Here is a 142,044-nt window from a genome sequence, read left to right as displayed (position 1 = left end):
GTCAGACACAACTTAGCGACTAAATAACAACAAATAATTATTAGAATGTTAGAGAAACCCAACCTTTTAAAGTGTGTGACAGAGAGATAGTGTTAAGAAAAGGGAAACAGAAAGCGTGTGTCAGCCCAGGGCCTCTAGGGAACCAATGTTCTGGCTTAGATCTCATTTTTCAGCTCTTGTAAAGTATCTCCACATGGCCTAGGAATTTTCCACTGTACTCTGCTACTCCAATAGTACACCCATTTAGATTTTGCTCTCCCACCCATGAAATTAACTGTAATACAGACAAAATTATCCTACAAAACAGCACTGAAAATAATTCTGCACCTATCCATCTAGTCATAGAATAGAACACATAAGCCATCTCACCAGTGGGGAAAAAGTCATTTCTCAAAAACAAAGAATAGTATCAGTACTAGAAATGGAATTCACCATTATTAAAAGTCTTACCTATTAATTCATTTTAGGCCTGCAATAATTTTCTTTAAAATCTGATCTAGTGTTAACCTTTATAGCATCATAACTTAACTCTCAAAAATTAAAATAGAGCACTTCACTAATGGAAATGAAGCATTTCATTAAATGTGTATACAAATGAAGATGAAGTGCTATACATGGGGAAATACTTTTACATCTGTACCAAGATTGTATTGTGTTTAATTGTATTTTCAAAATTATTCTTGGACAAGGGTATGTGCCCTAACTGAAGATGACAATGTCACTTAAAAGAGGGTCAGGCTGATTCTAGGAAGCAGCAGTAACCTTAGTATCAAATACAAATTTCAACTCAGTGCTCCGTGACTACAGGGAGGCCCTTTACTGTGGACACTTCAAATGTGACCACATCTCTGCATGAACTCATGCTCTTTCTTCTGAATGCCCTCCCAACCTTGTTTACCAGGAAAACAACACCTTTTCTTTTAAGGCCTAGCACAAATATTTCTCCCATTTGCACTCCCATGGCAAACCGTCCCACATTCTATTTTCATGTTCATCCTTCCGCTGCTACTCCAGCTGCAGGGAAGTGTTGAAGAGGACAAGCTCTGAGACAGACCACCCAGGCTCCAAGGTCCAGCACTGACTAGTGGTGAGACTTAAACAGTTCCAGTGTCTCTATCTCCCTTATCCTTTTTTTGTATATCGTATGCATTCAATAAATGCTAGCTATTATTGTCTACTTCGCACTGTGAAAAAAGAAAATTATTTTCCTCGCATGGGGAAGTGTTCCCCCAAAGCTGTATTCTTTTAGCTTGGATACAGAGCAAGAACTGAAAAGGCATGTGGGAAGAAAGTGTAATCAGATGCAACACAGGGGCCTGTGATTTGACAAGAGGGAGGCAGGCAGTTGGCACTCTCTGCTAGAAGAGTTACCATCCCTAAGAGAAGGACACTTTGAGAAATACCCCAGGGGCGGAAGGACACAACAGGGGTTTCAACCTTTCCGGAAGGAGGAGCCACTTTCATTTCCTGCTGTCAGTAAGTTTACCAGGCGTGGCATGGAAATGGCAGAAACAGAGAGCCTGTGAGGCAGGAGGGGGTTCATCACACTCATAGACCCTCACGTGAGGATGACCTGGGGAGGACGACCAGCTCTGCTGCCCCTGCAGCCTCTCCTACCAGATTCTAGGCAAACTCGAGGTGGTGGGAGAGGATCCTCACCTAAAGCTGTGACACAACAACTTTGACTGCACTGAAAGATGAAAACAAAAACCAGATTTTTAGCCAAAGGAATAGTTATGAATTAATGAGAAAAGTAACTGCCAACAGTTACAGGAAGGAGTCTGGCAGGTGGAAGCTTCAATTCTGATCCCACTCTGACCAGCAACATCATCATCTCAGGCAAGCACCCTGGCCCATGGCACTCCACGTGAGTGGAGTGAGCAATGGGACCAGTAACCTCACCAAGCACAGCAGCAGGTTCTGAAGACTAGAAATACTGTATTAAAAACACCTCACCGAGCACTTGACGCCCAATGAACACCTGTTACATTAATAATTATTATTCCTGATTTGACTTCTAAATGTATCTTTTTCAACAGCTACTTTCTACCAAGCCTAAGATTTCATTAAAAATTATCTTTTTGTTGATCCAAAAAACCTCAAGGGGGAAAGTGCCGTTTTCTTTCTTGCAGTCAAGAAGGTATATATGAAGTGGGTTAGCACTCAGAGGAAATGAACAACTTTGTCCAGGGAGTTGTGCAAACCCGGACCTTCCAGAGGAGTGTGCCCGTCTAGGTGTCTGTTTTCGGCAGCTGTGGTGAGGTTCTCCTACCTGGAGTTGAGCTTCACTCCTGGGGTCCAGCGGCCTCTTGTAGAGCAAGTGCAGATACGCGGAGTCACGGTTCCTCTCATTCTGTTCTCTGGCTTCTTCGACACCAGCAAAGCCCTCCAGTAAAGTTGTCTTCAGAGTACTTATATCTCCATGAAGAGACTAGAAAAGTACAAGGATGGGCTGATACAAAAGTGGTATTTCTGAGAAATAAACCTTTCTTGCTAGATCAAGGTGTTGCTTCTCAGATATTAACAAGATGAACATCTGAACAGAGCCAAAAGTGAATTTCACTGCTTGGGAAGAAAGATACTAACATTCATTTTTTTTTTTTTCTTTCTCATTAAAAAAATACAACTTTAATGATCAGAAACTCAGGAAATAAAAATAAAAATACTGGTAATCCTTCCGTCTAAAGATGATCACTGGGATTTCTCTGGCAGTTCAGTGGTAAGGAAGGGCTTGGTGTTTTCACTGCCAAGGGTGTGGGTTCAATCCCTGGTCAGGGAACTAAGATCCTGCATGCTGCAGGGTGCAGTCGAAAAATAAAGAATAAAAAAATAAGTAAAGATGATCACTGCTAAAACCTTGGAGAATTCTTTTTTAAGTTTTAAAATTTTTATTAAAGTATAGTTGACTTAAAATGTTTCAAATGTACAGCAAAGTGATTCAGTTTTACATACATACACACATACACATATAATTCTTTTTCAGATTCTTTTCCATTATGGGTTATTATTAATACAAGATATTGAATACAGGTCCCTGTGCTATATGGTAGGTCCTTGTGGTCTATCTATGATATAGAGAGTGTGTATCTCTTAATCCCAAATTCCCAATTTATCCCTCCCCCACCCTTGAGAACTTTCCTATTTCCAAGTGCAATATTTAAGACCATAGCTCTGGAGTCAGGCAATCTGAATTGGGATCCTGGCACTATCACTCAGTAACTGGGTGACTCTGGGAAAACACTTCATCTCTCTAAGCCTAGGTTTCCTGCTCTTGCAAAACAGAAAGAATAATAGTGCCTACCACATAGAAAAGTTGTGAAGATTCATTGAGATAATATTGAGACGCCTGGCACATAGTAAGGAGTAATAATAGAAACACAGGGGTCTCCCCTGGTGGTCTAGTGGCTAAGAGCTCTTAATGCTGGGCCCTGGATTTGATCCCTGGTTGGGGAACTAGATCCCACATGCCATAACTAAGACCCTGCGCAGCCGGAAAAAAAGTAACACAGTAAATAATACAGTGAACAGCCAACATTTGTTACTTTTATATTGCGTATGCTCTTGAGTATCCTGCTTTTTTCTTAAACTTAACACTTTATAACCTAACAATTGACTATAAAAGACAGTAAGTTTTCTCCTGTAAATGACCCACAATATCATCATTAAAGTTTGCTTTTATACCAAGAAAAAAAGCTAGTAAATTTTCAAATATACCTAAACTAAACTAACAACTAGAATAAACTTTAATGGAATGCCTTGTGTCAATGGGATACAAAGCACTTACTATTCCATTTTCCACATGAAAAAACTAAAACATAGAGCTGTTAGAATAACTTGCGCAATGTCACATAGTTTATTGCCCAGTATCCATGGGAAACTGCATGGACCAAAGAGCCTGGCGGGCTATGGTCCATAGGGTCACAAAGAGTCGGACATGACTTAATGACTAAAACAAAAGGTAGGGTTTGAAGTCAGGTATTCCTGGGTAAACCACTCATTCACATAAAAAACACTACTAGTGGTCCTTTAAGAGAAAAAATATATACACCCACGGAGTATCAGGATGACAATGTTTAACTTAGGAAGAGTATCAAAAACACAAACCTCTGTGGTCTCTTTAATCTCCAAGAGAAAGGCGTGTAGGTCATCTGATTCTGTTCGCAGCATCTTCATTTCCTCAGATGTGCCCACCTGGAAACAGGCTTTGGACTTTCGGGCTTTCAACTCTTCCAGCTCCTTCTGAAAGTGAGCAATCTGTCGAGGCCACAAATGAGGAGACGACTCAGTCTGAATGGTGTGGCAGTCCTGTCACAGCTCCTGGGCCCACTAATAGCACGGACTCCCAGGACACACCAAGGCTCAATGCCAGAATAAAATAGTCACATAGGAGTCAACACCCAGAGCCATTCAAGTCTCACCATCAGAGCTATTTCTGGAAAAAATCTGCAGGAACAAATTTACCTCCTCCCCAATTCCGGCCATCACAGGATCTGACTCTTTCCACTGATGTCCCTGCTTTTCTGTAACAGGAGCCTGAAGTGATTTTGGCTGAAATGAAAGGCAAAGGTTTAAAAGCGCATCCCATACCCCAAGCAAGATGCTACAAGCAACGGCTTCCTAGAGTAGGTGGCTCAGTGTCTGTTATAGGTGTAGCACTCTCACAATACTGTTACCGTTCCACCATTCAGTCTTTTGAACCCGTATTTGCTGAGTGCCTTCTTGGTATAAGGCATTTCTAGACAGTGGAGATGGAGGTAAACAAGGCAGATAGGGTCCCTACTCTCATGGAACTCACCTTCCACTGGGACAAGACATAAGAAGAAGTAAGCCAGTTTTAAGCAACTGCAGCAAGTGATAAGCGATGTGAAAAAAAAAAGAACAGGAACATATAGAGAGAATGAAAGTGAAAACACTGCTTCAGATGAGATGGCCCAAAAGCCTTCACTGAGCACTGTCTCTGCACTGAGATATGAAGTAAGGGAGAAAGCTACGGCAAGTTTAGGTAAGCACCTCCAGGCAGCGAGAAAAGCAAGTGCAGAAAAGACTTTGGCAAGTTAGGGGCAAAAGTGAATATGGGCACATGAAGTCAGGGAGGGAGTTGGGGGCAGGCAGAGGGAGGTCATGTAAGACTATACCAAGGAGTCTGGATTTTATTGTGATGGAAAACCACTAGTGGAGTTTTAGGAGAGTTGAAACTATTCTTTGATTTATGATATTAGAAGATTCCTCCTGCTATTCAATAGAACATGGAAGACAGTGACAAGTAGGAGAAGAAACAGTGGTCAGGAGGCTACTGGGGGTACAGATGGTAATGGCCTGAAATTCGATATCAGCAGGGACAGAGATATGGATTTATGACAAATAACACATCACAGAGCAAAGCTGGCAAGACCTCTGCTAGTATGGACCAGGACAGGAGCTATTACAGAGAGGAATCCAAATGACTTCCAGATTGGGGGCTGGAGCAAACTGCCAGGTTAGTGCTGCTTTTTGAGATGGGGCTACCAGAACAGGGACAGGTTCCTGGAAGACAGAGATCAAGAATTCTGCTTTGGGACTTCCTTGGTGGTCCAGTGGTTAAGACTCTGTGCCCCCAATGCAGGGGGCCTGGGTTTGATCCCTGGTCAGAGAGTTAGATCCCATAAGACCCAACTTAAGAGTTCATATGCTACAACTAAGACCCAGCACAACCAAATAAATAAATAATGGAAAAAAGAAAAAAAGAATTCTGCTTGAGAGGACCTTCAGGTGATTTGTTACCTACACCAGTGAACATATAGAAGAGTTTTTAGACTGCATAAGCATTCAGCAGAACAGTGGCATTAATAAAGGCCACGTGTCACGTATTATGCCAAAAGCTACGGCTGTAAGCTGGGCATTTACTGTGGAGCCTGTACAGGTATGTGCTGGGGCGGGGAGGGAAGCAGACTGGGAGAGACAGAAGAAAAAGACACGACTCCTGCTCTGAGGGCACTCAAGTAATCAAGCAGGAAATGGAGAAGAATTTTTCTTTTCTTTTTTTTTTTTTTAGTTCTACCACTGTATTGCTACCAACCCATCTCCCTCCACCCTTGTGCACACATGCTCAGTCATGTAATCCCATGGACTTCAGCCCACAAGGCTCCTCTGTCCATGGACTTTTCCAGGCAAGAATACTGGAGTGGGTTGCCATTTCCTTCTTCAAAAAAATTTTCTTTAAACTATAAAAATAGACTCAGATGATAGACTATAGATCTAATATTATAAGCAAAATAACAATACTTTTAGGAAAATATCTTTTTGACCCTGGAACAGGAACTTATTTTCAAAACAACACAGAAAGTTCTCATCTTAAAAAAATAATTAAATTACATTAAAATTAAGAACTTGTCATCAAAAGACACCTCAAGGGAAGGTAAAGGCAAGTCAGAGAGTGAGGAAGTATTTGCATTACATACATGTGTTTACACATGTATATGCATATCCAATAAGGAATGAACTCTTACAAGTCAATAAGAAAAAAAACAACCCAATGGAAAAATAGGTAAAAGACTTGTATAGACACCATAGAAAAGAAGATAGTCAGATGAAAAAAAGCTCAATTTTACTAGTCATCAGGGAAATACTAATTAAAACCATAAAATACAACAATAATAAAAATGTAAACTACCAAGACTAGTGAGGATGTGCAGCTGAACTCAAATACGCTTGGTGGGAATGTACTAAGAAGGAACATATGCATATTCTATGACCTAACAATTCCACTCCTAGAAATGCATACACATATTCACCCAAAGATGTCAACTGCAGTGGTCATAACAACACGATTCACAATGACTTCAACCTGGAAACTACTCAAATGTCCGTCAAGGGTGGGATGAAACTTGTGGTGATAGTCGCCAGTGAATTCCAGACAGCAATGATGATACGGAAAAATCTCACAGACATAACACTAAGCAAAACAGCCAGATACAAGAATGTACACTGTGTCATTCCATTTTACAGAAGGTACTCACAGGCTAAACTAAGCTATGCTATTAGAAATCATGACAGTGAGACCCCTTTGGCAGGGGTAGTATCTAGAAGGGCTCACAGGAGGGGCACTCTGGGACCCCAGTATGATCTGTTTCTTGTTCTGGGTGTTGGTTACCTAGGTGTACTCAGCTGGTGACAATTCACCCAGGTGGATATGTGTCCTCCTTCCCTCTATGTGTACTCTATGTTAGTAAAAAATTAAATAAAATAAATCAAGTCATAATGGAAAGGCAGAAAAAAAGAGGGCAGTGGGAGATTTCTTGATTACTTTGAGAATGACAAAAAAAAAATCAGGTGCTATACTACAGTCTTCAGACATGAATAGGATTCCTCAAATGGAACATAGCATGGATAAGCTCAGGAATCAGCAGAGAAAACAACCCTAGGATTCTAGGGTTGCATTAAATGGTTTTTATGAGCAAACATTACAAACATTCATAGCTCCCACTTCAGTACTTCCTATCACATAGTTCGAAATACTTTTTCAAAGGTGTGAATTCTAAAACCTCCCAAAAAACCCCCTTTATAAACATGTATGTTTGGGGCAGTAAATTAATAAACACAGTATTGCAGGCTGAGTTTTAACATACCTGAGGAGAGCCTGACTTAGTCACTGGAGGGGTTATCCGAGGTGATTTCTGGACCATTGAGGGCACCGGACTTGGACTGCCCTGAGCAGCTCGCCCTGTAAGAACAAGAAGTCAGTCAAAATAAACAGTGTTCATTCTCATTATTTTTCCACCATGAATATCCTTTCCTTAAATCTAATAAAAGAAGTTTTTCACTGTCCCTGGCCCCCATTTATGATCTTGGTTATCAAAAGAGATATTCACAGTTTCCAAATACCTAAAAAACACATATAACATTGTAAAACAGGAAGCTCCCTTGTAAAGCAGGTAAAACTGGAATGTTTCTGATAATAGGTATGTGCACTGGTGTGCAGGCCCAGGAGGCTGTCCACTCAGCCCATCCCTAATCCTCAAGAGGCGCCTGATGACCTCTGCGAACTGGGGACAAAGTTTAAAGACCATGAGAACAACAATTCCCATCACCTAGGAAGAACTTACAGGGCCTTCAGGACCCTCCTAGAATCCTCTAGGACAAGTCTGTTGCACATGAGAATCACCTAGGAACTTTTAAAAAACAAATACACCAAAAACTTGTACCCAAGCCTCATCTCCAGAGAACCTGATTAAACAGTGAGGGAGGGGACTCCCCCAGTGGGTCTAGAGTACAACCCAACGATCCAGAAGCCATCAAACTGTTAAGAATTAAATAACGGCAATGGCGGTAGGGAGATGTGGGTGGTGAGCAGCAGACAGGGAGAAAGTGTACGTGCGGTGTGGTACATTTCTTCTGCCCTAAACTGTACAGAGATGTGAAAAGACGAAAGGCTTGTTAATTCTTTAGGTCAGGTTAATTCTTTAAAAAAAAAGAAAGAGAAATCCAAGATCACCAAACTATAAATTCATATTTAAAAAAGAAAGAAAGACATAAAGGAAGTAGATTATGATGTTGACTTTCAGGGAAAGGAGTGGTATTCAGATTAAAATATGCAGCCTTTCCGAGGTTTGAAAGAAGAAAAACACAGGCTGGGTACAATTGCTCATGGAGCTGTACAATGCGCTTCAACTTGGATATAACCATTATCACCACCTTTATTTTAAAACTCTGCTTATGGCAGGGCTGAGTGTGAAAATCCAGGACAGTCACCAGAGGAAATAAGCAGAAAGCCACTGCAGGTTCCTTATCATCTATGTGTCTTCAAGACTTGCTTAGTGACTGACCTCCACGGAGGGCAAGCTCTGCGTGAAGATAAATGCCCCACAAAACAGAGACAAGCACTGAAGCCATTATGAATCTTTCCAAACCGGAGTACAAAAGCCATTGGACTTCAGTGTGAGTTACAGGAAGCAAGAAAAAGGAATCCAGTCCAGCTATGTTGGCTAGGATTTTTAAATAACTTAGAGAAATGCTAATCTGGGAATTTGAGACTGAGCTTTGAAGCTGTTTGCTTAAAATCATACCTGATGCCGATGGAGTGACTGAGGATTTGGATGACGAGGAACTGGATGATGCTGAGAGGGGCGCGGGGTGGCTGAGAGGTCCAGAGGAAGCTGGTTTGGAGGCCGAGGAGAAGGGCAGCATCGAGGAGGGTGTGCTCTGTGAGTTGTGAACAGGAGCAGAGGTGGCTGCAGCAGTGAACCTGAAAATGGCAGCCCGAGTGGATCAGAATAGCCTGCTGCTGTGGGACTGTTCTCAACAGTCATGAGTGATCATCAAAAGGTAACTTCCTAGACTCTTCTGCCTTAAGGAAGTGCAAATGTTTAGCTACTTCTTACAAAAGGTGAAGGCTGCATGGAAACATTAATCATCTGCTTATTTGAAATGAAAATATCAAATACATATTTAACATGATGACAAAACTAAGTTTATCATGATATAAAACATTTACTATCTATCCTATCAGGCTGAGTGAAAAAAGAAGGTGGGACTCAATTGGACTGCGGAGAATTTAGTACCCTCCCTTTGTCAAGGAAATTTCTGAGGACTCGTGGGATAATCATCTCTGGGGAAGGAGAATGGAAGAGGAGAGCAGGTCACCATCTCTGGGATGCTGATGGTCTACTAGGAAGGGGAAGTAAGTTTCACCTAAAAGATCAAATGTCTGTAAACAATATAACTATACAGCATTAGATGACTAGTGAAGTAAATCATGGTGTTACACAATGGAATACTAGGCAACCTTCAGAATGAAGCAGCTGCATGACAACTTAATATCAACAATGACAGCAGCTGGCATCCCCTCCACAGTAACAAGGGAAAATACAGAAGAGTGGAGGGGGAAGCTGGTAGTACTTACATTCAATGGCAATTATGCAAAAGGTTACAAAGTATAAGGGATACTTCTCTCAAGAGGCTTATATTCTGGTGGTGAGAACAAAACAAGCAGGTACAGAAGTGAAAAAATAAGATACACGTAGGACTTCCCTGGTGGTCCAGTGGTTAAGAATCTGCCTTCCAATGCGGGGAACTTAGATCCCTGGTCAGGGAACTACGGTCCCACGTGTAAGTGAAAAACAAGCGATATTTCTATCTGTCAAACTTGAAGTGTTACTTACTTTTCGCTAAGGTTGACCTTGACTGCGGGAGCTGACGGTGGGAAGGTGGGCTTCATCCCCACATTTGGAGCTGACACACTTGGCATTGGTGTGCTTTCCAGGGTAGGCTTAAAACCCGATGATCCAAAGGAGAACGAAGCAGCTGAGGGAGTCATGGGAGAGGCCACAGGCGTGGGCGCCAGGGAGGCTTGAGAAGGAGGAGCAAAAGAGAAGGGCGATGCACCAGAGGCCAGGGCTGCTTTGGCACCGTCAGAGCCACTGGAACTCGGAGGAGCCTCCCCAGGGACAGAACCAGAGGACTTCAAGGATGAAGAACCAAAGGAGAACACAGCAGAAGGCAAAGAGAAGGTGGAGGTGGGGGCGGCCTGTGATGCAGGCAGAACAGAGGCAGGAGCTGCAGCGGCTGGCACGTCAAGCTTCTGCGGGGCCTGAGGGGAGGTGGGGGTAGTAGGAATACTTCCTGCAATGAAACACAGGGAGGAAAAAGGAAGAGACAAGTTAACGCCATGACAGTGGAGGTCCACATCACAGAAAGCAAGTGGAAAAGGGCTGGTGGAAGAATGAAGCCAGAAATAATTGATCCTCATTCCAAAAGGAGTGGGGAGAAGAAATGAGAGCTGATGTTGAACTTTCCATAGCAAACATTCCATATGGCAAGATATCTAAAACTTTGAAGGAAAAAGAAAATACAGAAAGACATTAGACTAACAGGACTTCATAAACACCAACTTGAGTAATAAAGAAAAAATACACTTCTCGATGTCACCGTGAAAAGTAAGTCACTCTGCAATATTTTATTATCAGGAAAAAACTTTAACTCAGACCTACGCCTCTTAATAGTCACTAAAACAACTCCAGTTTAATCAAAGATATATCTCCTTTGTTTTGAGATATACAAAAGGATATATATAACTATATCTCAAAACAAAGGCAGCAAAAAGTGAATTAAGTCCAAGTGCCTAACAACCTGATAAACCCAAAAGTGACCCCTCAAATCACAAAAGGTAAAGATTTGACTAAGTACAAAAACAGGCATACAACCAAAAGGTATACTGAAAAAAAATCTGCAGATGACAAGTAATATGTTTTATTTTTTAAATAAAAATTGAGATTTTAAAAAACTTTTTGAGGAGTTCTCTGATGGTCCAGTGGTTAAGTCTGCCTGCCAGTGCTGGGCAAACGGGTTCGATCTCTAGTCTGGGAGGATTCCACACTCCTTGGGGCAACTAACCCCATGCGCCACAACTACTGAAGCCCTGGTGCCCTACAGTCTGGGCTCCACAACAAAAGAAGTCACCACAATGAGAAGCCTGTGCACCGTGTAACTAAAGAGCAGCCCCTGTTCACCACAACCGGAAAAAACCCCACGCAGCAATGCAGACCTGGTGCAGGCAAAAATTAATCAACATGAAAAGACAAAAATAGAAAAAACAACAACAAAAATCTTGGGGACTTTAAATTTTTCATTTATTTATTTCTTAAACTTTTTGGCCACGCCTTGAAGCATGTGAGATCTTAGTTCCCTCACCAGGGATTGAACCCACACCTCCTGTATTGGAAGCAAAGAGTCCCAACCACTGGAATACCAGGGAAGTCCTGAGACTTTAACAGATAAATTCTGGGAATCTAATTCACAGGAAGAAAATATATACATTCTCTCTAGTCAAAGAAACAAAAACGAGGCATACTTTGGTTCTCTAAATTATCAAAATATAAATACATATAACCCTCTGGGTGTGAAAGGGTAAAACAAATCTGAAACTTTTTATTACCAGGTACCTAATTTAGCAATCTTTCAAGAAAACATTTTAGTATTAAGTCTCAAAAAAATCAGAAAAAATGGACCTTGTAATCCAAATTCTTAAGAATAATGCCTATGAAATAACTTAAAAAATGAAAAAGATATTTAATACAACCCAATGGTAAAATATATTCAACAGAATATTAAACATCCTTAAATAAATCATAAGAATTGCATAAGAATCTGGAAAACACTTAAAATTTAAATAAAAGAACTGCATATCAACTATGTATATAATATGATCACAACTATGAAGAAAGATGTTTATGAAAAAACACTGGAAGAGAATACCATAAAAGGGCAAGTTTAAAATTTTTTCTATTTTCCAAACTTTCTATAAACAAGCTAATTCTCTAAATTCTCCAAAATTATTTTCCAAATAACTAAGAAAGCAGTATTTTTCAATCAAAACACTTATAGATCTTCATTCTTTCAAACTGTCAGAGATGATAGTTAATCCTCACTGTATCTAAAAGAATGAAATACTTAGGATACAACCATGAAAATGCTGAGCTTCCCAGGTGGCGCTAGTGGTAAGGAACCCACTGCCAATGCAGGAGACAAAAGAGATGCGGGTTTGATTGCTGGGTTGGGAAAGACCCCCTGCAGGAGGGCAGAGCAACCCACTCCAGTATTCTTGCTTGGAGCATCCCCAAGGACAGAGAAGCCTGGTGGGCTACAGTCTATAGAGTCTCAGAGTCGGACGTGACTGAAGTGATTTAGCACATAAAAATTCCACTTTCTGAAAATAGAGAACCCCAAGTAAATGTTCACTTCTTTGAAAGTATAAAATACAAGTACATCTATTCCTGGGGCTTTCCTGGTGGTTCAGTGGTAAAGAACCCGCCTTGCAATGCAGGGGTGCAGGTTCAATCCCTGATTGGGGAACTAAGATCTCATATACTACAGAGTAACTAAGCCTGTGTGTCTCAACTGGAGAGACCGTGGGCTGCAACGGAAGATTTCACATGCCACAATAAAGAGCTGATGCAGTCAAATAAGCAAGGAAAAAAAAAAAAAAGGAAAGAAAAAGAAACAAACATCATTCCCCAGGCTCCAGACTTCACCAGGCATACTGCTTATTACACATGGACCCAGAAACTGGGTGTAGGGAGTTCAGGGGACTCAGGACCACTTAAATGGAAGGAGCACTCACCAGCACACACTGTGGTGAGGAGGTTTCCCACAGAACAGCGCTGACAGTCCATGCGAGGCACCTAGTGTATCACCTGGGGTCACACTGACAGCTGGCAGGAGCCCAAGTAGCCAAGCAGCTCTATTTACGATGCACAATTCACTCTGCACTGGGAGGCAGTGTGCTAAGACACCCTTAAGTGTTCTCAACCATACCCAAACCCACTGGTCCACATGCTTCTTACCAGATAGAGAACTGGTTACACTATGAGCTTCAAAAACTGTATTAGAAGAGAAAAAGCTTACTAGTTATATACTCACAGAATTCAAAAAGAGAAATACTAGTGAAATTCCAAAATATGAAACAATGCCCTTCTAAAAAGTTTGTTTTGTTCTCACAAGTCACTGTCATTGAGAAAATGCTGAAAATGCAGACTGGCATTTATATGTATGCATTTACGGACATAAAGAATATGGACCAAAATGTTGACTGGCTATTGCTTGATGACTACTGGGCTCTAAAGTGCTTTTGTATTTTTCAATTTTCCTCCAATAAGCATGTATTACTTAAGCGATACCTTCAGGGGGTGGGGGGTGGCGTGTGCGGGGGGAGGAACTGAAGAAAATTAAATAAAAAGATAAAAGAAAATTCCATGTTCTCACCACCCAGCAGTGGCCACTATCTACATTTTAGTATCTTACAAGTCGTTTTTTAATGTATATATTTTTCTCATAAAAAAAGGAATTGTAGTACTCTTTCATGGCACGTTCTGCCCTTTCCCTGTTAATAAATATAACATTCTTAACTGTTACATGGCATTTCATTGTATGGATGTACAGTCTCTTAACCAATTTCTCACATTAAACATGTTGGGTTTCAAATCATATAACATGGGGTCTTACAACAGGGTATTGTCAGTAAATTACCTAACAGGATCCATCGGGTTGAGCTTCCTTTTTCTCTAAAGTAAAGGTTGGCGAATAAAACTTGGGGGTGAGACAGCAAGTACGTGCATGTGTTCAAGGGGAAGACTGGTCCTGCCTTGAAGAGACAGACAGGCTGACAACAATGACACTTTGCGACCTCACAGCGTTCATCCCAGCAGACACTCCTGTTCGAGCCTGCAGGACCCCCTCTCAGCCACAACCGGGGTGGGGGCGGCAGTGGAGGCACGCACCTGATGACTTGGGTTGCCGCTCTCCTTCCAGTGAGAGCCGCTCTGGTGTCCTGAGGAGGGACCTTACGCCAGGATTCTGATTGATCATGTAAAAAGGACAAAGCACACCATCTGTTGAAAGTAACATAAGCACTGGAGCAGGTGGAAGAGTCTTCTCCTCATCTGTTAAAAAAGAAAACCAAACTAACAGAAGAGCCAAGACAATGGAAGGGCCCAGGCGCGGGAGGTGAAGACAGCCTGAAGTGCAAGGGGTTTCACTGGACTCATCTGTATACAAGCTGCAGTTGGTTCGCTCTGATTTGGATCTAAACGGCGTTTATGAACCGGCTCTTTAAAGCAGAGCCGTGATCAGACGGCCAGTGTCCTGCCAGCTGCACACAGAAATGCCAGCAGTTGCGTAATGGCTCTGACTCTCCCAAAGCTCTGATTTTTACGTGTGTCCCAGTGTCAGGGAGACAGGTTCAGCATTCCCCCAACCGATACAGGAGTCTCCAGGAAAAATGACAGAGACTCTTGGGGAAACCACACTGAAGGACACAGAAAAGTGAGTCCCATTACTTTATAGTCCTTCACAGTTGAATGATAAGCAGGTATTTTGTCAATTAAGTCTTCGTGAGAATCAAAAGTAACTGAGCGAATCAGACCAAACAGCCTGGTCAGGGAAAGGACAAGGAACCCAGTGGTGCCTGACGCGGATACCTCTCTAAAATGAGGCACATAGTATATGCCTTTTAAAAAATATATATATATACAGTCCCAGTTTTATTCATATAAAACTGACAAATAAAAACTGCTATGTACTTAAGATGTATATAACATGATTTGAAGGACACACATACTGTGAAATGGCTACCACAGTCAAGCTAATAAACACATTGATCAGCTCATGTAGTTACCATTTTGAGTGTGTGGGGAAAACTTTTAAAAAAGTTTTTATTGGAGCATAGTTGATTTACAACGTTGCATTAGTTTCTGCTGTATGGCAAAGTGAATCAGTCACACAGACACCCACACACCGACACACCCACGTATACACACACGTATATACACACATCCACTTTTTTAGATTGTTTTCCCATTTCGTCATTATAGAGTATTGAGCAGAGTTCCCTATGCTGGTAATTAGTAATGTCGAGCACCTTTTCATATACGTTGGCCATCTGTATGCTTTCTTTGGAAAAATGTCTATTCAGGTCCTCTGCCCATTTCCTAATCAGGTTATTTATTTTGTTTTGCTACTGAGTTGCATGGGTTCCTTATATATTTTGGGTATTAACCCCTTATCAGATATGTGCTTTGTAAATTTTTTTTCCATTCCATCCCACTGCCTTTTCACTATATTGTCTCCTTGGCTCTTTTTTTTGTTTAATTCTTTTAATTTTTAATACAATTTTTAAAGGTTACACTCCATTTACAGTTTTTACCAGACACTGGCTACGTACACTAGCTCCCTGTAGTCTACCTCACACACAACAGTTGGTCCTGCCTACTCCTCCACTCCTGTAGTACACCTCCCTACGTCCCTCTCCCCACTCGTAACCACTAGCTTGTTCTCTAGATCTGTCAGAAAGAATATGTCTTTTCTCACTTTCACATTTCACGGGACTGCAGCCCCGCCAAGATGCAGCAGGGGAAAAGACAGACTCAGAGCACATGCTCAGGCCCCATTTGGAAGTCTGTGCTTGAGGCCTCCATTTTCTTATCCAAGCCATCGAACCAAGTATTGGGATACACCACCTGCCAGGGAGGCCCTGGGAAACCAGAAGGGGCAAAGAAACAAGGCTATGAAGTCGGTGTTCTGTATTTTATCCATATTCTTATATACACAGACACCTGATACACAGACACACAGAGTATGTGACCTTGGTCAATGAATATCCACTCAAATCAGATGAGTGTGGTACAGTGCACTCTGTCTCACTCTTCACACAGAGACATGCTACGATAAGCGAAAAGCGCATGGCGGAGCAAGTTCTATCGTGAAAATGTAGAGCTGGATTTGAATACTAACCATGATGGGAAGAAGACTATTTCTGCCTGCAGCTTAGCTATGTCAGACTATACTTACTGATGGTGATTTCCACTTGGTTAGTGTAATCTATGGCAACTCCCATGGGCAAGGAATCATCACTCTTGTCTGTCACAGGCAGTTCAGCTCGACTAGAATCTTCCAACAGCCAAGATTCCCAACTATTCTGGAAAAAAGAACAAGTAGAAGAGGATACCATGTTGGTTAGAGCTTTCTCCAGCACTGTTCAAATAGAAGAGGAGAAAAAGGGAACTCACTTGGTTTAGTATTGCATTCTCTGGGACTCTAAAATCTGGAAACATAGTCTAAAAGCTATGAACGCCCCAGGAAGCAAGGGGTTCCTTTTCCAAGTCTTTCTATCTGTTCCTGGTGTACAAAGCTCCTGTCTGGTGAACAAATATCACTATCACGTACGTTCTCTGACGTGTCTTCCACCACATCCAAGCGGACTCCTAACACAGTGGGACCATCTAACGGCTGCATGGAGCCAGTCAGCAGCTGCCCTGAGGAACCTGGATGGGGACCAGGAGCGCCAGGGGACAATGACTGCGGTGGTGAGCACACAGTCTAGAATGCTGCCAGGTGCCCTGTGCTCACTTGACCACAGAGACAGAAGGTGACCTCAGTTCTTGTCTTCCTAGTTATCAGTGTACTTCCTCACACTCGTCAATTTTCCTGCCACTGGATTCCTTGAGAAACCACCATATCTTTCCAACAAACTCCCCTTTGGCTCATGTTTGCTTGAGTGGGATCCGTGCCCTACAACAAATGACTCCTGGTTTTTAAAAATCATGGACATTTTGTCTAACTTTCAATGCTGACCAAAATTGGGCAGCATGAATCAAAGGAGGAATAATGACCAACGAGAAACAGAAAAACAAAAAAACTGTTCAGGAAAGAAAACATAATCGTGGTCCAAGCCTTAGGCATGAAGTGAACAGTCACATTCATAATAACGTTAGTAAACGAAACGGGTTTCCAACTTTGAAAAACAATCAGCAATATAACAACAATACACAAAACAAAGAAGGCTTGCTAATCACTACAGGACAAAATACAACCAATATCAGCTTTGATTTTGTGGAATATGAGATGCAGGTCACAACAGCTTAAAGGTGGGAGTCTCAAGGCAAGGGTGGGTACTGAGATGGTACATCATAAGAGATGGTACATGGTAAAAGCCTAAGAATTGAAAGGAAAAATATCACTTAAAGTTCAAAGATAACAAGTAGAAGAGACTAAAACAGTGCTTTAATCCTATTGAAAGGAAGGACGGGGGAGTCTGAAGGCCACATGTGAGCTAAATCCTCATTTGCCATAATGGCCAATAATTTAAAGTTAACAATCAATAACCAGTGATGCAATAAGAGTATTATTTTGGGATAAGGAGGTAACCATTGAGAGAGAGTGACCACAAGTTAAAAATGGTCTCTTTTAGAGAACAGGACAGACCAGGACAGAACAGGAAGGGCTGCTTTTTCACGTATAAGCCCTTTTCCACTACTTGACTTTTCAACCATGAACATAAATTACTTTGATAAAAAGCAAAAATCAAAGTGTTTTTTAATGTGTGAATAGATAAAATACTTGTGCTATCAGGAGATTGTTACTGAAGTTAATCCAAGAGCAGCAACTCAAGAGTGCTGGACTCTGAGAGCTGCACTTGTGGTGGGCCACCTTGCCACTCTGAGAAGGATGGGTAAATGTGGACTGGTTGAAGAGGCACCTGGTACCTGTGCACTGGATGCACAGAACATTTTCAAACTCCAGGCAGACTTTTAAAAAAGAAAGTTTCCGGCTGAGGAGCTGTGTCTCCTGTGCAGTCACTCTGCACAATAAGGGTGGTGCAGCATGACGACCACAGCCCGCTTCAGCCTGCGAGGAGCACAGAGCAGGAGGAGGGAGATGGGGGCTTGTCTACACAGATGCTTTCGGTTTTCTGGTGGTTTTCCAAACAGAAAGTATTTCTGAAGAGTCACAGTTTGGTTTGACTTGCATGCCTCTCTTCCATAGTCAAGGATGGGTTATAGTTAACTGAATAGAAGAGGCAGATTCAAGTAATAAGGGGAAAATAAAGACAGTTAAACAGAACAAAGCAGAAAAAGCCTCCTACACACCCAGGTACACTCCTATTGGAATACATTTGATTACGACTATGGTTATGATGTATTCATGGAGGGTGGAAACAAACAGAGGGCTTCAGATAACACTGAAGGAACTGCTAAATTCAACACCTAAGTTTGTCCAACACAATATCCAAGCCATTTGGTCCACAGCTTTTTTAAGCTGTGCTCTCATCCAGAAACTCAATAAAAGGAATGTGACATCATCTAAATCTTAACCTCACGGTTAAACCCCTCCAAAATCTCTCTCAGAACATCATCACATAAAAGTGACAAAAGAGAAACGTTTACCTGGCTGCTTTGTCTTGCGAGGATGCTAACTTCTGTGGAAGCTGCGGATGCTGCCAGCACTAAATCCCTTCAAAGAATAAAACCGGAAGACCATTAAATTCAAACGGCAACAGCTGTAGCTTGACTTGAGTCAGTGGTGACACCTACAAAGCTTTCCTCTAGATGTCAAGGAGAAAGGCAAGCTTTTCTACCTCATTGAAGGTAAGAAGATTTTGGATGTAAAGCTTTACTTTTTATTTAGTCCATAGGTCAGAGGCCTGGAGACTCAGCCAACTGTCTCCTAACTTAAGACAAAGGAGAGACACTACAGAATCAATTCAGATCCCAATAAATATACCACCCTGTGGAGAGAACAACCTAACTGAAGGAAGAGAAGGTTTGTTTCAAGTAATCCATCTTTCAACGGGACACTTCAGCTCAGAGGGAAACTTCTAATATGTTCCTTAAATATCCATATTTTCTTAAGTCATCAGTGGAGTTATTGAGAAAATGGGATTTTTAAATTTAGCGTGTATTTGAGCTATATAATTCAAGACTGGGGAAACAGATGTAGTAGTCAGAAAGGCATTATCCAACATGAGCTGAGCATATGTTTAGGGCACCTCCAACCTCTATTCCCCTCTCTGACAGAGAGGAGACAAAACAGAACAAGCAGGACAAAGTGACTCAGGTGTGCCCTCCCTGGTCCACAGCTCACCACTCTTCAATGTAGCTGAGATAGTAATGATGCTGCCTCTCGGTACAGCTGCCGTAACAGGGCTCCATGAAGTTCACAAACACCTCAGGGTGCTTTTCCTCTTTTTTCTACATTGAAGAGAATGAGGAAAAAAAAAATCTCATGGGTGATTTTTCCTTAATTCTACAAAGTTACGAATCTCAAAAGATAAAATCCTTTAAGTTTTATGAGAAAATATACTAAAAAAAAAAAAAAAAAGAAAATACAGAGAGACACCATAAAGACAACACTGAGCAATATGAAGAACGGAAACACTGGCCATGGACTAAACTGAATTCAAACTTGTCTGTCACTTCAGCATGGATAGATTACTCAACTTCTCTGATAATGTTTTCTCCTATGTATGATGGACCTACACCTAAAGGAAATCAATCCTGAATATTCATTGGAGGGACTGATGCTGAAGCTGAAGCTCCAATACTCTGGCCAACTGATGCCAAGAGCCAACTCACTAGAAAAGACCCTCATGCTGGGAAAGATCGAAGGCAGGAGAAGGGGACATCAGAGGGTTAGATGGTTGGATGGCATCACCGACTCAACGGACGTGAGTTTGAGCAAGCTCCAGGAGATGGTGAAGGACAGGGAAGCAATCCAAGCAGTCGCAGAGTCAGACACAACTCAGAGACTGAACAGCAGCAATAGATGATGGACCTAAAAAATCTACATCAAAGGCTGTTTTAAGTGAGATATGAAAGGATATGTAGAATGTTTCTAATCTAGTACATGGAACATAAATGGTACTCAGCAAAGCTAGTGTTAATATTATCCCTGGGAATAGAAAATCTTAATCTTGAAATAAGGCACCTTAACAAACTTATTTTTAAAATTTGATATTGTCAGGAACCCAAATGAGTTAATAAAAACGAAGCACTTTTTTTTCATATCAGATTGGCAAAGATTAAAAATGGTACCACTGCATATTGACACACTTTGTTGTTCAGTTGCTGAGTAAGTGAATGAATTTTGAAAATCAAGGTATTTTCTTGCTTTTCTAAAATGTCTTCATCAGATTAACACCTATCACAACTCACAGTTTGCAACATAAAGTTTTAGGATTTTTTCACCATGTGACTCAACAATAGAATGTGTTCTAAGTGGACACCACCATGCTGGTCCTCAGGCCCCTAGTGCAGCATTAAAATCTCACACCTCAAGTGGTATTATGGCGAGTAAGGAAAGGAGGGTGAAGCCTAGAGCCTCTAACTTTATTAGAAGACTTCTATAATTCTCAAATAATCAAGACACCCCTTTCACACACGTACCGGGAGCAGAGCCATCACCACATCTGGAGCCGTTTCCAAGGTCCCATCCGCCGCGGCATACACTATCGTGAATTCGTATGTACCAATCCACAGAACATCCAGAACTGAAAAACACACATCCTAATAAACCACCTTTGTGCTTGGAATAACCCCTGTACATTATAAAATTATCAGCTCATAGATAAACAAATATCCAACTACTACAGCTTTTAAAAAGGTCCAGACTTCACTAAATATAATTCACAAAGACTCAAAAAGCCCAAATTCATTCCAGAGTGGTATTTTCCCCCCAGGAGATGATAATCAAGGCAAATAATCAAGAATTCTAATTAAAAAAAATATATATCAGGACCCATTTAATGTCATTAACCAAGTGACACAGGCATCTACCAGAGAATTACTGCTCTAGCGACATTAACTGTGTGTGTATGCTGTGCTTGGTCATGTAGTCGTGTTCACCTCTGCCACCCACGGACTGTAGCCCACCAGGCTCCTCTGTCCATGGGATTTCCCAGGCAAGGAGACTGGAGTGGGTTGCCACTTCCTTCTCCAGGAGATCTTCCCATCCCAGGGATTGAGACCTAATTAGCTAACTGAAATAACGACAGTTTTCACACAGGAGGCACCACCACTTTCCTGAGCCGGTATGCAGGCACCTCACATGGTCTAACATTTCTGCACGACAGACAATGCCTCATTAGACGTTAGCCCAGTAAGAAAAGCAGATGTGTTACCTCTGACGGGATGGTCTGCCTCATAAAATGGAGGACAAGGAATGACTTTTTTTTCCTGCAAAGTCTGAAAGAGATTTGAAAAAAACAGTGTCAAACAAACAATCCCCAGACCACAAATCCAACAACTGTATTATCATTTTACAGGCTAATACCCTAAAAGAACATGTACCAAATTTCATGTAAGGACTTTTGGTGATGATAAAGAAGAAACAGAACCTGAACCTCAAACCTATTCCACCACATTCACCACTCTGTACCCTGAAGAGAACAGGGGGAATACACATCATCACAGGCCTCAGTACTGCCCACGAGCCTCTCCTTCTCTCCAGGTCTGATCAGACATACACAGATTCTCTGCCAATTTATACTCAAGAGTATTCATGAATGTTATCTCTGGAAGACCACAGGGAAAGGATGACAGAGTGGACACGCGACAACTCCTTCCTGCATTCTCTTGTGTACAGACAGATTTGTTGCAATTAACATAAATTACATTTTAATAGAAAAAAACAGCAAAGATACTCCCAAACCAAGCCCAGAACAGTTACTTGATAAAAATGCTCTGAAGCCCAAGGCAAGACTTACAGGAAGATACTGGACAACAGTTCCATTCTGCTTCCCCACAGCCAGCTGCTTTCCTTTGGGGCTCCAGCACACTGGGTAAAGAAAAGAATGCTACCAATTAAAAATGGAAGAAAATGGAGCAAACCAGGAGATATGTACCAAAACAGCCATGTAATCACCACTTCAGGCTTCACTGGTGGCTTAGCACTCAAAGATCCACCTGCCAATACAGGAGATGCAGGTTTGATCCCTGGGTCAGGAAGATCTCTTGGAGAAGGAAATGGCAACCCACTCTAGTATTCTTGCCTGGGAAATCCCATGGACAGAGGAGCCTGGCATGCTGCAATCCATGGGGTCACAAGAGTCCAACATGACTTAGTGACTAAATGACAACAATTACCACTTTGTGTTCCTCTTTCTGTCAGTCCATGGAAGACTGTGGGATCATCCTTACTTGGTAAAGTGAAAAAAGAAACATCATGTCGATGACACAATCAAACTGTGATTTATTACTGGGCCACTGAATCAGTTGCTAAAAATGCTTTTTCAATGGAGTATTGCCCAGAAAGCTGTAAAGTGCAGAAAACTTCAGTCTTTAGATAAATCAAGGAGTATAGAAAAGGTTTTCAAATATCAAGAAATCTTTCTCTTGCTTCTATTGGATACTTTCTAATATTTTCCCCTAAGGTACAAATGACTGTTTCAGAGTCTGACTTTTTAGGTCAAAATAATTATTTAAACAACACAGTTCTAAACCAAACATTTCTATACCCAAACATTTCTCCAGAAAACCCAAGCATACTGAAGGTAAATCATGTGTGCTATTTGGCTTCAAGGACAGTAACTAAGGAAATAAAATACACACTCTCCACTTCTACCAAAAAACAAGGATGACAAAGAGCCCCATTTGCTTTTTCCCTCAGAGATTAATTTTTAAATAGATGACCATTACCATATGTTACAGGATAATAGACTTTAGTACTCACCAGATGTTACTCCTACTGTGGAAGGAAGGGTCGCACACACTTTCACTGTCTCTGTGACTTGTAGGACTGCAATGCTGCCATCGGCCAGACAAACTGCCACCATGGAGGAAACTGCAGGGTTCCACTTCATATCAATCACCAAGCCTCCCGCATCTTTCAAGAGCTTATGATATGCAAACGGGCGTTTCTGCTGTTTAGCCTTTTAAAACAAATGCCCAGAGGCAAAAATAGATAAATACAGAGACATTCAATGGTCCAAGAAAATTACTGAATATGCAAGTTTTCTTAAATTACAGTTCGCTTTTCCCCATGACCATAAAAAAAACCTGTAGCTCGATACAACAGTCTATTTGTTACAGACAATTTTAACATAATTTTGAAAATGGCCATCAATTATTGTAGCATACTAAGAGGGACTCTCAACAGGGAATACACAAATGCAAAACAATGGATAAAGAGCAGATACAAAATAAAAACTGAGACTCTGCTTCTTAACAGTGTTGGGCCCTTGAATTTTAGAGAGTGCTCATCTTAAAATACTGCGCTTATTTTAATTGGTATGCAGAAGCCCCAGCAGGCTTCAAAATTCCAAAATAGCCTCAGTGAAAGATTTGTTGTAGACGGCTAACGAAAGATTAATGATACAAAAGGTGCTTCACAACCTGGAAGCCCATCAGCAGATGAATGGATAAGGAAGCTGTGGTACATATACACCATGGAATATTACTCAGCCATTAAAAAGAATTCATTTGAATCAGTTCTAATGAGATGGATGAAACTGGAGCCCATTATACAGAGTGAAGTAAGCCAGAAAGATAAAGAACATTACAGCATACTAACACATATATATGGAATTTAGAAAGATTGTAATGATAACCCTATATGCAAAACAGAAAAAGAGACACAGAAGTACAGAACAGACTTTTGAACTCTGTGGGAGAAGGTGAGGGTGGGATGTTTCGAAAGAACAGCATGTATATTATCTATGGTGAAACAGATCACCAGCCCAGGTGGGATGCATGAGACAAGTGCTCGGGCCTCGTGCACTGGGAAGATCCAGAGGAATTGGGTGGAGAGGGAGGTGGGGGGGGGCGGGATCGGGATGGGGAATACGTGTAACTCCATGGCTGATTCATATCAATGTATGACAAAACCCACTGAAATGTTGTGAAGTAATTAGCCTCCAACTAATAAAAAAAATAAAAAAATAAATAAATAAAATAAATAAATAAAAGGTGCTTCAATATGTATGGTTGAGTCCCTTCACTGTTCACCTGAAACTATCACAACATTGCTAATCAGCTATATCCCAAAACAAAATTAAATGTTTAATTAAAAAATAAAAAAAAAAAGAAAGAGAGATCACCTGAGACCAGATTAAAGGTGTGCAGGCCCTTTAACACTATAATCTTCTATCAGCAACCCCACCGTTGAACCATTGCTACAAAACTCCTCACCAAAGCCTCAGGTTGAGACACAGTTATCAGAGGCATGAGCCTGCTGCATCCCCCTTTCCCCAGGAAAGGAATAAAGCTATTCCTTTCTACTTCAAAAAAAAAAAAAAAGTGCCTCAAACAAATAAAATCCCCCAAGTACTGTTGGACACTTGGATGGTTACTTAAACTCTTTGGGCCTGTTTCTCCATCTCTGAGATGAAGACCATAATACCAAGTGTATAAGGCTAGTATAAAGCCAAGAGGGGCAGGCATGAATGAAAACAAGGCATGCAAAGCACTAGCACAGGGCCTGGCATGCAGTCAATATAAACACTTGATCTTATTGACTATTACCATTACTAAGCAGCCTGGAATGGAAGAACGCTGCAGTAGGAGGCCAGAAATCTAGTATGCAGGAACTTCTGACATTGTCTACTAACTCTGTGGCCTCAGGCAAGTCACTTAGGGGCCTCTGGGCCCTGGCTGTCTCAAGTGTAAATGAGAAATGACAACACCCTGGGGCAGATAGTGTTACAAAATAATTTCTTGAAGTCCCTATTATCTCAAAGATCTTGATTTATGATTCTATAATTAAGGACCTCTTAAAAACCCCGAATTCAAATCTAGAAGAAGAATTCAAAGGTCAACCAGGAACTTCTGGGTTATGATTCAATACCAGGCACTCTTCTTAGGTCCCCAGAGTTTGCCAGCAGCTTACCTCATTCGACAATGTGCGAACATCAAAAAAAGCAATAATGGAACCATATTCACTGGACATCATGCACACGGACAGTGTGAGATTATCGCAGCTCAGGGCCAGGTGATGTATTGGGAATTTCATAGGAACCATCAAGCTCTGAACTTTATCGACTGAAAACAAAAAACACAGAGCAGAAGATGGAATGTTCGAAGCAAAAGCCACAAACTCTCTATTCAGGTCTATGTGAAAGCATTTTTGCATCTACATAAACATACACACACATACCCTGACACCAAGTTGTGCAGAAGAACTGCAGCTTTCTTATAGATGGCTAATGCTGCACTGAGTATTGTAGGGACTCTCCCTCATACGGCCTGGGGAAACCAACAGTCGCCAGAGCCCTGGCTGAAAATAGTACTGTACCATATTTTTGCAACAATGCTCCAAACATTCCCATTTGTTTGGATGATGCTGTTGTGACAACTAAAAGGCCATGTAGCAAAATTCTTCTCCTAGAGAGCCAGAATCCAAGTTGAACTGAACAAAAATAAAATGTGTGGAACAATGGTAAGCCGTTCTTCCCTCTGAGTTCAGAGGAACAAGTCACCAGAAGGGAAATACAAAGGACCAGAGAGAACACCCAGGAAGGCTTGCCCATCTAGCACTTCCTCTTCTTGGGGATCAATCTCAGGACTAACAGTAGTTTTATGTAAAACTTGGGAAGCAAATGACATTAGCACTTCACTATGCTCCTCTCTCTATCATGCAACATAAACCAAGTAACTTACCTATCTTATTAGGATCATCTCCCGGTTTATTCTGAATAAGAAGATTTTTAGTAGAAAAAACGTGCAACCCACTGGCTCCACCAGCGAAGACCAGGCCGTATTTGTTGGACACAGAAAGCAGACTTGAGCGTTCCTTGGGCAACTCCTCAGGAGAATCAAAGATTCTCACTTTCTTCAGTGCTCTAAACTGAAAATCCTATGGTGCAGGGTCAAAACAAGATCAATTCAGGGAAAACAGGACATTAGATTACCCGTCATATTCTGGTACAGAAAAATATATATTACCCTGAGAGTAAGGACTGTGTGGCGGGTTTGATCCCTGGGTGGGGCAGATCCCCTGGAGGAGGCAATGCCAACTCACTCCAATATTCTGGCAAGGAAGATTCTATGGAGAGGAGCCTGGTGGGCTATAGTCCATGGACTTGCAAAAGTTGGATGCAACTGAGCATGCACACGTTAAGTTGTACTATACTTCTTTTTTCCCCTTCAATTCTAAACCTATCTTTAAATCAAGGTTTTAGTGAAAAGAATGTAAATCTCCTTTCGCTTACACTCTAAAAGACATAAAAACCAAAGACAGCCTTTCTCAGCCTTCATTTGTGTACCTTTATGTTGTTTCCTATGGCTTCCCTTGTGGCTTAGGTGATAAAGAATCCGCCTGCAATGTGGGAGACCTGGGTTCAATCACCGGGTTGGGAAGATCCCCTGGAGAAGGGACAGGCTACCCACTCCAGTATTCTGGCCTGGAGAATTCCATGGACTATATAGTCCATAGGGTCACAAAGAGTTGGACATGACTGAGCGACTTTCACTATACTACACTACATGGTGTTTTCTACAGGATCCCCACATACTAATTTACTTGGATGTGATGTTTAAACATATTTGGTAAAAGACTAATTGAAATAATCTTCTTAATTCCAACTGCATATGGTGATCAGAAATTCACACAGCTTTCCAGGTGAGACCATAGTTCAGTTCAGTTCAGTCGCTCAGTCGTGTCTGACCTGTTTGTGATCCCATGGACTACATAGTGCCAGGCTTCCCTGTCCATCACCAACTCCCGGAGCTTGCTCAAACTAATGTCCATTGAATCAGTGATGCCATCCAACCATCTCATCCTCTGTCGCCCCCTTTTCCTCCCGCCCTCAGTCTTTCCCAGCATCAGGGTCTTTTCCAGTGAGTCAGTCGCATCAAGTGGCCAAAGTATAGGAGCTTCAGCTTCAACATCAGTTCTTCCAATAAATGTTCAGGACTGATTTCCTTTAGGATTGACTGGTTTGATCTCCTTCCTGTCCGAGGGACTCTCAAGAGTCTTCTCCAGCACCATAAAGTTTTCAGTTTTTTGTTAATTCTCATCCTGATAACTTCTGGGTGTTGGTAATCAGAAACTCAATGGGAGACCACCATTTTCTGAGTCTGTGGTTCTAAAACCTTTTTATCCTTCTGCCCCCAACCTACATGAAGAACAGGGCACACTCTTATTGGGTTGGTCACCCTTGGCAGAGATTCTCAAGAAGAGACTTCTACTCTTAACATGGTATGGATTACTATACTACTTCCTAATGCATTTCGGTGAGTTGTTGTCCAAATGCTTAAAATCTTCCCATAACTTATTGATATTTCCTGTCTATGGACATGAGTGTGAGCAAGCTCTGGGAGCTGGTGATGGACAGGGAAGCCTGGCAGTGCTGCAGTCCATGGGGTCGAAGAGTTGCACATGCCTGAGCGACTGAACTGAGCTGAGATTTGGATCATCTCGTCCTCTCGTTTCCTGACTTCAAGAGGATTTCCAGCACCAAGAACGGTCTCCAGTTCTAGTTAATTAAAGGACTTGTGGGCTCCCCTGGTGGCTCAGACAGTAAAGAATCCGCCTTCAAGGCGGCAGACATGGGTTCAATTCCTGAGTCAGGAAGATCCCCTGGAGGAGGGCTTGGCAACCCACTCCAGTATTCTTGGCTGAGAAATCCCATGGACAGGGGAATCCCGGGGGCTACAGTCCATGGGGTCCCAAGGAGTCGGAAACGACTAAACAACAAAAACACAACAAAAACTCCTGTAGGATAAGGGATGATCCCTGCTCTGCGCTAGGCAAGCCTGGGTTACAGGCTTGAACTAGTTCAGCGACAGAGGAGAGAGAATCTTTAAAACTGCTCACAACAACCTAGATTTCAGTCCGCCTGTCAAAGGCGGCTTTGAGTAAGTTACTTTCCGAGCCTCTATTTGCTCCTTTACATTAACAAGTACTTCCTAGGGTCGCTGTGATAGTTACCAGTGCCTGGCATGCAAGTAAACGCTCAATAAACAACAGTTATTCCCATACTCCGACGACCACATTAAAGTAACTACGATAACTCAGGAGGCTCGCACAAGACCAACAGAGGACGCGGAAAGTACATTCCATGGGGCTTTCACGCCGGCTGCATGGCAGAGCGCTCCAGGACGCGGTAACAAGAATTTGGATCTCCTCACACCGTTCACTCAGGAGACGGGGTAGCGGACACCCGCGCTTCCCGGGTCAGGGAGGCGCCAAGGAAATACCAGGATTAAGAAAGGGTGGGAGGCCCTGGCCAACGCCTGACCTTCATCTCCCGCTCAGGGATCACGGCATCCATTTCGTCTCCCATCGCGCGGCCCTCAGTTGGTGAAAGGAGCCACCACCGCCGCCGCCCGCGGCCTGGCCCACACAGCCCAGGTCTTTCCGAGGCCAACTTCCTCCCATGAGAGCTTGCGACGAGCTGCACAACTCGCACTTCCGGCGCGCTTTTGGTGACGGCACGCCTTTCGGCCCGCGGCGTGGCTGAGGAAGGCTGAGAGGACCCTCTGAAGTCGCGCGGCCGCCTCCTGACCACCGCCTCCCATTGGCCGGCTCGGAAGAGTAGGGGGCGTGGCCTGGCAGTCACTGCGCCTGCGCCCGGCTGCTCCCAGGTGCCGCCGCTGTAGTCTGCAGGTGGCGTGGACTCGCCTCGTGTGGGTTTCCTTTAGTCGGTAGTGCAAGCGCGAGATATCCACGCTCGTTTCGTTGAGGCTTCACAGTAATCTTTGGATGTAGGTGGTTGTTAATAGTTCCGATTTCAAAGATGTTAGGAACCTGACAAATATTTCCAAGGGGCCGCTCCTGAGAAAGACTTTGGATGGGGTGTGGAAGGAAAAGATGTTCAGAAAGTTGATGGGACGGGGCCTCACCCCTAGTGTTTCTGAAGGCTGAAAGGGGAGATTAAAGGGCCCCAGCGATCAGCTTTGTTTACTCCTTTCAAGGTAGTCATTTCTGGAGCAAGAGCCAGTGAAAGTGAAAGTCTCTCCAGTCGTGTCCGACTCTTTGCGACCCCATGGACTGTACGGTCCATGGAATTCTCCAGGCCAGAATACTGCAGTGGGTGGCTTTTCCAGGGGATCTTCCCAACCCAGGGATTGAACCCAGGTCTTCTGCATTGCAGGCGGTCTCTTTACCAGCTGAGCCATGTGTAATTGAATCTTCAAGACGTCCTAGTCACCTAGGGATTATCATTGCCATTTAATTGATGAGGCAACTAGAAGCACAGAGAAGTCAAGAAGATTCCCCGGTTCCCCTCAGTCAACAAGTGGTGAAAGCCTGATTAGAATTCAGCATGTCTGGATGTGCTGATTGCCAACTATTACAGTCCAACAGAGAGATTTTTGTAGTGGAATATTACGGATGCTCTAGGACACAGATTCTTAATTTGGATCACATGGGTCAGCTCCAGGGGGGCATATTCTGCCATTTACTATTTGGTTTTCAGCAAACTGCTTATCTCCTCCAAGCCTGCTTCTCGTTTTTCAAGCAAGGCTGATACTGTAGAACCTTACTCGTGGGGTTGCTGTGTGCAGTAAAGGAAGTTCAATGTCTAACAGCCTGGTACACAGATACATTCATTCACTCTGTCACTATATGAGCTAGCTCTTCTGAATTTCCTGAGTGTCAAAACCATCCCCAGAATACACCAGTCAAGACATTGATAAGTTTGTCTGTTTTATTTCCAGTCTGTAGAGATGATATCCAGCACCACACACACTCACATGCACACACACACATACTGCATCCACCTGAACTTGCCCGACACACTCCTTCCTTTTGAATGGCAGGGACAAAGCCATACTTGGCAGTCCCCAAGTTGCTGGTTACATTAGTTAGATTTGGTCTTTCAGAAAGAAGGCAGCTGAACATCTAAGAAGCTGAGCCCTTAGCCAAAGAAGTAAGAGTCCCATAGCTAATAACCACAGCCTGAAATACATGCAGACTTCCCTTTCCAGGAACCACTCTTGAGACCCTCTCCCTTCAGGAGCTGAATTCCAAGAAATGATTAAGGAGCTGGTGGGGTTTCCCAGCACACTCCCCATCCAATGAGAGAACACTTTCCTGCCCTTTCAAAAAGCTGAGGACACGCCCACTTGCTCTCCTCCTTCAAAGAGGCTTCCTGAAATCTTGTCAAGTGTGTAACCACTGCAATAAGCCTAGATGCTTCTGCCCTTCTGTCTGAGTGAGGTACAGATACACTGTGACGAATGGTCAAGGAAGGCATTTCCTTGCTGAAACATCTCAGCCTGTCCCAGAAAAGACAGAGGCAGTAGGAAGGGGTGGAGACAGACAATTGCTCAGCTAAGGATCTCAGGGGTGGCGGGGAGCAGGGGAGGAGATGTGGGGATGAGATTTTACATTTACAGGGAGGAATGTTTTGCTGGGGTTTAAACTTCAACTAGGCGTATGCATTTGAAGTACCTCCTTAGACTGAAGATCAGCCAGTCATGGCCGAATAATCTTGTTCCTGAACTGGTCGAGGCCAGTGGATTAATCCAACCTGGCCATTTCCCCACCCTCTACCCATTCCACTTCCTCAAAAACTGCCTCAAGTCAGCCCCTTGGGTCCTTGGTTATGGGTCAAAGGAGACACGGGGAGCTCACATTGGCTCCAGCCTCCAACAGCCCCCAGACCTTCCCACTTAAGGTTTTTCAAAGGCTTCTGCAGGACTCTTGCCCAGTCTTGGGCCCAGTTAGGCGTCTAGGATTGCAATGTAGTCACCTCATAGCTTCCTTTTCCCCAACATTCATCACGGGGGTCTGAATTCCCCACTAGACTCTAAATTCCACGAGTCTGTCCTTTTCAGTAATGGCCCATAACAGGTGCTTATAAACATGTGCAATGGATGAGTGCATCTAAGTCCTGAGTGGGCAGGGGAAGGGACTACAGAATCCAGGTGGGGTCAAGGCTGGGGGTCCTGCTGATCCTGCCTCAGAGGCACTAGGAAGGGTGAATCCTGGCCCAGGGCCCTCCCCGAGGGTTGACTTAGGAGACTGTCCCTCCCTGTCCCTTCCTTTGTCTTCATCACTGACTGAGGCCAGCCCAGAGCAGAGATGAGGCAGGGGCAGGGGGTATCTGAACGCCCAGGCCCCAGTCCAGATCCCCCATCTCCAGATAAACCCCTGACCTTGGACAAGGCACTTAATCCTGTGGGTCACCACAGTTTTGTCACCCGTGAACTGAGAGGCCTGCCCCAGCCAACCCACAGGGTGGCTCAGGGCTCTAAAACTCTAGTCCATAATAAAAACCACAGGTGACCCTGATCCAGTTCCCAGGCTCAAGGTTTTGAGTGGTGTGGAAACAGCGCGATGAATCAGGGAGACAGTGGGCACAGCACATGTCAGGAGAAAGTGGGGTGGGGGTGGGGGCTTAAAGCTTGTAACAGGTTGTCAATAAATATCTGTTGAGTGGCTGAGTGAATGAATGAAGAAGGGATGAATGGTGTAAGGAAGGTGTGAAGGCAAATGGGGAAGCAGAGTCATGTTTCAAGCAGACTAGGCAAACTATTTCTCAGTTCCTGGCTTAACAGTCGTGTGCTGCCTCTCTTTGCCATGAGCGTTGAAGTCCTCACCCTCCTACCCTATTGCCCTCAGCATCCTCCCTGAAAGGTGGGACTAGACTGAGCTGAAGCCCTCCCCAAGGCCCCAGGATCCCCTCTACCTCTGAAGCCTCAGCAAGGGTCAGGGGGGTGCTGCAGCCTCCTTCTGAGCTGCCTGTAAAGGTGTGGCCAGGGGGCAAGATTAGAGGATTCCTCTGGATCCTTCTGGAAGGGCTCACATTGCCAAGCCCCTCTCCTCGTCTCCTTCTGTCACCTCACTGAGAATAAGACAAGGCGTGGACTGAGGGAGATCAGCCGAGGAGGTGGGACACTGTGTGGCCACATCCTAGCACACCCAAGAGCCCTGGAATCACAGAGCTGTCTGAGGAAACCCTAACGAGGCCTTGCAGCCTTATCCCAACTCCAGGGTCTTCTGCAAGTGGACTGAGGTCTTCACCAGGGCCAGGCCAGGATGTCAGGACTTAGCTCAGAGACCTGGAAGGACGAAGAGTGCCAGTTTCAAGTGTGGGAATCACAGGCTCTGGTCTGCCTGGCCTGGCCCTGTCCCGTCTGGTTTTTGGTTTAATGTCAGCCCTTCTGTACAGGGAGGGGAGATGCAGGGAAAAAGAGAGGGAGGCGATTTGGACTCCCCAAACCAGGGCCCCTTTAAGGCAGATCATTTGTGCTATACAAAGAGATCACTGATTCTGCTGATGAAAAAACAAACGCACAACGACCAAACAAAACGAATAAGAGGTCACAATGAGTCACGAAGGGCGCGATCAGGAGGGAGGAAGAGAGTGGGGAGGGCGGGGCAGGTCCAGGCAGGGATCCTCAGGGCAGGCTGGCGATGTCTCTCTCTGGAGGGGGCCCGACTGGCTTGGGGCTGCCCTCGTTGGCTTTTCCTTCAAACATCATGACTCTGGTTTGGAAGTAGTGAGGGAAAAAAAAAAGAAAAACAACACAAAACAGGATTAGGACTCTTTTCCTCGTCCAGGGAAAGATCATCCCGGCCCTCACATCTGCAGGGTCCACCACAGAATGCCTTTGCATCCTCTCTCCAGGGGGATTTTCCCAGAAGCCTCTGCGGGCAGATGGTCCCATTTTACAGAGGAGAATACTGAGGTGCCAAGGGGCAATGTGACTCAGAGCCACACAGGCAGGATGAGATTCCAGATCTCAGACTTCTGGGTCATGTACCTCCCCCGACCACGCTGCCTGGAGGAGGCAGGGCTAGTCTGTGCTGTGGTTCTGCTCAAAACCCCTCCAGATCTTCAAAAACCTCCCACTGCTCTGACAGTGAAGTCTGGGGAGCAGAGGGTGGGGGTTCAAGGTATAGCCTCAGGAGGGAATCCCAGGCCTACTCCTTCCCAACTGGTGCCACCAGCAAGACACTCAACCCACAGATGCTCAGTGTTTCCAACTAAATGTGATGATGCCAAATGCACTTACATCCTGGAGCTGTTCCAGCTGACAGTGCCCTCCTCCCTCTGGACTCCCTCCCTGGGTAGGTTGCTTCAGCCCCGTGGCTTTGAATCCCATCCAAAGATCGATCATCCACAAAGGGCCTCTGGCTGAGCACCAGACCTGCAGTCAGCTTCCTCCTCACCCTCTCCCCTTGTGTGTCTAGGGGTGCTTCCAATGCAATACGTCAAAACTGAGCTCAATTCTCTCCTGCCCCCTGCTCTTCTCTCAAAGCAAACTGCACTATCACTCATCACTGAGTCAACTCAGAACCCAGACCTTACAACCACCAGACTTCTTGTTTTCCTTTAAACTTGGAAGCAGCCCTGCCAGCTCTACCTCCAAGATCACTCCCGACTCCAACAGCCCCTGCCCTCCTCCACTTCAGCGCCTCCAGGCTGAGCACCTCATTTCTTACTTGCACAAGCTCGTGAGCCTCCTACTGCTGCCACTCTTCCTCCACTGCAGTCGGGGCAGGCCTTTTAAAAGTCAGCTCCTTGGGACTTCCCTAGTGCTGCAGTGGATGAGAATCTGCCTGCCAATGCAGGGGACACGAGTTCATTCCCTGGTCTGGGAAGATTCCACGTGCCGCAGGACTACTAAGCCTGGGCTCCACGACGACTGAGCCCATGCTCTAGAGCCCAGGAGCTGCAACTACTGAGCCTGCATGCTGAAACTACTGAAGCCTGTGTGCTCTAGAGCCCAAGAGCTGCAACTCCTGAAGCCCATGCACCTAGAGCCCGTGCTCTGCAACAAGGGAAGCCACTGCAATGAGAAGCCCACACACTACAACGAAGAGTAGCCCCCGCTCACTGCAGCTAGAGAAAGCCCACGTGCAGCAGTGAAGACCCAGCACCGCCAAAAATAAACAAATAATGCTAAATCAACCATGGACCACAAGGGCCCACATCACCTGGCCCCTGCCCGTCTCTGCAGACTCATCGCTCACTCAGTGTCCTCCAGGCACACGGGCCTCTGTGCTATTCCTTGAGCATAAAAGCAGGTTCTGCCACAGGGCCTTTGCATGTGCAGCTTCCCCCACCTGGAATGCTTTCCTCTAGATTTTTACGTGTCTCATCTCTTCACATCTCCCTCACTCAGGGCTCTGGTCAGACGCCACCTTCTCAATGAGATGCTCCCTGCCCCACCTCTTTCTATTCCTCTTGCCCACTTTATTTTTCTGTGTGCTGCACTATTGCAGCCTGGTGTTTGGGGTTTTTGTTTTGTTTTTTGTCTGTTTCCTGTCATTAGAATGTAAGCAATTCATGGCTCCCCAGCACAAAGCATAATTCCTGGCACAGAGGTGGTGCTCAATATTTGTTGAATTCATAAATGACAAATCTAAGGAGTCAACATGCAGACTGGGGCATGTTTGCCCAATACAGAGTAAATATCCACTGAATCTTAGGTGTCATTTTAATAGCATCATCACTCCTATTGCTACCACCTAGCCTTTCAGGTGCAGTGTGATCTCACCTGTATGGTCTTCCTACCACACCTCCTGATCATCCTGCCCCACACTAAATGCTCTGACCAGCCCCATTAGTTAGTTAGTTCAGTCGCTCAGTCATGTCCAACTCTTCGCAATCCCATGAATCGCAGCACTCCAGGCCTCCCTGTCCATCACCAACTGCCGGAGTCTACCCAAACCCATCGAGTACATCGAGTCGGTAATGCCATCCAGCCATCTCATCCTCTGTCATCCCCTTCTCCTCCTGCCCCCAATCTTTCCCAGCATCAGGGTCTTTTCAAATGAGTCAACTCTTCACATGAGGTGGCCAAAGTATTGGAGTTTCAGCTTCAACATCAGCCCTTCCAATGAACACCCAGGACTGATCTCCTTTAGGATGGACTGGTTGGATCTTCTTGCAGTCCAAGGGACTCTCAAGAGTCTTCAACACCACAGTTCAAAAGCATCAATTCTTCGGCGCTCAGCTTTCTTCATCATCCAACTCTCACATCCATACATGACTACTGGAAAAACCATAGCCTTGACTAGACAGACCTTTGTTGACAAAGTAATGTCTCTGCTTTTTAATATGCTGTCTAGGTTGGTCATAACTTTCTTTCCAAGGAGGAAGCATCTTTTAATATCTCATAATAACCCCTAATGGAAAAGAATCTGAAAAAAAATATACATATGTATAACTGGGCTTCCAAGATGGCATTAGTGGTAAAGAACCTGCCTGCCAATGCAGGAGACCCAAGAGATGTGGGTTCAATCCTTGGGTCGGGAATATCCCCTGGAGGAGGGCACAGAAACCCACTCCATTGTTCTTGCCTGGAGAATCCCATGGACAGAGGAGCCTGGTGGGCTACAGTCCATGGGGTTGCAAAGCGACATGACTGAAGCGACTTAGCACGCATGCATGCACATGTATAACTGAATCACTTTGCTATAAACCTGAAACTTACACAATATCATAAATCAACTATGTTTCAATTTAAAAAAAAAAAATTAATCTTATAAAATCCAGGCGAGTGTCCTTTACAGTCCGAACAAATATTCTGGGACTCTCCAACGAATTTCTCTGCTGCTCTCTGGTGGGGAAATACGTTCAAACTGGGATTTTGGTTACCACACTGTAGGCGCTTGTCATCAGCCAGGTGTTGCACTTGACTCCTCATATGTATTATGTCATTAACCCTCAGGACAACACTTCATGCAAGATACATATGATCATCTCTGTCTTATAGGTGAAGGAACCAAGGCTCAGGGACCAAAAGTAATATTCCCAGTCATTTCAGTAGCAAGAAGTAGCATCAAGAGGAACTTCCCTGGTGGTCTATTGGTTAAGAATCTATCTTGCAGCATAGGGGATGTAGGTTCAACCCCTGGTTGGGGAACTAAAAGCCCACATGCCGTGGGGTGATGAAGCCTGCATGCCACAACTAGAGAAGCAACAAAGGACTCTTGTGCTGCAACAAAGACCCACTGTAGCAAAAAAAAAAATTTTTTTTAAAAAGCAGAATTGAAAAAAAAGAAATAGCATCAAGATTGACCACTACCTCCCTTTTGAGCTGGTTTTTGGCTCTAGATTATGCTCACAACAATCTGTGGGGTAGTAGAGTCATTTTACAAATGAGGAAGCTGAGGGTCAGAAGGTCTCAGCTGTGCATTTATCATCATCGTCATCATCATCCCCGTTGCCACTTACTGAGCACTGATTTCACTAGGTTCTGCTATGGGCTCATTTTGCCGTCCAGGTACTTATTAACTGGACCCTTTGATAGATGAGAGACATCAGGTTCAGCGAATTTAAGAACCTTGCCCAGTAGGTCAGAGAAGTGAATTACTTCCTGGCCGGGGACTGGCTGAGGTGCCTGAGCCAGGAACCTCTCCACACACAGTGACTCTGCCTCCAGAGACCCCAGGAGAGGCAGGAGGTACTCACAGCTTAAGGACTGCTGACCGTTTCCCCAGCATCATGTTCACGAAGTCTCGGTAGGAGATGGTGTCGCTGACCCCGCCCGTCACCTCCGAGATCATCTTCTTCATCTCCAGGTGGGTCTTGGGGACCCCAAGCTTCTCCATCATCCTCTTCAAAGACATCAGATCTGCCGGAGGAGAAGCAGAACTGTTAAGTGGGGACAGGCTGCCGGGCCGAGTGGGGAAGCTCCCGTGCGGCACCCCGTGCCCAGAAGAAGCCCGGCAGGATGGCCCCTCCCTGGAGACTACAGGCAATGACTTTTCTCCCCTCGGGAGAATAAGCCCATCACACCCTCCCTGCCCTCTTCAAAGGCAGTGTGAACTAGGGGTTAGGGACGTGGGCATCTAAAGTCAGACCGACTTGGGTTGGAATCCAGCTCTGCTATTCTTGGCTGTGGGACGTGGGGCAAACTCCTTAACCTTTCTGAACCTCCTGCCATCAGTGATAAAATAGTCAATGGGATCATGTGGAGTGAGGATGCACTGGACGCCCCTGGCACACAGCTTCTCTTCATCCTAGTTTTTCTCTGCTGCTGCCCGAGGTTCAGGTGACCATGAGCCCACTGCTCCAGCCACCCGGGAAATCACAGTCCAGCAAAGTGGGATCAGGGAGTTGGCCTGACCCACGCATCAGAAATTGCTTTCCCGGGTGCTGGCTGCCAGCTTCTCCCCAACCTGCCTCTCCCATCCCACAGTCCCAGGCTCCACCTTGCTGGAAGGGAGATGGGGCCCAGAACAGCCAGCAGAGCAAGAAAGCCAACAAATGAACCAAATTCAAGAAAAACAAGGGAGGCACCCCGAGGAGCTGCTGCCTCTGACCTCCTGGCTCCCAAGATCTGAGGCAATTTCCTTCAGATTGTTCCATGAACAATGGGTCAGCAACCGGTGGAGTAGGGGTAGGGCGGGGGCCAATTTTAGGGCCGGGGGAGTGGTGGACCAGCTCCCCGGAGAGGCGGGGTGGTCAGCTCTGGTGTCAGACCCTGAGGTGCCAGGATGTCCAGGACATTTCAATGAAAGCTGGGCAATGCTTTACAGGAAGGAGTGAACCGCTCCCCACATGCTGCGGGCCAAACTCTAAACTGGCAAGACGTTTCCGGATGGCGATTTGGCAAGATGCTTCAAAAGCCTTTAACCCAGAATGCCTAATTCCTGAGATTTACTCTACAGAAGTAAATCAGCTGTGTGGACAGAGATTCACGTACAAAGACATCCTTCATGGGATTATCAGTAAGACTTAAAACCGGACATCATCTGAACGGGCGATGCTAAGGCCTTGGCCGAATAAATTATAGTCCCTTCCCATAATGGAATATTATGCAGCCATTAATTATATTTCAAAAAAATGAATCATATGTCAAAATACAAACAATATATTATTTTTTTAAAAAGGTTCTAAAGCTGTATAAAACTGCTTGTTATTAGAACAAAGAATGGAAGGAAGCTATTTCTGGGAGGTGGGGTTGTGGTGATGTATTTTGTCCCTGTGCTTTGTGGTGATTTCCGAACCATTTTATGGTGATGATGTATTAATTTAATAACCCCTATTTTTAAAGAGGCTTCCCGGGTGGCTCAGATGGTAAAGAGTCTGCCTGCAATGCAGGAGACCCAGGTTCAATCCCTGGGTAGGGAAGCTCCCTTGGAGAAGGGAATGGCAACCCACTCCAGTATTCTTGCCTGGAAAATTCCATGGACAGAGGAGCCTGGCGGGCTACAGTCCATGGGGTCGCAAAGAGTTGTACATGACTGAATGATGAACACTTTCACATTTCATTTTTAAAGAAAAAAGGATAAAAATATTCAAAAAGGAAAAAACGAGAGAAGACAGAGGAGGGGGAGAAATGCTGGAAGGAGGGCCCATTGAGAAACCACAGGCCGTGAGGCAGGGGGACCCTCAACCTGCCACCCCTGCCCCATCAAACAGCCTCCCCTCCCCCTGGCCCAGCACCCCCGGGGTCTCACTCACCAATCTCGCCCTCATTGTTCAGGTCAAACTCCATGTACTTCTCTGGAAATCACAGAGGAAAAACTGGCATTAGCAGGGCCCCAGTGACTCCCCTGGGGGGTAACTGGCTGGGTCTTCAGGGGGCCAACACCAGCCTCCTCACCCCACGTGGGGGGTTCGATGCAAGTCCTGTCATTTCAGCTGTTGTCTCTGGAGAAAGGGCTCACCCCCGCTGCACCTTTTGACAGCAGGCGAGGTGGAGCAAGGTGCCAGGGGCCCACTCTGACCCTCTGCCAGGATGGGCAGCTACTTTCCCCCAGGCCCCCAGCAGTGCGGGCTGGCCGCATCCCAACCATCTGTGAACACACTGAAATAAATACCCGGCCCCGGGGAGGTGGATCTGCAGAATTTGGGAAGCAGATCTTGGGGGTAGGAAATGGTGGGTTTTCAGAGCATCTCAGGTGATTCAGATGGGCAGCTGGGTGCGAGAACCTCCAGGCTAAGAAGTCCCCACAGTTCTGACCTTTTGTGGGGGGCTCATGGGTACCACTGAGAACCTGATGCTCTTTTGGGACAAATGCCCATGGACCTGCCCTTGACCACAAGGTGGCACGTACAGTGCCCAGGGGTACCCGGACACTCCCCGCAAACCTCACTACAGACTTGGAGTTCGACCTCCCGGATCAAGGGGTCGGAGGAGTGAGCCTGGTATCTCCTGACAAGGCAGTGTGCGCAGGGAAGTCCCGTGGCCTTGGGCAGGTCGCCCCTGCCACAGGGGGCGGAAACTTCGGGGTCTCTTCTGCACTGAGCAGCTAGCATGAGAAAGCCAGGGTCCTCCCAGGGACCTGCAAGGCCCCGTGGCCTTCACAAGTGTCTGCCCTCCAGACTCCAGGCCTGCCTCTCCCCCGCGACGTCCCCCATCCCCCCTGCTCCCCCCAGCAGCATGTTGCGGCGCCTGGCCCATCTCCCACCTGCTCCTGCTCTAGCCTTGCCACCCCTCTGCCTGGAATGTCCCTCCAGGGATTCTCAGGGCCTTTCCTCTTGCTTTCAGGGGCCCCCAGCCTTTCTAACTGGGCCCCATCACCCCCACAAAGCACCTACTATCATCTGACACACTTTCTACTCCCTTGCTCTCTCTTCACCACCCCTCCCCCAGAGGACACGGGCTCTTTTGGCCAGAGGCCATCCTGTGAGTTCCTTGTGCCCCCACCTCCCAAATGGCCTGGTGCCTAGTAGGGCTCATAAAATGAGCGAGTGACTTAAAACTTCCACATTCCCTTCACTTCCGAGGTACCTTCCTGTGGTCCCAGGATGCACCCCATCCTACATTCCAATGAGGACCAGGAGCGTGGACCTTAGCCCCCTGGGACTCTATCCCTCCTCGCAGAGCCACCTCTGAAGAGTGACCCTGTTGGTATTCAGGGAGAAGGAAAGAGACCAGCCGCTCTGCGTTGGCACTGGGAGAGGAGGGGCAGAAGGCCCGGCCAGGGCGGGAGTGTCCGTGTTCTAGTTCTTTTCCTTCTTCCTTCCTTCCTTTCTTCTTTCTTTATGATGTAAAAAGCACCAGTTGTGTAATGGTTAAGAGCAGAGGCTTTGGAGTAAGACCAACATGGCTTCAAGCCCCAACTCTGCCAGAAGTAAGCTGTGTGACCCCAGACAAATGATGCCACCTCTCTGAGCCTGAGTTTCTTCATCTGCACCATCTCCTCGTGGCTTGGACTGGGCTGAGGCAGGGAGATCTGCAACCCTGAGCACAAGGTCAGCGCTCAACACATGCTCAGCCATTGGTGTCCCGCCTCAAGGACGGCTGAGCTGTAAGCGGTCCGAGGAGCACTGGCCGGCTGTCTGCCCTGGAGCAGCGAGGATGCCCACAATGCCAAGTTCGAGTGATCCCCCAGCGCGCCCAGGGCTCCCACACCCGGAGTGCATCTCCCGGGCACCGAGGGTGGGTCTGTGCGGCTCCTTCTGTGCACGGCTCCTCTCCTTTCGAGCCGCTGGCTGGGAATCAAGCCCCGGGGCCCAGAACAGAGGGACCTTTCTGCCGCCCCCGCCCTGCGCGGGCTCCTGGGCCCTGTTTTCTTTTCATCCCGTGCTGCTGGGGATTCAATGGGCAGAAACTCTGGCCCCTGCCCCACTGTGGCGACACAAACGTCCATTCTCCGCAGGGGCTCCCGAGACGCTCCACCGCGGAGGAGGGGAGGCAAGCGCGGTGACAAAGAGCCGATTGTGTCCTGGGGCCCCGGGAGCAAGCAGGGAGGGCCTGGGCAGAGGCAGGCAGGAGCCAAACTGAGCCACGCTGGGCAGCAGCGGGGGGAGAGGGCCAGGGTGGGCCCGGGGCCTGTGGGCGAGGGGTGTCCCCGGGGCTGGGCACCCCGTCTCACAGTCTGCCTGGAAGAGGGGTGTTCTGGATGAAACTGGGATGCAGCCCGTCCCCGTGGATGAGGAACGCTATGCGTGAGGGCAGGGGGCCACTCAGCTCTCCTGGGGGCGGCGGGCAGCCAGCCCCAGCTCACCTTTAAAGGCTGCGAGCTTTTCCGGCAGGCTCTCTTCATCACCGTACTTCTGGTCGCAGAGGAACTCCTGCGGAGAGGACAGCACGGAGCAGGCGGTCAGCAGGCAAAGCTCACCAACACACAGGCTCCCTGCCCGGTGCCGCCTCCCCCGCCAGGTGGCCGGGCTTGGCCGGGCAGAGCGGGAGGCCTCGGGGTTTATCCTGGCCTCCTGTCAACCCTCAGGGGTAGACCTGCACCGTCCAGCCCGTGGGTAGGAAGTTTGTTTAGCAGCCGGGGGTGAGGCCCAGCGGTTCTGATCTGGAGGACACAGCACCTTCAGCCAGCCTCCGAAGTCGGGGTACAGGGACCCGGGCTTCCCCTCTGTGCACCCCGGCTTCAAGTTCCACAAAGCCGTGAGCCGCAAAGGCGAGTCACGTGGTTCCAGCGACAACTTCTCAAGTAGGTGATCCTGAGCCAATTGACCTCTCTTTGAATCTCTCTTGCTTTATCTGCCAAATGGGTATAACTATCGTTAGCTTCTTCTTGTCTGCAAATCCAAGGAGAGTATACATATATGAATCTTGGAAGCTCAATAAACAATAGCTATTATGTTATTAATATTATTACTCTCTTTCCAGAGATCATTTACCCTCTCACCTGTGTCCTCATCTGTAAAACAGGGTCTGCCTTCCCCTCAGATGCTTTGAGAAACTCAAACGAGCCCTTTCAGAACCAGATGGCATTGAGGGGAGATGGTTTGGGATTAAACAACAGTCCCAGAATGAAGCACCTACCCACACATTCACTCCGGATCTCCTGGTGGGCCCAGGAGGCAGCTATAATTACTATTCCCATTTTACAGATGTGGAAACTGAGGCTTACAGAGCCAGAGCTTCAGCTCAGTTCTGTCTGACTTAGCACATGCATCTTTAACCCCAACACTTAAAAATGGGCAGTGAGCAGGTATTCGTCCAATTTTAAAACAAAAACTAACAATTAGCACCAGCTAGGCTGGTCACAGTGGCAGGTGTCTTACTTGAAACTGAAAGTGTTAGTTGTCCGGTCATGTCCGACTCTTTACGACCCCATGGACTGTAGCCTGCCAGGCTCCTCTGTCCATGAGATTCTCCAGAGAATACTGGAGTGGGTTGCCATTGCCTTCTCCAGGGGATCTTCCTGACCCGAGGATCGAACTCAGGTCTCCTGTGTCTTACCTCCCTCGTTGCTCATCTTCAAGTGGCCCTAGAACCTGCATTCAGATGAGGAAGCAGAGTGGGCTCCCATCGCAGCACCAGAGTTTGCAGTTTCCCCTCTACTTCCCTGGACCTTGCTTTTCTCACTGAGCCACGTGGACATGGCTGTGGCTCCATCCTTTCATTATTTCAGCAGTTTTTGAGGGACCACAGTGTACACTGCTCTCTTCTAGGTATCCTGGGAGCAAGTGAGACCGAAGAGGGTAAGACAAGGTCCTTATCATAAAATTACAGGAAGTCCCTGTTTAACATGATGTTAGAGGACTTCCCTGGCAGTCTAGTGGTTAAGACTCCACACGTCCACTGCAGAGGGCTTGGATTCCATCCCTGTTTGAACACGTGCCATGCAGTGTGGCCAAAAACACCAAAATAAAGTAAAATGTTAAATATTATCTAGGTCTAACTAATACACAGTTTGAAGCTCCCCTCTGCTCTTGCCTAATCCAATTTCTCTCCCTTCCCAGAGGTAATCATGATACTGAGCTTGGGCTTCTATCATTCTCTTGAATGGTTTTCCTGTTATGACTAGGCCAACTACTATTGAAAAAGACATCTTACAAGTTAATTTGGAAGAGTTTACAAAATTCTAATTCTAAATTTTGGAACATCCCATATAAATATATACTTGTAGTGCATAAGTGATCTTTTAAATGAAAAAAAAAAAATTATCTGTGTCAATCACACCTGTTTTTTATAATTCCTGCCGTCATCTCCCACTAAATGATGACCAAGTCTATACTTACACATCTCCTAGGACAGGGAACTCACTACCTCTCCAGTCAGTCTTTGTAAATGGAATGTAGAGTGGGAGAATAACTAAGAAGCACCTTAGTTAGGATAAAGCTCTCTGGGTTTGGATCTCAGCCTCCTCCTACTAGCTGCAAAATGGGCACACAGGTACCCACCTCCTCAGGCACCTACCCCTCAGTGGAGACAACCCTCTGTGGGCAGTTAGCACCAGGCTCGAATGTCCCTGCTCGGTAAACAAGTACAACTCTGTGTGGGGCAGCCTCTGATCCCTTCGAGGGTTCAAGTTCCTCCCCACTAACTCAGAACCCTTTGACAGAGTAGGAGGCACCCCCACCCCCAGCCAATGTGGCTTCTCTCGCTGGGTCAGGGGGCCTCTGATTGCCCCTTTGCTTTTGGCAGGCGCTATGCGATCCCATTCAGTTCTCACAGCCACCATTACTTGAGTTTGCAGATCAGAATAGGACCAAGGAGGTCAGCATATATTACACGTACAAGGTCCCCAAGCACGGCAGAAGCTCAGGGTTGGTTTGGAACCCGCATCTATTGGACCCCAGGGCCCGTGGCTCCAGCAGCTGAGTAGGTGGAGGGCAGCCCCAGGGCCCATGGGGTCCAGCTGGCTCAGCCGTAGCCTCACTTGGAGCCTCATTACCATGCACCATGCAGCCTTGCCTGCATTTGGCTCCGCTGAGCTGGAACCTTCCCCTGCAGCCTGGGAGACTGCCCTCCTGTCGGCTGGCTCTGCCTGTCCATCCCTTCCTCTTGGCTTCCTCTCGTAGCTTGAGCTCTTCTCCCCTGTTGCCCCCACCCCCATTCTCTGACCAAAAGCAGGACAATGAAGTCTTGTCCGTGACCCTGTGCCAACCAGGCACCTCCCAGGGTCACAGATGCCATATCTGTCTGGCGGAGGTAGAAATCAGCCAGGGGTAGCCAGCCTCTGGGGTAAAGCAGAAACATTAAAAAAAAAATGTGGGGAAGTGCAAATATAGGGCATCCAAGATTTTGTTTTGCCAAGTCGAGTCTTTAAACAATGACCATTGACGGTTGCCATGAGTTCAGAAAAGGATATTTCGTAAAAGTAGGAAGTTCACAATCTCTGAGCTTTTAAGTGGAATCCATTTAGGCTACTCACCACATCGTGCCTGTGTTCCCTTCACCTGATCATGTTAGGAACCAGAAAGCCTTTCTGGGGAAGCACAAAAGCACAGACAAAGCCCAACATCTGAGACCCTCTGGGGAGAGAACTGGGGGCCCTCCGGACTCCCCTGTTCCTTCTGGCTGACCAGAAATCCTGCACCAACCTGGAGCCTGTCTGTAATATGTGTTGACCACCTCTGAAAAAGGAGGGAAGGGGGCCAGGGATGACTTTAAAAGAATGACACAGCCTGAGGACACAACATAACTGATTAGAACCAAACAGGTCCAAGATGGTGGCCGAGTGGACTTCCTCTAGACGTTGAGCCTCAGCTTTAAAGGTCAAAAAGGGGGCAGTGGCCCAATTCCTGGAAATCCCCACCCCTTCCCCAAAATAGCTGAAATACTCCTCCCACTCATTAGCCTATGAAATTACCCAGCTCTATAAAAACTGACAAGCCGGTACCCTGCCAGCTCTCGCCCTCTGAGACGGCCCACACTCTGTCCTTGGAGCGTGTTTCTCTCTAAGTAAATCCACTTCTTACCTATCCCTTCGTCTCTCATTGAATTTTTTCTGTGATGAGACATGGAGAACCTGAGCTTCATTAAGTTCTGAGACCAGGTGTGTGATCTTGGTTAAAAGACTGTGGGTTCAAGACCCAGTCTGAGTTTCAAGGTTTCATCTCTACAGATTCCAGACAGATGGGGCTCAAGGGGTAGGACTCCGTCCTGGGTCTTGGAGACAAATCAGACACAAATGCAAGAGCTCAGCCTGAACTGCGGGGTGCTTAAGAGCCACACGCCTCCCTGGACCTGACCCTGGGCCTGGCTCTCAGCAGGCAGCCCTAGGTGTCCAAGATTATTGTCTTTTCACTGATAAAGCCAATTTCCTCCTTAGCACTGATCACCATCTAACATGCTATTTCACTTCTGCCCTCTACTCCGCAGCCCTCATCCCCAGAATGGGTGCCTCAGCTATCCTGGCCTCCTGTCTCTGCTTCCTCCCTGCCAGCTCTGCTCCCACCGTGGGATGGCAGCTGTGTCCCCCGCCTGGAGTGCACATGTCAGCTCCTTCTGGTCTTCACTCAACTGTCACCTCTCAATGCCACCCAGCCTCCTGCAGACCCCGCCCCCACTCCAATCCACCTTAAGATAACACCTTGCATTGTGTTAAGAGTTACCTCTTAACACAATTTACAGTGTAAATACTTATTAAGGGTGTTGTCCATTATCTGTCTGCCCCTGCTGGGTTCTACTCTGTAGGTGCTCAGTCAATACTCGGTTGGCCAAAAAGTTGTTTTCCTGTAATAAAACCTAAATGAACTTTTTGGCCAATATTTGCAGGAAGGGTCAATGAACTGAGACTCAGGGAGGATAAGCAACTTGTTCATCAAGGTCACCTTTTCATACTGTTCATGAGGTTCTCAAGGCAAGAATGCTGCAGTGGTTTGCCATTCCCTTCTCCAGCTATGAGAAACCTAAACAGCGTATTAAAGAGCAGACCCATCACTTTGCCAACAAAGGTCCGTCTAGTCAAAGCTATGGTTTTTTCAGTAATCATGTATGGATGAGAGTTGGATCATAAAGAAGGCTGAGCACCAAAGAATTGATGCTTTCGAACTATGGTGCTGGAGAAGACCCTTGAGAGTCCCTTGGACTGCAAGGAGATCAAACCAGTTCATCCTGAAGGAAATCAGTCCTGAATAGTCATTGGAAGGACTGATGCTGAAGCTGAAGCTCTAATACTTTGGCTACCTGATGTGAAAAGCCAACTCATTGGAAAAGACCTTGATGCTGGGAAAGATTGAAGGCAGGAGGAGAAGGGGATGACAGAGGATGAGATGGATGTATGGCATAGACTCAATGGACATGAGTTTGAGCAAACCCTGGGAGATGGTAGAGGACAAGGGAAGCCTCGAGTGCTGCAGTCTGTGGGGTCGCAAAGAGTCAGACATGACTCTGCGACTGAACATCAAGGCAGCACAGCTAGCCAGTGGCTGAGCTGGGATTAAACTCCACAGCAGAGGCTTGGGTCCCCTCCCTGCGCAGAGGTGAGGAGTAGAAGGAAGTGGCAGTGGGTGTTGGAAGAATGCTAGAAGGCAGGTCCTTGGTAACAGGTTCTAGGAGGATGTGTTTACTATCTCTGTCCCACAGATGCCTAGCCTAGCACCTGACAATTCCCAGCATATAGTAGGTGCTCAATAAATGTGAACAGAGTGAACAGGGAGGACTGCATTCAGCCCAGGAAGACTTTCTCCACCCTCCCTCCTGAAACGGAAAAGGCATGCTTCTTGCAAAAGCATGTTTATGCATATGACAGAGGCTGGAGAGGACTGAGATTGGAATGAATTTTCCCTCAGAGGCAGCAGTGACAAATGCTTGAGCCGTAGGGCAAGTATGGGCGGGAGAAGCAGCTGACCTGTTTATGGGTGGGTGGGCAGCACATGCTGACCTCGGGCTTGGGGCAACTGTGTGGACCATGCCTTTGGCAGGGGGGCGGGGAGGCAGAAAGGCGGGAGGCAGGAACAGGAGCTCTGTTGGCTGGGCTGCCAGCTCCCACCCCACCTCGGAGCTTTGGATCCCTGGTCCCTGCTCACGCACAGCCCACAGCTTCCTCCCTCCAGGCTCCTCCCCCCAGATCCTTGCCCAGCCTCAGGGCACAGCCCCCTGGGTGGGTACCTTCTCCAGACCCCAGCAGCCCCTGCCTTAGCTCTGGGCCCCCAGGCGGAGGAGATGGAACTAGAAGGTCACCTTAGATGTTTGAAGAAAAATAAAAACAGAAACTGGAGAAGGAAATGGCAACCCACTCCAGTATTCTTGCCTGGAGAATCTCCATGGACAGAGGAGCCTGGAGGGCTATAGTCCATGGGGTGGCAACAGTCAGCCACGACTTAGCGACTAAACCACCACCACCAAAAACAGAAACAAGAGGGCAAGCTGGAGTCAGAATGCCTAGGTTTGAACGTACTGAGTGACGTGGGGAAATGACTTCACTTGTCTGGGCCTCAGTTTCCTCATCTCTGCATGCTCAGTCACTCAGTCGTGTCCAACTCTTTGCAGCCCCAAGGACTGCAGCCCACCAGGCTCCTCTGTCCTTGGGATTTTCCAGACAAGAATACTGGAGTGGAGTACCATTCTCTTCTCTGGGGGATCCTACCAACCCAGGGATCGAACCCAAGTTTCTTGCTTGGCAGGCGAATTCTTTATCACTGTGCCACCTGGGAAGGATAAAAACAGTTACCTCATAGGCTTGTCCTGAGTATTATAGTAGGTAGGTAAATATACCTAAAGGGCTTAACTCAGTGCCTGGCACTTGGTAAACGTTAAAAAAATGTTAGCAATTTATTATTATCCTGTCATGCTGCAGTTCATGGGGTTGCACGATTTAGTTACTGAACAACAATTTATTACATTATTATCATTTAACATTTCTATACATTCAATCCACTTATAACCCCCAACGCATCATCCAGACTATCATCAACTATTAAACAGATTAGGAAGGAAACCCTCTCCCCCAATTCAGGCCGGTTATGGTTGCCTTTTCCCCTCTCCGGGTGTCCTCATCACCCAGATAAGACAACGGAAGTCCAGAGAGATTGCTCAGCTTACTCAAGATCACAGTGTTTTCACAATTCAAGGTCTATCTGCCTTCACCATCCCAGCTCCCTCCCTGCCCCTAACTAGGCCTGGCCACGGTTTCCGGGTAAAGGAGGTCAATACTGGGATCTGGGCAATATTTCCTCTTGGGCAGCTACAGAAAGAGGTTACTCTAGAGGCCAGGGAACCACTCTAGCCCTCCAGGGGTGAGAAGGGGCGTGTGTGCGGACGTTTCATTCTAGTCCCATTCCCCGCTCCCACTCCAACCCACTGTCCCCACAGACCAGTTTTTCAGGTTGCAGAAACTGCTGTCAGAGCATCCAGGTATGAGGGGTTCAGGGGCCCCCTGGGCTCAGAGAGTAGCCAGTCTAGAGCCCTTGGGGGCCTGGTCAGTTCCTAACAAAGAACTAGGAAATGCAAGCTGGAAAGAGCCTGGGGTCGAAAACAGGAAGCCATGAGCCAGAAGGTCACTGCCCACGGGCTGGACCCCCAGATGTGGCAGAGCTGCTCCAACATCCACCCAGTCACAGAATCCCGAAGGGACTCCTCAGAGATCCAGCTGGTCCTCTTTGTCAACAGCTGGGGAAACTGAGGCCTCAGAGGGCAAGGTCTTGACCAAACCATCTTTCCTGCAGCAAGTGCAGGACGTGCTCGGCAGATGGACGGGGAAGGGAGCTTGACTTGGATTGCCTGGGCTCAAATCCCAGTTCCAATATTTACTAGCTCTGTGGCCCAGGGCAACTTGCTTTACAACTCTGGGCCTCAGTTTCCTCATCTGTGAAATGGAACCACAATAACAGAACCTCCTCACTGGGTTGGTATAAAGATGAAACGAGTGAACTGCATAGAAAGAGCCTCGCTTCTAGTATACTTACTGTGTGTGTGCCTAGTCACTCAGTCATGTCCAGTTCTTCGTGAACCTCATGGGCTGTGACCCCTGGCTCCTCTGTCCATGGGATTCTCCAGGTAAGAATACTGGAGTGGGTTGCCATTTCCTTCTCCAGGGGATCTTTCCGACCCAGGGATTGGACCTGGGTCTCCTGCATTGTAGGCGGATTCTTTACTGTCTGAGGCACAGGGAAGCCCAGTATACTTACTAAGGGTTTGCAGTTATCACTGTGTGTTTGGATCACCCAAACTCAAGCCACACTAAGAGACGACTGTGCACAGCAGAAGGGCAGAGAAGAGGCCCACCCATGACTCTCTCGCATTGTGCCATCAAGTCATCCTGGTAAGCCTTGACCCGCTGGTCGCTCCTCCTCCAGGGCAAACTTGGCTTCGTCCATGGATACCAGGCTGAGCTGGTACTAATAGGCCATCCACAGAGGACAGAGTGCACCCATCTCAGACCCTAGGGATGGTGCCCACAGCTGCGTGGGCTCACTGCTGCCTCTCTAGGTTATCTATAACCTCTGATGCACACCAGTCTCCCCTCACCCCCTGAGAGCTCATGCCCAGAAGGGGCTGTTTTCCGAACCAGCAGGGGTTGGCAGCCCCAGGATGCTGTGTCCTGGCCTCCCAATCCTCACCATCTGCCTGCCCCACCCCCCAACCCCACGTAACTCCCTTTCTGGGCTGGTACCTCTAGCACTTGCTCCCGGATGCTCGCTCCTGGCCCTCCAGGTGCGTCTTTATGTATTAGCTGCAGCAGAATTTTAGGGCAGGCAGATATCACCATCTTGGAGGCCATCCAAGGGGCCAGCAGCCGAAGCCCTGGGCGAAAACTCCAAGGACAGGTGGCACCATGCCTGGCACTGTGGCCTCTGACGCAGCCCACAGGCTCTTAAAGGGCCAGGGCCAGGGCCAGGTCACGGATGCCCGGCCTGGGGCCTGGCGTGTAGCAGGTGCCTGTAATGTGCACCCGCGAGGACAACAGGCTCACATTCCCCACGCGGCTCCGGGGCCTCATCCGGACACGGTGTGCTCGCCAATAGACGGGGCAGCTGGAGAAAAACACCCCACCAACTGCCCGAATGAAGCAGACCCTGCAGAAATTCCATCTCTGGCTTCCTGTGACATGGCCACTCTGAGGTCGAGAGGGGCAGGACCTGCAGGGACACTGAATCTTCAGAGGCTCACGTGGCTGCTTATCACCAGCTCCCTTATAATATATTAAGGAAGAGCAAGAGAGACGGGTGCCCAGCGATGCCAGCTGGGCATTCACCTGGGTAGGGGACAGGGTAGCACTGCCAGTCCACAGGACAAGAGACACACCTGTGCAGTGCCAGGTCAGGTCTCCTGCTGCTGGGGGAGGGACCAGGGAGAGGCACCCCCTGGGCAGAGCTAGGCGGCCTGCTGTGCCCAGTTCCTGGCGCAAGCGGCACGTGGGCTCTGACTAACCATCAGGCACCGAGATGCTAGAGGGAATGCCGAGTGCCCTTCATTCGACCCCGGAGGGCTGAGAGGGCGGGGTGGCAGCCAGAGATCCTTATCCACGTAAGCAAGAGAGGCCTGTGTCACGGTGAGGCCACAGCCACCCAGTGGACAGCGGCCAGGCCGAGCCACGGGCGCGTCTGGAGGCAGAATCCCGGCTCTGTCACTTCCTGCCTGGGTGACTTTGGGCAGGTGACTTCACCTGGCTGAGCCTCTGTTTCCTCATCTCTAAGGTGGGTGGCCGAGTAATCCTTGTCTCACGAGGATGTTTACAGGCTCTTGCTGAGCATCCACCTAATCCCGCGTTCCTCTGAGAGGAGTTGGTGAGATGAGGCACTGCCAAGCACCAGGCCTGGAGCAAAAGCACAACGCAAGCTCCTTTGTAAATGAGCCTCCCAGCCTCTGCTGGTGCAAGCCGCCGCTCTCACCACCCTCCAGGCTCCGCCGACTCTGTCCCACGGCTAAAGACACTCTGAGGGGCACCCGCCCGTCCCGCAGCTTCCTCGGCTCCTGCAAGAAGCTGGAAAGAATCTGTCCCGTTGCCATATAAGGCCGGGTCTGGCTGACCCGGGGTCACCTGCCATGCCATCAGGGCGCAGGGAATGTCAGCTATGTACGGGGGTAGGAGGTCCTGCCGGCTCCAGTGGTGCCGAGAATGCGCACGCGCAAGCACACACAGACAGACACACACAGAGAGACATACACAGACATACACACACACACAGACACACACATACATACATACATACACACATACACACACAGAGAGACATACACAGACACACACAGACACACACACACACACACACATGCAGACAGACACACACACAGAGACATACACAGACACACAGACAGACAGACACATACATACATACATACACACACAGACAGACACACACAGAGACATACACAGACATACACACACACAGACACACACACATACATACACACACAGACAGACACACACAGAGACATACACAGACATACACACACACACATACATACACATGCAGACAGACACACACAGAGAGACACTTACAGACACACACACACAGACATACACAGACATACATACACAGAGAGAGACATACACAGACATACACACACACAGACACACACACATACATACATACACACACAGACAGACACACACAGAGAGACACTCACAGACACACACACACACAGACATACACATATATACACACAGAGAGACATACATATACATATACACAGACATACACATACATACATATATACACACAGAGACATGCACACACAGACATACACACACAGAAACACACTCATAGACACACACACATACACACACAGACACACACAGACATACACATACATACACACACAGACATGCACACACATACATACATACACACACAGACAGACACACACAGAGAGACACTCACAGACATACACACACACATAGACATACACATACATACACACAGAGGGACATACACATACATACATACACAGACATACACATACATACATATATACACACAGAGACACGCACACACAGACAGACACACACAGAAACACACTCATAGACACACACACATACACACACAGACACACACAGACATACACATACATACACACACAGACATGCACACACATACATACATACACACACAGACAGACACACACAGAGAGACACTCACAGACACACACACACACATAGACATACACATACATACACACAGAGGGACATACACATACATATATACACAGACATACACATACATACATATATACACACAGAGACACGCACACACAGACAGACACACACAGAAACACACTCACAGACACACACACACACATAGACATACACATACATACACACAGAGAGACATACACATACATACATATATACACACACAGACACGCACACACAGAGACATGCACACACAGACATACACATAAATACATACACACAGACAGACACACACAGAAACACACTCACATACACACAGACATACACACGCAGACATACACATACATACACACACAGACACGCACACACACACACACAGAGAAACACACTCACAGACACACAGACATACACACACAGACATACACATATATACACACAGAGACACACACATAGACATAAACACACACATAGAAATACACACACACAAAGACACACACAGACAGACATACACACACACAGAGACATACACACACAGACACACACATAGACATACACATACACACAGACACACACACAGACACACACATAGACATAAACACACACATAGACATATACAGACATACACACAGACACACACATAGACATAAACACACACATAGACATATACAGACATACACACAGACACACACATAGACATAAACACACATAGACATATACAGACACACACATAGACATACACACACACAGACATACACACACAGACACACACATAGACACATACACAGACACACACAGACACACACACACAGACACACACATAGACATAAACACACACATAGACACACAAACAGAGACATACACAGACACACACATAGACATATACAGACAAACACACATAGACACACACACAGACATACACACAGACACACACATAGACACACACACAGACATACACACACACACAGACATACACATACATACACACACAGACACACACACACAGACACAGCATGGGGGGGGGTGGGTTTGCCCACAAGGGAGCCCCAGCCAAGCTCAGAGGTGGACAGAAAAGGCTGGGGTCAAGTGTGGCTACTCGTGTGTGTGTGCACGTTCAGTTGCTTCAGCTGTGTCCGACTCTGTGAGACCCCATGGACTGTAGCCCACCAGGCTCCTCTGTCCGTGGGATTGTCCAGGCAAGAATATTGGATTGGATTGCCATTCCCTCCTCCAGGGGATCTTGCCCATCCAGGGATTGAACCCGCGTCTCCCGCATTCCAGGTGGATCCTTTACCCTCTGAGCCCCCTGGGCAGCCTCGTGTGGCTGTTTAGACCCAGGCAGTATATCCAGCCCCGCTGAGTCTCGCCTCGTGCAATATGGGAACAGACACTGGCAGGGCTGGAGTGAGCATCCAACGAGATAATGTCCCAAGCACGCCTGGCATACTGCCCAGCACACACCCAGTGCCCAGAAAATAACAGCAAAAACTAGAGTGAAACCCCAGAAAGTGCATTTTCATACAGCTCCACCAGGACCTCTGGGTCCACCCAAGGCTCCTTCTCTTTTGACTCCTGAATCCCTTATAATAACAATAGCCAAGACTGAGCTACCCTGCTGCCCTCTGGAAACTGGCCCATCCCAGGGAGGAGAAAGGCCACAGAGAAACCATTGGCCCAGAGAAGCCCCCAGAGCTCGTCGTCAGACTGGGCTTTGCCCCAGGCAGTAGGCACAGCAATGCCCAAACACGTACAGTGAGTCATGAAGCCCCGACCTTCGTGCCTTCCAGCTTCCAAAGGACCACCGGGCAGCTGCTCAGCCCAGCCCCCGCAAAGCCCCACTTCAGTGGAGCAATGAAGCTGCACCCCAAAGGCAGGCAATCTGGGCTGCCAATATGGTTCCCTGACTCATTGGAAAAGACCTTGATGGGGGGAAAGACTGAGGGCAGGAGGTGAAGGGGGTGACAGAGGGTGAGATTGCTGGATGGCATCATAGACTCGAGGGACATGAGTTTGAGCAAAACACTGGGAGACAGTGAAGGACAGGGAAGCTTGGCGTGCTGCCGTCCATGGGGTCATAAAGAGTCAGACACAACTGAGCGACTGAACAACAATAAGAATCCATCTACCCTAGGGAACTTCCACCGTGGCCATGGCCATGTGTGAAATCGACTCAGACCTTCAAACACAGTGACTCCCCGAAAGTCTGCAAGGAGCTTCAATCTAATCCTCTCTAGTGAGGATCGTTGTAGGGACCTGGAACAGAGCAGGTATCTCTGCTCCCAGTTCACGAAGGGGAAGATAAGATTCTGCCAGACAAAGGGGTCTGGTTCAGGCTGAACAGCCAGCCTATCTCAGACCTTGCCCCTGGTTTCCACTCCTGCACCTTGAAGTCCCAAACAAACCAATGATAACAATCAGGATAGCAGGCAGCTCTCCTGTGTACTCTACATAGATTATCTCAGCTGAAAAATCACAACAAACATATTACCATTATCTCAAGAGGCTTGCCCAAGGTCACAGAGCAAGTGAACACCCGTCTCCACCCATATCTCTCAACTATGGTGGGACAACCTTGCTGCTGTGGTGGGGAACAGCTCAAGCTTCTGGTTTGATCCTGGCGCCTCCTTCCTTGGGAGCCCAGAGCCTAGATCCCAGCAGCCAGGCTGGGCTCACACAGTGGATCTCAGAATAGCATCCAGGCAGAGAAAGGACACTAGACCTGAAATTCTGCCACTGGCTTCTGTGTAGCCTTGGCTGGCTGCTTGCCCTCTCTGGGCGTTGGGGTCCCAAGGTGGTTAGACATAGCCGTCTCTTGTTCACCATCCCCAATCTCAGTGCTGTCCAGACTGGCCCCTGAGAGCCACAGTCCCTCCCCTGAGCCAAGTCAGTACACCTCCCAAAACAGCCCTGTTGCCTCACCCCCACCCCACGTAGTCGCCCCATCCCCCAAGGGCAGGGTTGGCATGGGAAGTCCCACGCACTCTCCACTGCTGTCCAACTCTAGTCACCTCTCCCCCATCTCCAGCTGTCCTGGCTCGGGGTCCTCTGGCTGTGGGTGGATTCAACTGGCTTGGAACCCGGCCGGCTGAGTGGCCCAGGGGGCTGTATGAGGTCAGGGTTCTAGGCTCCCGTCCAGAGGGCAAAAGCAGCCAACACCAAGGCTGGGCCAGCTGCGGAGGGGCCTGGGAGGGAGCCCAGTAGCCTGGACCCCTGAGAGTCCCAGCCAGACAGACGTCCAGGTCCGGACGTCCAGCTGCACTCAAAACAGCACCAAGAGGCCAGGTGCAGGATGATGATGAGGGGGCCAGAGTTTAACCTGGCGGGACCCTGGGGTCTCCAGAGCCCTCCGTGGGTTTCCTATAGCCGGGGGAATGAAACCAGGGAGGCTGCCTAGTTCCAGACAGTCCATGGAAATCAGACTGCAAGCCCCGGGTGAGAGTTAATACTACATGTGTGCCGCAGCCCTTGGACCCACCTTCACACGACCTCCCCCCAGGAGCCCACTGACCCCCACTGCTTTCCACTTGGGGACCCTGAGCCGCACTTGGATCTTGGATGCACAGCAGCCCAGGGGAACCAGCCGGGGTAATGTCCAGCCTTGTTTCAGTGGGCATGACTCTGCCACCAGTTAGAAACCTGGGACATCCTCCTGAAGAAGTCATCCGAGTACCACCCATGGACGTCTTCTCTCCTGCCCGGCCAGGTGCTGGACCAATCACAAGACATGCCTTCCCTTATTGAGCCCTTCCGGGGACCCAGGCTCTGTGAGGAAAAGTCCTTGCTAGGGACCACAGAACTGGTACCCGATGGAGACCAGATCCGAGCCCAGGGCTTGTGGTGCTGCCTTTGAGTTCTGACCAATCCAGGCAGGCCCTGACAGTTTTCCCTTTCTTCTAGAGTTTAAATGTAGTGTTTAAGCAAAGGTCTAAAACGTCCCATTGTGTGTCTGGCAAGAGCCGGAAGGATTTCTTTATAGAAATCCACCAGGATCAGGATGAAAAGCATCAAGTCTCTAAGGCAACCTTTCCTAAATGTGCTGGAGTGAGAAGGAGTTGTAGGAGTGGGGGACCAGGCAGGAGGCCAACATTTTCTTGGGGGGTGGGGGGTGAGAGCACTGGCCTGTGAGTCTGGAGCCCGGAGTTCTAAGAGCAGCCTGACCCAGACCTGCTGTGCCACCTTGGGCGGCTACCTCACCTCTCTGAGCCTCTCTTCCCTCCGTTGCTGTAAAACAGGGGACAACTCAGACATCGGGGGGCCCTTCCAGTGCCAAGTCCCTGCAGCGGATCCCAGGCCAGCTCCGGTGGAGGGGGTGCGGGTGAGCCGGGCTGGCATCAGAGCTCCAGAGAGGGCCCCACCTCCCTAGTCTGAGAGGAACAACTTGCAACCCGAGACCAGAGGGAGGTGGAGGGGCTGGAGGGGGACCTACCTGGAGGCATGGGGACAGGACTGGAGGGAGGAAATTGGGGAAAGCCCGGGAGATGGAGAGGGAGTGGGGGTTGATTTTGCAGGCAGCACAGCCTCACAGACGGAGGTGGGACCCACCCCACGGGGCGCTGGGAGATCTGGGGGCGGCAGCGTCGAGCTGGAAAAGCGATGGCAGCGGCGCGCTCTTACCCGGTTGATCTCGGCCAGCCTCCTCTCCTGCCGGGCTTTGAGCAAACCGAAGGCTTTCCCTCCTGGAGGAGACAAAGAGGCGGCCGGGGAAGCCGGGGGGGTCTCTCTCCGGGCCGCGCGCCCTCGGCCCGCGCCCACTCCCGCGCGCCGCAGACCCCACCGAGCTCCCCGCGCGCACAGGTGGCGGGCGGGGGCCACCGGGCGCGGGCCGAGGGAGTGGGAGGGGGGCGCGGGCCAGCAGGCCAGGGGGCGGGGCGGGGCAGGGGCGCGGGCCGGCGGGGGGACCGCGATGCCTACCTTGGAACCTGTTGCTGAGCGCGACCGACATGGTGAGCACCCGGCTCCCGCCGGCTCAGGGCTTCGCGGCCGCCAACGAGGGACGAGGAGGAGGGGCGGGCGCCTGGTCCGAGATCGCGCGGCGTGTGGCGGCGGGACCGAGGGGCGGAGGGATGGCGCGGGCGGCGGGACACTCCCCTCCCCCTTCCCTCCCCGCCCGGCCCGCCCCGCTTCTCTTCCCCTCCCCTCCGCTCCCCGCCGCCGGCATCAAAGCGGCTATTATGCGGGACGCTGAGCCCGCCGGCCGGCCCCTCTGCTGGAGGACGCGGAAAATGCACCGCGCGGAGGCCGCCCGGGAGCGCCTCCCTCTCGCTTCGTCCCTGGGACCTCTTCCAGTCCGTTCCCGCTCCGGCCGCGGTTTCCCGTTAAACAGACGGGGACGACCTTAGTACTCACTTCGTGGAATGGCTCTGAGGATCCATCCAACGCGGGTCCCAGTTGCCGGGAGTTGAATTCTCCTTTCGCCTTTTGCGCAGCACGTACTTTCAGAAAGGCAGGCCCACCACGTTCCCAGCCTTTCCTCTTAACTCTTGAAAGATGTACACGCTTGTAGCTTGCTGAGAAAATGCATAACGACAAAGTGTCTCTCGGGTATCACTGACACTTGAAATCAATTAGAACGAGTCGGTGTTTTGTTAATAAAACCTTTTCCTTGATCACTCACTGGGTACCAGGCACGCTTTGCCAGATCAACGCAGGATATATGTGTTACATCATTTAATCCTCAAAACTTTGTGACATAAGACTCCACGGCTCCACGTTATAGAAAAGTCAGAAAGTTGGAGCCTGGAGTACAGGTCCACCAGGATGATAAACCAAGCCTCTAATTTCTGAAGCAGCAGATCTCAAGAACTGGAAATAAGTGAAAAGTGGTTAGTCCCTCAGAGGTTGTGCAACTCTTTGCGACCCCATGGACAGTAGCCCTCCTGGCTCCTCTGTCCATGGAATTCTCCAGGCAAGAATACTGGAATGAATAGCCATTCCCATCTCCGGGGGATCTTCCTGACCCAGAGATTGAACCTGAGTCTCCTGAACTGCAGGCAGATTCTTCACCGTGGAGACACCAGGGAAGCCCCAGTGGCACTCCTAACAATTAATTATGCATGGGTCACAGGCACTGGCAGGGACTAGGATCGGCAAACAGCGTACCTGGTCACCACTTCCCACCCACACGTCCACTGAGTGAGCAGGTCCCTGGGACTGGGTTCAGAGAGTCTCCATTTTCACCCCTAGGACTGAAGTCCTGGGACCAGCTGCTTCTCTTTTTTTTTTTTCTGTCGCTGCCTCCGGGGAGGGAAGTGGCCAGGCTGTCCCAAAGGAGAGGGCTACACAGGTGGAGATCGGTGGAGATGGGACAACCCAAGGTGGAGACTGATGCCAGGGCAGCAGGCCCCACCTCCCTGGCACTGCCAGTTATTCTCCATAGGCCCATCACCCCTACTTAGGGTTTGGATATAGGCCAGCTGTGTGACCTTGGGCAAGGTACTTGACCTCTCTGAGCCTCAGTCTCCCAGTCTGCAGAATGGAGGAAACAATGCTTCTCACCCAGCTGGGGCTGTTATAAATTTTATTACCATGAGGGTGGTTTAAGCAGGTAGGAGTTATAATCCTGGGTTAAAAGGAGATGATTCGTCTGGACGCCAGAGAAGAGAGCGGACTTAGAATGTTTGCTGTTTTAGTCGCCAAGTCGTGTCCAACTCTTTTTCGATGCCATGGACTGTAGCCCACCAGGCTCCTCTTTCCATGGGATTTCCCAGGCAAGAATACTTGAGCGGGTTGCCATTTCCTTCTCCAGGGCATCTTCCCCACCCGGGGATCGAACCCGCATCTCATGCATGGCAGGCGGATTCTTTACCACTGAGGCACTAGGGAAGTCCCAAAGTATAGGCCCGTCCCTGGGTGGGCCCAGACCACCAACCTTTCGGTTAACATCCAAAACTTAGAATGGAGCCCTGATCACGCACTTCCTGATCCAGGCTCAGACAGCCGGTTGCCCTGGGGGTTGGGCTGGTTGGTTCTGCAGGGTAAAGGCCGCCCTGTCTCCCACTGCTCAGCTGCTGGGCTGCATGCCTAGCCAGATGTTCAGCAACTGCCACATTCCACCCAGCCACAGCCCCACCTCTGGGGCCAGAGGACGGCTCTCCACACCAAGCATGCCTGGACTGCATGAGTCATGAGAAGTCAGGCCCGAGGTATGTCACCACGGAACAGAGAAGCAGCCTGTTCTCCACCCGTCGGGGATGCTGGGATAGGGCTTTGCTGTGCCCTCCATGGCTTGGGCAGATAAAAGTGGAATGCCAAAAGCAGGCATCAGAGCAGCTATGTGCCTCTGTCAGCCAGGAAGAGTGGTTGGGGGGCATCAGACCCTGCTTTCTTCAAAGAACCCCCATCTCCTTGGCACCGCTTATACCAAATCAATCATCAAACTCTCGGGAGAGTAAAACCCTCCTGTTTTGGCCTCCCCACCCAGATCCCAGATCTACCTGGTCACTCCTCGGGTCACTGTTGTGCACCATGTCACCCCCACCCCCCTCCCCAGCCCTGGCCTTGGTTTTTGGTTTCTCCATGGAGGAGCACACCTCTTCTCTGAATGCTGTCCCCTAGAGGTTGGCAGAGATGGGAGAGGCACAGCCCAGTTCTCATTACAGCCTTGGACCCAGAAAGAAAGGAAGTGTGAAAGTGTTAGTCGCTCAGTTGTGTCTGACTCTTGCGACCCTGTGATACTGTAGCCCACCAGGATTCTCCCGGCAAGAATACTGGACTGGGTTGCCATTCCCTTCTCCAGGGGATCTTCCTGACCCAGGGATCGAACCTGGGTCTCCTGCACTGCAGGCAGATTCTTTACCGTCTGAGCCACCAGGGAAGCCCAGAGACCCTTGCTATTCTGATCAGGAGTAGGGGAATCTGGTTGAGCTGGGTTGGTCTCTCACGGAAAGCTGGAATCAGGACAGTTTCTAACCTGTCTCTGCCAACAAGTCAACAGAGGGGCCACAGTGGGTCTGGGTGGAGGCGGTAGGGGTAGTGAGGACATTCTCTCCCATCAAAGCACAGGAAAAGCAAAGAAAGCTGCTTTGTGGAGAGAAAAACAGTAAACGCAGAGACAGCAGAGGCAGAGAACAAGGGCAGAGACAGAAAGGAGGGGAGAGGTAAGCCTCCGGCCCCTGGCCACGAACGCCCGTATTCTGCTTAAACCAGAGCAGGAGCGGGGTGGTCCTTGTGGTCAAGAGCCCTGACTGAGCATGCGCCGGAATCCCCCCCTCAACCTGGGTTCCCAGAGTGACCGGTGCAGGCCAGGCCCCCACCCTGCAAATGCTGGGCTGCTGCCCACTCTCCTGCCTGGAATGTTCCCCGCTGTCTCCCCACCCTTTGAGGCCTGGCCCGAAGCCCTCCTCTCCTCACTGGGGTCCCTCCCTCAGCCTTCCTGCGCCGCTGGACACTGGTGTTGAGTTCCTTTCCTGCCTCAGTGTCTCCAGCCTGAGCCTGGGGTCAGCTGAGAAGCTCTCTGCACCCCACTCCTCACACTCCCCCAGCCCCTGTGAAAGTGTGAAAGTGTTAGTCACTCAGCGGTGTCTGACCCCATGGACTGTAACCCGCCAGGCTCCCCTGACTGTGGAATTCTCCAGGCAAGGATGCTGGAGCGGGTAGCCATGCCCTTTTCCAGGGGATCTTCCTGAGCCAGAGATCAAAGCTGGGTCTCGCGCATCACAAGTAGATTTTTTTTAGTCTGAGTCACCAGAGAAACCCCCCCCCAGCCCTGAGACTTTGTCTAATAAGCCCCTTGGAGCAGAGAGGAGAGGGCGGATGGCTGGGGTTGCAGGACCCCTGTGGAGTCCCCGCCGTGGGAAGACACTGGCAAAGCCGGTGGTCTCAGCTCTGCCATCGGCCTAGCCCCTCGCGTACGCCGAGAGGCGTCACCAAACGCTGCCACCCACTCACTGGGTGCTGGGAGTGGGCACCCACAGCCCAGGCCCCTGCTGGACCAGAGGCACGCCACCAGCTGGTAGAGGAGTCCTTTATTGCCACGTTAAACAGGATTGGTTAAACAGAGTCGGTCTGAGCCTGTCGCCCCTGCTGGGGGTGGGGGAGGCAGGAAGGGCATTGGGAAGGGGCTAGGCTCCTCCCCGCACCAGGCACCCACCCTCCCAGTGCCAGGGCCCTGCCATCTGCTGGAAGAGGGCCCGGGGAAGGGGAGGAGAGCCAGGAGGAGATGCCGAGACTCCTGCGCAGAGGTCAGCAGGGGGCCTCCTTCATGGGGATTCCCCAGCATGACAGGGTAGAAAGGCAGCCAGACCTCCCTGCCCAGTGCCCACCGGGGCCTGCTTTGTGGCAGGTGGGGCCGCAGGGCTGTGGGGCCAGTTTGGGAAGTATCGATCGGTCAAAGGCCAACCAGGGTTGGCAGGGTCACAAAGAGCTCCAAAACCCAGGCCCTCTCAGGCCATGAGACCCAGCTCTTTGGACGGGCCATGACCCTTTAAAAGGTCATGACCCTAAAAGGGGCCGCGGGCCCAGGGCGGGCGGCTCCTTCAGTGAGTGCGAACCAGTCCCAGGATCTTGAGAAGGAAGCATTCCTTGAAGCCAATGAGGAGGCCCCTTCCCGGGGTGAGCCACGCCCCGGCTGGCTGAGCAAGCAGGCTGCCCCGGGGCCCCAGGAGCCCTGGGCCTCAGCTTCCTCTGCCGAGAAGCCTTAGCATCTTGCGTCTCTTGACCTGCGTGGTCCCTTGGCTGGGCAGAGCTGCTGGGTGTTCATGGTGGATGACAGATAGGTTGGGGGGGGGGTGCTGCAGGACAGAGGGCAGGTCTGGAGCTGGGGGCTCTGGTTGACCCTGCCCTGGATCTCTGCAGATGGCCCCCGACTCAGCCTCCTGGGTACCAACCCTGCGCGGGATTGTCAGTGTCACAGGGTGTTCAGAGTCCAGCGGGGGGTGCAACACACATGGATGGACTAGTTCACGTGCACACTGCGCACACCCGCAGGAGCCCACATGTGCTTGTGCACGCGCATGCGTGTACGGCATGGGGGGGCCTGCTGTTGGGGGTGTGCGCACCGTCGCTGCCTGGGTGAGCTCTGAATGCACACTCACTCCTGCCGGAGGGGAGGGGGTGTGAGCACGGACTCAGGAGGGTGCGAGGCAGCAGGCTCTGGTGGGTGTCTCTGCACGGCGCACCTGCCGGGGTGTGCAGGCCCTGGGCCGGGGTGGGGGTGCACCCCGGGGTCTGGGGGCACCTCGGGGTCCGGTGGCCCTCACTGCCAGCTGGCACAGCTCCCGGGCAGGCTGTGCAGGATGGCCTCCAAATTCTGCTTGTCGGCACGGATCTCCGCGAGGTCGCTCTCGAAGCTCTGGATCTGCAGCTCCTGCAGCTTGGACTCCTGCTCCAAGAGCCTCAGTTTCCCCTGCAGGGCCCCCGGGGAACCCAGCTGCAGCCTCAGATGCTCCAGTGCCCGCTGGGTCTCGTTCAGGGCCCTGGCTGGGGCTCTATGGGTGTCTAGCGACCCTGGACAGAGGAGCACAGACAAGACTCAGGGAGGGGCTGGCTCCCCGCCCCTGGAGGGCCCTCCCCCAACCCCAAATTTCCAGGATCCCAACTGCCCACCATCTACCAGGAAAGCAAGAGATCAAGAGGGCAGCGTGGTGAGGTAGGTGAGGGCCTGGCTTGGGTTTGTACCCCACTAAGCTTATGTGCTTAGAAAGCTGAGCACAGAAGAATTGATGCTTTTGAACTGTGGTGTTGGAGAAGACTCTTGAGAGTCCCTTGGACTGCAAGGAGATCCAACCAGTCCATCCTAAAGGAGATCAGTCCTGAATATTCATTGGAAGGACTGATATTGAAGCTGAAATTCCAATACTTTGGCCACCTGATGCGAAGAGCTGACTCATTTGAAAAGACCCTGATGTTGGGAAAGGTTGAGGGCAGGAGGAAAAGGGGACGACAGAGGATAAGATGGTTGGATGGCATCACCATCTCAATGGACATGAGTTTGGGTAAACTCTGGGAATTGGTGATGGACAGGGAGGCCTGGTGTGCTGTGGTTCATGGGGTGGCAAAGAGTTGGACACAACTGAGCGACTGAATTGACTGACTGAAGCTTATGTGCCAACCTTGGAAGTTCCCTTCGGGTGGCATGGGGAAGCTGTTAAGCTTTGGTACTGGTATTACTATTACTGTTGAAGAAGAGAAGGCCTTGGGTGAGTCCTGAGGCCCGGTTTCCTCATCTACAAAGCAGCGTGTGTGAGAGAGAGGTCCCCACGTGTCTGCTGGTTCCCACATGCTGTTGATTCGCTGAGAGCACACGCTTATGGCTGGATTTCACCCAGGATGCACGGACACTGGGTGAAAAGAAAGGTCTCCGGCATGAGAATGGGGGGGCGAGGTGAAACAGGAGGGGCTGCAGGCCTGGGAAGCGGGCAGCGGGGGTCTAGTCCTGGCCCTGGGGCCTGGATTAGCTCTGCTGCTTGGGGTGAAGGACTTCCCCTGGAGCCTCTCCAAGTGTGAAACGAGGAGGGTGGGGCCGGGTGTTCACCTATGAACTTGGTGATGACGGTGGCATGGAATCCCCCAGCTGTCTCCCCTGCCTGGGCTTTGTCAGCTTGTCATTAAGGTGACACTCAACGGGCAGACAGCTGAGCCAGGCGGGAGGGTGGTGGGGACAAGGAAACAAATTCTAAACAGCATTTTAAAAATTAACTAATCAGGCTGTGCCCGGTCTTAGCTGTGGCACGTGGGATTTTCAGTCCTTGTTTCGGCATGCAGGATCTTTAGTTGAGGCCACGCAAACCCTTGGTTGCCGCCTGTGGGATCCAGTCCCCTGACCAGGGATCGAACTCGGGCCCCCTGCATTGGGAGCGCACAATCTTAAGTCACTGGACCACCAGAAGGGAAGTCCCCTAAATGGCTTTGAATCCCACAGGACCCCACAGGCTCCCATGGCCCTGAGTCTCCTGGGCCATGAAGGCTGGGTTGGAGGGCAGGCAGCTGCAGGAGCTGAGCCAGGGGCGGGAAGAGGCAGAGGGAAGATGCTCCCAGTAAAGACCGGCAGAGGCCTCACCATTCATGGGAAAGTCCAAACGGCCTCTCTCTCGGAGGAGCTTACAGCCTCCATTCTGCCTGCCCAGCTGGGTCTCCTGGGGTGGGGACAGGGCCTAGGTGTGCGTGGTCACTCCTGCCCCTCCGGGTCAATCCCAGTGCCAGCGTGAATGAGTGAATGGTAACAATGGTGAGAATGGTTTTACCCACACAGAGCGTTTGATTCAGGCTGGGCTGGATCGCGTCCAGTGTACCGAGTTCTTGTGGGTATAGACTCGTGGCTAAGAGTGGACACACTCTGAATCAAGTCAGACCTGAGCGTGACCCACAGCCTCCCCACTGACTGGCTGTGGGACCCCGGGCACATTATTTAAATTCCCTGTGCTTCGGTTTCCTCATCTGCAGAACAGCAAGAGCGTCAGGATCCATGGCTGGAGAGGTTGGAATGAGATCCGATCGTGTGTGCAAATAGCTGAGTGGGGGCCTGGAGTCCAGGCAAAATGCAGAACATGCTGATTAGCCCTTGTCTTATTGACAGTGAGAATTGAAATGTATGCTATCCCATGGACAAACCTTGAGGATATCACCCCGGTGAAATAGACCAGTCACAAGAGGACACACCCACTTAGGTGAGGTGCCTACAACACCAAATTCACAGAAACAGACGGTAGAACGGGGGTTGCCAGGGGCTGGGGGTGGGGGAGTGGGCTTTGTGTATAATGCAGACAGGCTTCATCTTGGGATGATGAAAAAGTTCTGGAGATGGGTGGTGGTGATGGGCCACATGATAAGGTGAATGTTGTACCTAACGCCATTGAAATGTATGCTGAAAAATGGTTAAAATGGCAAATTTAATGTTTTGTGTGTTTTAAAACGGCATGCTGTTCACTTCAGTAGTGAAAGTTGCTGTCGTGTCCGACTCTTTGTGACCCCATGGACTGTAGTCCATGGAATTCTCCAGGGCAGAATACTGGAGTAGATAGCCTTTCCCTTCTCCAGGGGATCTTCCTAACCCAGGGATCAAACCCAGGTCTCCTGTATTGCAGGTGGATTCTTTACCAGCTGAGTCACAAGGGAAGCCCAAGAATACTGGAATGGGTAGCTTATCCCTCCTCCAGAGGATCTTCCCAACCTAGGAGCTGAACCGGGGTCTCCTGCATTGCAGGCAGATTCTTTACCAACTGAGCTACCAGCGAAGCCACTGCTTCCCTGAAATTCACTGAAGTTTAGCACTTCAGCCTAACTGCTATTAGGCAGTTGAGCCCCTCACTCCTGCTCGAGGGCTCCACATCTTGGGGGCTGCCCCCTTCACGATTTACTGACTCATCCCACTTCCCAGGTGGCACTAGCAGTAAAGAACCCACCTGCCAATGTAGGAGATGTAAGAGATTTGGGTTCGATCCCTGGGTTGGGAAGATCCCCTGGAGGAGGACATGGCAACCCACTCCAGTATTTTTGCCTGGAGAACCCCATGGACAGAGGAGCCTGGTGGACTACAGTCCACGCGGTCACAAAGAGCTGGACACAACTGAAGCGACTGAGCACACAGGCACGCACACACCGCACAGTGTGGCGAGCACTCTGTAAAGTACCCGCTGTGACCCCATTTCACAGATTGGGTGACTGAGGCTCAGAGAGGGTGAGTGATTTTCCCAAGCTCTCACAGCCCAGGAAGGCAAAGTGCCAGACTTGAATCCTGGTCTATCTGATCCCAAGCCAGCACGGAGTCCCCAGTGCCACGCTTGCTCCTGTGACATTCTCTCTTCTTCTCTGAAATCCTCAACCACTGAGGGCGGATCCAGTCACCTGGTGCCTACAGGTGTTGTGCAGGTAGTGAATGTTTCCCCCTCCTGACTAGCAGCCCCTGGAGGCACAAAGTGAGCTTGTTTCTAGACCCCAACCCTGCCTTATGTGAGGGGGCCTGGAGCAGTTACAAGTGCTTGCAATTGATCACAAGGCTCAGGATGGGGGAAGCAATGGATAGGAGGAGACAACCTTCCCCTGGACTGGACCTCACAGAAAGATCCCAGAGGTGTGCCAGGGACCCAGGGGACCAGGGCCCGGCCTTGGGGTCTCCTTACCCAGCCTGGCGAGCAGCTCTGACAAGACTTTGATGTCCTTCTCCAGGGAGATGCGTGACTCCCGGATCTGCCGTTCCATTTGGCTCAGCCCAGCACCATCCTTTTGGGGGGTCAGAGGGAGAGGAAAAGCTTGAGCGGCTCCCAGCTGGTTCCCGGGACCAGGAGGAAAAGAGGTGGGGCCTCGTACCCGCTCAGCCGCCTCCAGCTCCTGTCTGTGCGCTTCTGAGGCCAGCAGCTGCCGGGAGGCCAGTCGGAGGGTCGCCCGCGTCTGTCTGGAGAGCTGGCTAGCCCGGCGGTGTTCCTGCTTCCCCGCCCTCAGCAAGGCCTTGGCGAGCTGTGGGTGGGCAGCAGCAGAGAGGGGAGGGTGAGTGGAAGGAGTCCTTCTTTTCCTTTTTTAAGTTATTTTTTTTAATGTGGATCATTTTTTGAAGTCATTACTAAATGTACTACAATATTGCTTCTATTTTATGGGTTTTTTTTTTTCTTTTCTATTTTGGCTGCGAGGCATGTGGGATCTTAGCCCCCCATCCAGGGACTGAACCTCCCACCCTCTGTATTGGAAAGGGAAGTCTTAACCACTGGACTGCCAGCAAAGTCCCCAAGAGAGTCCTTACAGAGGTAAAGGATATTAATGGTCATCATGCCAAGTGGTCATCACTTCACTTCATCACTTCACGATCATTTATTTGTTTGTTCATTCATTCATTTATTCATTCAACAGGTATGTACCGGATGCTGGCACAGTGCAGGTCGCTGGACCCTACCCATCTCTCCTCTGAGGAGAAACTCCAGCTATTTTACAGATGGGGTGCAGAGCTGCAGAGGAGAGGAGCTGGCCGAAATCAAAACGACAGGACCAGAAACCAAGCCTGGGGGGCTCCTGCAAATCTAGCACTTTCTCTAGGCAGCTGTAAAGGCAGTTTAGGGGACTTCCCTGGTGGTCCAGTGGTTAAGAATCTGCCTTGCAATACAGGGGACATGGGTTTGATCCTCAGTCAGGAAACAGATCCCATAGGCCTCGGAGCAAATAAGTCCAAATAAGATAAGTAGTATCACACTACTGAAGCCCAAGTGCTACAACTACAGAGTCTGTGCACTGCAACGAAAGACCCCGAGAGCTGCTGAGACCCCACTTAGTCAGGTCAATTAATCTTTTAAAAAGAATGCACTTGAAAAAATAAACGCAGTTCACTTGGGAGCCAAGCAACAAAGCCAGTGATGGTGCTGGGGAGACTCACATCGATTCAGATTTGGCCCCAATTAAACAAGAAAAGCCGAGAGGTTTAGGGAGTAGCGTCCAACAGACCGAGGTGTGAGTCCTGCTCATGTGATTGAAGCTAGTGAACCAGGCTGGGCCCCAGGGTCTCCACCTGTCCCATGGGGACTGCAGTGACACCTATGTCATGCGAAATCTACAGGGTCACCCATGTGAAGCTCCAGAGCTCAGCGCCTGTGAGCCCCTGGTGAGTGCAGAGTGCTCAGCATTGCACACAGAAGGTGGCAAATGTGTGCGGGCAGGTGCCCCACAGAAGGGCACTCTATGCCAGTCCTCCCCCGGGCCCAGAAGACAGGGAAGCCCCAGGGGTCACGTCCCTGGCCCTGACCTTGGCACTGTCCTGGGCCAGCAGCTCAGCTTCCCTGCCCTTCTTCTTGGCCCTGGAGGAGACAGAAGCCGCATCTCCCAGCACCCTCTCTGCCTGCTTGGTCTTCTTTCTTGAGTCTGCAAGGATCCTGTCCTGGACGATGGCCGCCTTCCTCCTCAGCGCGGCCTGGTCCTTGGGCCGAGGAAACCCTGGCTTCATTCCTGTAAACCCAGCCGAGGCTGTGTCAGGAGGGCTGGGCCCACGCCTGGAGAGCCCAGCAAGAGGTCACCACCAGAAGCTGACCATCCCCAGACCCTTGGACAATGCGAGCAGAGGAATGAGACACACAAGATCTGTGTGTGTTACTTCTCAGGATCACCCAGGAGAAACATAGATGAGACATATTGCTCTGTGAGTGTAAAGATTCATGTGATAGTATGATATCAGATTGGCCAAAAAGTTGGGTTGTGTGAGTGCATGCTCAGTCTTGTCTGACTCTGTGACCCCCTGGACTGTACCCCGCCAGACTCCTCTGTCCATGGAATTTCCAAGGCAAGAATACTGGAGTGGGTTGCCATTTCCTCCTCCAGGGGATCTTCCCAACCCAGGGATCAAACCCAAGTCTCTTGTGTCTCCTGCATTGGTAGGCGAATTCTGTTCCACTGAGCCAGCTGGGAAACTCTTGTTTGGGTTATGGAACATCTTATGGAAAAACTCGAATGGACTTTTGGGCCAACTCCACTTACAAGTCACAGGATTACATGGCTGTCAATGCCTGGGCCAGTGGAGATGGGAGCCACAGCCCAGTATATAGAAAGATCCATTCAGTTCTTTGTTTTTATGGACCACACATTTCTACTGGGGCTTTGAGGCAGCTTATCATGATAGAGCAACTGGACCATTAAAGTGAAAAAAACAAGGGCCGGAGGTAACTCAAAGGACGAGGAGGAGTGAGACGGGCCAGAAAATTAGGGCCGGAACAGTGCAGGGCCAGATGCTCTGTTTACCAGTTAGCCTCCTAGCAGCCAAGACAAAAGGGGAAATTCTACAGTTCACACGGATTTTATTATCTAATAAAAGGTAGTGTCTCTCCATAAAGAAAGAAAGACTTTCCCCTTTCCTTTCAGATCAAATTCTAAGGGAAATTTATCCTAAGGAGTACTGATTATAGTTGTTGTTCAGTCGCTAAGTTGTGTCCAACTCTTCGCAACCCCATGGACTATAGCAGGTTCCTCTGTCCTCCACTATCTCCTGGAGCTTGCTCACTCAAATTCATGTACATTTGTGAAGTAATTAGCCTCCAACTAATAAAAAAATAAATAAAAAAAATAAAAATTCATGTACATTGAGTGGGTGATACTATCTAACCATCTAACCATCTCATTCTGGGCTGCCCCACATGGTAGACAAAGTAAAATTTTAAAAAGAATCAAACCTTCTAATTTTCAAGGACATAGTAGTACATAATCATTCTATGAGAATAATCCAAAAGTTAGATCTATTTTGCTTCTTGTACACAAAACTGGTCTTTCTTAAAGGGCACGCTGGGGAGTCCTAATTCTAAAGGGTGTCGATAAATGCTATGGGATAATGTCAACTAAGTTTATATGAAGTGAACCGGGGGGACTTCCCTGGCGGTCTGGTGGTTAAGAATCTGCACTTCCACTGCAGGGGGCACAGTTTCAATCTCTGGTGGGGGAACTATCCCGCATGCCTTGTGGAGGCATGCCAAAAAAAAGTGAACCTGGTTTCTCTATTGCAGGATTTCTCAGCGCCTTTAGTATTCTGAGGTGTGCACTGCAAGGCCTCAGAGAGATCTATAGCATGTCCCATTTCTTAAACTTATTTGAACACAAACCCTCTCTTGGCAGAACAGTTACAGGCTAAGGGCTGTTCCACATTTCATTTAGCAGAATTTCCTTTCTTGGTCTACCCATCTATAAAATGAGGGCTCTTGGCCTCATTTTCCTAAAGTTCAAGAGAGACTTGGACTGGCATCAACCCATGTCCCCTTCTAAAGAGAAACACTGCATCCCTTCCCATAGCCCCACTGGACGTTGGACCAGGGCAGCCATTACTGTACCAGGAACAGGACCCCGAGCCAGAGTGGCCTGGATCAGGGATGGACAGCTGATGGCATCAGATTCTCTTCCCGTCTGCTCTTGAGGGGTTGTGTGTGTGGTCTGATGACGGATGGCCATGTGGGCAAGCATCGGGTGAGTGGTATGAGTGGTATGTGAGATGGGGAGGGACAGGCAACGACAGGAAAGGGAGGTCCTGAGAGGCAGAGGGAACGGTGTCTTTGGCTCATGCTCACGTGACTGGACCTCTGGCCCCTGCAGCCAGGCCTGCCCAGGGTGAGGCCCGATCCCTGGTGTCTGTCATGCGCATTTGTGCATTGATGAGCCTGGGGCTAAGCAGGGCACACATACCTTCCAGGTCAGCCAGCAGAGTCCTGGCTCCCGTGACAGTCACCGTGGCAGCCTGGACGGACGAGGAAGCTCGGGTCAGGGCAGCTCTGGCTTCCTGGTGCAGCTGGAGAGAGACGGGAGAGGTTGAACAGATGGTGCTGGAGGTGTGCTGGGCAGAGCCGGGTCAGGTGGGCACCAAACCCACATATACAAGGTCCCCAAAGGGCACCAAAACGGACACTGAATTATGCTGTTTACCAGGACCACCTGATTTGTCTTACTCTTCCAATATTAAACTTTGACTGTCTCTCCCAAGAGTTTATCTGTCCCACAATATCTTAGAGGAACACTGGAACCTAAGAACTAAAAGAAAGATGGATGACTGAAAGTTTCTTTTCAGAATGCTGCTGTATCTCAGCAAGAGGATGTGAAATGGAGAATCTGTTTCTTATACAACTTTTACTCCTAGGAAATTAGTTTCTTCCCCACTGTCACTAAATAAGGTGATGGTAGTGGTTTAGTCGCTAAGAGTCATGTCTGACTCTTTGCGACCCCATGGACTGTTGCCCGCCAGGCTCCTTTGTCCATTGGATTTCCCAGGCAAGAATATCGGAGTCGGTTGCTATTTCCTCCTCCAGGGGATGGAACCCAGGTCTCCTGCATTGCAGATGGATTCTTTACTGACTGAATCACCAAGGAAGCCCACCACTAAATAAGTAAGGCTGGATCCTCAAAAGAAAATGGATCTGATGGATGAATGGATACATAAAATGTGGTGTATCCACATGGTAGAACATTATTCAGCCATGAAAAAGAATGAAGTGCTGATATATACCATAACGTGGATGAATCTGGACAATACTATGTAAGTGAAAGCAGCCAGACACAAAGAGGCACATATCACATGATTCCACTTGTATGAAATGTCCAGATTGGGAAATCTACAGACAGAAAGCAGATTGGTGGTTGCCAGGGGCTGGGGGAGGGAAGGCTGAGGAGTGACTGCTTAATGGGTATAAGCTTTCCCTTCGGGGGTTTCCTTCTGGGGTGATGAGTGTTTCAGAACTGAGAGGTGATGGCTGCACAACTTGGTGAGTGTGCTAAATGCCACTGTGTCGTACACTTTAAAACGGGTAGTTTTAGGAAATTTCCTGGTGGTTCAGTTGTTAGGACTCCACCTTTCCATCTCAGGGGCCACAGGTTCAGTCCCTGGTAAAGGAACTAAGATCCTGCATGCTGCATGGCCTGGCCAAAAAAAAAGGAGCGGGGTAATTTTACGTTACATGAATTTCGGTCAATCAATCAATCAATCAATCATGTGGGTTTGAAGCGCTACCAGATGCTGCCCAGGGAGCCCTCATGTCTTAAGTCTTATTCCAAATGCCTGGCAGAGGTGTTCCTGGGAGAGGAAGGTGGAAGGCACTGTGCTGGGGCCAATCACTGCACAGTGGGGTCTGGTCCTGACCCTGCTGTGGTCTCATCTGCTTCCTGGACCAGGGGGATGGACTAGGTCAACGAGTACCACCCCAGGAGATCCTAACACAGCACAGCTCGCCCAGCGTGTGACAGGCACAAGGCCCAGCTCTTCCGATGTTGGCAGCAAGCTTCTCCCCCGAGCCTTGTTTTTAAAAGGACAATAAAGATGTCTGTGGGATAAGCCACTGCTGGGATAAGTGGATGATGGATTTGAATAAAGTCTGTAGATCAGGCTCATTGTGTAACTATCATGCTGCTTTCCTTACTCTGATCTTTATAAGGTGGTTAGGTAAAATGTTAACAGAAGGGGAATCTGTGTGAAGGGTATAGGGGGATTCTTTGTACTTTCTTCACAACTTTTTTCTAAGTCTAAAATTATTTTCAGATGAAAAGTTGAAAAAAAAACCACTTGAAGGGGTGCTTATACTCCAATAGGTTGGAAACCACTGGGTTGGGCTAAATTCACCCCATAATTCTTGAATTCCTTGATTACTTAGCACTGCCTCCGAGTCTGGGCTGGCAACTGTGGGGTTGAGCGCTGGAGTGATGTAGGTGTTCGCTAAAATACCTGGCAAGTGAACTAACAAATTCAAGACTGAATGAATGAGACTCCTCCCAGATGTAATTAATACCGCGTAGGGTGGGAGGTGCCGCCCTGGCTGCTGCTGGTGCTCTGTCTGTCTAGTCATCCTGCCTCCTCTCACACCTTAACTCCTTCTCATGCGGTCAGGACCCCCTGCCTTGGCAGATGCTAACTGAGGCTGTCTGGAGTTTTGCGGGGGAGGCACTGGAGGGGCAGAAAGAACTGCTCTGGTCTTTGCCCCTCCCTCCCTGCAGCCCTGGACCCCAGATCAGCCCTGGGGCAGCCCCAACTTCCTCCAGGTGCTGCCTCAAAGGATGAGAGCCCACCTGCGTGAGGGGCTCCATCTCCTGCAGCACGGCCTGGGCGGTGGCCTGCAGGGACCGGGCAGCCTCGGTCACCATGCGCTCTCTCGATGTGACCGTCTTCTCCAGCGTCTGCACCTTCAGGCCCACGGCCTCGGCCTGGGACTTCTGAGGCTGCCGGGAGACGGAGGGCTCAGTCAAGAAAGGTCCAAGGGGCAGGATGGGAGAAGCCCAGGGGCAGAGACAGGGTGGGTCAGGCTGCACATGGACCCCCAAGATGCAGAGGAGCCAGCGTGAGAGAAGCCAGGCTGGAGAACCTGTCACTTGAGGCCTGATTCCAGTCCCAGCAATTTCTAGAAGCGTGGCCTCAGGCAACTCAGCTGATCTTCCTGACCTGCATTTCCTCCCACTTGATTCTAAATTCCATCCTGAATTAAGTACACAGGTTGGTCCATTGTAGGTGGTGGTGGTGGTTTAGTCGCTAAGTCGTGTCCGACTCTTGCGACCCCGTGGACTGTAGCCCGCCAGGCTCCTCTGTCCATGGGATTTTCCAGGTAAGAATACTAGAGTGGGTTGCCATTTCCTTCTCCAGGGGATTCTTTCCAACCCAGGAATCGAGCCTGGGTCTCCTGCATTGCAGGCAGATTCTTTACTGACTGAGCTACAAGGGAAGCCGCCAATTATAGGTAGATTAGGATTACTCATAATCTTATACCTGGAAACAGCCAGTCAGATAAACATCCTCAATAGATTGTTTTCTTTTTCTCTGGCAGAAATGAATCCTAGCTGAGCACTAACTTCCTGGTTTTGTCTGTTTGAGGCAAGCAGAGTGATTCCTAGGAATGTTTGAGTATCTGAGGTGGGGCTCCTTTTAAGGATATGAGGGTTGAAAACCAGTATCTAGTGCAACCCAACTGGCCCTTTGTCTAGCTTTACTCTGGGCAGGGGAAACGTGTTAATGGAGAGGACCAATAACCTGTACTTCTGAATTCAGACTGTCGTGTGGGGACTGCTTCTTACCTAACAACTTCAGGAGTATCTGGGGCAGCGCTCAGGGCCAGACATGTCACTACTGGTGTTTTCCTTTTTATGCACAGCGGGAGAACCAAAGACCCTGAGCATTTAGCCTGGGGCCCATCAGTCCCAACCGGATGGGTCCCAGATGCACTTCTATATGTTTAGTCTTTTTTTTTTTTAAGTTCAGCTCCCCAGTTTTGGGATTTCAGGATTACTGAGAAGTCCTGATGAACTGATTTATCCAGAAGTGAGCCATGAATCCCCTCCCCGCCCCTGATGGATACAGCCCAGGAATAACCTGAAGGGTGAGCTCCATCCGACAAAGTAACTGAGGCATAGAGGGGGAAGGTCCTTGGCCAAGGTCACAGAACTTGAGTGGCAGGGCTGGGATTTAACTCCATGTCTGTCTGGTGTCATTGCCAATGCCACTGTGACGGAGAAGGGACCTCGGCCTTAATATTATTTTCGATAACTAAGATTGGCTGAGTTCTGTGCCAGGCAGGCACTCTGCCAGGCCATGGAGGTTGCCCTATCTTTTAATCAACTGCTATCGAGCTAAAAATAAGCCACGTCATCTGCCTCTGCCCGGGCCACACTGGTTTCCCAGCCGCCACGTTCTCCCCGCTTCCCGCCCCACGCGGAGCTCCAAGGACAGCCGAGCTGACCGGTGATGCTAGGGCGGCCGGTGAGGCCAGGCGCAGGGCTGCATCCGCGCTGACTTGCTGCACGGTGGTCAGCACCCTCTCAGCTTCGGGCAGCGCCTCTGCCACGGCCGTGCCCAGCGCCTTCTGGGCCGCGTGTACTTCCTGGTACCTGGGAGGAGACAGAGGCAGGGTGGCCTGTGAGTGGGTGGAGGCTGTCCCTCCAGATCGCTGGCCTGGCCGCCCCCGCCTCCCCCACTGGAGCCCCTATGGAAGAGGGCTCTGGCGACTTCCCGGGCAGAGCCGCCATCTGTGGAGTGGGCACCCAGCAGCTGGCCTCAGAAGCTGGCTGCTACTTGGCAGCTTTCTAATGAATGAAAAGGCTGCAGAAGCACTGTATTCTTGTTCCTCCATTCACTTAATTCATTCACGCTTTTCTGAAGGGGCTCCCGCTTGGTTTCCACTTGAGAGTCACACGTTCTGTGAATGTCTGGCTTCTCTGGATGAATCTCCAAGAGGAAAAGGCCTGGCACTGGCAGAGGGATAGCAGCCCAGGCCCTAACGCCCTTGGGTGACCTTGGGCACGCTGCTCTCCAGGTAAAGAGAGATCCCTGGGTCGCATGATGGCTCTGGGGGCCTTTTTCCCCAAAGTGCTATAAGCAACCAACTAAGATAGCTTTCCAGTCCAGCTGTCCACATCTTGCTCCCCACCGCCCCCACCGCCACCAGCTCCCCTAACCGTGGGTACTGCTGGAGTGGACCACTCCCTGAGAAAAAAAGTGTTAGTCACTCAGTCATGCCTGACTCTTTGCAACCCCATGGACGGCAGCCCACCAGGCAGGCTCCTCTGTCCATGAGATTTTTTTCCAGGCAAGGATACTGGAATGGGTTGCTATTTCCTTCTCCAGGGAATCTTCCTGACCCAGGGATTGAATCTGGGTCTCCCACACTGCAGGCGGATTCTTTACTGACTGAGCTATGAGGGAAGCCACCCCCTGAGGTCACTCCCATCCCTCATCCCTGTTTAGAGAACCAGCGCCCCTGCCCTCTGGGACTGAGTCACGTGATTCGCCCAGCCAAACTGATTGGTTCAGGACGGGCCACCTGACTCAAGCTGGGCCAATCAGAGTCTCTCATCTAGGAAGTCCACTTGGGCTCAGTGAGATGTTGGTGGGTCTTCGCTGGCCCTCTGAATGAGGGGGATAGGAGAGGGCCACCCCCTCCTCAGCAGAGAGTCAGGGGCCAAGAAGAAAGCTAGTGCCTGAGAGGCACTCCCCAGGGGCCTGGGGTGGGGGGAAGTTGTGGGGGTGTGGTGGGGGGAGGAGGTGCTGCCCTGGACCCTCCTTTCACATTCTCGTCCCTTCTCTCCAGAGGCTGAGTGTGTGCGCTCAGTCATGTCCGACTGTTTGCCACCCCCAGGGACTGTAGCCTGCCAGGCTCCTCTGTCCCTGGGATTCCCCAGGCAAGAATACTGGAGAGGGTTGCCATTTCCTCCTCCAGGCATGAGTGGGTTCCTATAACTCACCACCGAGCAGACCCCGGGCATCCCACCCCAACCCAAGGACCATCAGTACTCAAGGGAAGGAAGGCGTTTCTGGAACCACTGGCCTCTGGTCAGGCCCTGTGGGCCCCAGGAAGCCAACCCAGGCTCCTCCCCACACCTGGGAGGCCTCACCTGTCCTCCAGCTCCTGCTGGGCCTCCAGGGCCGCTCTGCCCTCCACCAGGCTCCAGAGAAGCGCATAGCTGGTGTTGGAGGCGAGCAGGGCCCTCCGAGCCGTGGCCTCAATCTTGGCGGCGGTGTCCCTGTGGCTGTGTGAAAATACCCACCTGACCATCACCAGGAGCTCACACGGAAGGGGGCTTGGATGCAAACCCACACCCCCTGCACGGTACTCTCACCATCCCACACAGTACAGCCATGGGGGCCAGGCTCCTTTACCCTCTGTGCCTGACAGGCAGTGAAGACTTGTTGGGAAGAGGACCCACGCCCCTCTTCCTGTTACATTGGGTTTATGCCTGCTGTCCTGGCAAAATGAATAATGGGGCCTTTCATCACACATAAGATCTCAGTTTGGACAATAGATTATATGGTCACCCTAATAAAGACAGCATAGAAAAGAATGGTCAAGACAGCGTGGGTTTGAATCTGGCTCTACCACTTATAATCAGGTGTCCTTAGGCAAGTCACTTCACTTCTCTGAGTCTCTTTGCTCATCCATAAAATGGACCTACAGTTGGCAAAGTACAGCCAAAGGGACACATTGTTTTAGGGCTTGTGTCTTTAGGATCTTAAGTTGCTCCTTAAAGGCAGAGGATGAAGCAATCCAAATATCCATCAACAGATGACCGGATAAACCAAATGTGACATATTCAAACAATGGAATAATACTATTTGGTTGTAAAAAAAAAAAAGAATGAAGTACTGACATCAGGTACAATACGATGAGCCTTGAAAATTTACACTATGTCATAGAAGCCAGATGCAAAAGACCACGTGTATGATCCCATGTATATGAAATGTCCAGGTTAGCAAATCTATAGAGACAGAAAGCAGATGAGTGGTTACTAGGGGCTGGGGAGGGTGAGGAGGAATGGAGAGTGATGTCTGATGGGTATGGGACTTGTTTCTGGGGGGGGGGGCGGTGAGGAAAGTGTTCTAAAACTGACTGTGGGGATGGTATAATAGCACGATTCTGTGAATATACTGAACACCATTGAACTGTTCAATTTAAATGGTTGACTTGCATGGCGTGAGAATTACACCTCAATAGAGCAGCTCCACCCGCCCCCCACCCCCACGTCTCTGGGCTCAGAGATGCTGTCATCTTGCACAGCTCTCCTCCACCATACAGTCCTGTACTCAATGGTTCCAGCTTCTCGGGGTGGGGACGCCTATGGGGCTGGCCCCCACCCTGGAAGCCCTCAGGGGAAGGGCTGGCCCCCCTTCATGGTTCTGTGGACAGGACCTCACCAAGCTCCCGGGGCTTGGGGGCTCACCTCCTGGCGAGGGCACGCGCCTCTGTGGCCAGCTGGCTCCAGCTGGTGGGTTGGCCGAGCCTTTCCTGAGGAATCACCTTTAGAGGAAAGAAGGAAGTCGGAGGGAGCCGACGGCCCGTCCCTGAAGGTTCAGGGCGGTATCTGGCTCAGTTATTGGGCAGAATTGGGCCATGCCACTTAATGTATAAATGCTCAGAGCCAGCTGCAGAGTCAGCATCCAGTGGGCGGAGCCCTAGAGCTTGGAAACAAGAGTAACACTGGCTGGGCATTCACTGTCTACTTGGAATATGCCTCGTGCTTTGCAAACATCATCTCACCGGATGGGCAGAGGAGCCACTGTGTGACCCGCTATTCTGTGGATGAGAAAACGGAGCCTCCCAAAGCGGGGACATGCCCCAGGCTCAGTCAAGGGGAGGGGTTGGGGACGGGGTCCCCTAGGGTACCAGAGCTGCGAGGACGGTGGCCGCATGCAGAATCTCCTCTTCCGAGGACTCCAGTGCTGCTGCTAGATCCGCCAGCTGGACGCAGGTCTTCTCTGCTCCAGCCTGGGCACAGTGGGCATTCCTGCCCAGCGCCTGCAGCTGCTCCCGGGCAGCCTTCACAGCACCCTCGAGGCCTGTCACCTGCTCCAAGAAGGCTTCCTGGGCCCCTGCAGAAAGCCCCCAGCCCGGGGGTCACAGAGCAGTCGAGATTTCAAGGTAAAGCCCACAGCCTCAAGGTGCCCCAACTGTGGCCTCCACTCCTCCTGGGCCCAGCTCGACTTCCTCACCAGGCCTGAGCAGTGGCTCCAAAGGAAGAGCCTCCCGCATTTTACAGATGCAAAGGCTGAGGCCCAGAGATGGCAGATCATGACCTAAGGTCCCCCACGCAGGAAGTGAGCCACAGACGAAGGACTGGAAGGAAGCCAGGCCTTCTAGAGCCACAGCGAGCGATTCCTGAATCGAAAGAGCAGTAAACCCTCCCCACCAAGTCAGCTCTATAATTCACAGCATGGCTCAGAGTGGACATTTAAATGCACAGCATCTGACACCTCCCTATTTCGTGAGTCTGGCAAACTGGTGCTCAGCTCACCTGTGGTGGCTGCGGGAGGACAGGTGCTTGTGAACTTAAACCTTGACAAAATAGCCAATTGGCTTCTGACGCCCCCATCGGTGTGCCAGGGCCAAATTTCACCTCGACTTAATGACAGTCTTGATTCTTATTTACCATTGACTTTCTATGCTGGTGGCTCAGACGGTAAAGCATCTGCCTACAATGCGGGAGACCCGGGTTCAATCCCTGGGTCGGGAAGATCCCCTGGAGAAGGAAATAGCAACCCACTCCAGTACTCTTGCCTGGAAAATCCCATGGACTGAGGAGCCTGGTAGACTGCAGTCCATGGGGTCACAAAGGGTTGGACGCAACTTCACTTTCACTTTTCTATGCTGGGGATACAGCAGTGAGCAAAATGGCCAACAGTTAAGACAGCAGGAACTTTACCTCTTCAGCACCTGGGACAGCGCCTCAATGTTCATTCCTTGAGTGACTGACTCAGTGAATGAACCCAACTCCTGCCCTCCCTGAGTTTACCGGCACAGTCTAGGTGGTGCAGGGGACATGGGGACTGAGGTTGTAGTCAGAGACTGATCTTAACAAAGCTACAAAATACAACAGGGCAAGGGATACTGAAAGAGAGGTCTGTGGGGCAACAGGACTGCATGGCAGGAGGGGCTCACGCAGCTGGGGAAGTCAGACAGGCTCTCCCAGCAAGTGAGTTCTCCTAGGGGTGAGCCCAGGGCCCTCGAAGCATCCTGAGGCCAGACTGAGGGGCTCTAAGGTGGGCACCTGACCAGCCAGCCCCCTCCCCTGGCCTCCCAGTCTCCCACTCTGCCCTCTCACTGTACCTTGCAGCAGGTGGGGGCCCTGGTGGACGTCCCCCCGTGGGGCCTCTCCCTGTAGAATGTCCAGCGGTCCCCAGGGCCTGCCGCAGTCAGACCCTTGCAGCCATCCCTCCATCAGGGTCAGCCTGGCCTTCAGCTTGGCAGCCTGGAGGGGTCAGGGAGGGAAGCGGGTGTGAGGCTGGTGGCCTCAAGTCCTGCTTGGACACCTCTGCTGGTTTCTGCCTGGCCTGCCGTCCCTGCAAGTGTTGCCTTCTCCAATCCGAATCTAGGCCTCAAAGCTAAGGATACACTGGACCTCTGAGAACCTACTATACCCACCCCCATCCTTGGAGCTGACCCTTCCTTTCTCACACCCATGGCACCTACTGGCATTCAGCCAATCACACCTCTGCCCTGCTGAGGGGGGATGGGAAGGGAAGCCTCAGCAGGATTTCTGTCTGTCCTGCCATGTTCCCAGGACTTGGCATGGAGCAGACATGTGATCCTTGCAGACGGAGTGACAGTGCTCTGCTCCATCTCCTAGCCCCGTTCTTTCAATCATATGAACAACAAATGCATTTATGGAGCACTCGTTAGGAGCCAGGTGCGAGTGACCATCAGCCACGCACCAGCTCACGTTCACCTTGTAACCACCCTAAGGGGTTGGGGATACAGGTCCCAAGCCCTCTCCTTGATTCTGAAGTCCAAAATGCTCTGAAAATCCTCAAAGATTTCCATTCCACATAGAATGGCAAAATCAGGTTTAAAAAAAAAAAAATCCCTGAACTCATTTAGAGCAAGGCTACCTGTGATCTTTATCTACCCTCTTGGTGTGATCTTTATCTACCCTCTTGGTGTGAATATTCTGAACAAGGCTACCTGTGATCTTTATCTACCCTCTTGGTGTGAATATTCTGAACAAGGCTACCTGTGATCTTTATCTACCCCCTTGGTGTGAATATTCTGAACAAGGCTACCTGTGATCTTTATCTACCCTCTTGGTGTGAATATTCACCTGTGTTCCTGCAGATGTATCAACGGGTTTGATTAGGGCAGCTGGCCCGGGCACTGCTGGGAGTGGTACCCAATATCCATCACACACCATCCTATCTTTCTACAGATCCATCATTCCAAAAGCTGGCCTCACTGATTTCAGGAAAGGGGTTGCAGGTCTGAACTATCTCCATTCTGGAGTCAGAGAGACCCACTGAAGCTTACCAAGGCTGTCACCTGTTTGGACACATGACAACTAACAGGGCTGGAGGTCATGCTCCTGGGGTCCAGAGGTCATGCTCCTGACACCTGCTCCACGTCACCTCCCTCCTTGAGGTTCTACTTGTGTCCCAGCAGGAGCATCGCCCTCCCTTTGACCCTCCCCACGAAGGGCCATCTGAGTTCTCATCCCCACTGAACGTGAGTAACTGTGAGACCTCGGCCTGGTAGTGGGGAAGGACACACGGTCAGGGCCTTTCTCTTGCCCACTCAGGGGCCGAGACAGGGCAGAGGGGAGAGCTGAGCCAGATGACTGGGTGGGCACAAGAAGGAGGTGGCCGGTGGTCCCAGAAAGACCAAGGGCTCAGGATAAGTGGGCCCTTCCCGGCGCCCAGCACAGAGCAGACGCTCGCTGGGGGCGTGAAATGAACAGAAGGTGCAGCCGGCCTGGGCAGGGCCCACATGGGGTGGACTCACCTCCTCCTTCACCAGGGCGTAGCAGGACGGGCACTCCTGGCACTGTGTCCCGCTGGCCGTGAGGAAGAAGTTGTCCTGGCAGCGGTCACACTTGTAGCCCACGAAGCCAGGCTTGCACACACACGTGCTGTTCTCGTGACACTGGGGTGAGGTGGCACCCAGTGGGGAGCACCTGCAGTCTGGGGGGGGTGTGCAGATGTCACTGGGCGCCCTGATGGCCACCCCACACCAGAACCCCCAGATGCCCTGCAACCCAGATGCTCCCGACCCCCGTGGGCGGCTCAAGTACATTCTTGGGTCGTTCCCAGGAGACTGATCCAGAAGGTTGGAGGTGATGACCAAGAGCCTGAGTTATTTCAGTGTCCCCGGGATCTGCGGACCAGGCAGGTTTAGGACGGCCACGCAGTCCCCGTATAAGTGAAACCCAGAGAGGTGATCTGATGGCCCCAGGCACTCAGGAGGTCAGTACTAGCATCCTCTGCTCTGCTGACTCACTTTACATTCCCACGGTTACTCCAAGAAGACCTGCCCCTTATTTGATCTGTCTCCCTCCTGCTGCTCGGCCATCTCCCCACTGATCCTCTGTCCCAGGGGCCTCCGTCTCCGGGCAGCCCGGGAAGGACCCGGCTTCCTTACCGCGGCAGCCCTTGACAGAAAAGCCGAAGAAACCCAGCTGGCATCGGTCACAGGTCTGGCCCTCGACGCCTGGACGGCAGGGGCATTGCCCAGTCTTGGGGTGGCACTGGTCCTCCCGGGAGCCCCATGGGTGGCAAGTGCAGCTACAATAAGGGAAGGGAAGGAACCCAGATCTGGGACGAGCTCTGGGCCATTCCCAGCCCCTCCTCTGCCATCTCAGGCTGGCGCGGGGCCTCGGGACCATGCCCTCTGCGGACGAGGTCCCATTTCTGTGCAGGAACGTGTCCAACTGCCTCCTCCAAGCTGTGGCCCAGGAAGTGCAATCTCACAAAATTCTGCTCCTTCACCTCCCGAAAAAGGTATGGGGACATATTCATATAAACATCTTGGACTATACCTTTCAGTTGGAAAGTCACAAGGCAATTAGCATATTGAAAGCATGAGACAGTCTGGTTGGAAAGAAGCCGATTTGCTTCATGGGGCAAGTCCCTGGAGTTCTCCGCTGCTCCCTAAAGACGCTATCTAAGCTGCTGCTGCAACCACAAAGGTCACCGAGTGACCGAGTTACCGGGGAGGGACGCAGAGACCGAACCAGCTCCCGCCCGCCTGGACATCCCTCAGGGCTGCTCTTGGCCTGCATCCTGGTTGGCAGAGCGGTGAATCTGACCCCCAGGGGACTGTCCCCTTGTGCCCCGCCAGTGCCGGGCATGGTGTACCTGGGCCTGGAGGCTCCCTGGTGACGTCTTCCGTCCTGGGAGGACACCCAGGGGAAGGGCACTCACAGCCACGCCCCACTCACCGCTGGCAGCCCCTCCCGGGCTGGAGGTCGTAGAAGCCCGGGCTGCAGTGGCCGCAGTCCCGTCCGGTCACGTGGGGCAGGCAGGAGCACTGGCCGCTCGCTGGGTCGCAGGATCTCTGCTCACTGACTGAGCCCTCCGGGCTGCAGCTGCAGGCTGGGGGGTGGGGGTAGGGGAAGGAAAGGGTGTCAGGGAACCCTGCAGATCATCTGTTACACCTCGAGGGGGTCCCGGAGAGGCAGAGAAGGTGGGGCGCCCAGGGAGATGACTCCCATTCAGCTCAGGCTCCTGAGCCATCTCTGAAAAAAGGCTCCAGGGCTGGGTGCTAGTCTCAGTCCATTTTGTGTGTCCTTGGAGAGAACTGCAGAGAATGCCAGAAACTCGGTTGGGGGGGGTCAGGGGCAGACCTGGCTCCCACTGTTTTGGGTCACTTGACTCTGCTCCTCTGGGCCCCCCTAAAAACAAAAGGCCGACAGGGGCCGCATGGAGCAGGGGGGCAAATGCTGAGCTTCTCCCTGGGGCACTCCTGGAAGCCTCCCATGAGCTGATGCACGCCTCGAGGGCCCGGAGGGATGAGCATCTGGGAAGCCCAGGGGCGGGACAAACATGACGAGGGCCACAGGCCATCTGGGACAGTCCTAAGTGCCAACGGCAGAGCATGAGATCGGTGCTAAATTAATAGGAAGAAAACAAAAAAAAATCACAGGGTCAGAGTTGATCAGATCCTGAAGCTGAAAGAACCTCAGAGAAGAAAACAAACCCTTACACTTTCTCGACAAGGCAACAGAGAAGGTGAGTAAACTGCCTAAGGCTGCACAGGAGCCCTGCCGAGCAGCCAGCTGGATCTGGTGGAGAAGGAGCCCGCCCCGCCCTGTGGGCCTGGGAGGCTGGTACTCACGCATGCATTTGTCTGCGGGCCGAGGGGCCAGGGCGCTCCCGTAGAAGCCTTCCTGACAGTGCTCGCAGCGGACACCTGTCGTGTTGTGCAGGCATCGCAGGCAGCGACCAGACAGGGGGTCACAGTTGCCCACAGCATTGGGGTCCACGTTTCCACTGCACTGACATGGCTGGCAGGGCTGGGGGGGCCCAGAGAGCCCCAGTGGGTCCCCAAAAAAGCCATCATCACAGATCTCACAGCGCCGCCCTGGGAAAGCAGAAGGCTTGTGTGGATGAGCAGGAATGAGGGGCTGGGCCTGCTGAGTCCACGAGTGGTGAGGGTGGGCGGGAACCCGAGAGAGCTCCCGTGAGGCTCCTGGGGGAGCAGAGCACGGGCTCTGGGGTCAGGCTGACCTGGCCGTGTGGTCTTACATGAGCCGCTGGGCCTTGCTGAACTTGGACTCCACATCTGCAGAGCGGGGACGATAAAGGCAGCGACCTCAAAGGACCCTTGAGAAGGTGTGGTGAGCAAAGCACTAAGCCTAGATCCTGGCACGTGGGTCCTGATCAGCAGCAGTGGCTGTTATCACCCATTCACCATCATCACCCCTGGAGCCATCATGTCCTCATTCACCATTCTCTTCATCAGCGCCTTGACCATCCTCTTCCTCATATAATCATTATCGTCATCACGACCTTTGTCTGCAGAGATGAGTGGCGGCCAGATGACGCGGGGTCTGGTTGATTTTTCATCCATGGCTGATTTAGCTTATTCATTTACCATCGTGCTGGGTCCTCGTGGCTACATGCGGGCTCTCTCTAGTTGCGGAGAGTGGGGCCTACTCTCTTATCACAGAGCGAGGGCTTCTCGTGGCTGTGGCTTCTCTGGCTGCAGAGCAGGGCTCTGAGGTGCATGGGCTTCAGTAGTTGCGGCCCTTGGGCTCTAGAACACGGGCTCAATAGTCGGGTCACCCGGGCTTAGCTGCTCCACGCCACGTGGGATCTTCTTGAACTCGCGTCTCCTGCGTCGGCAGGTGAATTCTTTACCATTGAGCCACCAAGGAAGCTCTGTGGACGTCACCTCTGTCATCATTTTCATCCATCATTCTCATCGCTGCAGTCATCGTCTTGACCCTTATCTTCCTCATGACCTTGAGCATCACTCTCCATCATCACTCAGCATCTTCGTCATCGTCACCTTTGTCACCATCTCCGCCTTCATCATTAGCATCAACTTGATGGTCTCACCATCTTCATCCTTATCTCACGCATTCCTCTCTTGGTCGTCATCCTCCCTGTCTCCATCTTCAACATCACTGCCACCCTCCTCGTCGCCATGCCCTCCCCCATCTCTCTCCCTCAGCCGGGGTTGCTTTTTCCCTCCTGGTTTCTGGCCCCTTTGCCTTTTCTGCTTCTCATGGCTTCTGAACTCTCTCTGGACTGTCTATTTCCTACTCCTGCCCTGCTTCCTGGGTTTGATCTGCCGCTGTGGCTTCATCTTCCAGCCCTAGGGTTACTGTGAGTCTCAGGAAAGACAGTGTGTGAGGAGCTTTCTGGAGGGTCATGGCCTGGGAAGTTCACTCTGAACACAGATGAGGCATCAAGGACCATCCCTGTACCATGGGCTTCATGCAGGGTCAGCCTGTTCTTGGTAAACATGTCTACCTCTCTGTGCACATCTGCATGAAACAGATGATGGAGGGACCTGGGGGCGGTGATGACGGGCATCTTAAATGGTCTCCGTGCCTGTAGGCACTCATGTTCCTTTACACTTTTCCCAACAATTTACTCACTGGTGACAATAAGTGTTACTTAGTTTATAATCTAAAAAGCAGCTACTGTCATTGTGAAAAACAGCTGTGGGCGCCCGACAAAGTTCATCACTCTGGTGGAAATCAAGTTAATGCGCTGAAAGGCAGGCAAGCTTGAACATGGAGAGGGGGATGACTAAGGAGGAGAAGACAAAAGAGGGAAAAGGAGGGAAAAGGAAAATCTGAATGGGCTTCAGAAGGCAGAGGCCAGGGTCTGGCTCTGAGACTCTGAAACAGAGATGGGGTGAGATGGCCAAGGGGGAGATTGAAGCCAGTGATGAAGAATGTGGTCCCTGCAGTTAACTTGCTGTCCACCCGGGACCGGCTGAGGACAGTTCCCCGGCAGGAGGCAGCTGCGAGGGCTCAGGGTGGTAGGCAAGCGAGGCAGGCAAGGATCAGGACTTGACCGCGGTCAGTCCCGGATCAGAGCGCGTGGGTCCCCTGTGTGCTGGGCTCTGGCGGGACCTGAAGGGTGCGGGCGTGAGAAAGGCGTGGGCTGGCACAAAGCCATAATGTCCACCCTCGCATCCTTCCCAGGGCTCCTCCTGCACACAGCAGAGCCCTCCTCCCCCGAAGTCCTCCCTTGGGTAACTTCTCTGTCCGCCCTCTCTCACTGAATGGAGTCCCCCAGAGTTGTAGACTGGGGGAAGCCAGAGGTGGGGAGCCAGGGCATGTGGGGAAGGTTATGGAAACACAGGGGCAGTGTGATGGTGGGGGGCAGGGTCCTCAGGTGGGACCTCATTCCCACAGTTGTTGGGGACCCCTGCTCTGGAGCACCTCCCCAACCTGCTAGCTGTCAGGGAGCTGCTTTCAGTTGTTTTTATTTGGCCACACTACATGGCATGCAGAACCTCCTTGACCGGGGATCGAACCTGCAACCCCTGCACTGGAAGCAGGCAGTATTAACCACCAGACCGCCAGGGGAGCCCCAAGGGAGCTGCTTTCAGCGTGGTCCCAAATGTAGAACCAGGTATCTGAGATCATGGGAATGTTACGCCAAGTGAAACAAACCAGACACAAGAGGACAAATATCGTCTGAGTCCTCCTACCTGAGGGACCTGGGATATTCACATTCAGAGAGACGGGAACTAGAATGGTGGGTGCCAGGGGGTGGGGGAGGCGGAACTATGAGATAATCATTTAATGGGTTTGAAGTTTCTGTTTAGGATGATAAAAAACTGCGGGTGGATAGCGGTGACGGTTACACAACACCATGAATGTACTTAAGGCCTCTGAATTCTACACTTAAAAATGGTCAAAACAGCAAGTTTCACATTATGTGTATTTTGCTAAAATTTAAAAAAAATCAGTAATGGCAAATATAAAAAAAACCCACTGAATTGCACACTTTAAATGAGTGAGTCGGGGAGTATATGATTAATATCTCAAGAGAGCTCTTGTGTGCTTTTTTTTTTTTTTAAACGATCAGCTGTCTAGGATGACTCTGCTTCCTGGAGTAGGAATGGGGAACAGGGAGGGGACTGGGGATGGGGGGAGTTTTGCATCACACATTACCTGGAGACATTTTAAAATTATTTATTTATTTGTGTGTTTGCTTTTTGGCCACGCTGCACAGCTTGTGGGATCTTAGTTCCCCGACCAGGGATCGATCCCAGGTCCATGGCACTGAAAGCTCTGAGTGCTAACCACTGGACCACCAGGGAATTCCCATGGCAACATTTTTTTAAAGCTGAAAGTTCAATGAGAGGTTTTCCACCCTAACTATGTAAAAGAATCAAAAAAAAGAAAAAAAAAAAAAAGAATCACCCAGGAACGTGACAGGAATACAGATTCCTGAGCTCTCTCTTAAGCTACTAAGCCAGGCTCTGTGGGCTGAGGCAGGGCTGGACATGACGATTTCCAAACTCCCACTGGATATGCTCGGTGGTCCAAGTTCTGCCAGGAACCCACAGCAGCCCACGGCCCTGGCTATCAGACTATGAGACTCAGGATTCCCAAAGGTCAGGCCTGACACCCCTAAGCTAGGCCCTCCCTCATCTGTGGACCCAGGACTCACTCCTGGGGCTTTGGCAGAGGCAGGGTCCCCGGGCACTCACCTCTCTGGCTCGGTGGGCAGTGGGTACACACCACTTCTCCGCTGTCTGGGATGGTCGTGCAGGCCGATTGTCCGGGGCACGGACAGGGCTGGCAGTCATCGGCCTGGCCTGTGAAGGGGTTGCCGTAGAAACCTGGCAAGCAGCGCTCACAGGACGGGCCCTCGGTGTGGTGGCCGCACAGGCAGATCCCTGAGGGGTGAGACAAGCACCTGGTCACCACCACCTGAACCCAGACCCTGCATAAGACAGCGGGCGGGCTCCTGGACGGGGGGGGGTCACCGAGCACATCCTGGGGTGGGAACTGGGGTGGGACCCCTTCCACGGTGGAGGCAGCATGGCCCAGGGGTGAAGCATCCACCTGGGTTCACGTCCACCACTTACTGACCATGTGGACCTGGGCACCCTGGGCCTCAACCTCCCCACCTGCGAAACGGGCACACGTAACTCTGATCTCAACAGGTTCTCATCACGATTCAGAGCAGCCATGCACCGTCTCTGACACACGTTTACTGTCATCATTATCATCTGATAACCCGAAACCTATAACTGAACCAGCTGATGATGCCGCTAGCGGTTGCTTTTAGTATTTCTTTTCCCCTTCCTCAGTGGCTTCTTTGTTTCACTTTGTAAATTGAAGCCTCCAAGCCCTCTTAAGCTCAGAGACAGTGACACAGACCCAGGATTCTGGCCTTACTGTGACGAAACCCATTTAGGGGGTCTGTGGGTTTCCAGAGGCTTTCTTGGTCTCATAAAATGGAACTCCCCTCCCTGCCCACTGATTTTTATTTATTTATTTATGACAGATCTTCAGTTCCCCAGCCAGGGATTAAACCCGTGCTCCCTGCAGTGGAGGCGTGGAGTCTTAACCGCCGGACCACCAGGGAATTCCGGCCCACTGGTCTCTAATGAAGGGCATACTGCAACCCCCCTTCTCTAGCCCCATGGCCTCTAGAGTCTGCTCAGAGCCACTGCCAGGGACTAAGGCAGGAGCCTGGCTAAGAAGGGGTTAAGCAAGACCACCCCTTCCCAGGGGCGCCCCCCAGCAGCACTCATCAAGGACTGTGGTGAATAGGAGGGAAGAGAGAGGACCCGGGGTGGACAAGCAGATGGGTGGCATCCGGGGGGTGCTTCCTACGGTCTCTGTCTCTGCCCAGCACCCACACACTCACGACTCCTCCATCTGCCCAGAAAGGGCAGCGGTGACTGCTGGGCCCGCGCCCCACCCCCCTTTACAGATGACCTGCCCAAACGGAGCTGGGAGCTGTGCCAAGGCAAGGGGCTCCGAGGGACGACAAACCAGTCCCATCTCATGAGACGACCCTCCCGGAGCCCCGCACGGAAGGGTCACGAGACTCCATCCAGCTCGATTAGTGATGCCTGCCTGGGCACAAGAGGGAAGGAGTCCCTCGTGATGCGGGTGCTCCCCCACCCCGGCCAGCCTGCTGATTCCCAGGCTACTGTCCTTTGACAGCGGGGAAAAGGCATTTCCCTTTGCAGAGACCCTAGAAGCTGCAGAAGAGCAGCAGGGCGCCGGCCCTCCCACCTCCCGTGTGAGAGGCCAGTGTCCAGGCCCAGTCCAGCACCTCCTGCCTAGGGCCCGTGGTCTCCCCGCTGGGGTTTCCTCTGCTGCAAGTCGGGGGGACCGTCGCTGGCAGTGACCTGAGAGAGGAGCAGCTCTGCCACCTACTGGCCAAGCCGCCTCCCTGCACTTTACGTCCCCCATCCGGAGGGTCCCGGCACCTCCAGGGCTTTTTGCAGGATCCAACGAGACAGCTGATAAAAAGGCGCCTGGCACATGGAGGAACTTGAGGACACCATCTGATCAGTATCAGTGATCACTCACACGCACGCAGCTGGCCCCGTTCAGGTCAGCTCTTCTGGCTGTTCCGGGTGTAGCCCAGGTGGCCTGGGGGTGACAGAGGCGCAGGGAGACTCACCTGTGTCGGGGTCACAGGTGCCATGCTGGTTACAGGTGCAGGGGACACAGCTGGCATAGGGACCTCCCAGGGGCGTGTCCCTCTTGTATCCTGGAGCGCAGGACTCACAGAACTGGCCGGTGTAGCCCTGGGGACACGAACAAGTCTCCACCCAGGAGGCCGGTGGGGAGAGCCCCCGCCGGGCGGATGTGAGCCGGACCTCAGTCAGGAGCACGGGGCCTGCAGAGAGAAAGAGAGGAGGAGACAGCTCCATGCACGTGTTTCTCCCCCAAACCTTCCGACTCACCTATGTAACAGGGTACTGGCCCGCGTACACAAAGGCAGTCCATGGGTCAATTGCAATTAAAAAAAAAAAAGGACAAAGGGCAAAGGAAAAGTTGGTAACTTTCAGAAGGAAAATATATATGGCTGGGAATTTTACAAGAAGAAGCTTACTCTCACTGGTTATTAAAGATAGATACATTTACCGGACTTCCCTGGTGGGTCAGTGGCTAAGATTCTGCTCCTAATACAGGGGCCCCAAGTTCGATCCCTAGTCAGGGAACTAGATCCCACATGCTGCAACTAAGAGTTTGCATGCCAAAAACTAAAAAAAAAAGGTCCCACATGCTGCAACTAAGACCCAAATAAATAAATAAACAGCCAAATAAATAAATAAGATATATACATAAAAACATTGATATTATTCGCAACCCTCAGCTTGGTGAGCGTTTTCCAGAGCAGTGACAGTGGATGATGGGGGCTTGGGGAACTCACGCATGGGGGTGTATGAAGATGAATTGGGAGCCTCTAGTAACAGAGGAGTAGCTCCCAGACCAACTTTCCCACAAAAAACTACTAGAAACTTGGGGCAAAATAGAAAAACTACCTGTCTACACTAGAGACAAACTAGAGCAGGCAAATAGGCGAGGAGAGTGGACACTTGGCATCAAAATATAGATTGGTACAGCCTTGCTGAAGCAAAATTTGGCAGCACGCGTTAAAACAGAAAACGTACACTCTTTGACCTCACATTTCCATTTTGAGGAATCTGTCCTGAAGACATGCTTGCATGAGGATAAAAGACCTTTACATGAAGCTTCCCTGGTGGCTCAGATGGTAAAGAATCCACCTGCAATGCAGGAGACCCAGGTTCGATCCCTGGATCAGGAAAATCCCCTGGAGGAGGAAACGACAACCCACTCCAGTATTCTTGCCTGGGAAATCCCATGGACAGAGGAGCCTGGTGGGCTACAGTCCATGGGGTCGCAAAGAGTCGGACACGACTGAGCGACTAACATACACACACACACAGCTCTTTGTTGCAGTGTGTGGGCTTTTTAGTTGGGCACATGAACTCTTATTTGCAGTATCTGGGATCTAGTTCTCTGACCAGGGATCGAACCTGGGTCCCCTGCATTGGGAATACGGAGTCTTAGCCACTAGGCTACCAGGGAAGTCCCCATATGGTGATTTTTAAATATCATTCACTTTATTTATTCTGTGTATTACAGTTAGCATATTATACTGGTTTTTAAAAGTTGTATCTAGGTAGGTTATAATATCTGTGAATTTCATTTCCAGATGGTAAAGGGGTGCATCTGTGTGCTCAGCACTCAGTCGTGTCCGACTCTTTGTGACCCCGTGGACTATAGCCCGCCAGGCTCCTCTGTCCTTGGAATTCTCCAGGCAAGAATACTGGAGTGGGCTGTCATTTCCTCCTCCAGGGGATCTTCCCAACCCAGGGATTGAATCTGCATCTCCGGCATTGGCAGGCGGATCCTTTATCATTAAGCCACAGATCTGTTCTAAAAATGGATACGGAGGATGCCCGGTCTAGGCACATATAGGCACGGGGTGGGGGTTAGAGGAGAGAAAGTACATTAGGAAAGAGGGAGGAACCAGGGACAGTCAGAGGACCACCAAGGCGATCACCCACTGACCAGGATGAGAGGTGGTGAGAAATTCGGCTTGAAGCTGTGATGACTCAGCGGGCTGGTAGAGAGGTTTTGGAAACCAGGCTTTTTCTAGGTGCAACACCTCTAATGACCAGCAGGGGGAGTCGACCCCTTGGGGAATCCCAGCCTGGCCACTGTGGTCAGCATCATGGAAGGGCCCTCCAGGGTCCAGCCTCCCGGCAGTGGTGGATTCCACCCTGGTGGGGCCCCGTCAGGTTCCTGGCTTCTTTCTGTCCCTTAGAGCTGTCCATCCTCAGCCTCCTCCCCTGTCCAGCCCCTGCCTCTGTCCTCAGCATCCACTCCTGCTGCCCTTACTGGTTATACGACCTTGGGCAAGTGTCTCGACCCCTCTGAGCCTCAGACCCCTTTGTGCTAAAGTGGGGACAGTAATCTCTGACTGTGAAGACTCCATAAGGCTATGATGAAAGAGCCCCCAGGGGCCTCGCTGGTTTGGGGGCTGGGGAGTGTCCTGGTCATCACTGACCGGAAGAGCTGGTGCTGTGGCCGCTGGTCCAGATGCGCAGAGCAGTCAGGTTGGCAAGCACCCGCTGGAAGTGGAAGGGGGGCAGCGGAGGGTCCACGTCCTCGGAGGTCTCCTGCAGCCTGGCCGGGGGAGGGGTCAAAGCAGATCCTGAGGCCGGGGGTCGGGTGGGAGGGGGCAGGTGGTGTCAAGAGCTCCCTGGCAGGAGCCCCCAGACCACGGGGGATCGGATGTGCCTGGATCTTAGGGCCCACCCTGACCACCCAACCCCATCACTCAGGACACAGCAGGACACTTACAGGAACTTCAGCCGTACCTCCCCCGCCTGCCCCGAGTCCGGGGTGCGGGGTGAGCTGGAATGCTGCAGAGTCAGGGCCAGGCCCGCCCCTTCCAGCCTCAGCTGCGTGGAGAGTGGGGAGCCCCCGGGGGGGACCCGGAAGGTCAGTGTGAGGGGCTGCCCATAGCTGAATCGCTGATCTCCCAGAAATTTCTCTGAAGGCAAGAGACGAAGGCTTTGATAGTCTTCACTTAATTAGCTGGACTTTTAATGTCTATATTGAATTTATTGGCAAAAGATAAAACTACAAATTCAAAGGGACCCTGCACAGAAGACCCTGAGGGTGGCCCGCCCACATCGCAGCCAGAGCTGGCTTCGAGGGCATGTGACCCTGCCAGTCACCGGGGGTCCCACACCCAGTTTAATGCCCTACTGTTGCTATCTTGACACTCATTTTTTTGTTAAACTTATTTTATATTGGAGTATAGCTGAGTATAATGTTGTGATAGTTTCAGCGGGGACAGCAAAGGGACTCAACCATACACATCCATGTATCCAAACTCTTCTCCCCCAAACTCCCCTCCCGTCCAGGCCGCCACATAACACTGAGCAGAGTGCCCTGTGCTATACAGTAGGTCCTTGTTGGTTATCCTATCTTGACAGTCTTAAGACTTTTGTCTTGAAACTTGGCTTTTGGAAGTGACGAGCCATGGGACAAGGGAGTCCGTGTGGGAGCAGAGGAGACACGTATGCCTGGTGGTGGAGATACCGTATGCCTGGTGGCACCTGTCTGCCCGTTCACGTAGCACTCACGATGCCAGATGCCCCGTGAACTCACAGTCCTCAGGGACCCGCGTATGTGGGAGTTCAGTGAGGCTCAAGCAAGTCCCAGGTAAGAGAGCTACACGCGTGACCAAGCTGGGGGGCTGATGGCCCCCACAGGCCACACTTTCCATGGGAATCAGAACTTGCTTCTAGCCGAAAAAAGGCAGATACACCAAGGACCAAGGGGCCCTCACCTAGCCTTCTGACTCTGTCATTTCTCTATATTAGTCAAGCATTTAAATGTAGTCCATGGGATCAAAGAGAGTCGGACACAACTGAGTGACTTTCATTTTCACTTAAGTGGAAAATCATGACTCAGGAGGAAAGGGGACCAGTAGACACCCCATCATTCCTTCCTTCAGGCCTCTGCCCTCAGAGAGGAAGGGGCCATGAGCCGAGGGGTGCGGGTGACCTTGAAAGCTGGAAAAGGCCAGGGAAGGGACTCTCTCCCAGAAGCTCTAGGAGGAACACAGCCAGCCCACAACCTTGATTTCAGCCCAGCAAGTTCCTTTCAGACTTCCGACCTCCAGAACACTAAGGGGACACATTTTTAGCCACTGGGTTGGTGGCACTCTGTCACAGCCCCGCCCCTGCCTGCTCCGGCGGGTACCTGGTGCTGTGAGCTCCGCCTCCTCGTCCTCTGGGTCCAGGAGGAGCCCCCCGAGGCTCCATCGTGCAGGCTGCCCTGGGTCCCCCACGCTTCCGGCCCGCCAGCCTTCAGCTCCTGGACAGCAAACACACACACGCCCCCCGTGAGGTCCTGGAGGGTGGCCTCCCACTTCACACCCTTCTCTGGGTCCCAAGGACGACCCCCAGAGGCCTGAGTGCCGCCTAAAACAACAGGACCCAGAGAGGGAGAGATTGTTCTAGAGATAGGTCAGCGGGGAGGGGAGCCGGTTGGTACCTCACTCTGTGCCCAGACCTAGGCAGCTTGGAGCCCCAGCTCAGATCAGGGTGGGATCCTGGGGTGGGACGGGGCCCAGGGAGAAGCTAGAAGCTTCAAGGACTCGCCTCTGTTGGGGCAAGGTCATGGCTGACCTCTGAGCCTGCCCTGCCCCATCAACGGACTTTGAGCACATACGAGGCCATGGCCCTAAAACCCCATGGTGGGCCGTATTTAATGAGACCGGGCTTGATCTGGTTTTCTGGTCTTCAGAGAATTTCCTCGCCTGTGACCTCACCGCCCCATCCTCCCAAGTGTGTGTGCCACGAACCTCACTGCACCCAAGGAGACCCCCAGCTTAGGAAGTGGCCAGGCGGGGGTGGGAACCCAGTCCCAGTCCGGTCCACTTCCCTCCCCCAACCCCAGCAGTTCACCAAGCAGACAGGCATAGAGCAAGTGGCCTCCAGGGGAGACTCTCCAGAAGACAGCTGGAGAATAGGGTGGAGACCTGGGGCTCCCAGGGGTGAGGAGGGAGGGAAGAAGAAAGGGAAAGAGATCAGAAAGGGGAAGTGCGGGGCTCCTCAGTGCTAGGCTAGGTTCTGTCCCCTTGCTGGCTGTGTGACCCTGGGCAAGTTACTTAACCTCTCTGAGGCCAGGTTCTCATATGCAAAAGGGGGGCAATGAAGTACTTCTGGCCCCAGCAGCAGTTCTCAAAGTTTGTCTGAACACCCTGGGAGATTCCTAAGACTCTTTCAGGGGAGTCCATGAGGTCAAATGATCTTTTTAGTAACATTAAAATGTCATTTGCATTTTTCACTCTCTTTCTCGCGCTGAGAACTTTCCAGGAGCTACAAGCTCCTGCTCCACGGCAGAAGCCGTGGTAAGAATCAGCTAACTTCTATTAAACCAGAGCTTAAAGAGATGTGCAAACATGCGAAATGAGTAGCACCACTCTTCTCAAGGTTTTTTGTCTTTTTTTTTTTTTAAACTTTTTGGCCACACCATGATGGCATATGGAATCTCAGTTTCCCAGCCACGGATCGCACCTTCAGCCTCTGCAGTGGAAGTGCTGGACCACCAGGGATGTCCCCAAGTTTTTTGTCTTTTAAAAAGTTATTTTTCACAGGCGGAAGTTATTTTTTTGTTATAAGTTTTCTATGGTCATCTGTAAATGAATTGATGCACAGACACTTTAAAATTACTGTTCTAATGTCTAATACAGAAAACACAACCTACATAAACAAAAGGACTTTGAGGTTTTCTCTGATTTTCTCTGATTTTCAAGAGATCCAGAAGTTTGAGAACTGCTGGCCGAGGGTGTTTGTGAGAACACAAGGGATGCTGAGACTGAATCGCCAAACCCAGGGCCAAGTGAGAAAGATCACAGTGCTCTCCTAGGATTTTTAAATGAATCCTGTCTGATGCTGACATCCTTGACTCTGGGCCAGGTGACCACAGTGCTGTCCCCATTCCAAGCCCCTCTCAGTCCAGCAGAGGGCGCATTGTCCCCTGCATCTGGGGCGCCCCAGAACCGGCCCTGAGGCTCTATCTCCCTGGAGGAGATGCTGGAGGTGGGGTTGGGGGAGGTTCAGTGGGGCGTGGCTGGGACCCACTCAGGCTATGATGTTTGGCAGAGTTCAGAGCTCCACTGCTTTCCTGCTTCAAAGAGCCACCTGGAATTGGGGACCCTGGACCCTGGACTCAGAAAGAAGGCCGTGAAAGCCATGAAGAGCAAGACTCAGGAGCCAATGAACCTGGGGTGCCAACAGCTAAGCTATGTCACCTCCCTTTTCTGGGTCTTGGTAGCCCCATCTTTAAAATGGGAATGAGAGTATCTACCTTCCAGGGAATCAGTCAGGTTCCATGCATGCAACGAGCTCAGCAGGGTGTCAAGCATACAGCAGGTGCTCAATAAATGGAGGCCAGGGGACAAAGCCTGGACCCCCAGCACTAGGATACGCCAAGGGATCCACGGAGCAAATGAAAATCCCCCTCAGACTCCAAAGGCTGCCAGATATCCATCCCCTCCCCTGCTCCTACTAGAGACTGAGGAAGTAGGCAAGGACTGGAAGGGAGCCAGGGTGCAGGGGGGTGCTGGGGGTGCAGAAGGGCACAGAGGCGCATGGCCACTGTGCGGGCCTGTGGGGGGCGCCGGGGCTGGGGCCTGGGGCTGCCCCTCCTTTCCACCACCCCCATCACTGGATGTCCCCAAAGCAGGACTGCCTATCCCACCTGGGCTGGGAGCAGAGCCCTCGGAGGCGGCTGAGGGGAGCACTTCTTACCCTGGTGGAAGTCGGAGAGGATGTGGTGCTCCCGGAACTGGGCAGCGGCCGCACACACCTTGGAGTGGCCGTAGCAGAAACAGCTGCTGCAGCCGGCGGGGTTGTGGGGCTGCAGGTTAAATGCGCCTGGACGACATCTGCAAGGGAGGCGGGACACGCCCCCGGGGGCCGATGAACTGGCTACGTTCAAGGAGCCCAGCTAGACCAACTGCAGCCCGGAGTCACTGCGGAATTTTCTTTAATTTCAAATTTAGAGAAGGATTGCAAAGATGATAGATACAACGTCCTATGGCCTCTTTACCCAGCTTTTCCTAATTCTAACATCTGACCTTACCAGGGTGCGCTTATCAAAACCAAGAATTTAACACTAATCAAAGTTATTTACTAAATCCTAGACATTCTTAGGATTTCTCCCCTTTTCCCATGAATGTCTGTTTTCTGCTCCAGGATCCAATCCAGGGCATGGTATTGTATTTCACTGTATCCTTAATTTCTTATCTGTAATAGCTCCTAGGTCTTTCTTTGATATTTTTGACAGTACTGGTCAAATACTTTGTGGCATGCCCTCCATTTGGGTTTATTTGAGGTTTTCCGTGATTAGTCTGGGACTATGGCTTGGGGAAGAAACAGAGGTGAAGTGCTCTTCTTGTCACATCTTATTGGGGTAACTGATACCCGTGTGATGTCACCAGTCATGTATGACATCACCAGTCATGTATGACATATGGTGATGTTAACCTTCACCACTTGGTTAAGGCACTGGCTACCAGGTTCCTCCACTGCAAAACTGCCATATTTTAGTTGTCAAAAGCAAGTCACTAAATCCAGCCCAGACTCAAGAGGAAGGGAATTAAGCTCCACATTACTTTGCCAACAAAGGTCCGTCTAGTCAAGGCTATGGTTTTTCCAGTGGTCATGTATGGATGTGAGAGTTGGACTATAAAGAAAGCTGAGCACCGCAGAATTGATGCTTTTGAACTGTGGTGTTGAAGAAGACTCTTGAGAGTCCCTTGGACTGCAAGGAGATCCAACCAGTCCATCCTAAAGGAGATCAGTCCTGGGTGTTCATTGGAAGGACTGATGCTGAAGCTGAAACTCCAATACTTTGGCCACCTGATGAGGAGAGCTGACTCATTTGAAAAGACCCTGATGCTGGGAAAGATTGAAGGCAGGAGGAGAAGGGGACGACAGAGGATGAGATGGTTGGATGGCATCACCGACTCAGTGGACATGGGTTTGGGTGGACTTTGGGAGTTGGTGATGGACAGGGAGGCCTGGTGTGCTGTGGTTCATGGGGTCGCAAAGAGTCGGACATGACTAAGCGACTGAACTGAACTGAACTGGGAGGGGGAAGTAATCAAAGGATTGTGGACCTATGGTGAAACCACCAGAGTAGGTAGTAAAATTTGGGGGGGGGGTGGGCACAGGCTATGAGGGATCTTAGTTCCCCAACCAGGGATCCAACCCACACCCCATATAGTGGAAACTCGAAGTCTTAACCACTGGACCTTCAGAGAAGTCCCAGTCATTGGTAAATTTTTTGAGGGAGATGTTTGGGGATTATGCAAATATCCTGTTTCTCCTTCAAGTTCTGCCCACGAATTTCAGCATTTATCAGCGGCTCCGGCCTACAGTGACTGTTACTCTGATATTCTAACTGTGATTCTGTATTCCCCTCATTCCTTCTCCATTTCTAATTCTTCTGTGGAATTCTTCTGCAAGGAGGATTTGTCCCTGTGTATTTATTTATTCAGGCATCTATTTATGTCAGTGTGGACTCATGGATATTTATTTTATTCTTGGGTTATAATCCAATATTGTTATTATTTATTTTGTTCCAGCTTTGGGAACTCTTTCAGGTTGGCGGTCATGTCCTTTTGACACAGGCCCCCATCCTGGTTTGGGGTTTTTTGGGATTTGTTTTTGTCTGGTTTTGTTTTTAAGCATTTCTCTGCTTCCTACAAAATGCTTCAGGCTCATCTTGTATTTTCCCAACCCCAGACTCAGAATCAGCCATTTTCCCAACGAGCTTTGCAGAAGCCTTTTACAAATGCAGATTCCTGGTTTGCATCATGGGGGGTGGGGGCCGGTGCCCAGAAACTCCATTCAGACCAACCCAGGTGGAGGAATCTGATTCATGAGAATCTGCCAATTACCTCAATCTGGGCTGCTCCAACACACCTATTACCCAGTCCTCCCATTTCACAGATGGGTAAAGTGAGGGTCAGAGGTGAACCTCCTCAAGGTACGAGGCAGTAGAATAAAGCTAGTGGAATCTAGCCCCCCCAACTCTGCTCTGTCTCTTCAGCTTGAGAGGTCTTGTGGGAGGAAGACCCAGGAGGGTGTCCACCTCCCACTCCAGGACCCACAAGCCACATGCAGACAAGGTGAGGAAGAGGCCTGGGGCTGCCCAAGGTGAGAGTCAAGGCTGGGCATCTTCCTGACCCAGCAGAGGCCCAACATGATCCGGCAAGAGTGGAGTCCACAATGTACTGTTGGGCCTGGTTCCCCCACACAGTCTGTGGCCAGAGGATCAAAGAGGCCCTGGCACGCCCCCACGCTGGCTGCAAAGGCTTCAGAGGTCAGAGACAAAGCCAGGAAGAGGAGACAAGTATGCCCAAGAACATAAACCCACATTTGTCTGCCAGCCCACTGCTGGGGCTAGGAGGCCCCAGAACCCCCTGAAGGAGGAAGTTTAGGGAAAAGCCCTTCTGCCTCATTGAGCTTTAGAGGCTCCATCTGGACCACGACAGGATGGCAAAGATGGCAAACAAGCTTGAGTCTCAGCTCAATTGGCTGGAGCTTCTTGGAGCAGGGCACAGGGAAGGATTCTAAGGTTACAGTAGGGCTTGTGGTAAAGATTACTGTGGTCCATTAGTGATGTCCGCCCTGGGTGTGGGGTGGGAGGGCTGTGGTGGTGCTCCATTAGTGATGTCTATCATGGGTGTGGATGGGAGGGTTGTGGTGGCACTCCATTAGTGATGTCTGCCCTGGGTGGGAGATGGGAGGGTTGTGGTAGTGCTCCATTAGTGATGTCTGCCCTGGGTGTGGGAAGGAGCTCCATTAGTGATGTCTGCCCTGGGTGTGGGATGGGAGGGTTGTGGTAGTGCTTCATTAGTGATGTCTGCCCTGGGTGTAGGATGGGAGGGTTGTGGTGGCACTCAATTAGTGATGTCTGCCCTGGGTGTGGGAGGGAGCTCCATTAGTGATGTCTGTCCTGGGTGTGGGATGGGAGGGTTGTGGTAGTGTTTCATTAGTGATGTCTGCCCTGGGTGTAGGATGGGAGGGTGGTGGTGGCACTCCATTAGTGATGTCTGTCCTGGGTGTGGGATGGGAGGGTTGCGGTAGTGCTCCATTAGTGATGTCTGCCGTGGGTGTAGGATGGGAGGGTTGTGGTGGCACTCCATTAGTGATGTCTGTCCTGGGTGTGGGATGGGAGGGTTGCAGTAGTGCTCCATTAGTGATGTCTGCCCTGGGTGTGAGATGCGAGGACTGTGGTATGAATAAGATGTGTTTGCTATCCCTGGATTAGATGATCTCTCCTCTCCTTTCTAGCTCTTTCTTTTCAAGAAGATGTATTTTCACAGCTTATGAACTATCAGTGGTGGTGTGTCACAATATAAGCAGTGTCGTAAAGTCTTTAGATGACTTCCTGGGTGGTCAGATTCGCTGTGCTCTAAGAAGAGAGCCAGGTGGCAAGGTTGCCCAAGTCTGGGAGGACCATGCCCCGTGCTCCTCCCACCCCACTGAGGTCACTGCCAGCAGGCTCATTATTGGATCGGTTCACCCACCTGTCACACAGGCTGCCTTCCACGTTCTCCTTGCAGGGGCAGCGCCCACTGCGGGGATCACAGGTGCCCAGGCTGCCCGCGGGATTGCAGGTACAGGCTCTGTCAAAGAGACAGGACAAGAGGAGGGTGTCCAACAAGAGCTCCAGAGTGGTAATAGCCCATTCTCATTGGAAGGAATCTCTCTATCTTTCCCAATGCACGAGAGAACAGGAGGCAGGCTGACCCAAGGGCCTGCCCCCTGGTTTCTGCTGAGCAAAGGAAGTGACCTATTCACTCACCTGAATAGCTAACCGTCTGCCCGCTCCCACCTGCCTGTCCATCCATCTGTTCATTCATCCACTCATTCCTCCATCCTTCCATCCACTGATCCACGTAGTCATCCTTCTATCCACCACCCACCCACGCACCTATTCTCTCACCCATCCAGGCATCCTTCCATCCACCCACCCATCTATCTACCCATCCATCTGACAAGACATGGTCCCTGTCCTCACAGAGCCTAGAGTCCAGTGAGGATGGACAAACAGGTGGATGCTGGACTTTGACACAAGCTACAGGAAAGAGAACATACAAGAGGCTATGGCAGCACCAATGAGATGCCTGGAGTGGGGACAAAGTCAGGAGATTGTACCTTGGTTGGAAACTAAAGAATGAGTAGGGCTTTGTTCAGACACAAGCCAGGGGGAGGTGGCAGCGGGTGTTGGGGGAGGGGAGAATGCCCTGGGGTCGGAGGAGTGGCATGTGCAAAGGTCCAGAGGCCAGAGAGACCCTGGAGGAGCATCCCAGTCCCCACCCAATGGCAAGTTTTACACTGGAACCACTGGGTATTCTGTGACAGATCTGAGACTCCCCTACCTTCCCAATACCATTTCTGCTGCCTTTCAAATATACAAGAAGACTGCTGAAATTAACCAAAGCCAAGTTCATTTAAAAGTGCTTCTGAATTTATAACAGCTTCCTTTTCTTGGTCACTGTGTATTTTCTCAATCAGGTGATAGCAGATGTGTTAGATCCCTCTTCTGAGGTCCAGACCCCTGCCTGTCTCTCTCATCAGTGCCCCTCCCTACCCCGAGCACTGCAGACTCTGTCTTCCTGGGCTGTGTTCCCCTTGCTATGAATGGCTTCCCTTTGCCAAGGTGCCCAAAGCAGAGCCTCGGGGGTCAGCCTTCATTCCTGCTTCCTCTTCTGCTCCCTGGTAACCACCCTCTATCCCTCTATCCAAATGCCCGCCAACTCTGCCTTCTGAGGGGCTCAGGAATCCCCCACTTACTTCCCATCACTCAGCCCAAGTCCACTGCCATGTGCCCTTGCTGGGCCATCTCCACCCACCGCCCTTGCCACCCTCACCTGCAGCCGCCCTCGCTGAGCGAGTGGAACCCAGGCAGGCAGCGGTCACACTTCCAGCCCGTCACGGTGGGCTTGCAGACGCAGGTGCCCAAGTCATCGCACTGGAGGTGCAGGGAGCCTGGGGAGGAAGGGCACAGGGCAGCAGGGGCCCGCGGCGGCGGGTGAGGTTGGGGGGCCGGGATAGTGCGGCTCACTCACCTGCCGGGTGGCAGTCACAGGGCTGGCAGGGCGTCCGTGGGTTCCAGCGATAGAAGTTCTCCTGGCAGTGCTCGCAGTGCGGCCCGGCTGTGTGGTCACGGCAGTGCAGGCAGCGCCCACCGTGGCCTGAGCTGCGGAAGAGCTCCCGGTCAAAGACGCACTCCTCAGAGTGGCCGCTGCAGTTGCAAGCTGTGGGCAGGAGGCGGGGGAGGGTGTGAGTGTGAGGCTGTGGCACGCGGTGGGAGGGGAGCAGGTGCAGATCAGGCTCCTTGGTGAGTGAGCAGCCAGCTGGAGGAAGGTCAAGGATGAAGGAGGAAAGTCAGGCCTGGCTTGATCAAGGATCTGGAGACCAGGTGGTTGATCTTCCAAAAGTTCCAAGAAGAAGAGAGGCACTGTTAATAAAATATACCCAACACAGGACCCTCCCAGGCAAGCCAGGACATACAGTTAGCTGGTCATGGATCACAGACTGGTTACCTTCTAAAGCAGCAGCCTGGCTCCCCCTGTGGACCCTCTAAGCCGTAATGGTGTGTGACTCTGATCCCCAATGACCCATGAGGTCATTCAGAGGCATGAAAAATACAAGTCACCTTTCATTCATTTCATCAATACATTTTTTTTAAAAAAAGTATGTATCAAGGATCAGCTCTGTCTTGGCTCCCATGGTGAGTCCATCGTGTGGCGGACCCGTGAACGGTAGGAACCCAGTTCCCGCACACACGGTCCCACTTTTGATGGAGGCCAGGTGCAGCAAGCTGGTGAACATCTGCAGGGCAGGGGCTGTGATGGGAGAAGCAGGGAGGCTCTGCCCTGAGCCCATGGGACCAGCCTTCCTGGAAGAAGTCACAGCTAAGGGGCACTGAAGGGTGAGCAGGAGGGCAGCGGGAGGGCAAAGGAGAAGGAGGAGGGGAAGGAGAGTCCCAGGCGGGAGGCGAGGGGACCTCTGTGACACAGCCAGAGGAGCAGGCTTCACCCAGGGTGGGGGTGGGAGGTGGCGTGTCATGTGATGGGCGGGGCAGGGGGGTGGGCGCACTGTGCGGTGTGATGGGAGGGAGAGGACTTGAGGGTCAAGCCCTGGAGGGCAGCCAGGGTCAGTGGACTTCAGCTTGGAGCAAGGATGTGGGTGACTGCAACTGCGTTTGCATTTGAGAGTAGTGCAAGCAGGAGATGGGGTGAGGGGGCTGAGAGAGCCGGGAGGTGGGGTCTTAGATGCTCAGAGGAGGGGTGACTGGCTGGACCATGTGTTGGCTGTGCAGAAGGACACAGTTAGCTGGGTTGGAGGGGCATGAATGTGATCAAAATCAGGGCTCAGGGCTGCCTGGACTGGAGGGAGGGGTGCAAGGGGTCAGGTATACAGCCCATCCTCCAGGCTGGGAGGACAGAGATGTGACCTCAGGGGTGAGGACACTGCCTTTGGTGTCCCCACCATGGAGTCCAGCCCCAGACTGGGAACGGTGAGCCAGCCAGCTTCCTTGGCTCCAGGAGGACTTCCTGGTGGAGGCAGGCCAGCGAGGGCAGAAGGAACTCATTAGGGCCACAGTGGCCCTGGGAGGCTCCTGCGGACAGCATCCTGTTCCATGGAACAGACCGTCCCCTCCCTCCCCCCGGGTCTCTGTGCCAGCAGCCCAGGCCCAAGAGCACAGTGGGTCCAGAGGCCAAGCCATCAGGAGCGCGTGTGTGGGAAGATGTGCCTCCCGCCAGCGGTGGAACCAGGCGGGGTCTGGTGCCCAGTGACAGCCAGTACACTTGGGAGCCCAGAGCAAGTCAGATGACTGTCGGGGGAGGGGGAGGCAGGGCAGGGCTTGGGGACACAGTGAGGCTGGAGGTGGCCTCCAGGCGGGGAAGAGCCCCCAGCGGGGAAGGTAGAGCGCCACCAGCCTCTGCAGTGTGTGTCTCTGAGGTTAGGCAGCCCCGGCCACATCACACGGGTCGGGCATCCCAGGGCTGCTGGGGGCCTGCGGGAGAGGCTGGGTGGGCAGGTCAGCAACCCCCCCGGGGCCCGGGGTGGCCTGGCTTTGATTAGCAGCTGCGGTTGGAGTCATGGAAACAAAGGAACAAGTTGGGGGTCCTTTTCAGCCCTCCTGCCATGCACGCCTCAACTCGGGGAGACTGGGTCTCAGGGCTGTCTGTGGGGGCGAGGGCTGAGGATCCAATGCCCCGTCCAGCTCTCCCCAGCTCCTCCTGGTCCCTGCGTTGGGGGTGACAGCCCCAAGCTGCTGCCAGCCCACCCAGAAGCAGAGTTGGGGGTTTGGTTTCCCAAGCCTGCACCCCCCCTCCCCGGCCTCTGGCCCCCAAAGTTCCAGGATACTCACGCAGACACTCGTTGGCAGCCTCGGCTGTGCCCCGGGCCCACGGGCGGTCCTGGAAGAAGGGCAGGCAGCGCTCACAGTCCGTGCCCGTGGTGTTGTGCTGGCATCGGCAGGCCAGCCAGCCCTCCCCATCTCGGCCGCACTCGCTGGCGTGCCCGTTGCACTTGCACCTGGGAAAAGAACACGGGGGCAGGGCGTCTGCAACCTGGGGGAGGCGCCAGCAGAGGAAGGGTTAGTCGCAGGGAGCCCCGGCCTGCAGGGAGCCCCTGACTCTACTGCTCAGGCGTGCGGCTTTGCACGCTAAGTCACTTCAGTCATGTCTGACTCCTTGCGACCTGATGGGCCGTAATCAGGCTCCTCTGTCCATGGGATTCTCCAGGCAAGAATACTGGAGTGGGTTGCCATTCCCTTCTCCAGGGGATCTTCCTGACCCAGGGATCGAACCCAGGTCTCCTGCACTGCAGGCAGATTCTTTACCATCTGAGACACCAGGGAAGCCCCAGGAACTGGGGACTTGTCCAAATCAGGACATTTCTGAGAATGAGAGGCAGAATGCCTAACAAAAGATTCAGGGGATCTTCCCAATCCAGGGATCGAACCCACATTTCTTATGTCTCCTTGGCAGGTGGGTTCTTTACCACTCGAGCTTTCTTCCACACCTATTATGGGCTCAGGGCGACAGGAACAGAACCGACCGCAGCGGGCTGTTCTGAGCTCCTCACATGTATAAACCCATCACATCTTCACAAGCTCACCATGACCCTACACTCAGGATGCTATACCCAGGGGAAGAAGTCATCTCGGTCTCCTGGGAAGAGAGAGGGTGCGCCAGCTCTCAGGCCAGTGGGTGGAGGCGGGTGCAGCCAGGGAGGCCACCCCATGCCGGCTCCTTTGTGTCTAAAGGGACGAGAAGGAGACTGCCCCACACACAGGACAGCCCCCAACTCTCTCAAGGCCTCGGTGACGCTGTGCCTTTGAGCGCAGTCCCGGGCCTGCCCCGCCCACCCTCCCCCAGGGTCAGACAGGTGGAATCAGGCAGGAACAAAGGTGCCCGGGGGATCACATAGCCTGCTCCGCTGAACCTGACCCTGTGGGACCGTCACCCCGACCCCAAGTGCCCACACTGAGCTGTTCAGATGATGGCCATGGCTCCCGGCTCCCAGCCTTCTCTGTCTCAGCCCCCAACTGAGCAATCAGCTCACGTCGTCTGTCTGGAGTCTCACCACCACGGTGGAAGGGACTATAACTATCCGCATTTCACAGGAGAGGAAACTGAGGCTCAGGTCATGACATGATGGATGCTATGTGGCAGAGCTAGAATCTGAACCCCGTTCTCTCTTACTCCACGCTGAGACCAGACTCCTGGACACTCCTCTACGGCCACTTGGTGTCTCCCTGTAAGCTGCGTTCCACGCTCCATCCTAAGTGGGTGCTGACGACTCTCCAACCACTGCCAGTGGGGCACTGGCTTCTCTCTGGGAGCTCAGGGTAGGCAGGTAATGCCCAGCACTTCTGGCAGGTGAGGCGTGCACCAGGCAGTCTCGGGAGACAGCGGTCACCCACCTCAGGACAAGGGACCACTCTCGGCCCTGATGGGATGCTGCAAACACTGCCTCCTCCATGAAGCCCTCCGACCTCAAGGGAAGGAGTGAAGTTCCTGTGGGCCACTGAGGGACACAGGCTGCCGGGCCACTGCCCCCAGCCAGCTGCTGGCCTGAGGGTAGTCCGGCTCTGGCAGCTGAAACCCAGATGTTCTCTGTCCCGAAGCCCCCTGACGGCAGGTGCTGCAGCTCACCGCCATCCACCATCCTCAGAGGGGCCCTGCCCCCGGGCGGTTTGACCTGAGTCAAGTGTGGGAGTCAGGGTGGGGGGAATCTGGGCAGAGGGGTCCTCACAGACACTCCCCCATTTCCCCTTCATTCCCAAGCCCCTGCCTCTGGGGGTGCAGACACCCTGAGTCTGCCCTCCAGCCTCATCAGGTCTCCCTGACCTCCTGCTGGGTTCCCATCTGCAGGGTGGTCTCCTTGACCAATGGCACACCTTGCCCTGGTTTCCCATCCTTGTTACTCTGGGGCGTGGTTCAGGTCAGTTCAGTTGTGTCCAACTCTTTGCGACCCCATGGACCGCAGCACACCAGGCCTACCTGTCCATCACCAACTCCTGGAGTTTACTCAAAGTCATGTCCATTGAGTCAGAGATGCCATCCAACCAGCTCATCCTCTGTTGTCCCCTTCTCCTCCCACCTTCAATCTTTCCCAGCATCAGGGTCTTTTCAAATGAGTTAGTTCTTTGCCAGAGAACTAACAGAGAACATCAAGTGGTCAGAGAATTGGAGTTTCAGCATCAGTCCTTCCAATGAATATTCAGGACTGATTTCCTTTAAGATGGACTGGGTGGATCTCCTTGCAGTCCAAGGGACTCTCAAGAGTCTTCTCCAACACCACAGCTCATGGTTACTGGGTTCTAATCGGTTCGTGGTTAATGGGGTCTAATCTGGTGACTTCCTGGGGCCAGAACACATTTGTCCCTTTTCTCCATTCCAGGGAGCCTGATAAGCATTTACATTAAAGATGTCATATGTGCCTGGAGGGCCCAGTACCAGGTGCCTACACGTAAGGCAGGCCTGGGATGTCGAAGACTCTTGCTTCTTGGAGAGACGAGATGCTTAAACAGACAAAGGACAACATGCAGTGACTGAAGCCCGAGGAGTATGTGGGCCAGGAGCAGGCATCCCAACAGCACGGCCTGACGGCCCCCATGAGAAGCAGGTGGAAGTACAGTGGCTCCCCCACACAGCGACCTTTCCAGGTTGCGGGCCGACGGGCTTTGGAACAGCCTGCACCATTCCTCCTGTGCGGAGATGCCTCAAAGCCTTTTTCAACAATGCGAATGTCCCCGGGAAACCCCACTGTACCCAAGATTTACAAGATTTGGGGAAGAATGGGGTTGATCGGCTCCATTGGTTATAAGCTCGTGAGTGCCTCTTAAAGAAGTGAAGCTGAAAGTCTGGGGTCCCGGGCCTGCTTGAGGCCACTGTAAACCAGCCTTACTTGGAGCACATGTCCCATGGAACGTGGGCGGGCTAAAACTTAACAGTCTCTGTGTGTTACATGGGAGCGTGGAACACTGCTGCACATGGGCACATGTGGCATGAATGAATGGGTGCACCTGTGGCCTGAATGAATGAGTGCACCTGTCTGATGCCCAAAAAAAGAAAGGAAAGGAAGGGGGAGGGGCTGCCAGGCAGAAGGAACTGCAGGTACAAAGGGCTGGTGTGTCCCACGGCTGGTGCAGAAACACGGCTGATGGGGGAAAAGCAGCGGGGAGGGGGGGGCGCTGGGAGGTGGGATACAGCCAGGTCGTGAAGGTCCCGAAAGCTGGGCCCGGGGGCCCGGGCTTCGGCTTCTCCCCAAATCCCCCATCACTCAGAGCACCAGAAATGGCTTCTTTACTGTCCATGGTGGCTCAGATGGTAAAGAACCCGCCTGCCAATGCAGGTGACCCAGGTTGGATCCCTGGATCGGGAAGATCCCCTGGAGAAGGGAATGGCAACCCACTCCAGTATTCTTGCCTGGAGAAGTCCATGGACAGAGGAGCCTGGCGGGCTACGGTCCATGGGGTCACAAAGAGCTGGACGTGACTGAGCAACTCACACTTTCCCTTTTCACTTTTTTCACCCTCCACAGTAGCCACCCTCGTCCCCACCGCTGCCCGGCCTCCCTCCTACCTGCCGCCCACCGAGAAGTCCGACACGGCATAGTAGTAGGACTGGAGCACCTTGGGGTCCTTGAAGATGTCATCCCCAAACGTGTTGAGCCGGTCCAGGGAGATGAGGAGCTCCGTGCTGGTGACCCACTCCTGGGGGACAAGACGGAGGGAAGGGGCGCCATCAGCAGTGTTTGCTTCCAGGGCTCGCTCCCACCCTGCTCTGCAGGAAGGTCCAGCCTGCAGCCCGGTGGTGGTGGGGTCTCCTGACATGCAGGGACAGGCCCAGCCCAGACAAATCCCGAGAACACCGCAGAAATAAGAAGCCTGTGCTTTGGGGTCATGTCAAGCTGGGTGCCCAGCCCGTCCTGACTGCAACTTCGGGGAAGCAGCTTAGCGTCTCGGAACCTCCACGTCCTCCCCACCTGTGAAGTGGGGCAAGGGATAACGTCAGTCCCAGGAGGGTGATGGAGGAGGAAGAGCCAGTGTCAGCAGCGGGGAGTGGAGTCTGCAGCGTGGTCGAGGTGCTGGGCGAAGGGCTGGAGCAGCCCGTTTAAAACTGTGCCAGGCAGGTCCCCTGACTCGTGCCAGTAGAACTACACTGCCACTCTAGAGGTCAGCCAAGGGAGGGCGCGTCCCAGGGCCCTGGTTTACAGGCTTCTCACGGGCTAAGAAGCAGCCTCCCACAGACAATGCCCTTGTCCCAGGTGACGTGTCTCACCAGAACACAGCCCCACGAGAACAGGGACTCGGGGTCCTCGCAGCATCCCCAGCCCCAGGCTCTGCCTGGCCCGGAGCAGACAACACGGTAAATACTTGCTGATGGTGGGAGGAGAGGCGTCCCCCTGGAAGAGCTGGAGGGGACGTGGGGGAGGGCCCACATGAAGGCTGACATTTTCATCAGCCTGCTGTCACAATCAGAGGTGGCTCCAGCTGAATGTTAATCACCTTTTTAATTCAGCCCAGGAGCCCCTGGTTTAGCAATCAGGCCCATCAGGAGGGGAAATGAACTCCTGGCAGAGTCTTGACTCCTCACCCCAGCATGACTCAGGCCAGCAGGCCTCCTGGGTCCCCCTCGGGCTCAGCAACTCTCGACCCCGTGACCTGGGGCCCAGGACCTCTGCCTGAGGAAGCTTCAGCCAGGGAGGAGGTCCAGCACCAGAAAGCTTCAGAGGGGACCTCAGCACCCAGAGGAGTTTGTCAGGCCCCCCAGGAGTGTCACTCTCTGAATCACTTCCCAAATGTCAGTGTGCATTCAGGGATCGGGTTAAAAAGCAGCTTCTGATCAGAGGTGGGGCCTGAGACTCTGTATTTCCACACGTGCCCAGGTGTTGCTGATGCTGCTCACCGGTCCCTGAAGCAGCTGAGAAGCAAGGGACAAGGACCCCGGTGGGGACCCAGCAGAACACAGCTGATGTGCTGAGTCTTCTTTGTTTGGAAACAGTGCCCGTAGAAAACCCAAACCACTGCTGTCTGAGCTGGAAGGTGCAACAACTGACGCTTATTGTGTGGTTATGACTTAGGGCCTCACAATAACCCCAGGGGAGGGTTTATTCTCAGCCACATTTTACAGATGAGTAGGCTGAAGCACCTGATGCAAAGAGTGGACTCATGGGAAAAGACCCCGATGCTGGGAAAGACTGAGGCAGGAGGAGAAGGGGGCAGCAGAGGATGAGATGGTTGGACGGCATCACCGACTCAATGGACATGGGTTTGAGCAAACTCTGGGAGAGAGTGAGATAGTGAAGCACAGGGAAGCCTGGCTTGCTGCAGTCCATGGGGTTGCAAAGAGTCTTAGCGACTTAGCGACTGAACAACGTGACCCAAAAGACTGAGGCTCAGAGAAGGTAAATACTGTGCTTCCAAGTTGCAGGGCTGGTGCACAAGGAGCTGGGATTCGTGTCTGACCCCAGGGTCCCAGCTATAGCCACAAGGTAGCCTGCCTTCCTGCATCTAACTGCAACGCCCTCATCATACCGGGGACCCCAGAGGGCAATGACCCGCCCAAAGTCTCGGCCCGCAATGACCCTCCTCTGGGTTCCTGCATCTGCTCTGCAGCCTGTGACCTGCTCATGAGTGTGTGAAGACAATGGCCACAGGAACAGCACCAGACTCTCCCTGAGACACAGGAAGGGAGCTGGCAGAGGGAGAGGAATTTATTGCCTTAGCCCAAACTGTACAGGTCACTCCCTGAAGGTCACTTCTGGGCAAACTGGTGACCCAGTGTACACACGCAATGGGCTTCTGCACCTTCTGCAGTGGCCCAGTTAAAACTGCAAGTGGGCTCTCGCATTGACTTTGGACAGACCCGGGGGCCAGAATGCAACGGTAAGTAGCAGGAGGTGGGAGCTTCAGCTCCAGGCAGCAGTGGTTCTGCCCCAGGCAGCACCCTGCAGAGAGTTGGCCTTCTATCCCAGGCCTGTGGCCCCCCTCCATGGGGGACAGAGGGATCCGAGACGCAGCAGTCACACGAACACATCCTTCGTTGTTGTTCGGTAGCTCAGTTGTGTCTGACTCTTTGCGACCCCTGGACTGCAGCACACCAGGGTTTCCTGTCCCTCACTATCTCCAGGACTTTGCCCTAACTCATGTCCATTGAGTCGGTGATGCCATCCAACCATCTCCTCCTCTATCACCCGCTTCTTCTCTTGCCTTCAATCTTTCCCAGCATCAGGGTCTTCCCCAAAGAGTTGGCTCTTTGCATCAGGTGGCCAAAGTATTGGAGCTTCAGCTTCAGCATCAGTCCTTCCAGTGAATATTCAGGACTGATTTCCTTTAGGATTGACTGGTTTGATCTTCTTGCAGTCCAAGGGACTTTCAAGAATCTTCTCCAACACCAACCACAGTTGATTACATCCTTGGGTACCCCCACCCCAAATGCTCCCTGTCCTTAGGGGAAGCGCCACCCTGGGGGAGCCCCAAGGGGAGAGAAGGGGAGGGTGGCCTTGTCTTTCTTTGTTCTTCTCTGACCTTGGTTTCTGCCTTGGGGGCTGCAAGGGGCTCATTTTTGCAAAGGCTGTTTCTCCGTCAGGGATAACATCCAGGACATATGGGGCAACAAGACAGGGGACCCCACTGCCAAGATGGCACAGATGCAGGTGGACTGATTGTCCGACAGCGGTGCCAATGCCGGTGGGGTCAGAAACCTGAATGGACTCAGACGGGCGAGATAGGGGGACCTGGTGCACGCCCACAGCCACAGCGCTCTGCCATGGAGGTGAGATCAATGAGCTTCTACGATCTCATCTTCAAAGGGTGAATGAGCATCTCTTAAAGGCCACTCACTCTGCTGGCAACCTTCTTGTTGACTGTTCAAGGTGGCAGCAGCCAGCCCCATGGGGCTAGTAATTAAAATTCATTAAAATAAAATAAAGTCGAAAATCCAGTCTCTCAGCCGTGCTAGTCCCGTTTCACGTGTTCTTATGGACACACGTGGTTCGTGGCAACCCCCACCGCACCGTGCCGCTTGGGATCCTTTTCTTCTGTCACTGCAGGAAGTCCTGTTGGATAGCTCCATCTGACAGCACGGAAACCATGACTCCACGAATCCAAACTCAGGTGCGTTTTACGTTTTCCTTTTGTTCTCGTCACAGCCCTTGGAGACACACGGAGCAGGCAAGGCCATCCATCCCAGAGCGGGGAGCTCTGGCAGGGGCTCCAGCTAGGAGTCAGGACCCCAGGGCCCTTCCACCCCACTGCGTGTGCCCCTGCGAAGTCCCTTCCCCCGCTCCGAGCCTCCATTTCCCCAGGGGAAAGGGGTGAGCTGAGTTGGTGGCTGTCACAGGGCACCCTCTTCCATCTCTTTCATTATCAGCCATTCACAAAAGATGCAGGCACAACAAACGCTTCTGTTGTTCAGAATCTGAAAACCAGGGGATCTCGAAGGGTGCCCCCTGTGTCCTGCTGCCCTTCCAGACTTCCCCCTGGTCCCCTGGACCTGAGTGTCCGGGCCAGCCCCTCCCCCCAACCCCCCACCCCACCCCTCTCTAACCTGCAGCACAGGGCTGTCTTCAAAGTTGTAGGCACTGGGCCGGCCCTCCAGGGTGGAGAAGGCCACGTTGCCCCCGCTCAGCGGGGAGATATCGCTGAACTCGGAGGTGCAGAAGGCCACACGCTCGTCCTCGCCCGGCCGCAGGTACAGGCCCTCGGGCCTGCCGTAGGTCTTCTGGCACGAGGCGCTGTAGTATTGGTAGGGCTCCCAGGGGCCCCCCGCCCGGCTGCGCTTGTAGATGGCAAAGCTCTCGGGTCGACTCGTGTGGAACTTCAGCCGCACGTAGGTGATCTCGTAAGCTTTCCCTGTGGCGGGGAGACGTGGACCCATTTTACAGAAGGGAAGGGAGAGTCAGAACCCTGGTCCAGGGAGAACAGTACGGCTGGGCTGCATAAACCATCTTGGATGGATCGTTAGAGGCTGTCTGGGGCACTGTGCGGGGCATGCCATGATCAATTAGTGATGCCTGTCAGGGACACCGGAGGGGACAATGCTGGCATGATTCCCAGGCATTTGCCATCCCTTAATTAGGCCAATTTGCACCCCTGCACAGAAATCGGCAGTGTAACACCCCTGACTCAGCCATGTCTTTCTGCTTCAAATAGCTCCAACAATGGGATATTGCCACATCCTGAAGTCTGCTCTGCCATTAGAAAGTTACTTCTTTTACTACACCCCAACAAAGCCAGACCTCCCACCTGTGCCTTTTTACCTCTTTCCCTCCCAGTGATTTCAGACCCCTGGAGTCTAGAGACATGCCTGTTTCAAGCCCCCCAATCCTAATTCAATTCCTCCTGGACCCCACTCTTCCCCCTGCTTCCATCTAACCTCTCTTCAATCCAAATTTCTCAAGAGAAGTCTCCATCTCTTGGACCCACGGCCTTATCTCCCAATTTAACAGTTGTGTGTGTGGGCTAAGTCGCTTCAGTCGTGCCTGACTCTTTGTGATGCTCTGGACGGTAGTCTGCCAGGCTCCTCTGTCTATGGGATTCTCCAGGCAAGAATACTGGAGTGGGTAGTCATTCCCTTCTCCAGGGGATCTTCCTGACCCAGGGATTGAACCTGCATCCCAGGTGGCACTAGTGGTAAAGAACCCACCTGCCAATGTGGGAGACTTTAGAGACGTGGATTCAATCCCTGGGTTGGGAAGATCTCCTGAAGGAGGGCATGGCAACCTACTCCAGGATTCTTGCCTGGAGAATCCCCATGGACAGAGGAGCCTGGTGGGCTGCAGTCCGTAGGGTCGCACAGAGCCAGACACGACTGAGCAGCATAGCAGTTGTCAAGGCCCCCTTCCTGCACCCACCTTCTTCCCGCTGGCCTTTCTGCCCAGTCCTGGATACCCAGGAGGCCCGCCCTGCTGCTGCTGCCTCCATCACTGTCCACAGTCTTCCTTACCCACCGAGGACAAGTCACTTCAGTCTTCTGTTTAAAACATCTTGGCCCAATGTGAGAGCTAAACCTATAAAACTCTCAGAAGAAAATAAAAGAGTAAATCTTCATGACCTGGGTTAGGTAAAGCCTTCCTAGATGGGACACCAAAGGCATAGCAACAAAAGAAAAAACAGAAGAACTGAACTTCATCAAAAACTCCTGTGCTTCTAGATATCACTGAAAAAAATGAAAGCCAACCCACAGAATAGGAGAAAATATGTGCAAAGCATCTATCTGTTAAGGGACTTATCTAGAATGTATAAAGAATTCTTACAGCTCAAAAATAAAAAGATAACCGGGGACTTCCCTGGAGGTCCAGTGATTAGGACTTGGTGCTTCACTGCAGGGGGCACAGGTCCCTGACAGGTTCCCTGGTCAGGGAACCAAGATCCTGCAAGCCATGCGGCTCCACCAAATTAAAAAAAAGACAGATACAACTGAAAAATGGAAATACACTTATGCAGACATTTCTCCAAAGAAGATATATAAATGGCCAATGTGCATAGGAGAAGATGTTCAACCTGACTACCCAGACCAAAACTACAAGATACCACTTCACTCCCCTAAGATGGATATAATAAAAAGACAAAAAGGAGTGTTAGCAAGGATGTGGAGAAACTGGAAGCCTCATACACAGCTGGTAAAAGTGTACAATGGTGCAGCTGCTTTGGAAAAGAGTCTGGGGGGTGTTTTAAAAGGTTAAAATAAAGTTACCACATGGCGCAGCAATCTCACTCCCAGGCATGTGCCCAAGCAAAATGAAAACATACGTCCTCACACAAACCCGCACACGGATGTCCACAGCAGGATTACTCATAAAATCCAAAGACTGGCAACAACTCAGACGTTCGTCGACAGATAACCGAATAAACAAAATGTGGTATATCACACAAAGGAATGTCATTTGGCAAGAGAAAGGAGTAAAGAACTAACACAGGCTATAACGGAGATGAACCTTGAAAACAATATGATAAATAAAAGAAGTTGGGCTTCCCTGGTGGCTCAGTGGTAAAGAAGACAAGGGTTCGATCCCTGGTCCAGGAAGATGCCACATGCCACGAAGCCCGTGTACACAACTGGAAGCCCACTGCAGCCTGCGCTCTGTAAGAACAGAAGCCACGGCGGTGAGAAGCCCGAACGCCGCAACTAGAGAGCAGCCCCCTCTCTGCACCGAGAGAAAAAGCCCAAGCAGCAAAAGAGACCCGGCGTAGGCAAAAAGTGAAAAGAAGTTAATTCCACGGACTACATAAAGTATGATTTCACCTATATTAAATGTCCCAAATAGGCATGGTCAGAAAAACAGAAAGTAGCTTAGTCGTTTTCAGGGTTTAGAGGGTGGGGAGAATACTTGGGGGGAGATGATTGCTAGTGGGTACAGGGTTTCTTTGGAGGGGATGACAATGTTCGAAAATGGATTGTGGTGATGAGTATACAACTCTATGAATAATACTAAAAAGCACTGAATCGTATGCTTGAATTGGGTGCATTGTATGGTAAATTATGTCTCCATAAATTTGTCTTACATATTTTAAAAAATTGGTCCTCACATCTGTTAGGATGGCTGTTATTTTACTCTATTTTAAAAATTTATTTGGTTGCCCCAGCTCTTAGTTGCAGTACCTGAGATCTTTAGTTGCAGCATGCAGGATATAGTTCCCTGTCCGCGGATTGAACCCTGGCCCCTTGTATTGGGAGCATGGAGTCCCAATCAGTGGACCACCAGAGAAGGGCCTAGGATGGCTATTCTCTCTCTTTTTTTTTTAAACAGATAACAATACCAAGCGTTGGCGAGGAAGTGGAAAAGTTGGAAGCCTTGTGCACTGTTAGTAGGAGTGTAAAATGATGCACTTGCTATGAAAAACAGCTTGGCGGTTCCTCAAGAAATTAAAAATAAAATTACCATATGATCCAGCAATTCCACGACTGAGTATATACCCCAGAGAATTATGTAGGGTCTTGAGGAAATATTTGGACACACATCTTCATAGTAGCATTATTCACAACAGCCAAGAGGTAGAAGCAACACAGGTGTGCATGGATGGATGATGAAGAAACAAAACGTGGTTGAAATATTATTCAGACTTAAAAAGCCGGGAAATTCTAACACATGCTACAACCTGGATGAGCACCAAGAACATTATGTGAAGCAAATTAAGCCAGTCATCAAAGGACAAATACTAGGTGATTCCACTTATAAGAGGGCCCTAGAGTAGTTGAATTCAGTATATATGCTGCTGAAGGGAGCACTAGAATAGTTGAATTTATAGAGACAGAAAGTAGAACGGTGAGAGAAGGGACAAGAGTGTTTAATGGGGACAGTTTCAGTTCAGTTCGGTTCAGTTGCTCAGTGGTGTCTGACTCTTTGAGACCCCATGGATCACAGCACACCACGCCTCCCTGTCTGTCCATCACCAACTCCCAGAGTCTACCCAAATCCATGTCCATTGAGTCGGTGATGCCATCCAACCATCTCATCCTGTCGTCCCCTTCTCCTCCTGCCCTCAATCTTTCCCAGCATCAGGGTCTTTTCAAATGAGCCAGCTCTTCGCATCAGGTGGCCAAAGTATTGGAGTTTCAGTTTCAACATCAGTCCTTCCAATGAACACCAAGGACTGATCTCCTTGCATTCCAAGGGACTCTCAAGAGTCTTCTTCAACACCACAGTTCAAAAGCATCAATTCTTCGGTGCTCAGCTTCCTTTATAGTCCAACTCTCACATCCATACATGACTACTGGAAAAACCATAGCCTTGACTAGACGGATCTTTGTTGACAAAATAATGTCTCTGCTTTTTAATATGCTGTCTAGGTTGGTCATAATTTTCCTTCCAAGGAGTAAGCGTCTTTTAATTTCATGGCTGCAATCACCATCTTCAGTGATTTTGGAGCCCCCCAAAATAAAGTCAGCCACTGTTTCCACTGTTTCCACATCTACTTGCCATGAAGTGATGGGACTGGATGCCATGACCTTAGTTTTCTGCATGTTGAGCTTTAAGCCAACTTTTTCACTCTCCTCTTTCACTTTCATCAAGAGACTCTTTAGTTCTTCTTCACTTTCTGTCATAGGGTGGTGTCATCTGCATATCTGAGATTATTGATACTTCTCCCGGCAATCTTGATTCTAGCTGCTTCCTCCAGCCCAGCGTTTCTCATGATGTACTCTGCATATAAGTTAAATAGCAGGGTGACAATATACAGCCTTGAAGTACTCCTTTTCCTACTTGGAACCAGTCTATTGTTCCATGTCTAGTTCTAACTATTGCTTCCTGACCTGCATACAGGTTTCTCAAGAGGCAGGTCAGATGGTCTGGTATTCCCATTTCTTTCAGAATTTTCCACAGTTTATTGTGACCCACACAGTCAAAGGCTTTGGCATAGTCAGTAAAACAGAAATAGATGTTTTTCTGGAACTCTCTTGCTTTTTTGATGATCCAGTAGATGTTGGCAATTTGATCTCTGGTTCCTCTGCCTTTTCTAAAACCAGCTTGAACATCTGGAAGTTCACAGTTCACATATTGCTGAAGCTTAGTTTGGAGAATTTTGACACGTGGACATCACCAGATGGTCAACACCGAAATCAGATTGATTATATTCTTTGCGGCCAAAGATGGAGGAGCTCTATACAGTCAGCAAAAACAAGACCGGGAGCTGACTGTGGCTCAGATCATGAACTCCTTATTGCCAAATTGAGACTTAAATTGAAGAAAGTGGGGAAAACCACTAGATCATTCAGGTATGACCTAAATCAAATCCATTATGATTATACAGTGTAAGTGAGAAATAGATTTAAGGGACTAGATCTGATAGACAGAGTGCCTGATGAACTATGCATGGAGGTTCGTGACATTGTACAGGAGACAGGAATCAAGACCATCCCCAAGAAAAAGAAATGCAAAAAAGCAAAATGGTTGTCTGAGATGGCCTTACAAATAGCTGTGAAAAGAAGAGAAGTGAAAAGCAAAGGAAGAAAGGAAAGATATACCCACTTGAATGCAGAGTTCCAAAGAATAGCAAGGAGATATAAGAAAGCCTTCCTCAGCCATCAATGCAAAAAAATAGAGGAAAACAATAGAATGGGGAAGACTAGAGATCACTTCAAGAAAATTAGAGATACCAAGAGAACATTTCATGCAAAGATGGGCACAATAAAGGACAGAAATGGTATGGACCTAACAGAAGCAGAAGATATTAAGAAGAGATGGCAAGAATACATAGAAGAACTGTACAAAAAAGATCTTCAAGACTCAGATAATCACGATGGTGTGATCGCTCACCTAGAGCCAGACATCCCGGAATGTGAAGTCAAGCAGGCCTTAGGAAGCATCACTATGAACAAAGCTAGTGGAGGTGATGGAATTCCAGTTGAGCTATTTCAAATCCTAAAAGATGATGCTGTGAAAGTCCTGCACTCAATATGTCAGCAAATTTGGAAAACTCAACAGTGGCCTCAGGACTGGAAAAGGTCAGTTTTCATTCCAACCCCAAAGTTTCAGTTTAGGAAGATGAAAATATTCAGTGGGCGGAGGGTGGTCATGGTTATACAACGATGTGAAAGTACTTAATACCAGTGAGCTCTGCACTTAAAAAGGTTACGATAATAAATTTTATGTTATGTGCATTTTACCACAATCAAAGAAAAATTGGGGCCAAAGTATATATATTGGTCCCTCGGGAATGCAGCGTGGTGACACAGATGAAGAGCCATAAAAATGTTCTCGGCCTATGGTTAAAAAAAAGAAAAAGAAAATCCCACTTCTGGGAAGTCAAACAAGGCACTGAACCTAAATTGAGGAGTTAGTTAATCAAGGATCTGCTTTTTTTTTTTTTATTTTTTTTTAAGGATCTGCTTTTATAACAGGGAAAAAACTGGAACCATCAGGGTTCAATAAATTGTAGGGCATAAACTCACAGGCTGGTTGAAACCACCGGAACAGTTGACAGTGAGTTTATATTACGTGGGAAAGTCAAAATGCTGAATGAAAAAAGGAGACAAACGATCCTACATTCAGAATCATCAGATGATATTTAAAAATCCCCAAAGAAGAGGCAGAAAAGAAAGACATCAAACGCGTAAGCATGACTGTCCTCAGGGCAGAGGGCTCGGGGACTCTCCTTCCCTCTTCAATTGTTCTGCATTTTCCCAGTTTTTTTTTTTTTTCTCATGAAGCTTGTTCTAATTTAAAAACTGGAGAAAACACAAATTTTTAAAAAAAAATTTTAAAAAGCAACCGCCTTGCCATGTTCTGTTTTAAGATGTTTTTCAAAGTTACAGCACAGCTTGGCACTGTCACTCCGAGTCCCTTAAAAGAAAGCATGTGTCCCACACAGAGCCAGCGTCTGGGGCGGCGGCTCCTGTTCTGGGCAGGCGTCAGGCCTGGGAACCAGGTGGGGACCTGACCCAGACGTGCGTTCACGAAAGGATGTTCGTGGAGGTTGCCCTGGGTCCACCGACCCAGACTCCTCTGTAAACATCCAGCCAGACACCTCGCAGGAGGGGAGCTTGGAGCCACTTAAAAGGTAGCTGGCAGCTAGATGCGTGATTGGAAAAAGGCAGCCACCGAGATTTCATGCAAACGAGGAACTTCACACGCGAGGAAACATCGCGGCTTTTCCCTTTCCTTGCCAAGCCAGGAGGTGAGAGAAGATGCAGGAACATCACAGAGCCACGGCAGGGACTTTCTGTTACAAGAATTAATTAGAAGGGCGAAGAAAGCAGCGTAATCCCTGCTTTGTGATGAAAAGGTTTCTGCCAAAGGCAGCCCAAAGGCTGGGAAAGGAACTGAGGCCTTCTAAGCAGCGACAAGAATGAAAACTGCAGCTCTGACCCAGACCCTTGCAAGCTGTGGGGCCGACAGGGCTTCAGGGTGATTGAGACAGGTGTGCTCCCTCAAGAAAGCTGGGAGCACAGTGGTGTCATCCCCAACCATTAGCTGGGGAGCGACACTGCTCAGGACCACATGGCTCCCACCTCCCAGCCACCCAACATGCTGTTCCCTCTGCCTAGAATGCTGTTCCCTCTGCTCCTCACCTGGCTGGCTACCATGCATCCCTGCTCATCCCACTGGCTTAGCAGACTGATCACATGCCGCAGCCTCAGTCCTGCGTGGGACCACCTTCTCCCAACTTTCCTGATGACTATTCATCCATGGAGCTGTAGGTTTGGGTGCCTCACTAGTGCTCCCCAGCGTCCCCGAGTCTCTTCACCCTGTTCTGTAAAGACCTGCATGTCCCTCCCACTAGACCGTGACCTCCTGGGGACAGGGGCAGTGAGTCCTCAGAGCTGAGCGTGGTGCCTGGCACACAGCACGTGTGTGCTCAGTCACTCAGCTGTATCCTACTCTTTGTGACCCCGTGGATTGCAGTCTGCCAGGCTCCTCTGTCCATGTAATTTTCCAGGCAAGAATACTGGAGTTGGGTTGCCATTTCCTCCTCCAGGGGATTTTCCTGGCACACAGTATGTGCTCAGATGCTCAGTCATGTCTGACTCTTTGTGACCCCGTGGTCTATAGCCCGTGCCAGGCTCCTCTGTCTATGGGGTTCTCCTGGCAAGAATATTGGAGTGAGTAGGCATTTCCTCTTCCAAGGGATCTTCCCGTTCCAGGGATCAAACCTGTGTCTCTTACGTCTTCCACACTGGCAGGATTCTTCACCACTAGCGCCACCTAGGAAGCCCAGCACACAGTAGGTGCTCCATAAATGCTTGCCAGATGAAGCATGATTTTTATTAACACCTTCTAGGAGGGTATAATCCAGCGAGCAAGTGGAGACAGGCAAGCCTGACAACATGGTTGAGGCTGTCACAGAGTTTCTGTTCTTCGTGACCTCTGAATAAGTCTGTTTAAAAACAGCCCGCATTTACTGAGCACCTACTATGTGCCAGGCACCTTGTATTATTTTTTAAGACTTTAATTTGTATTTATGTATTTTTGGCCATAAGGCATGTGGGCTCTTAGTTCCCCAACCGGGGACTGAACACATGCCCCTTGCATCAGAAGGTCGTAGTCTTAACCACTGGACCAGCAGGGAAGTCCCACCAGGCACCTTGTTAAGTGCACTATGTACACTGTATCTCAGAGACCCCCGAACACTTCCATCGCTGTGTGCATCTCGCTAACGAGGAACCCGAGGCTCAGGCAGAAGACAGGGACTCGCCCAAGGTCAGGTGGAAAACAGCTGAGTCTCTACTCGACTGCAAGCTTGTCGGCCCCAAAGTCGCCAAACCAGACACCCCTCCATTCAGGGCCCAGAGAGAAGGGGTTCCCCAGGAAGGGGGTGCCGGTGCCCCCTGAGAACCGCTGAAGTCACCCAAGCCAGCACCAGAGGCACTCGGCGCTGTCCTCTCCAGCCAGCTGGGACATAAAGCCCGACAGGACTGACACCAGGGCGGTCGGAGAAGCAGGCCGGCCCACATCCGGCACTGACCGAGCGCAGGGCGCTCCGACGGGGAGGCTTATTTTGGGAAAATGGAATCAAAACAAAGCCTTTAATTGGAGCCATCTGGGGAGCTGTGGCCTGGGGACGGGGATGGAGGGGGGCAGGGTGTGGAGCTGAGCTGGAAACGCGGGGGTGAGGCTGCCCTGCCCACCAAGGGCATGAGAACCAGGTGGGGAGAGCCGCTCCCAGCCTGCATGGGCACAAAGAGGGCTGCTCGGGCCCGGCCATCCACCGTTCTCTTCCTCTCCCAACCCATGTTAGCCCCGCTCTGTGTGACCCCATCGGCTGTAGCCTGCCAGGCTCGTCTGTCCATGGACTTCTCCAGGCAAGGATTCTGGAGTGGGTTGCATTCCCCTCGCCAGGGGATCTTCCCGACCCAGGGATCGAACCCGGGCCTCCTGCATTGCAGGCGATTCTTTGCTGTCTGAGCTTTGCTGTTCAGGCGCTCAGTCGTGTCCGACTTTTTGCGACCCCGTGGACTGCAGCACGCCAGGTCTGCCCATCCTTCATCATCTCCCGGAGCTTGCTCAAACTCAAGTCCATTGAGTTAGAGATGCTGTCCAACCATCTCGTCCTCTGTTGTCCCCTTCTCCTCCTGCCTTCGACTTTCCCAGCATCAGGGGCTTTTCTAATGAGTCAGGCTAGCTCTTGGCAATTTGGGGCTCAATGAATCCCCATGAAGAGCTGGGTATCTGTCACAGTGACAGACACCATGAAAGCCTGGCTGGATCAGGGCTGGGCCCATGACAGTTCCCTCATCTTTGGGCCAAGAGTCTAAACCCCAAATATGGATCAATATTGTCAAGCTTATTGTCTAACCTGGGGAGAGAGTGAACAGGTTTTGTCTGATTATTGCCTATGGCTTTGTGTTAAGAAGATTCTGAGGTCTGGTCTGAACAGAGATGTGACTGAAATGTTGTTATTATTGTTGTTCAGTCGCTAATTCATGTCCAACACTTTGTGACCGTATAGACTGCAATATGCCAGGCTCCTCTGTCCTCCAGTTTGCTCAAACTCATGTCCACTGAGTTGGTGACGCTATTTAATCATCTCATCCTCTGTCACCCCCTTCTCCTTTCACCTTCAATCTTTCCCAGCATCAGGGTCTTCCAATGAGTCGGCTCTTTGCATCAGGTGGCCAAAGTATTGGAGCTTCAGCATCAGTCCTTCCAATGAATATTCAGGGTTGATTTCCTTTAGGATTGATGGTTTGATCTCCTTGCGGTCCAAGGGACACACAAGAGTCTTCTCCAGCACCACAGTTCGAAAGCATCAGTTCTTCAGCACTCGGTCTTCTTTATGGTCCTACTCTCATATCCGTACATGACAACTGGGAAAACCATAGCTTTGACTATATGGACCTGTGCTGGCAAAGTGGTGTCTCTGCTTTTTAATATGCTGTCTAGGTTTGTCATAGTTGTTCTTCCAATACATGTCTGCAAAGAGACATGGCAGGATATTGAAGGCCATTGCAATAAATCAGGAAACACATGAGGGGTTGAGTGGGCATGCTGGGGAGGAAGGCAAAGACAAGGAAACTTCCAGAGAGTGGTCTAGTGATCTGGTGAATGCTGAAGTCAGAGGATGAGGAGGGAAGAACTGCAGTTGATTCCTGAGTTCCTTGCTTTGGGAGGTGAGAGACCAGGGGAAAGAAGGATGCTTTTACTTTTGAATTTCAAATACACATAAAATTTATCATCTTAATCATTTTTAAGCACATGGATGACTGGTATTAACTACATTTACACTGTTGTGCAACCATTTCCACCCTCCACCTTCAGAACTTTTTCATCTTCTGAACTTTTCCATCTTCCGAAACTTCATACCCATTAAACACTAACTCCTCCTTCTTTCCTCCCCCAGCCCTGGCAGCCACCACTTTACTTCCTATCTCTGTGAACATGACTCCTTTAGGGACCCGTGTGAGTGGAATCATGGAGTGTCCTTCTTGTCGGGCTTACTTCACTGCACATAATGTCTTCGAGGTTCATCCATGTAGCAGCAGGTGTCAGAATCTCCTTCCTTTTTAAGGCTGAAAACAATCCCCTTGTGTGACTATTGCCACATTTCGCTTGTTCATTCATCAGTGGACACGTGAGTTACTTCCACACTTCAGTTATTCTGGATAATGCTGCCACGGGCATGATTTACACAGTGCCTTTATCTTTGGACACCTCTGTGACATTCAAGGGCTGACTTTCGGGCAAATGCTTGAATGACCTGGTCAAGGGCTCAGGTGGGAGCCTGGGCTGTAGGCGCCAGGTGGAGCCCCAAATGTCGACCATGACCTCAATAGGCAAAGCCAGGGGGCATGAGACGGGGAGAGGGCACCGCTGGTGGCAGGGCTGGTGGGGAGACGAGAGAGAGCAGGGGAAAGGAGGCGGGTGAAGGGGCGGGAGCCCCGGGGTGGGCAGGAGAGGCACAGGGCCAGGAGGACGGGCAGGGCCACAGCTTAGGAGTCAGGATTTATCTGGAAGACTGGGGAGGGGAGGTCATTCATTCACACATTCATCCACTCGTTCCTGTTCCCAGGGAAGAAACACGGTGTGGCTGTCATGAGCTGGGGTTCACATTCCAGCTCTGCTGCTTGCTTACCAGCTCTGTGGCCTTGGGCAAAATACCTAACCTCCCTTGTGTGAACTGGGTATGTATTTGGAATGGAGTGACTCAGTTTTCCCATTTGCAAAACGGGCCTCACAATAAGATGGATTAATGAATAAATAACCACAAAGCACTTAGAATAGTCCGTGGCACATGTGTGACTAAATGCTCGCTGCTATTCCATTCACCCAGCCAACCAACAGCACCCTGCCCTGGGTGCTGGGGGACAGCTGTGAAAACAGGCATTGTCCCTGCAGCCTGGAGCCAGTGATGGACACGAATGAACCAAAAGCTCACCCTCACGATGTAGACTGTGACAGGGGAAGGGCAGGGCTGCAAGAACACGGAGGCAGGCCCTCTGCCCAATCGCGGAAGCTGGAGGCTTCATGGAGGAGGTGACCTCAAAGCCTAGCAGGGGAGAGAGCAGCTTGTCCACTGCTGCATCCCCAGGGCTTGGAACACGGACCGGCGCGCGGTAGGCACTCGGTTGTTTTATGAATGAGATACGGGTGATCGGAGAGGAGGCGGGAACAGGAAGTTATCCCTGGCCGATGAAACAGCAAAGGCAAAGACTGAGAGGAGAGAGGCAGTCTCTGGCCATCATCAGCCCTGCTGACAGGAAGGTGATGCGGCCAGAGAGGGGGAGAGAGGGGCGATCTGGAGGCTGCCTGCATCCTCCTGGGTTTGGGGACTTCCCTCTCCTGTAATGTCTGGGGCCATCCTGAGCCCAGAGCCGGGCAAGGTGGCCAGGGCCAGCTGGGCCCAGGGCCGTGGGGGGCTGCTTCTGTGGTGGAAGCTAGTCAGGGCCACTGCCTTGACCCCCTGACCTGCCTGGGGCCCCAGCATTCCAGCCAGAGCCCCCAGGGAGAAGGAAGGGGGACTTGGTCCCCCCCTCCCCGGCACTGGCCTCGGCCAATGCAAACACGGCCTCCCACTCGACAGGAAGACACAGTGGAGCCAGGGCTCGGGAGACGCAGCCGGCGTCGGGCTCCGCAGGGGCCGGCAGGTCCTTCCGACGTCAGCTCCCACTGGGCCAGGCCCCGCTGTCCTCTCGTTCCCTCCGCTCTGGCCGGCCAGACCACCGGGTCCAAGTACACACAGAGCGGCCTCCTAGCCCCCCTGTGGGGTCCCCTTGACCTGGAAGGTCCTTCACTCTCGGGTCAGCTCCCGCCACCCTTCTGATCTCCACGAGGTCTGCTGACCCCTGCGGGGGGGGGGGGTGCTGTCCCCAGAGCCTAAATCATCCACAACGTTCCCCCGGCCTAATTTGTCTTCTAGCTCCGTGACGCCAGGGCAGACGCTGACCGGATGCTGGATGCCAGAGAACTGGTCCACACGCGGCAGCTCCCAGCCGGGAGCCCATCCCCCACGGCCCTGTAGCCTTCCCCACGCTCGGGGGCTCAGGGCTCACCTGCTCAGGAACTTAAGGGTCCTTCCAAGAGGTTCTCAGGAATTCAAGAAAGTGGACAAGCAGAAGGAAGACCCCACTGACCCGAGCCTAGCCAAAAGTTGAGGCTCCGCCAGGCCTAACTTGGATGCTTATCATCTGCAAGGGCAAGAGCATGGTGGGGAGGGTCCCAAGGTCTCTGGTGAGACCCTGGGCACTGATTTCACGCTCAGAGCCTCAGCTTCCCTGTCTATACAGGATCGGATGGTGCTGGGATGGGGGTGCTGGCTTGATGGGGTTCCCAGCACATGGGAAGGGCCCCCCGATGAACGTCCACCTCCCCCCTCGCACCTCTCCCCACCCGCGGCTCCAGCCTGTCCACTCCCCAGGGCCTCTGTGGAGGCTGAGGAGCCGCCAGCCCCCGCCACTGCCTTTCATCCCAGACAGGAAGGCTCAGCTGGGCGACTGGACTTGGGGATTCGGAGCAGATGTCTGCGAGCTCGCAGGGGGCTGGGAAAGCGGCGACCTCCTTCCAGGGCTGACGGCCGCCTGCTCCTCCCCTGCCCCTCACCCCCCTCCCTCCAGAAGACCAGGGCCCCCCACCCCTGAGCTGCCACCCACGAGGTCAAGGAGAGAGGGGGCGAGGTCGGCTGAGGTGGCCCGAGGGCTGGGAGAGGCTCCCCCAACCACCTCCTCTGAGATCGGCCCCCACTGGGAGCTCCTGAAGACCCCAGACCTTTTCTCCCCGTTCCTGTGCCTCAGGGTGGAGGGAACCAAAGTGGAATGGAACCAAGGACGGGCCACATCTGGGGCTGCTGTGGGTCCCCAGCACCCCTCCCACGCAGACGGAACCCAGGGTCGGGACATGTTTTGGGAGCCAGCTGGGCGAAAGTTTCTCAAGCCCTTCGGAGGAGGCCGCCCTCAAGGGGAGCCGCAGCCTGAGCTGCTCTGAGCAGAGGCCCCCGGTCACACACAAGGACGGCCCCAGCTCCTGTAAGCACTGGGCCGACCCGAGCCAGGGGGCCGGGACAGCCACCCCAGGAGGTGCGGCTCTCACCCCATTTGACAGGGCACGGGGAGCGGGTGGCGTTCGCCCAGCGAGTGGCTGTGCTGGGCCCGAGGGCAAAGCCTGCTCTGAGTCCTCGAGGCAGCAAAAGAGCCCTGAGCTGGGCCCAGAGCACAGGACGGAGGAGGTGACGCTGACACGCACTCATTCATTCACTGTGCAAACCCTCCTGCATGCCTGGTGCTGCACAACACAACCAATGGGAAGAACAATGGTGTGTGTGTCTGTGTGTGTACATGAGCACGTGTGTGTATGTGTGGTATGTGTGGTGTGTGGTGTATGTGTGTGCACGTGTGTATGTGTGCTAAGTGCGTATATGTGGGTGTGTGTGTGCACGTGTGTGTGCATGTGCATGCACATGTGTGGTATGTATGTGTGCAGTGTGTGTGCATGTGTGCATGCATGCGTGTGTGCAGTGTGTGTACTGTGTGACTGTGTGCACATGTGTATGGTGTGTCCACGTGCGCATGTGCAGTGTGTGTGACCGTGTGTGCACGTTTGTATGGCGTGTGTGTGTGTGTGTGTGACCGTGTGTGACTGTGTGTACGGCGTGTCTATGTGTGTGTGTGTGCAGTGTGTGTGACCATGTGTGCACGTGTGTATGGCGTGTGTGTGTGTGTGTGTGTGTGTGTGTGTGTGTGTGTGTACCCGCACAGGGCCCGGCATACAGCGAGAATAAACCGGAAGTGCCCCAGATGAAACTCACCCATGCTCCCCGCCCCCTCCCGCCTCATCTGTGCCTGGCCACAGCCCCTTGCTTGCCCGGGGCTCCACCCACACAAGCCACACATCAGCCAATCCCACACCCTCTGTCACGGAACAGAGTGTCTGCCACAGCCTCCACCCAGTCCCAGATTCCTTCTCCTGTGGCCTTGGGGGCCTGCCAGGCCAGTCCAGCCAGTTCCCGCAGCACCTCTCCCCGCATTGGCTTCCTGTCGCCCTCCTGGCTAGAGACCCTGCCCCATCCCGGCCATCCCATTCCATTGACAAGCCCACCCGGCAGGCCTGGCAGGTCAATGGGAGGTGTCAAGGCCCCTCAAGACCCCAGAGCAACTGAGCTTCTTGGGGTGGCAGTCAGCACCAGCCTGCTCTTCTGAGAAGGCTCAGGGTTCCCCCACCCACCGCTTCAGTCCCATCTCCCAGCCCTCCCCAAGGCACTGTCACCCAGAGCTGGGAAGAACAGACTCCACGGGTGGGTGGAACTCATGTCAAGGAGTTCATGCTCTTCTCTTGGATGAACACAGATGCCAGTAACATTGAGCAGCTGTGTGTCTTTGGGCCAGAGACTTAACCTCTCTGAACCTCAATTTTCTCATCTGAAAAATAGGGATACATTCCCGTAATTCTTTATCCAGGCTCTGAATGTAGTGTAGAATTCAGAACTTTCCAGAGTTTGGAGAGATGATGCAGTCCTTTCACCATGGACTGTGTTAACACCCCCAGCTGGGTCTGGGGCCAATAGCCATATTCAAATAACATCTCAGTAACCAAATGTATGACTACTTGTATGACTATTCACTCTAGGATCAACAAGGTCTATAAATAGCCTTAGGGCAGGTTTAGCAGCCAAAATGAGTGTATAAAAATACTCTGAGTTCTCCAAGCTTTGGGAGATTTTGAACTCACAGATAAGGGAGTAGGACGGTTTGAAACACTCCCTTCCTGAAAGGGCTATGGAGGGGGTGGGGGGCCAGGAGGGCAGGTTTAATTTCCATTCCCTGCAATGGGGGCAGTGCCAGGAGTGAAGGGCTGGGTCCAGACTCCGGATTCTGATTGCCAGGGACCTAAGGGGCTTCCCAGACACTGTAGTGGTAAAGACTCCGCCTGCTAAACAAGAGCCCCAAGAGACATGGGTTCGACCCCTGGGTCGGGAAGGTGCCCTGGAGTAGGAAACGGCAACCCCACTCCAGTATTCTTGCTTGGAAAACCCCATGGACAGAGGAGCCAGGCGGGCTGCAGTTCCTGGGGTCGCAGAGTTGGCCACTACTGATCACACACACCAGGGCTCCTGCGCCCTGGCCTGGGGTTGGGTAGAGGGAGGCTTGGACACAGCAGAGGGGCCAGGCCATCCGGTCCAGTTACCCGACAGCCTGGTGAAACTTGGCTCCTGCCTTGAGGATAACGTTCCCTGTGATGAACAGGCTGGCTCCATCCCCGAGGACACCCCCAGGGATGGCACACAACCTCAGGGGCTCACTGAACCCCGGAAGTCACCCAGATAAGCCAGGATGAGGAGCCCAGGCCCCAGACAGCCAACCAGCTCACCCCGGGGGGGTCACCCTCCTCCTCGCCCAGAACAGCTCTGGGCCTGGGACGGACAACCTTGGCACGGCTCTGGCCACCCGAATCCGCTGCTCTGTAAAGGGCTCCCAGGAGGCTTCCCACCCCTCCCGGACCCAAGGGACACCCATCAGCGTAGCCTTCCGGATAGAGCGGACACAGGTCCCACTCCTGGTGTGGCTGTTGTTCAGGCGCCTAGAGGCGTCGGACTCTTCCAGACCCCATGGACCGCAGCAGGCCAGGACTCGCTGTCCCATTCCTGAGCAAGGCCGCCCGCCCCCCGAACCTGGGTCCTGTAGCTAACCCAGGGGCCTGTAAGCCGCGACGGTGGGAGAGGGGCCCGGAGCGCGCTCACCCAGGTCGAGGGTGATGGTGACCGAGGCGGGGTACTGCACGCCGAAGGCCATGGACGGGCTCTGCCACCAGGTGCTGTCGTCCTGGCTGTGGAAGTCGGTGAGGTAGGAGGCGTTGTGGTGGCGTGCGGGGTCGGCGGCGTCGCAGCGCTGGCACGGCGCCCCCGCGCCCTGGGCGCCCACGTGCGGGCAGAAGTCCTCGGGCGGGCGGCCGCACGTGTGCGAGGCCTCGGCGAGCCGGCCGAACGCCGCGTTCTCGAACACCGGCAGGCAGCGCTGCGGGCGCCCCGCGCCGTCGTAACAGGCGCCCATGCCCGCGCCGGCCGCGCGCGGCGCCAGGAGCGCCAGGCTCAGCAGGAGCGCCGCCGCCGTGCCCATGGTCGGGGAACACCCCCGACGACCCTGCGCTCCGCCGTGCGCGCCCGGCTCTGCGCGCCCGCCTAGTCTCCGGCTCCTCCGGTGGGCGCGGACCGCGCCTCCCCTCGGCGGGCGGGCCCCACGGCGAGAGGGAGGGACGGGGCGGGCAGCACCCCCACCTCCCGACCGCTCCGTCTCTGGGCGCTCACCCCCACCTGGTGGACGCGCCCGGGAGTGCCCGGCCGGGGACTCAGCCCCCCGGCTGTCTTGCCCTGGCTCTGCCAGGGGAACCTTGGCTCTCTGAGCCTCAGTGTCCTCATCTGTAAAATGGGATGGGTGATGATACAGGTTCATTACCGCGGTTGTGAGGTTTCCATGGCTGCTGACATGGAAAACTCTCCCCAGTGCCTTTTAAGTCCTGAGATAAAAGGGGACATGCGGGTTTTTAAAAATCTGGTCTTTCCCATTGCACGTTTCCTCCCAGCAGTGAAGTCACCCCAGGCAGGATCCTACAATGGTAACTTACGTTTGCACGGTTCCATTAACTGAAACTTGCTTTTGCTGCTGGCTTTTCTCTGCTCTCAAAGCAGAGATTCCAACCTGATATTTGTGACCAAGGATCTCTGGTCTCATCACAAACATCACTTGAGAGAGAAGCCTTCCCTTCCCCCACCCCCAGGAGATACCCCCTTACATTCTCCATTCATTAAAATTAGTAAACCAAGGGAGAGAGCCATATGCTCATACAAAAAGATGCTAGAGAAAATACTTGATAAAACTTAGTAACCCTTCCCAGAAAAACTCTAAAGAAAATAGGAATAAATTTCTAAACATGCTCAGGACTATCAGATGTTCTTGCTTGAGACTGGGAAGGTAGAAGTGGGCGGAGGATCCATTCAGTTCAGTTCAGTTGCTCAGTCTTGTCTGACTCTTTGTGACCCCATGGACTGCATGATGCCAGGCCTGCCTGCCCATCACCAACTCCCAGAGCTTACTCAAACTCATGTCCATTGAGTCGGTGATGCCATTCAACCATCTCATCCTCTGTCATCCCCTTCTCCTCCTGCCTTCAATCTTTCCCAGCATCAGGGTCTTTTCTAATGAGTCAGGTCTTCACATCAGGTGGCTGAAGTATTGGAGTTTCAGCTTCAGCATCTGTCCTTCCAATGAATATTCAGGACTGATTTCCTTTAGGATGGTTGGTTTGATCTCCTTGCAGTCCAGGGGACTCTCAAGAGTCTTCTCCAACACCACAGTTCAAAAGCATGAATTCTTCGGCACTCACATTTCTTTATAGTCCAACCCTCACATCCATACATGACTACTGGAAAAACCATAGCTTTAACTAGATGGACCTTTGTTGACAAAGTAATGTCTCTGCTTTTTAATGTGCTGTCTAGGTTGGTCATAGCTTTTCTTCCAAGGAACAACCATCTTTTAATTTCATGGCTGCAGTCACCACCTGCCGTGGTTTTGGAGCCCCAAAAAATAAAGTCTGTCACTGTTTCCATTGTTTCCCCATCTATTTGCCGTGAAGTGATGGGACCGGATGCCATGATCTTAGTTTTCGGAATGTTGACTTTTAAGCCAATTTTTTCACTCTCTCCTTTTGCTTTCATCAAGAGGCTTTTTAATTCTTCGCTTTCTGCCATAAGGATGGTGTCATCTACATATATGAGGTTATTGATATTCCTCCCAGCAGTCTTGATTCCAGCTTGTGCTTCATCCAGCCCAGCACTTTGCATGATGTACTCTGCATATAAGTTAAATAAGCAGGATGACAATATACAGCCTTGACATTCTCCTTTCCTGATTTGGAACCAGTCTGTTGTTCCACATCCCTTTCTAACTGTTGCTTCTTGACCTGCATACAGATTTCTCAGGAGGCAGGTCTGGTATTCCCATCTTTTGAAGAATTTTCCACAGTTTATTGTGATCTACACAGTCAAAGACTTTGGCGTAGTCAATAAAGCAGAAGTAGACACCATAGCCACTGATGCCCATGAACAGGCTGACAGGCTGCAACAGAAGGCTGTGCATGGGGGATCTGGGATGTAAGGAGGGCAGGGTAAATAGTTCTGCCTGGACCTCGGGGGTGCTTCCCAGAAGAGGTGATAAGCAAACTACACAGTAATGGATGAATGGGGGAAAGGGCGTCTCAGGCACAGCATATGCGCAGGGTCAGAGGTCTGAATGACCAGGGAAGCCTGATGCGTGTTTGCAGCTCTGGGTGGGGAGCTAGTCCTGGGGGTTAGGACCGGAGCAGGGTGCAGAGGCCAGATGAAGTGGGATGCTGGGCACCATGGTGATGAACTGGGGCTTTGTCCTGCCGAGGGCTGCGTGTTCGTGGGGGGCAGGGACCTTGGGTACCTCACCCTTGTGTCCCCGTTGTGTGAACACACAGTTCAGGGTATGTTTGGGGACTGAGCAGGAACCACGTTTATCCTACAGGATTATCCTACAGGAGCCGGATTTGAGATGATGGCTCCCTTAAGAGGTGCCAGCTGGGTGCCCCCTGGCCTTGCCCGGCTCCAAGCCGTGGCTCTCCAGGGGACCATCCTGCCTTGGATGGCCACCTTGGTCCTGCCTGAAGGAGGTCTCCTCCCAGCGCTCCCAGTCCAGCCGGTCCTGTTCCCCCCCCACCATCCCACCACCAGGTGGCGACATTGGCCACATTACAGGACTGGCTCCTTTCGCCCCCTGGCGGCCAAGGCCAACTCTACTATCCCGCACGGACAGTGGACCACGGACCAGAATAGTCACTGGGCCCCACAGGCACTGGTTACACATATGGGGAAACTGAGGCCCAGAGAGGGCACGTGGTTCACTGGCGGCATTCGCCCAGGCCTTTCCCATCCCTGGGGTCAACTCTTCCCAGCATGGGAGTCACGGAGGGGCTCAGGTTCCCAGATGCCAGGAAGCTATCTAGGAATGTGGCCCCCAAGTATGGGGTGTCTGTGCACCCACAAAACCTCAGGATAACTCCTCACATCTGCATGATAAAGGGACAGCAAACACTTCTGCCGCTGCAGGAAGTGAGCCAGGAGACCTGTGGGAGTCACCGTTAGGGACCACAAAAGGACAACCGAAGATGCACACCGCCAACCCTCCATCAAGTGAAGGCGCTGAGTGGGACCTCCCCGGTGTCCCAGTGGTTAGGGCTCTGTGCTTCCACTGCAGGGGGCATGGGTTTGATCCCTGGTTGGGGAACGAAAACCCCCCAAGCTGAGCAGGATGGCCAAAAATTAAAAAAAAAAAAAACAACAATGTGAAAGGAGAGGGAGAGACTAGTCTGAAGGTCAGCCCCACGCAGGACCTGCCATGATCCCAGCAACAGTATCTGTGCCCTGCGGCCCGTGCCCTGTCTGCGCACACACATGACCTGAAGCCCAGGTCTTTGTGGGGCCACAGAAGCCACGGGGGCACTTGGCCTCAGTTTTCCTGCAGCCTGGAGCTCTGAGGGCCCACAACCTGCCCAGTGTCCTAACTCATCGTCTTAGGATGATGGCAGGGAGCCCGGGAAGCCTCTTGAGCAGCAGAACCCATGTTAGTTAGGACCCATGTTAGTTTCCTGCAAGAATCCAGGCGGCATGGAGGTGTTGTAGGAGGTGGCCCTGCTGTCTGGGTGGCTGATGGCGGGGGGTGGGGAACTCTGCCTATCCTGAGGACCTGGGGAGCCCCTGCAGAGGCCTGACCTCCCGCTTGGAGCTGCAAGCAGAGGTACAGACTCCCCTTCCCACAGTCCACCTACCAAGGGTTAAAACCTTCCAGGCAAAGAAAGGAGGGAGAAAAGCCCTGTTCTGATTTGCTTAATGAATGTTAATTAAGAAGACAGAAGAGAGCAGATTCCTTCAGGACAGAGATGAAAGGCCTGTTAATTAAATCTGGGGAGCTGGAGCCAGGACCCTGCTGATCCCGCCTGACAGCTCCACAGTCTCGTTGGAGTTGGGGGCCCTAGTAGAGGGGAGCAGCCCCGGCCTCCAGCCTCAGAAGAAGCCGAGCCGGCCCAGAGTCATCGTGGTACCTTGAGTGGGCACTGTCCCTCTGGGGCACCTCGTTTTCCCCCTTGGGACAGCAAAATCATTGGTCTAGGTGATTTTTCATGATGCACTGTCTAGCTCCAAGACGCTGAAGTCTGTGCTCTCTATCTGCATGTATGGGCCTCAGTCTTCCTTTCTGTCAAGTGGGTAGATTTCACTTGCTCAGCAGACAGGCAGACAAGCAGGAGGTCAAAGCTGGGGGTCTGGAGGGCTACACCGGCCCCCTAGGACCCTGATGACGGCCCAAGCCCATCTGTCTACTCTGTGATCGTCCTCTGCCCCCCTCAGTGACCATCCTGCACCTCTGAGCAAGGACAGGTGGCCATAGCAGAGGTGTTCTGGGAGCCAGGCCCAGCTGGGCTGAGCGCACCAGCTGCAGGAAGTTCAGATCAGGAGGCAGGCCGAGGCTCAGCCAGAAGCAGGTCCTTGCTCACGACCACCCCACTGGTCCACCCCAGAGCCTGGATTCAAGCCCTATATGCCTGGTCCCAGAGCCAATGCACTTTCCACTTTACTCTCATCTCATTCATTCATTCACTCCTTTAGACTGCACCTTTGCCCGCCACTGGTGTTGCCATGGTGCAGGCAGTGGGTATTTCACAATCTCACGTGGTTTCCTAGACGATTAGGGAGACAGACAGTGATGTGGGAAACAAATTATAAATTAGGTAGTGACATCACGGTAAAAGCCACGAAGGAAATAGATAAGGGGCCAGGACAAGGAAGTAAGTTTAGTTTGGGCAATCAGGGGAGGCTTCTTGGAAGAGGTGACAGCACACTGGAGACCTGGAAGATGGGGTGGGAGGCAGGGCGGACAGGGAGGACTCATGCTGATGGGAGCTGACAGGGGCCCCTCAGCTGCCACCCTCAGTGAACATCTTCTCCCTGGAGTTAACAAGCTCAGACAGGCCCAGGGACATGGTGGGCCTCGGGGCACACCGCCCCTCAGTACAGCAACTGTCTCAACCCCGCTCTGCCCCAGCCTGAGCAGGACCTGGGTCTAGGGTTGAGTCAACCCTGGATAGCCCTTCAAATCCAGGGGGCCCAGATGGGTAAATGATGCGCCCCTCTTCTGGGTGGTACAGGGACCAGAGGCTGGGCTGCAAAGGAGGAATAACTGGCTGTCCACTCATCATCCATTCACTGGCTGGACAACTGCTGGGTCCACGTGCCAGGGCCCAGGCTAAGGGGACAGAGTGACGCACTGGTGAAATTGTCTCTGCACTTGGGGGGCCCCAATAATAGACTGGTGATGATAACACGGAGTGATCAGAGTAAGCACTGGGGAAGTGAGAATAAAGAGAAGGTGCCTACCCTGGTCTGGAGAAGTCAGGGAAGGCTTCCTGGAGGAGGCGAGGTCTCAGCTAAGACCCAGAGAGGAGGAGATAGCCAGTAGAGGGGATGGAACGAACATTCCAAGAGAGGGAAACAGCAGGTCTAAGGCTCACAGGCGAAACCGAAGAACTGAAGGGAGCCCAGAGTGGCTGGAGATGGGACTTTGGGAAGAGGCGGGCTGGGGGTGGGCAAGGGCCAGCCTCACGTGTCCTGCTGAAGAGCTGGACTCCATGTGGGGGCTGCCGGGAGCAGCCTCCCTTCTCTGACTTCTCCCAAGGGGCCAGTCACTCCTCTTCCCCCTGCCCCCCGCCAGTGAGAGGCTCCAACCATAGACCCAGCCTCTGGGCCCCCTCCCTCTTCCTCTGGACACTAAGGGTCCAGTGCAGTAGCCCTTGGGCCTGGCACTCCCTGGGGAGGCCCCATGGCTGAGCCCACACAGTCACATCTCTGCTGTGCCAGACACTGCCCACGCACAGCTGAAGTGACCCAGGGACGGGTCAGCCTGGAACACCGGGACGTAGGGCGCGACCTGTGGGTGGATCATACAGCCCAGCTGCTCCTCGGCGGGCTTTCTTAGTGGTCTGCACCACCCACCCCACCGCTGCCAGACTAGGGGCCCCTGGAGGGTAGGCAGAAGGGGTGTGACTCATCCCCTGGGGAGGCAGCAAAGTGGGTGCTTGCAGAATGCCTAGTGAATGAATGAAGGATGATGCGTGATGAAGGGATGGTAAGTGAATGAAAAGTACGTGCAGAATGAGAGCATCCGAATGAATGGATGGATGGAAGGCAGATGAATGGATGTGTCGATCCTGATGGTGGTGATGACGATGGTGAAGATGGTGATGATGATGGTGGTGGTGATGATGGAGAGGATAACGATAAAGACGATGATGGTGCTGCATGAAGGTGTGCACGTGGGAAGTCAGCACCTCTCCCCGCTAGGTTCTCCTCACATAGCCTCTGCCCCCGGTTCTAGGGCCCTTACCCTCCCACCAGGAGCACTGTCCGGTGGCCCCCTGCCCATTTCACCCACTGCACCTGCCACCCTCTCCCTTTGGCCACTCAGCTCCAGCCACATGGGCATCCTTGCCACACACACAGAGCACATTCCTGCCTCAAGGCTTTTGCACGTGTCATGCCTTATGCCTGAGCACTGTTCCCCAAGACTTCGCGTCCCTCCCTACCCCAGGGTCCCCATATGAAGAGTCTGGCCCAGACCTTCCTTGACCCTCCCCTGAGTTTCCTCCTCCTGCATGCTGCGGTGTTTTCCTCCGTAACCTGCGCCACAACTGACATACAACTCGTCCTTGCTTATCTGTCTGTGATCTTTCCCTCCCAGCAGCCTGGGAGCTTCCTGAGGGCAGGCAACTGTGCTACCCACCCCTTCCTCTGCCCAGCAGGCACACTGGTGGGATGAATCCATGGGACCCAGAGCAGCAGATGAGGGCACGGTGTCCCCAGCGGGGTGACCGGTTAGTTACACGCAGACACCGGTCCCTGCCAGCAGTCCCCACTGCAAGGCAGCTACCCTTAAAGAGTAATTGCGTTTCTGCAATTTTCTTTCAGCTGAGGACAAGGGAACAGCAATTATAAGTCAGCACCGGGACCCAGCCAGGGAGGGGAAGGCACAGATAAGCCTCCAGCTCCCCCAGGGACTCTTCATCAGCACCGCTGGGAACAGGACGAGACCCCCAGACCTGAGTCAGACCCCTGTCTGTCCCCCAGGTCTGGCATGCCTCTGCAGGAGCTCACATTCCTTTTGGATGAAGGCGGCCTCTGAGAACTCAGATCCTAAGGCCCCAGAACCCCTGCGTCATTGGCCAGCACCTTGCAGACCCTCAGACTTGCCGGGTCCCTACCAACCCCAGGACCTTGGCACCTGCTGGGGCCTCTGCCTCCTCTCACCAGCCTGTCTGTTGCTCCCCCTCTGGGCCTCAGACTTCAGGATGATGTCACTTTCTCAGGATGCTCTGCCCCTGACTTCATGGAACTTCTAACCCATCATCGTTTCATGTTCCTCTTTCCTACTGGGCTGCCGGCCCCAGAGGACAAGGGTCTGGTGGCTTCCTGCTCTGTCCTTGATGTGCACCCCAGGCAGAGTGTCCACTCGGCGGTCCATGAATAGTGTGGAGTGAATGAATGAGTGAGTGTATGGAAGCAGATGGAAGGGAGGGAAGGAGGGAGGGATAAAGTAATCTGGCAGCAAGGCCCAGGTTCTGGTTTGGGGGCGAGGCTGCTGGTTAATGCGGGTGAAGGCCGAGGGCAGGGAGGGAGCTCGCCAGCTCATGACCCACGACCGGAACGTGATCTACAAACGCACCTTGCCCTTCACGTGACTCTGTTTTGAAAACGTGAACTTTACAAATGTCAGGGAGAGGCTGGGATTCTCGGTCTGGGACCAGGCGGGACCATTAGCATTCCTGGTGCTGGCTTAATGGGGCTCCTCGCAGCTGCAGGAAATTTATGCCGCCTGCTGGGGCCAATCCAAGGCCAGGGTGGGAGTAGGAGCATCTAGAATAAAGCAGTGAGGCTGCCAAGTCTGTGCCTCCCCCAGGAGGGTGTGGGCCGTTGGGGGGCACCTGGAGGACAGGGGGGAGGGCAGAGTGTGGTCCCACAAGCGGTGGTAGTGGTGGGGACTGGGGGTTTAGAGGCCCCTGTATGCTGCAGCCTTGGAGGGATGAAGCCTCACCCTCATCACATCAATCATCAGGCTCCTCCTGACGGGATCCTACTGGGAAGCAATATCGACCCATGTTTCAGATGGAAAGACTGAGGCTCAGGGAGCAAAGTAACTCACCCAGAGTTACCTGGCTGGGGGCGGGGAGTGGTAGCCAGGTGGGGTTTGAACTCAGTTCTCCCGGACTCTTTAGCAGCCTCCCCGCCCTGCCCTTCCCCCATGTTCCCCTGCTTCCAGGACAAACCGCCCATGGGAGAGCCCGCAGCATCCAGGTCAGGTTAGAACTCCTTTCCGAGAGCATCTGGGGTGCTCTGCCTGGGTCACAGAACACTTGCACACATGCTGTTCCTGCCGCTGGCACGCCCTCCCCACCCCCACCTCTTCCTTCCCAGCTGAGGTCAATTGTCTGTCCCGCCCCCAGCAGGGAAATTTCTCTCTTCTGTGGAGATCCTCTTTGCAAATTGCTTTTCCCACACTGCTGTGTCAGGGATGTGCTGGAGCTGTCAGGCTTTCCTTTGGATACGTGTGTGTGTGCGTGCACGCGCGAGCACACGTTCACATGCGTGTGTGTACGTGCATGAGCTGTGAGTGTTAGGTGAGCATGCGGCATGTATGCATGCGATCAGCGTGAGGTATGTGCACATGTGTGGTGTGTGTGCGCACGCATGCGTGCATGGGGTGTGTGTGTTGTGTGTGTGTGTGCATGTGATCAGTATGGGGTATGGGCATGCGTGTGCAGTGTGTGTACATGCGTACATGCATGTGTGCGCATGCATGCGTGGCTGGGTGTGTTTTGCATATGTGTGTGGGCTATGGGCACCTGTGTGTATGTGGGTGTGTGTGTGTGTGTGTGTGTGGCATGTGTGCCTGCGTGGCAGGACCTGAGCTGGGGGTGAGCACACCCCAGCTGAAGGCTGTGGAGCTGTGAGACAGGGGTCCAGCCGGCAGGCCCCGTGGGAGCTGGTGGAAGGAGAGAGGCTGGAACGGATCGGGAGTCGGGGGGAGGGGGGGAGGGGGGTGGCTCCGGAGCCTGAGGGTTCGGGCAGGGTGGTCATAGACCCGGTGGCCTGGCCGGGCTGGGGGGCGTGCAGGGCTCCGGGCTGGGGAGACGCAGAGGGAGGTAGCACCCAGCCTCTGGTCTCTGGAGGACAGTCCCTGAGGGGCCCAGGGAGGGGGTGCTTGCTGCAGGCTCCTGAGATCGCAGGGTGCAGGAGTGTGCATGAGACGGGGTCCACAGACAGCCGCGGAGTGCAGCCTTGAAGGCCGCCCCGCCCCAGGCCTCTCCAAACTGAGTCCTCAGCAAAGGGCAGGGGCCCAGCCGCGGAGCCCTCTGTCAGCCCCAGAGCAGGGCTGGCTGAGGGCAGGGCTGAGGTCTGCCCGCTCCCGAGGCCCCTCGAGCTGCTGGTGCCCGGACAGCGCCTAGGTGAACACCCAGCCGGCTGCGCAGAGTGTGTGCCGGGCTTCCCGTGTCTTGGAAGCTGCCCCGGGGGATGAAGGCTGCCGCCCCTTCCTCAGGTGGGGCGGCGAGGATGGGGCAGGGGGACTTACCCCGGCCCCCAAGGCGCAGAGCTGCCCCCTGCTTGGTTTTCAAGATGTGGTTTGACTCCACAGCAGAAGCGCAGCCTGGCCACTTGGCGTGGGGCCCCCACGGGCGAGCGGGCAGGGGGCACAAGTCTGCAGTCTTGGGTGTTCTCCACCACGGCAGAGCTGGGACACCTGGGCCTGGGGGCGGGATGGTGGTCTCTGCAAGCTACAGGCACTGCCTCTGGTCCTGAGCAGGGCTGCCTGGGCCCGGTGGCAGGCAGAGGGCGGGCAGGGCAGCCTGCCAGCAGGGGCCCCTAAATAACTAGGAGTGACCGGCACGTCTGCTCCCCGTCCCAGCCGGGGGACAAGCTTGGGCTTCATAACCCGTGATCGATGGGCCTAATATGGGACTGGAGGCGGCGGGCTGGCAGCCCCGGCCCGGCCTGCCGGCTGCCATTTGCCCATATATTTATTTATTTATGCATTCTCCTCCATGGCAAGAGCCCAAAGACAATAAAAGAAATTGAATTGCATATCAGATGGGACATCAGAGGGAGATACAGCCATAAATCGCGTCGTATTTATTCCATAAATATCAGCGCCTCCCGAATAGCCAGCGCCCGTGATGAAGTTATAATCAGGAATCTGGTCCCTCGGTGCTCACCACCAGCCCCTCCCCCATCAGACAAACGGGCTGAGTCCCCCAGATAAATATGCGCTTCCTCAGGCCACCTGCCCCCATCGAGATGGGCATCTGCCCACCTGGGGTGCCTCCACCCAGAGTAAGGGGCGGGGTCCATGGGAAAGGGCAGGTGGCGGCTGGCATCACGAGGTGCTCAGGCCCAGATGCGGTGAGCTTGCAGACGGGGGGAGTAAGTTTCTCCAGCTCCTTTGCCTCCGCCTGCACACCTATCACCCTGATACCTGGTTGGAGCCTGGATTCTTTCTCTTTCATCCTATGACAGTTTTTTCCCCCCCAAGGTATATTTCACATTCGGTGAAATGTACCAACAAGTACATGTTGTTGTTCAGTCGTTCAGTTGTGTCCGACTTTGCGACCCCATGGACTGCAGCACGCCAGGCCTCCCTGTCCCCTACCATCTCCCGAAGTTTGCCCACATTCATGTCCATTGCATCAGTGATGCCATCCAGCCACTTATGCTCTGACGCCCTCTTCTCCTTCTGCCCTTAATCTTTCCCAGCATCAGGGACTTTTCCAATGAGTCAGCTGTTCACTAGCTTGATGAATTTTTCCCTGGGTGTGTGTTAGTCACTCAGTCGTGTCCAACTCTTTGTGACCCCACGGACTGTAGCGCACCAGGCTCCTCTGTCCATGGGATTCTCCAGGCAAGAATACTGGCGTGGGTTGCCATTTCCTTCTCCGTAGATATGTACCTGTAAAGGGGTTTCCTCAATGGCTCAGTGGGTAAGAAATTCACCTGCAATGCAGAAGACACAGGAGATTCAGGTTTGATCCCTGGGTCACAAAGATCTCCTGGAGAAGGAAATGGCAACCCACTCCAGTATCTTGCCTGAAAAATCCCATGGACAGAGGAGCCTGGCAGGCTGCCTTCCAGAGGGCTGAGAAGAGTCAGATAGGACTGAGTGACTAAGCACACGAGTTGTACCTGTAAAAACACCACCAGGATCAAGACGAAGAACCCTGATCACTAGGGAGAGTTCCCTCACGCTCCCTCCTTGTCATCGTCACCTTTCCAAAGGGAGCTGCCCTTCTGTCACTAGAAGTCACTTCACAGGTTCTAAATCTTCAGAAAAATGCCACTGTGTAATATTAATATGTACTCTTTTGCATCTCTTTTCTAATTTGTTTGACATTAACGTAGAGGAGATGCACCCATTTCACTGTATCGGGGCCCTCCTTTTTCATTGCTGCGTAGTATTTCATTGTTGTGGATACACAACTGTTCCATTCATTCTCCTGTGGATGGACATTTAAGCTATTTCTAATTTGAGGCAGTTGCGAAGACAGCTACTGGTATGTGTCTTTTAGTGAATATAAGCCCTCATCTCTCCTGGGTATGTGGCTATGAGTGGAGTTGCTGGGTTGTAGGGTAGGTAGAGGTATGTTTAATTTTACCAGAAAATAACAAGCGCGTCTTCAAAGGGGCGGCGACATTTTACACGCCCACAGTGACGTGTAAGAGCTACAGTTGCTCCAGGTATGCGCCAACACTTGGTGATATCTGTCTTTAATTTTAGCCATTCTGGTGGCTATGTACTGGATCTCATTGTGGTTTTAGTTTGTGTTTCCACCACTGACTCTTACCTAGATGACTGCATTGGCCTCCCATCTGGGGTCCCTGGGCTGGTCCCTGACCTCTCTAGTCCATCCTGTATTCAGTAGCCAGAGGGATCCTGTTGTCAGGTTAAGACCCTGCTTTGTTCAAAACTCTCCCATAGCCCCCAGCTTGCTGACAGTAAAAGCTGAGGTCCTGATGGGCTCCACTCTGCCCAGGCCTTCCCGCACTGTTGTCCTCTGTCCCCCCCGCACCCTACCGGATGCCAGCTCTCCAAGGGCAGCACCTGTGGTTTTTCCCTTGTTACATCCCCAGAGCCGAGGCCAGTGTCTGGCGCAGAACGGAGGCTCAGTCAATCCTGGTTGAACAACTGAAACGAGTCAGTGGCAGGTAACCCGGCATTTGGTAGAGCCACTGTTTTGAATGAACATGAAACTCATGTAACATAAAGGTAACCATCGAAAAAAATGGTATTATTTGACTGAATTGGATCTTAGTCGTGGCATGCAGCATCTTCATGTTGTAGCATCTGAACTCTTAGCATGTGGGATCTAGTTCCCTGACCAGGGATGGAACCTGGGCCCCCTGCATTGGGAGAGTGGAGTCTTAGCCACTGGACCACCAGGGAAGTCCCAGAAGTAACCATTTTAAAGCATGCGACCTGGTGACCAATACTGCAGGTACATGGTCATGCGACCACCATCTTTCTCTTGTTCCAAACAACAGCCATTCTTTAAAAAAACTTTATTTTTGACTGTGCGTGTGTGCTCAGTTATATCCAGCTCTTTGTGACCCCATGGACTGTATGTAGCCTGCCAGGGTCCTCTGTCCATGGGATTTTCCAGGCAAGAAGACTGGAGTGGGTTGCCAATTCCTTCTCCAGGGAACAACAGCCATTCTGATGTGACCTCCTCAACCCCTGATGTGACCTCCTCAACCCCTGATGTGACCTTAATAGTTCCCCACCCCCATCTTTTTTATTTCTAAAACAACTAAATGCCTCTGAGCTTCCAACTCCCAGCTCTGAGTTTTGCTGTGGCCTGGAGCTTTCTCCTACGGAGGTTACAGATGATCAAAAGGTCTCGCCTTCGGACTTCGCTGGTGGTCCAGGGGCTAGGACTCTGTGCCCCCAGTGCAGGGGGCCCAGGTTCGATCCCCGGTCAGGTAACTAGATCTTACGTGCTGCTATAAAGATCCCGTGCCATAACTAAGACCTGATGCAGCCAAATAAATAAATATTAATAAATATTGGGGAAAAAAATTCCCCCGTTGAAGGTTGGCTGACCAAGGACTCCCATCCAAGTGTGTAGCACCCCCTCCCACCATGCGACCCTCCCAGGGGCCTGATATTGAGACCGGGGGCAGTGAAGTGTTTGGTTATCGACACCTCCCCGCTACCCCCTGCAACACACACACACACACCATTGACCACTCCACCTGGGCCCCCAGGTCCCCTAGAGGTGGGACAGTCCTGGGCAAACCTGGGCTCTGCCTCCCCACACTCTTGCCAGCCTCCCTCTTCGACCCCCAGGCATCTTTCCCTTCCTTTGGCTGATAACTGGGAGAGGGGAGGACGACCCAATTTATTTGGCAACAAATAAAGAGCTGCCATGATTAAGAGTGGGGGAGAAAGTTTAAAGGAGGAAAAATTCCTCGGGTAATGCCATCTCCTGCGTCTTTATATTCCGAAACGGATCGCTCTGGACGAGGGCAGAAGGCCTGATTTAATATCCTCATGGAAAATACTGCACCTGATCCAATTACCACGGGAATTTTGATACAGTCAGCAGTCAAGTTGAAAGATTCAGAGGCACTCACCGTGGGAGTAAACAGAGAGACTGAATTACCCGGACTCCTCTGGGGGGTGTTAAGCGGTTCAGGTCGCCGTGAGGGCACCTCAGGCCAGCCAGTTTGCTGCAGCCGGCCCTGCGGCCATGCTTCTGGGTCCCGCCGGTCACCCTCCAGGCCAGCGGAAGGCCCTCGGCTTGGGGCCCTGGTGCGGTGGGCCAGGGTCTCCATGTGGAGGAGGGTGGTCCACACAGGTGCTCAGGCCCAGTCAGGCCCTGGAGGTCCTCCTTGACGTCCAGTCTCTCCTCCAACCCATCCTTGCCAAACCCGTCCAGGCTGCCTTCTGAACCGATCTCCATTTACCCGGCTGGCTCAGTTTTCAGCCATCACCTGGGCACCAAAGACAGCCCGTCTCTGGTCGCCCTGGCTGGTCCTGCTGCCCTCCCTTGATAGACAGCCCTCAAACATGAGTCTAACTGTGCTCAGAAGCCCCCAGTCAACTCCAGTTGGTCTCAGAAATAAGTCCAAAGCCAGGAAACAGCCGCGAGGGGCTGCCCACCCGGAACCGGCCTGCCCCTTCCCCCCTGTCTCCCTCCCCGACACCTACTCCAGTCTCCAGACCAGTCCCGGCCTCCCTGCTGCATGCACTCTGAGCCCCTGTGCCCTGCCTGCAAAACACTGGCCGTGACTGTAATTATATCAGAACCACCCGGGGACTGCGGGTGGAAATCCATCTGCCCTGCTGGATTTGGGCTGCACAGATGTTGGAAGGGCCACAAACTGCAGATTCTCCGTCCTGTGCAGGCCACGCAGCCTTGAGCCAGCCTCTGGACTCTCTGAGCCTCGGTTGACTGACCTGCACAATGGGACCACGATGTCTGCTTCACGAGGTGGGAGGTT

The 142,044-nt window shown here is 51.7% G+C and overlaps 3 protein-coding genes across 5 annotated transcripts in view; all 3 read right to left on the bottom strand.

Moving 5' to 3' along the window:
- Positions 1-28,663, bottom strand: part of NUP214 (nucleoporin 214) — an 84,830-nt gene extending 56,167 nt beyond the window's left edge. For both annotated transcript variants that reach the window (XM_043469868.1, XM_043469869.1), the window contains exons 1-17: positions 28,481-28,663; positions 25,899-26,094; positions 25,129-25,280; positions 22,975-23,173; positions 22,010-22,080; positions 21,425-21,488; positions 20,691-20,794; positions 19,390-19,496; positions 18,693-18,759; positions 16,318-16,444; positions 14,250-14,411; positions 10,137-10,596; positions 9,042-9,220; positions 7,605-7,699; positions 4,462-4,548; positions 4,105-4,254; positions 2,273-2,431 (exon numbers count right to left, since the gene is read on the bottom strand). In XM_043469868.1, coding sequence (XP_043325803.1) covers positions 2,273-2,431; positions 4,105-4,254; positions 4,462-4,548; positions 7,605-7,699; positions 9,042-9,220; positions 10,137-10,596; positions 14,250-14,411; positions 16,318-16,444; positions 18,693-18,759; positions 19,390-19,496; positions 20,691-20,794; positions 21,425-21,488; positions 22,010-22,080; positions 22,975-23,173; positions 25,129-25,280; positions 25,899-26,094; positions 28,481-28,525 — 2,424 coding nt within the window. In that variant the 5' untranslated portion in view covers positions 28,526-28,663. The remainder of the gene's footprint in view (positions 1-2,272; positions 2,432-4,104; positions 4,255-4,461; positions 4,549-7,604; positions 7,700-9,041; positions 9,221-10,136; positions 10,597-14,249; positions 14,412-16,317; positions 16,445-18,692; positions 18,760-19,389; positions 19,497-20,690; positions 20,795-21,424; positions 21,489-22,009; positions 22,081-22,974; positions 23,174-25,128; positions 25,281-25,898; positions 26,095-28,480) is intronic.
- Positions 28,664-29,872: 1,209 nt separating this feature from the next.
- On the bottom strand, positions 29,873-56,950 carry AIF1L (allograft inflammatory factor 1 like). The gene is made up of 6 exons (XM_043469866.1): positions 56,770-56,950; positions 56,473-56,534; positions 41,104-41,170; positions 38,612-38,653; positions 36,614-36,776; positions 29,873-32,676 (listed from the first exon to the last, which is right to left on the bottom strand). The coding sequence occupies exons 1-6, from the start codon at positions 56,798-56,800 to the stop codon at positions 32,589-32,591; spliced, it is 453 nt and encodes a 150-aa protein (XP_043325801.1). The 5' UTR covers positions 56,801-56,950; the 3' UTR covers positions 29,873-32,588.
- A 3,856-nt stretch (positions 56,951-60,806) lies between these two features.
- LAMC3 (laminin subunit gamma 3) lies at positions 60,807-127,619 on the bottom strand. Of its 2 annotated transcripts, none has more exons than XM_043469864.1 (28): positions 127,168-127,619; positions 110,612-110,916; positions 106,643-106,773; positions 102,919-103,085; positions 100,607-100,795; positions 100,409-100,526; positions 99,062-99,160; positions 95,271-95,407; positions 92,716-92,829; positions 91,303-91,495; positions 91,007-91,125; positions 88,586-88,804; positions 86,649-86,837; positions 82,803-83,048; positions 81,907-82,060; positions 81,108-81,250; positions 80,472-80,650; positions 78,807-78,948; positions 77,367-77,572; positions 76,924-77,000; positions 75,601-75,735; positions 73,950-74,097; positions 72,292-72,441; positions 69,928-70,030; positions 67,517-67,716; positions 66,100-66,246; positions 65,913-66,012; positions 60,807-62,301 (listed from the first exon to the last, which is right to left on the bottom strand). In XM_043469864.1, exons 1-28 carry the CDS (start codon positions 127,541-127,543, stop codon positions 62,051-62,053), a joined length of 4,737 nt encoding a protein of 1,578 aa, XP_043325799.1. In that variant the 5' UTR covers positions 127,544-127,619; the 3' UTR covers positions 60,807-62,050. The 2 variants fall into 2 exon arrangements, with proteins under 2 accessions (XP_043325799.1, XP_043325800.1); XM_043469865.1 differs by having other exon boundaries at positions 72,292-72,435.
- Between the last annotated feature and the right edge of the window lie 14,425 nt (positions 127,620-142,044).

Source organism: Cervus canadensis, chromosome 5 (genome assembly GCF_019320065.1).
Source record: "Cervus canadensis isolate Bull #8, Minnesota chromosome 5, ASM1932006v1, whole genome shotgun sequence".
Lineage (NCBI taxonomy): Eukaryota > Metazoa > Chordata > Mammalia > Artiodactyla > Cervidae > Cervus > Cervus canadensis.
This window is presented reverse-complemented; position numbering and strand designations above follow the sequence as displayed.

Excerpts from the sequence above, each read along its gene's own strand:
- AIF1L (XM_043469866.1), bottom strand. The coding sequence starts at position 56,800 with ATGTCGGTCGCGCTCAGCAACAGGTTCCAAG. Across the intron at positions 41,171-56,472 it reads GGCTGGCCGAGATCAACCGG|GAGTTCCTCTGCGACCAGAA; the intron begins GTAAGAGCGCGC and ends TCCTCTCCGCAG. Across the intron at positions 38,654-41,103 it reads AAAGCTCGCAGCCTTTAAAG|AGAAGTACATGGAGTTTGAC; the intron begins GTGAGCTGGGGC and ends TGTGATTTCCAG.
- LAMC3 (XM_043469864.1), bottom strand. The coding sequence starts at position 127,543 with ATGGGCACGGCGGCGGCGCTCCTGCTGAGCCTGGCGCTCCTGGCGCCG. Across the intron at positions 106,774-110,611 it reads AAGACAGCCCTGTGCTGCAG|GAGTGGGTCACCAGCACGGA; the intron begins GTTAGAGAGGGG and ends CTTGTCCCCCAG. Across the intron at positions 88,805-91,006 it reads CCACAGCACCAGCTCTTCCG|GCCCCGTGCTCCTGACTGAG; the intron begins GTCAGTGATGAC and ends TTCTCTCTGCAG.